This window comes from Sarcophilus harrisii, chromosome 1 (genome assembly GCF_902635505.1).
Source record: "Sarcophilus harrisii chromosome 1, mSarHar1.11, whole genome shotgun sequence".
Classification (NCBI taxonomy): domain Eukaryota; kingdom Metazoa; phylum Chordata; class Mammalia; order Dasyuromorphia; family Dasyuridae; genus Sarcophilus; species Sarcophilus harrisii.
In genome coordinates, this window is record NC_045426.1 from 329195849 (window position 1) to 329340027 (window position 144179).

The following is a 144179-nucleotide window of genomic DNA, read 5'->3' on the forward strand; positions in this document are numbered from 1 at the left end:
TTCAACCAGTTTTTTTTTGTTGAGATTTGAGGGTTTTCTTTGTAAATAATTCTGTCTTGTGAATAAAATGATACTTCATTCCTGCTTTGTGATTACTAACATTTCTCTTATTATATCAAAAAGTTGTGATAGAAGTGGTATCTGTTTCATAACTACCTTTACTGAAAATTCTTCTAGGTTCTCCATTATGTATAATGTTAACTTTTGATCAAAAGTATGATTCCTATTCCCCTGAGTATTTTTAAATAATAAATTTGTATAAGATTTTGTCAAAGACCTTTGGTACAGCTATTCATACAAATAATATGATTTAAAATTTTTTTTCTTCTTGGTAGTTTTCCCAGAATTGAATGTCTAGAGTACCTGATATAACTCTGACTTGAATATGAGTAATGGTTTCCAATGTATTTCTGCTTTATGTTGCCAAATGTTTTAATATTTTGCATCTGTATTGATTAGGCAAATTTTTCATATTCTTTTTTAGAGAAGTCTGTCAAGTTTCTAAATTGAGAACATATTTGCTTCAGAAAACTAGGAAGTAGCCATGTTTTCTATATTTAGGAAGTTTATATATTGCAGGGATTATTTTTTATTTTAATGCTTAATTATACTATATCACATCTAGAAAAATATGACCTATAAGCCCACTTGGACCTAGTGCTTTTTCACCACAAAATGCATTGCTGGCAAGGTGATGAAATAATCAGCTATTACAACTCTACTAAGGGAAAAAAGAATTGTAATCAGTATTGGTGTAGACATACAGCATACTAATGAAATCATGGCTTCTTGAAATATTGAAATAATTGGAATTCAATGATAAAAAGCTTAGTTTCTTTTTCTGAAACGGAACAATTTATCTATTTCTAGTTGCAATCTCAATTGATTCAAATTTGTCATTTTCAATTATTTATATATTTTTACTAATCTTCAATCCATTCAGTTTCAGCTCTCTTTTTTATCATGATGTTGTAGATCATGGGTGCACTCTTTATTTCCACCCTAGCTGATAGTTCAAGTAGATGAAGCACATTTATTCGATATATGTATAGCATAGTGACTCTGTTCCATCATGCAAAGGAAAGGAAGAGTTACTGAAGGGGATGGAGCAGGCAGGAAATGAGCTCAGAGCCAAAGACTAGGCAGATGAGAATATTGGGTCTAAGAGATAGGGGACTAGAAACCAAAATGGGACTAGTTTTCCCTCTCTAGAATTTATTCAGGACATGAATCTGTACTGCTCCCACCCCTAGAATCCATGTGAGAAAAATGAGAATGCCCAACAGCCCCATTTTAAATGTCTATGAATAGTTGAAACTAAAGGAATCAAAAAGGAGGCAGGAAACCAGATGAATGCAAAGGGAAATAATAGAAAAAAATTGAGAAACTAAAGATTCAAGAGAGAAAACTTAAATATAGGCTTTGATTTTAAGGAGATAAATCCAACAGAGACCATCACACAAAAAACACAGAAGGAAGTGTATGTACATCTTCAAAGAGACACCAAAGCAAATTGAATAAGTATTAAAATATTAAGGGAAATCAACCAAAATCATATTTTGTGAACTGCCCAGAAATGCAGGTATAGCACAAAACTTCAGAATGGTTCAAAAGAGAAATAAAATTTTTAAAAAGAGAAATTGGAAATGAATTTAGGTCAGAAATCAGTGTTCTCAACATAGATTTAAACACATACACATATTCAAAAAGTGCAAACTGAATTCGAAATGCTGAATCTCTCCAAAGAAGAAGAATCTCTGAGAAAATAACAAAATTAGAATATAACTTGGCCAAAGAAAAACAAGAGGCAGCTACGTTAAAAGAAACTTAGGAATTTTACACAAGCTAAAGCAGCAAATATTAAAAACATAATATAGCATAAGAATTTTACAAGTCTCCTAGAAGAAAACGATAAATCAAAAATTTTAAATATAATAAGTACAGGAAGTAATATAAGAAAACTATACAGAACTTCTTAGTTCAAATAAGAACCTGATTGAAAAGATCCACAGACTGCTTTCAGAAAAAAAAAGTATTCAAACTCTAATACATACAATGGATAAATTTTAAAATTTCATTAACAAACAATTAATTTTATGAGCAGCTAGGAGAAAGATCTTCAATTATGAAGAATAAGTATTTCTAATAACTCAGAATTACCCTACATTCATGAGCAATCTCTGGAGAGAACTGTAATTATATTCCAAAAAGTGAAAGATCAAATGTGACCCAAAATAACATAACCTGCAAAATCAAGTCTAATCATTAGTGAATGAATATGGAAATTCTATAAATGACAAGCACTGAAATAATTCTTTAAAAATACACAGTTGAGCATATTACTCAATTGTTTACAACAACTCAACATTCAGAAACATAATAAAGTAAATAAGTACACTTATTAATAGGAGGCCAAATAATGAAATCATTTCTTCATCTTTATAGGTTATTATATTTAAGAGAGAGAGAGATGGTTTTATAGGATAAAATAAAGCACAAAGAAAGACTATTAAGGGGGAAAAAAACAAGAAGCTAAAGATTTAAAAGCAATATTAGGTGAAGAGAAAGTAGAAGAATTCAATTAATATTCAATGAACAAAATCCCCTGACTCATTCTAAGTAAACAACTATATTATTAACTAATGAATAACACTGCAAAGTTGATCCAATGGGAAGAAGAAACAAGAAATAATATAGGAGAACAGATCGCATACCCCTACCAAGTCCCAAGGTGAACAATGAAGAGATAATTTAATATAGTGACTCAAAAATGGGAAGGGACATGTGGAAGAAGAGTATTAAAAATAATGGGAAGGAAGGGACTGAATGAATATAAGCAACATATCCAAAAAAGGAAAAATAAAAGAGTCTCTCCCAAGAGAAGGGATATATGAAGCCTCAAGAGCAAGCAGCATCTATAGTGAAAGTGTAATATGGGGACAGAAGAAAGAACTTAAAGATAGCTTTAAATAAGGACACTGATCATGATAAGAGAAAGAATAAAAATGAATTTCGCAGCACAGGACAGAGACCCACATAACAATACTTCCATCTGATATGTAAGCCTTTATGTATTTATATTTCAAGAATGAGGGGGGAGGGGGGACAAAAACCAGAGATGAAAACAGAAACAGGGAAATTAGAGAAAGTCAAACCTCGAAAAAAGCTAGTTTATTCTCATGAAGAACCAAGAGGAAATTAAGAAGAAAATAAACCCATGAATTAGAACAATGTGGAGAACAAAACACAGAAAAAGTTATTAGTAAAAGACTCAGTCAAATAAAGGTACTTAAAATAATAAATTGGAGAATGGGGAGAGGGGGCAGGTTTTAACCTATTCATATAAATGGATGGGGAAAAAGAAAAGATAAAATGGGGGGAGATAAATGATAAATGTTAGATGATGATAGATAGATAGATAGATCTGAATAAAAGAAAGATAAAGAAATTAACAATTTTGAGTAAATTCATATAACTTGAGAAAGGACAAATATATAGGCCTGGAGAGTAAAAGGAAAGGGGCCTATGGAAACAAACTAGCATCAAAGTAGTATAAGCAAAAACTTTAAATCTCTGGGAAAAAGAACCACTTTAATAAGGTGAATAAATGAAGGAAGAACAAATCTGATAATAAAAACTTTCCATGTGAATAGAAAATCTAATAAAATGAAAAAGAATGCTAGAATGGCTTTTAAAAAACACTATTTTTAAAAATCTAAAAAATAAAAATATGCAGGATAAAAATGAGACTGGAACAAAATTTACTACGTATCAAGTGACTAAAAAAAGTAGGAGTTAAAACCAGGTTTTCATGCTATCAGACAAATAAAAAAAAAGAAAACTGGAAACTTGATTATGCTTAGAGGAACCATAGACAAATATCAATATTCAACATATATGTCCCAAATGATATGGCACCTAAATTCATGCAGGAAAACAACTGATTTACAAGAGACAAAAAGATAGAAAAATGATTTCTGTAGAAATTTTTAAGGTTCCTCTATCAAAGGGGGAAAATTTTCTCAGAAACATAAGTAGAAAAAAAAATTAGAACAGATTGAGCTGTTGGAGAATTTAGGACTGAACAACATGATATTTTCTGAATGATAATATTAAAGAATGTGTTTAAAAGCACACAAAGTACACTTCCAAATTAGACCATTGCTAGGACATAGAGAAATTATAAATATTATAAATAAATGTAAAAAATTGGAAAAACTAACTACATCCCTTATACCATAATACCTGTCTCAAATCCCATTGGTATGAGATTCTGTCCATATTGGTAGGGATAAAGGTCCTGTCCTACATGAGGGTTAGAGCCAAGTTGGTAAGAGGAGAAAGAGCTCTAACCTTACTAAATCTCCTTTTGGGACTTTTCAAGTACCAGTCCTCTTTGGGACTCCTCAAGCTCGGAGTTGAGTCTCTTTTAGTGCTTGTGACTACTAGCTTGGAGAGAAAAGATAGAAGACAATTCCATTTCTTGCATGCTAATGAAAATGACTCAGGAGAGACATGGAAGGAGCTGGCTGTCTCCATCATGAACTCATTCCCAAATTGCCATTCTATCTTAGCTAAGCCATCTCACTCCCAATAGGAAAGCTTTCATTCTGTATTGTCTTATAACTCTTCTCCTTTATATACATGCTCTGATTTCTATTTGGCTATGATTTGGTTAATGAATTTATGTGTTATTTGCTACATATGGTCATTGTAAAACTGATAGTTGGTGGGAAAAGAATTCAAGCCTTAAACACAGAACTTAGGGTCACCTCCCCCCCCAAATCACAGTGATCAAAAGTTAGCTCAAACTCAATCATACCTTCTAGATGAACAATATATAAGGGAGGAGATAGATGTACTTTTAACCTAGTTCCTCCTCTATCTGAGGAGAACAGAGTGACCTCTGGCACCACCTGCTTCCCCTCCTGTCAGGGCTTAAAGTATTTCTTTGAAAAGGATGAAGGTAAAAGAATCTACCGATATCTAGTCTACTTCTCTTTGAACCAACAATAAAAGCCTTCCCAATAAAATGATCTCACTACATAATGGGGCCCACTTTTGTTACAGTCATAAAAATATTTATACAGGGAACACAAGCAAGTCATAGACTTAAATGGGCATTTAATAATGATATCCTGAATATGTTTGTCAAAGAATAAATCATGAAAATACTTTATAACTACAGAGAATAATGATGAGGAATAATAAAATTTCTCAAATGTAATTAATTAATGTAGTTCTTAGAGAAAAAAGTTGTATCATAAAATAGGAAATTAAGGAATAAATTGCATTATAATATTATTCAAAAATAGAAAATCAAATGAATTAAGTTAAATGAGCAAAAAAGAAGAAATTTTGAAAATGAAGAGAAAAATAAATGGAAAACAAAAAATATTAGACTTGATAAATACAATTAAAATTCATTCTTTGGAAGGACTAATTAATCAATAAACATGATCCAAAACTGTGCATGGCACATAATAGATGTTTAATAATGCTTGAATGATTGATGAGAGGCCAGAAAATCAAATTACTGAAATAAATCAACAAGATAAAATCACAATGAAGAAAATAATAACAACATTTATATAGTACTTACTATGTACTAAGCATTGTGCAAAATACTTACAATCTCTCATCTGATCCTCATTTAGAGGTAGATACTATTATCACCTCCATTTTACAAATGAGGAAAGTGAGGCAAATAAGCTTAAGTGACTTGCCCAGGTTCCCAGAACTAACAAATGTTTGAGACTAGATTGGAAAATATTAAAAAGAATTATTAAAATCTTGTAAACAAAATTACAAATAAAGAAAACTGATCATTTAAAAATTACTATAAGAAATGAATAGAAAGAATTCAGTGAAGTTTGCACAAAAATATAAATAGACAAGCAGGGAAAAAAACATTCATAAAGGCTATAGCAATGTAAATGGAAAGTCCAAAATAAAAAAAAAAAGGAAATTGAATGAAATGTAATTAAAATGACTGAGTGACCCAGTTGAAATTAATTCACCTTCCTCTTTTCTTTGCAAAGGTGGAGCACTGTGAGTATGAAAGTTGGTTGGTTGTGTTAGCAGGTTTCACAAAACATTTTCTCCTTTTCTATCCTTGTCATGAGGGATGTATAATTATAATTGCAATTCTTGGCCCCAGAGAAGAGATAATTCACTCCTCTTTCTTTTTTGCAAAGGTGGAAAAATAGGAGTATGAAACATTGTTTTGTCAGACATAGCTGATATCTTAGCTGATTTTACTGAACTTTTTTCTTCTTTTTTACCTTTGTCATAAGGGATATCTTATGGAGGAAAAGGATGTATTTTAGGAAAAGTAAAAAACAAATTTTTATGTTAAAAAGCTTACTGATATCAATTCTGAATCTATTAATTTATTTTAGGACTTCCTATCTAACATTTCTGGATCTGCCACTAGAGTTCAAACAAACCAAATATAAAATATGTATTTCATCTTTCCTTTTCCTGATTCATCTCCAAGACAATGAGCAGAAATGGTGACTCTTGAGTCTCTTTTATGTAATTTTCAGAATTATTTTGTTTACATTCCTCTTTTCTTGAATTTTTATTTATTGATTTAATTGTTCTTGTTTAATGCAACTGATTCCTATATTTCTCTTTACTACCTTCCCATACATATTCCATTCATTTTTAAACAACTCTAGTTAATTATAAAAATGTTGCTTATAGTAAGCCAAAATCTACCTACCTCTGCTTATCAATCCCAGTTCTATTCTTTGTTTTAAATGAATAAATCATTCAAATATTGGAAGATAGTTATGATATTTCCCCTTATAATTCTTCTGAAACTTGTGTTAGCTGTGTAACTTTGGACAAGTCACTTAATCTCTGACTGCCTCATTTTTCCTCAATTGTAAAATAAAGATCATAATAGTGTTGTTTTTTCAGGAATATAGAACACATATCTCCTTTATGCCAATTCTGAATAGGCTATTTAAACGAACTATATATAATGGATGCCTTTAAGAAGGAAAATCAGGAACTGCAGGGGAGGAATTTTCCAGTTTAAATGATGAGCAAAAAAATAAATTGTATATAGTTGAAGATCTACAATGCCCTTTCACAATGAGGTGATTTATTTCAATACCATTTTCCCCTCTCCTCTAGGATATCAGGGCAGTTTTTTTTTTTTGATGGTTTCTTGAAAGATGCTGCACAGGCTTTTTTTTTTCCATTTTGGCTCTCAGACCAATAATTCATAGGGAAGTTGTTTTTCCAATGAGATATTTTATATTCTATTTTTTTCATTTTTAAAAATTTTGTTTGACTATTCTTGATGACTCATTGAGTCATTCACTTCCATTTGTCCAATTCTAATTTTTAGTGAATTATTTTCTTCACTTAATTTTTTAACCTCCTTTTGTATTTAGTCAATTGTACTTTTAAAGGAGTTGTTTTGTCCAGTGATTTTTTTTTCCATTTTGCCAATTCTTTTTTTTTCTGAAGCAAATGGGGTTAAGTGACTTGCCTAAGGGTCACACAACTAGAAAATATTAGGTGTCTGAGGCCAGATTTGAACTCAGGTTCTCCTGACTTCAAGACTGGTGCTCTATCCATTGTGCCATCTAGCTGACTCCTTGATAATTCTTTTTGTAAGGAGCTGTTTTCTTTTTTTTTTATTATCACTTTTTATTGACAGAACCCATGCCTGGGTATTTTTTTTACAACATTATCCCTTGCACTCACATCTGTTCCGACTTTTCCCCTCCCTTCCTTCACCACCTCCCCCAGATGGCAAACAGTCCTAACCATGTTGAATATGTCACCATATAGCCTAGATACAATATATGTGTGCAGAACCGAACAGTTCTCTTGTTGTATGGATTCAGAAGGTAAAAAATAACCTGTCAAGAAAAACAAAAATGAAAACAGTTTACATTCATTTCCCAGTGTTCTTTCTTTGGGTGTAGCTGAGGAGTTGTTTTCTTTCTTGCATTTACCAAATTTATTTTTTATGAAGTTGTTTTCTTCAGTATATTTTTGTCAATTTCACCAAATTAATTTTTAAGAACTTTTCTTCATTTTTTTTCCCATTTTGCTAAATTTAATTTTAAGGAATTGTTTTCTTCAGTCTTTCTTTTTCTATGCTTCCTTTTAAAATCTATTCACTCCAAATTCTATAGGAATAAATGTAAAATACTATGGTGTGCAAAAAATCAGCTTAACACATTGAGGATTGAGGAGATATGCTTTGTGTAAAAACACATAAGAATTCTAATGGACAAAAAACATGAAATGATGCAGAAATTTAGTAATGATTTCGGCTTCCTCTAGCATATGGAGGACTATGACTTGCTATCCTCTGCTTTAGTTAGACTAGTTTTGATTATTGTGATCAATCCTAGGCACTGTGCTTTTACGAAGGACACTAACAAACTGGAGATGGTGAGGGAAACTGAAATCAAGTCAAAGTGGCTTCAGTTAAAAGAACTAGGTTTAATTTCTCTGGAAAAGTGAAGTTTAAGAGATATGAGAGAGCATCAAGTATTTGAAGAAGCATTAAATGAAAGAGGCATTTGATTTTTTTTATTTTGACACAGAGGTCAGTTACTAGAACAGATTAGTGGGAACTCCAGAAAGGTAGATTTCAGAGCTTAGTATAAGGAAAAGCATTAAATGTTTATTAAATTCCAAGTTCAAAAATGAAACACTGTCTGAGGAGAAAGAGGCTAGTGAGTTTCCATTACTAGACATATTTAAGTGGAAGTGACTGGTTGACCATAATATTGCAGAGGGCCTTCAGTCTCAAATATAGTTTGGATAAGTTAGTTTCTGAAGTACTTTCAAATTCTGAGGTTCTATAAGCCTACTTTAAGTATATATAGTAAGATAGCAGAGAGTAGATTGGACATTGCCTGAGTTCTTCACAGCTTCCCTCAGAATCAATGCTAGATCAAGCCTCTGAATGGTTTTTGGAGTAACAGAACCCACATATATTCACTCCATAATAACTTTCCAGCTTAACATTTCTCGAGAGGATTTCATGAAAACTCTGTCCCAATTGGGCAGGGAAGAACATAACCCAGATGTGTGGTATGGCTCAGTGTGGGGACACCTAGTCCAAGGAATCTAGTGGGAGGCTCTTAGATGAAATACAGCAGTGTCGGCTACTCTGTCCTGGGTCAGAAGGCCAGTGGATTAACAGACCATCTGTGAGACCTCCAATGCAACTACAGAAGGCAAATCATGAGCTCCTGAACCCCAGTATAACTGATGGGACTTGACCAGGCCCACTCAATGAAGTGGGGAAGCCTGCATTACTCTGGGTCCCAGAGAATTTGGTGAGAAGCCCTTGTCACCCTGCAAAGGAAACTCAGGACAATTTCCCCTGTACCCTAAGAGCAAACCTCAACCTTTAAAATGAGCAAAAAAGGCAAAAAGAGCTCTCACCATACTGAGCTACTACAGAGACAGGGAAGATCAGAACACAAACCCAGAACAGGACAGCAAAGGCAAAATGCCTTCATGTGAAGCCACAAAGAGGGGTATGAATTGGTCTCCAGTTCAAAAGACTTTTTTAGAAGTTGAAAATGATCTTAAAATTGGTGGAGAGAAGAAAAATGGGGAAAAGAAATGGGAGCGTTGCAGGAGAGTTATGGAAGTTTGGGATGGAAACCAACACATTGGAAAAGAAAGCACCAAAATTGACTGAAGAAAACAACTCCTTAAAAAGTAAATTTGGTATAGTAGAAAAATTTTACTGAAGAAAACAACTTCTAAAAAAAATAGAATTGGTAAAATGGAAAAAATATCCACTGAATAAGTCTTTTAAAAGTACAATTGGCTAAAATTGAGTGGGAAAGAGTGAAAGAAGAGAGATGATTATGATTTGGGAAAAACAGGATGGCAGGAAATGCAGTTAGTAATATTAACTTTGAATGTGGATTTTTTAAAAAAGCTAATTGAAGAAAATAAGACACTAAAAATTAGAACTGGACAAATGGAGGTGAATGACTCAATCAGACACCAAGAATCAATCAAATTATTTTTAAATTACAAAATATAATAAAATGTGAAATACCTCATTGAAAAAAGAACTTAGAAAATAGAACCATAAAATTCTTAGAATCTAAGAATTATTGGATTTCCTGAAAGCCATGATGAACATCTTTCAAGAAATCATCAGGGGAAACTGCCCTGTTATCCTAGAACAGGAGAGGGTAAAATCTGATTTCAGATACTTTCTAGCTAGTATCACCCTAGAAAAGTCATTTAATCTCTTGCTGTTTCCTCTCTATAAAATTGGATTCACATTAGCACCTGCATCACAGTATTATGAGGCTAAAATATCCATTTTAAATATACACACAAATGTTATACATATGTATGTATATGCATACATCTATATAATATTAGATGGCATATATTCTGCTATTATTACTATATTTGCCATCTAATATCTCATATGTTAATTAAGAGAAGCAGTGGAATACTGGCAGGGAGAAAGGGGAAGATGGAATAAATGCAAGATCAAAAGCCTCAAGCGTTGCTTTTCATTTAGGCAACTTTTTCTTTTTGTATCAAAAATGGACAAGATGGCCATGATCAAGAAGAAAAAGTTATTGTTACATGTTTTGCAGATTTGGATTTTGAAGTAGTTTCCATGTGAAATGATCCACCAAGCAGTTAATATGAATATGCATGCTTTAGTACAAGTGCTCTAACTGCAGGTCATAACACCCTTTTTTGCTAACTCATGGAAGAGCTGTCCATCCTTGGATGATCAGATCTTTTTCTCATACTCAGAGGTGTTATCGCACCTTAGGATTCTGAATTTCTACAGTTTTGTTCTTAATCATCTGTATTTTGTACTAGAAACTGAATTCTACAGGCCATGGCTCAGGTGTTTGATAATACTGAAAATTGCTTGGAAAAGAAGCAACAGTCTATGTGATATTACATTTTCTTGTCTTAATATATTGTTGTATCCCTATTATTATCTCTTGATTACAGAAGACAAAAAGGCACGTCTACAAATTAGCTGTACCATCTGTTGTCTTATGTATTTTTCTGAGAAAGTTTGAAATGTAGAGACCTTATTTGTGAAAGTTGTGCAATACTGTAATACTTCATATGTGTAAACATATACATATATATGATCTTATGCATGAAAAGATATTGTTTCTCAGAAAAATTCCATTATTCTGTTTTGTTATTTTGTTAAAATATAGATAAAATTACCCAACTTTTTTAAAAAAACAATCATATGCTCAGGTCACAGAGCCATGGCAAAAGATTCTGATTGAGGCAAAAGCATAAAAATAGATATTAGCTCAAACCTGGGAAATTGTTGCCAAATTAACAAGACCAAATCAGGAGCAGAAGAAGAGGGCTCTAGTAAACCACAGAATAATTCTTAGTAATAGTAATTCTAACAATGCATTGGGGACTTTTGCTAGTTTTAAGCTGTGACAATCTCTATCTAATCTGTTCTCTTGATAACTAAGCTAACAAAATGCTTCTAACCAGACACTTCCACTGTGGATTTTGTGATAGAACTATGCATAAAAACTTTTATGAGAGTATCGGTGGAAAGTCTATAGGTTGCTGGAGATAGGGGTACTTTGGTGTCCTATTCTGATACCCTGCTTTGTACTGGGTATCCTTGGTAGCTGGATCCCAGATCTCCTTGTCATGGAGGGTTCTTTGCTTCCTGGATGGGGTTCTCTGAGAGGTGGGAAAGAGCCAAAGGCAAATTTCATTTAATTCAAAAACTGGTATTACCTTGCCAGGTCACTGAAGTCTTTTTAGGTCTTATTTCTCCACCCAACTTCTGAAGCTACTGAGGCAAAACTGGGCAAAACTAGGAAAAGAAACCAAAATATGTTCTTTACTGAAGAATTCAGAAATCTGTATACTTAACAGGAGATTTTTATTTTTCCTGGATGGGCCAAGAGCTAGCCATTCAAAGCCAACAGAAAAGTTAAGCAGGAATATTTTGGATACTGATCTGCTTGGATATGCATTGAGGAATGACTATGGTGCAGCCTGGCCTCAGATGCTGTGCACCTGCATCTTTAGAGAAATTACTTTTGTCTGGCAAGATGTTTTGATAAGGGTACCATGGAAACCATCCTAATTACTTTCAGCTGAAGGCATTTTCAAAGGGAGAGAGTTGTGATGCAGTGGGTAGAGGTACTGTAACTGGTTACTTAGGGCCGCCCCATTCATCCATCTCTGTCCTTGAACCCCAACAGAGTCCACATCTCCTAATTTGTCTTTCTATTATAGTATATCCCCAGTTGCTTAAAAAATCTGTGTTCTATAAATGCTAAGGAGTAGAAATGGTCAACAGCGAGAGATAATAATATTTCTATTATTCTTTATGATATCTGGAATGTTTTAACCTAATATGTGTGAGGTAACTAATTCAAGTGTTTTCATACTTACTTTAAAGATGAGGAAACTGAAGCTCAAAATGATTCATCAAATTGCCTGAAGTCACCCAAGCTAGTAAGAAGAAGAGACCAGATTCAAATGCTGATATACTGACTCGAGATTAGTAATAATCAATAATAACTACTAATATTTACAGAGCACTTACTATGTACCAAATATTAGCAAAGTAGTTTACAAGTATTATTTAATTTGATCTTTATAACAACCTTGGGAGGTAGGTGCTACCATTATCTCTATTTTATGGATGAGAAAACTGAGGCCAAAAAAGGTTAAATGATTTGCCCAGGGTCACATAGTAAGTATCAGAGGTCATATTTAAATTCAGGTCCTTCTGAAAGTGCTCCATCCACTGAACCACCTTATTTACTTGCTTAGTATTCTTTCCACAATATTACACTGCCTCTCTTGTTAAAAAAAAAAAAGAAAGAAAGAAAAGAAAAGAAAAAGAAAAAACTATAAATCCCTTCCAAATACAAAATTCTATGATTTAACCATTTTGGGGCAGGGGGGAGAAAGGTGAAAGGTCCAGAAAGAAGTTATGCAAGAGAGTTATAGGAAAGCAGTTGAAAAGGGCCAATAAACCTTTACTTCTCTTTTTTTAGGAACTTCAACTTCCTCATAAGCTTGTTGGAAAAAAAAAAGAAAAAACAATTTCAGGAACTGTGTTATTTTTACCTTCTCCCACTCGAAACTGGAGCTGGTACGGGAAGTGTTATTTCACTGAAAATCACTGACACCATAATAATCTAAGTCTATTCTATTCCATCTTTCTATTTCCACGTGTGAGGAATTTCCATGAAGTGCATTTTAAATGCTGTATAAAACTTAATTATGACATATGTTCAGTTTGATGCTCCTCTCACCCAAGCTGTGTGAGATGGAAATGATCCCTTATACACACCTGAATTTCTCCTATCCGTCCAGGTGAGGCATCCTAGGCTAGAGATCTAAAGGGTTAGGTAAGGACTAAAGGAAGTAGTGTAGTCCTGAATATTGGGGGATGATAGGTTCTTCATTATCCCTCTACTCTCACATTTTCCCTCACTCAGACCAGGAATGTATCTGACTGGCATAGAAAGTAGGCTGGATCTGTTAGAGGTAGGAATTTGCATATTATTTCAAACACATAATTTAAGTCAAATATAGTACCTTTATGAGTATAAGATTTCCAACGTGGGCTTCTATTGATCCCACTCAATATGCAATGAGCCCTGCCTCTTATTGAGATTATAAATGTGCTATATAGTAGATACTGGTATATACATGTGCTTGAGGTCATGGAAAGGCCAGGGATAAGAAAAAAATGTTTCCATATTGAATAAAATGACTTCCCTGAAAAATACCTTCCACCTTTATTATAGGGATCATGAAGAAAACTTACAGCATGGTAGAATAAATACTCCATTCTTCAATGATATATACTTGCATTTCTATATTTAAATGAATAAGTGAGTCCCAGACAATTCTGGAATTCCTTACTACTTCAATGTTCAATATAGGATTTGGGGAATAATTATGGCTTTTCAAATATAGCTCAAGCACCTATCCAATATAATCTCTCTGTGTGTCAATAGACCAAGGATGAACCATAAATCAAATAGCAAAGCATCTAACTACAAGATTAACCAAGTAAATAACTGAAAAATAAAATAGACCCATTTCAGCCCTCTCTTCACCTTTCACCAAAGACTTTTACACCAAAGGGTCAGATAAAAGAGGTAATTCCAGAATGACTAGAACATTGTTTGTAACCCCACCTTCCAAAAACCTTCTATTCTTTATTCTTGGCTCTAACTTTTTCTGTTGGTATAGCTCTGATTCACTTGTCCTTGACTGTCATCTATACCAATGTTCTACCCCTTCCAGAGATTTCCTTCCAAAAATTCCAACTTCCGTTTGGGGGAAGGAATTAGAATATGAAAAGGGGACTTGATTGGTTTTTTGTGAGACTGACCCAGGCACATGCCTGTGGAGTTAATCAATAACTTTTTCAACTCTCTGACATGCACGAGAGTTTCTCAGGCCTTTGTAAAGACCTTTTTTCCTTGATTCATACTGCTTCCCAACAGGAAGTCCTCCAGTTTTCACTCAAACTTAGGAGTTTTAACTTCCATCATTCTCCTAAAAGCTAGTGTGTGGCATCTGACAATATTTCCATAGGAGGAAGGGGAGCTGTTATTTACCCTGTGTTACTGCCACTACAGCTAATGTTCCTGTCCCTCTCAACAGAATTACAGAGTTAGTTGAATGGATTGAAAAATCTAATCTTTTTTGAAGTGAAATTATGCCATCCAAAAAAAAAAAAAAAAAAAAAAAAACTTTGTAGGAAGAATGCTTAACTAAGGGAGGACATGGAAATAAGATTATCATGTGAGAACAAGTGGTTAGTAATTTCTGAACCAACATCAAGTGTCATGTCATAAAATAGATATTTCCTGACAATGATTCCCTTCCTGTGACTCTTACTGCCATTCATTCATTGTTACCAATGTGAGGGTTTCCATTTCCTTCTCAAAAAAGTAATTACAAAAGACACAGATAAATCTGTTGAACCAATTAATGACAAAGTATAAAGATAAAACAAGTGCTTTATTACTTTGAGAGGATTTGTTTTGGTGTTTGGTTTTTGAATAAAGAGAGGTGATGAAAATCCAGACCTGTTGGATGGATGTGTTTTGAGTAAACTAATAAGATACAAGATGATAGGAAAAGATAATGATAAATGTTGAAGGGGATATGGGAAAACTGGGATACTAATACATTGTTGGTGGAGTTGTAAACTGATCCAATCACTCTGAAGAGCAATTTGGAATTATGCCCAAAGGGCTATCAAACTATGTAAATATTTGGATACAGTAGTGTCACCACTCATTTGCATCCCAAAGAGATCATAAAAAAGGAAAAAGGACCCACATATTCAAAAATATTTGTAGCAGCCATTTTTGTAGTGATAAGGAACTGGAAACTGAGTGAATGTCCATAAGTTGGGGAATGGCTGAATAAGTTCTAGCATATGAATGTTACGGCATATTATTATTTTATAAGAAATGATCAGCAAATCCAGAAAAGCCTGGAGAGATTTATCTGAGCTGATACAAAATGAAGTGAGTAGAACCAGGAGATCATTGTACACAGCAACAAGAAGATTATAAGATGATCAATTTTGATGGACTTGGTTCTTTTCAGCAATGAGGTGAATCAGGCCAATTCCAATAAACTCTGATATTGTCATCTACACCCAGAGAGAGGATTGTGGTTGAATGTGGATTACAACACCTTTTTGTTGTTTGCTTTTTGTTTTCTTTCTTGTACAGCATATTTGTGGGAATATGTCTAGAAAAACTGCACGTGTTTAACATACATTGGATTACTTGTTATCTAGAGGAGGGATATGGAAGAAAGGGAGAAAAATTTAGAATGCGAGGTTTTGCAAGAGTGAATCTTGAAAACTATCCTTGCATATATTTTGAAAATAAAAAGCTATTATTTAAAAAAGAGAATAAGACACACTTACAGGCCTATGAATATAATGTCAAGCCAATCTGGAGTCACAGAATTCAATCACTTCAGGCTAATGGTGGAGAAATTCCAGTAAACTACTGAAAGGATATTTCTTAGGAGGGATGGGGAGAGAGTTTCTCTTTTCTTCCATTACCCAAGTGGATTGAAGAGATCCTGGTATCCCATCAAAAATCCCATCTTTATATAGAGGTGACAGCAGAGTCCACTTAGTAGCAATAGCCTACTCTCCAGAGTGGTAACGGGCTTTAAAAAGAGGAATGCCTGAATATGGGTATGAAAGAGAGTCACCCAAGGACAATGATAAACCCAGGCTTTGTGACCCCTCATAAGGAAGAGAAATGAAGTGAAAGCTATGGACCCTAAAGATACTGAAATAGCAGTTACCCTCTGGGGACCTGGACCACCAGTACAAATAAAAGTAGGGGAAGATATCCCCAGAGGGAAGTGCTATCCCCAGTAATAAGTTTCTTCAGATTAAATTAATTGTACTAGAATAAAATAGATTGACTTGCTTAAATATTCTGGATCATAAGAGATAATGAGCCTAAGGCTTTTGTGCTCCATTTAAGTTTACCAGCATAGAAATCTCTGAAAAGCTCTATATAAGTCACAGACCTCTAGAGAAAGACCACAGACCTTTAGAGATGTGTCTTATCTGAGATGAGCACCTTGTCTACAGAGGGCTATTTGCATATTGTTGTTGCCTGATTTCATTTTATTTTGGGAGTAGAATTCTTATAACCAGAAAGAGTACACTCCAGGAATCATGTTCATTTTATTCAAAGTGCTTTACCAATACTCCAGAAATTCTTCATTTATAAACTTAAAAAAATAATTTTAATTATCTTCTCTCAATATTATAATTAGTTAAATATAAATAGCTTTCTATTAAGGAATGTTTTCTTTATTAAAACAAAACTATACCCACCTAAACTGTCTTCTACCAAATGTTAGTATATTCTGTCCTTCAACAACAATTCAGATGTTTAGGAAAGAAAAGAGGAGTATGTTAGAACTAAATCCTATTGCTATGGATTTTCCTTATGTTGGGCAATGGTAGAAACCCTCTTGGAATCTCAACCTTAGCAAAATTCAAAGACATAGGGAGTGGACTCACCCACATGTATGTGAGATTAGATCCTACTGGTTGGGTATCATTTCCTGGTCATATCAAAAGTTAAAACTGATTTTTGTTTATTTCTCACAATCAGGTTACTATTCTTTCCTAATTTCTTTTTCTAGGAAATTTCTATCCTTGGCTATGAATAAATAAAGGGGCTCACCTCCAACTCCCTACTATCATCCTTTTTCCTTTTATCTTTCCTGGACAAACATTAAACAATCCGTCCTATCCAAACCAGAGGGAAAACAATTTTCAAATCTTGGGAGTTTAGTCTTGTCCAACTCTCTGTGACCCCATATGGGGTTTTCTCAGCAAAGATACTGGAGTAATTTGCCATTTTTTCCCACTAAATTAAGACACCCAGGGATTAAAAGACTGCCCAGAATCACACCATTTGTGACTGGATTTGAACTCAAGTCTTACTGATTCCTTCTGAGAATTGGATAAGGGTTTGGTTTCTAGAGAGTTACAAGAGTAGGCTAAGTGGAACAAAGGAAGTGAAATTTATAGAGGGAAGTCATGAATTAGAACAAGAAACACACTATTAGATGCAGAAGGAGAATATACACATCCAAGTAAGGTGAATGCCAAGGGGAGAAGTAATGGGGATAGGGGTATTAGGTGCTCCAGATACACTGTGGGAATCAGGGGATAAACTGGCATTTCATGAGCAGAATATTTAAAAATCATGTTTTGGCGCTTTTAGAGTGTGCCTTTTCTTTTAGATACTCTGTCTTGCAAGACTGTGAATAAAAATCTTTTCCTGGCTTCATCCTCGAGTTTGTGGAGTTCTTGATAAGATGCTTGTCTATTACACTTCATTCTATCCGCTGAGCTGTCTAGCTGCTTCCAAATTTTTGTTGTTCAGTCACATCTGATTTTTCATGTTCCTATTTGGGGTTTTCTTGGCAGAGATAATGAAATGGCTCGTCATCTCCTTCTCCAGCTCATTTTACAGATGAGAAAACTGAGGCAAACAGGGTTAAGTGACTTGCCTAGGATCATAAAACTAATTAGTATCTGAGGCCAGGTTTGAACTCAAGTCGATTAGAGCTCCTGATTTCAGGCCCTGCTCTTTATCCAATATACCACCTGGCTGCCCCAAACTCAGGCCCACTCTATTCCTCACTTTTCCTTAAGGGCACCCTACATGATGCACTCTAAGGATTCCTTGCCTTACCTTCCATCCATCTTGTGGCTCCACCACTAGGGCCTTAGGATCTCTTCTAAAATTGAGTCTTTTTATATGGGTTTTCTTCCACAATGAAAATATGAAGTTCCTTGACAGCAGGACCTGTGTGCTCTCTGTTTGTATCTCCAGCACTTTCATAGTGTTTAGCACTTAGAAGGCATTTAATAAGTATGTTTTTTTATTCAATCACAAATGTAGGCATGCAACAAAATCTCAAGAGAGGTTTGAAATCTTATCCAAACTGATCATTTTCCTTCACAAACCTGACTTTAACTTCTTTCTTTCTGTTAATGGCATTATCACTCCAGATTCTCAAGACCTCAACTCCATCTTTGATTCTTTCTCTGTCACCCACCACATTCAAAACATTGCTATCACTCTGGAGTGAGTGATTTTTTTTTTACATTCCAATTGCTACAACCCTAGTTCAAGCCCAAATTACCTTTCTAGTATATTATTTCAATAACTTTCCAGCTAGTCTTCCTACTTCTAGTCTTTCATCGATCCAACCTATCCTTCTTATCCTTTGTCAGAGTAATCTTCCTAATGCACAGATATAATTGTGTTGCTGCCCTTATTAAAAACCTTCAATTGGTCCCGGCTGACTACTGAATAAAGATCAAACTCTTTAGCTTAGTATTCAAGTCTTTCTAACATCTGGCTATAATATACCTTTTATACCAAATTGATTTCTCATACCCTCTCTCTATATACCCTCTATGCCCCCTTCCAAACTGTTGCATGAAATTGCCCTGCCTTTTCTCAGTTCCACCCCTTTGCTCTTGACATTTCTTATATCTAAAATTCATACCATCTAATCCCTGCTTATTGAAATACCTAACCTTCCTTCAAGACCCAGTCTAGGGATCAATCTTTTTTGATGCCTCCTTGATCCCTGTAGCAAGAAGTAAACATACCCCTGTGAATTTCTCATTATATTTTGTTTATACTTCTTCTAATGCATTTATTTCATTCTAACTATAATTATAGGTATTTGTACAGATATCTTCCCCACTGAAATCCTATAATGATGCCTTCATATTCATAACCTGAATTAGAAGTATTGGTGTACATCTTACCCCAGTGAAGTCCTATGGTAGTAATTTATAGAATCATGTATATAACTCTAGGTTATTGAGTCCTGTGTCAGCAATGCTCAAGATCTGATCATTCCAATATTGCTGGAAATGATTCCACTGTGGGCTTGATAATAAATAGGAATTATCAGAGATACTCAACAGCAGAAGGTTATGTATTGAAAAATGGATTATTTTCCTCAAAGTTCATAAAACCTATAAGAAAGTTATCCATAATTGGTATAATTAGTAGCTTCTCAGATGTAATTACAGATCTTTTCAGGACTAAAGTAATAATTCTATATGTCTTATAAACCCAAGTAGGCCATCATAAGCTCCTTGAGGACAGACTCTATGCCTTACTGATTTTTGTTCGCTGCTGACTTCCTACATAATTCCTCACAAAAGACAAGAAATAATAAAATAGGGTGAAATATGGATGGGGAATAGGGAAAAATAGAATGAGAATAGAATTTATGCAATTCAACAGCCATGTATTAAGTGACTATTAGATGGGAAGTGATTGTGCTTGCTGATAGGCACACAAGCAATTTTTTCAAAGGAACTTAAATTCTACTTTATATATAGAACATACATACATCAATTAATAATTATTAAGTGAATACTATGTGCCAGCCATTGTATTAAGTACTGGAGATATAAAGAAAAGATACATACGTTTCAGTCCCTGCCATCAAGCTTTTATTTCTAATTCTGGAAACAACATATGTATTAATAGGTATTAACAAGAGGCAGAAAAGGTAAGTAAAGGTAAACTTAGAAGAAACCAGTAGTAAGGGAGGATCAGAAAGTCCTTTTGCAAGTGTCCCTTAAATGGGGTCTTATAGAAAGTGAGTCCAAAAGGCAAAAAGTAAGCAGGGAAAAGCATGGGGGAATGACTAGTTAAAAGACATGATGAAAGATGGAGGGTTCTACATGCGAACGGTGAGTTAGCCAGTTTGGCCGAACCAGACTGTAAGGAAGTAAGTAATTTGTAAGAAAACTGGAAAGATAAGAAGGGGCCAGATTGTGAAGAATGTTAAATGACAAGCAGAAGAGTTAATATTTGACCCTAGAGATAAAAAGGTGTAAATGGAGTTTATTAAATGAATAATTAGATGAGAAGAATTACTTAAGAAAACTTAAGAAAATCACTTTGGCACAGCAGAGAATAAAATAACCTACAAGGAAGCAAAGGAAAGATGGGCAGTCATGAATATAAGGTCTATTATTATTATTTTATATGCTTTCTTGAAATGGAAATTTATTGTTGCATATTCCAAATCCTTCATGATATGCTGTTGGGCATGATGATGTGGTTTTTTTTTAACCCCTTTTTTCTGTCTTTCTTTCCTTTTCTATTTTGATTTTTATTGTTTTAAATAAATCCATTTTTATAAAAAGAGAAAATCCCTTTAGCAGCTATATACAGAGTGGCTCTGAGTTGGGAAAGGATTGAAATAGGAGAGTCAGCTAGAATCCAGTTGCAATAGTAGAGTTAAGGAGAGATGAAGGTCTAACCCAGGGCTGCATGAGTGAAGAAAAGGGGAGGTAGGGGGAGAGGGAAATATGTTGCAGAGGTATAAAGAACAGGATTTTTCAATTAGGGGAAGTAAGAATTAGGAATTGGAGATGACCCTGTGTTTATATAATGGCATGTCTAGAAAAATGATGGTCCCCTTTGGCAATAACTGGAAATTTCAGAAGAAAAAGGAAGGTTTCAGAGGCAAAGGTAGAAAGGTAGAAACTTTACTTTGGACATTTTGAGTTTGAGAGGCCTATAGAGCATCTGTTTTGAGATATCTCAAAGGCAATTTGTGATATGGCAAAGGCAGGTTATAATATGGGTCTAACACTCAGGAAGGAGATTGAAGAATGATATATAGATCTGATATATATACATATATGTATATATGAATAAAGATCATAATTGAATCCAAGAGAGCTTATGAAATCACCAAGTATGAAAAGTGAGTCCAAGAAAGATCCTTATAGAAGGAACATGGTCATAACTGTGCTTTAGGAAAAGCATATATGCCCACAGAGAGGTTGGCAAGAAATAGAAGTACCAGCAAAGAAGATGAAAAAAATGACAAGTGGGAGGAGAATTAAAAGAGAAGTGTCATGAACTTAGAGAAGAGGGAATATCAATGTCAATAAAAATGAAGTAGGCTAATTTAGCTGAAATATAAAATGTGAAATATAGAAAAGTAATAAAAAATAATAAGATATGTGGAACCAAGATTGTCTAAGTTGAAATAGATGAAAGAGAAAGTGTAGGGGACAGAGAAATATTTATTTTAGTTCTTAGGCTGTTGCTATCTTTCTTGGTCTTAGCTTCCCCCTCATCATACATTTCTTCACCATCTCTGAAGTCAAAATCTTATGGAAAGAATTTTTATGTCTAGGGAATAGCAATTAACATGACATGAACTTAAGCAAATCCTACATAATTATGGAAAAGATGAAAGAATAACTATAGTCATAGACAAACATCCCTAGCACAGCTATATTATATCCTTTCTCCTCTCTCGTCATTTAAAATCTGGGTTGGAGAAAATTACTTTCCTTACTTTTTAAAAAAAATCATCAGAATCCCGATTTTATTTTCCATCAAAACAATGGTGGATACCAGAACTAACATAAGTAATTTAGACTGATTTATATTAAGGTGTTGTTCCCTCTGTCACACTATACAGTTATCTTGGCTATAGAATACTCTTTTGAATACCCAGAAATAGAAATGGGCTGTGGTAAATATCTTTAAAAGATTAGAAAGCTTCACGGGAATTGTGGAATGGTCAGGTCTATCAACTATTGAAAAAAGTCTTGAATATGACCCTAAATTCCAATTGAGAATAATGTTTGCCTTTCAATTTTGTTTTCACAGCACAAACAATTGGACAGTTCCCATAGAATTTCAAAATTAGACACTTTCCAGATAAGTGTGGAGATTAAGGACTGGAAAATGAATATCTATCTAGCATGGCTGACGTTGTTGTGTAAATTCATTTTTTCTCACCAACAATCCTTTTAAAAATAGAAAAAAAGGAAAATACTTAAGACTTTCTAAAGACATATTTAATCAATACACTTTCTACTCCCAGCATTCTAGGAAATTATAAAGTACCTCATAAAGACCTCTTCACTTATCTGTGTGCCTACTCTTCAGATACAAAGTTTCCTCTTGGCACATAAAGAAGTCAAATTAAGCCCAGAAGAGACTATCCTTATTGGAAGATGAATGTCAAAGCAAACATCTTCAGTAAAAATTATTTTTAATTTTCTTTAATCTCAGAAACAGAATAAGGAACAGCCATGATAAGCAATCATCTAGAGTATAGGCCAGTAAGTGAGAGGATACAATGAGGTACACTCTTTAATATGACTGTATACATGTAAGAATATATGCATTTGCAAAATTTATAAATATGATCATACTTTTAATGTCAGGTGTTTGTTTTTTCATAAATCATCTCTTGTATGTACCAGTGGGATCTATCAATCTGCAATAAACAGTAATGTACTTTTTTTTGCTGAGGCAATTGGGATTAAGTGACTTGCCCAGGGTCACAGAGTTAGGAAGTGTTAAGTGTCTGAGGATAGATTTTAACTCAAGGCCTCCTGACTTCAGGGCTGGTGCTCTATCCACTGCACCACCTAGCTGCCCCCAACAGTGATGTACTTTTGCAGACACATACTAATGAAGAACAGTAATTGGCAAAAACTCTTATCTTTCTTTGCTTCTTGATATAGGGCCTTGCTCTCAGAACTTAAATCTAAACATAGAAACAATAATATACATGTTCAACTTTATTACTGTTGAATCATGTGGAACCCTAGCACACTGAAAATCACTAAAAAAAACTTTTATAGTCATATTTTACATAAGGTTGACTATCCAATGATAAACATATTTCCAGTTGAATGAAAAACTTCAAAGTACATTAATTTTGATAATGTGTATGTCAAAATCATATAAAAGTCTCTGAAAGATGTAATAACAGAGATAATTTAATTCAATTATCCTCTGATAATTAATAGTAAATGAGGCATAAGAAAGGGAAATGTATGCCCACCAAAGTGGGCATGTCATTATTTTATATGTGAATTCAAAATTGAAAAGGGATTCCCTACACATGATGAGATCTTCCAAATATTTCAGAGGCCGACATTGTGTTGTTTTCATCAAGCACAGGTCACTAAAGAATATCATAAATTTTACATATAGCTATAGATACATACAGATATATACTCAAAGTTTAGCCAAATTATTTCCCAAAGAAAAACAGAGAAAAGATCTATTTATACACTCTGATATATAGTTGCATGTACAACCTATAAATGCGACTTCAATCATTCTGTATGTATTGGATAAGTACTACAAAGGGCAATTATTTTGCCCTTTCTTAACTAGGGAGTTAATTGAGTAGCAGGGAAAGAGTTGTGTTTTAGATATGATAAATTTGAGATTCATATAGACAGGCTTCTAATAATACAAGTTTGGAATGTAGGAGAAAAACTATGGATATATGCATAAATCTTAGAATTAAACTTCATAGACATGATAACTTACTAGCTATGTGGGTCTGGGCAAGTCCCTGTTTTCCTCAGTTTTCTAATCCATAAAATGAGAATAATAGAATTTATCTCTTAGGGTGATGGTGAAGATCAAAAATTATATTTGTGAAGTACCTATCAAAATGTCTGACACATTGTAAGCACTATAAAAATATAAGTTAGAATATTGTATAATGTTTAACTGTGAATGATTTAGCTATTCTGATCAATAAAATGATCTAAGACAATTCTGAAGAGTTATGATGAAAAATATATCCACCTCCAGAGAAAGAGTTAATGGAGTTTCAGAGCAGATTAAAGCATAATATTTTCATTCTTTTTAGTTTTCTTGCATGTTTTCAACATAGCTAATATGGATATCTGTTTTGCTTTATTTTCTATCCATAACTGATAAGTCATTGCTTGCCTTTTTAATTGTCAGGGAAGGGGTGGTGAGAGAATTTAGAAGTCAACATGTTAAAAATGAATGCTAAAATAAATAAATTTATTAATGTTAGCTATTACAATAGTTATTAGTTGAATTCTTGGGGACTAATAAATCACCAAGAGAAATTGTTTATGTGTTCATGTGTGTGAGTGGAGAGAAAGACAAAGACAAAGACAAAGAGAGAAACAAAGACAGAGAGACAGAGAAGTAGGTTCCAGAACAGAACTTTAGGAGGTGATATTTCTAGTTAAGAAATGGGGCATGAATGGACAATAAATAGGTGAATATGAAGAAATATTTAAGATACGGAAGAACTTTTTATACAAAAAAGAACTCAAGGATGAGAGAATATCCACATGGTAATCATAAATATCAAGTATAGCAGAGAGTTCAAAAAGTAACCTATTAGATTTAAGAATTAAACAATCATTCATAATCTTAGAGGGAGCTATTTCAGACAAGTTATAGGACTGAAGACAATGAAAGATGAATCAGAAGAAAGCAAATAGAGGCAATACTTGTAAACAGCTTTTTTCTAGAACTCTGAAGGGAAGAATGTTGGGTAATAGCTTGAAGAAATGACGGGGATGACTAAAGTTTAAACTGGGAAAGATCTGCATATGTTTGAGGCAGTAGGGAAGGAAGCAATATATATGGAGAGATTGGAGATTCTAGAGGAGTTGATGGAGGGTATGAATTAGCAAAGAAGATGGTAAGAGATGAGATCAAAGGCACAGGCAAAGAGAGATTGAACTTGGTAGGGATAAAAGGTCACCTCTTCATCAGAGTGGACAAAAAAAAAGAGAAAAAGAACAATGATGTAAAGGAATTTTGAGGTATAATACATTGGAAAAGAGGAAACTTCTGATTGTCTCTATTGTCTTGCAAAGGAATCAGAAGAGGTTATGGAACAAATTTGTGGAAACAAGAGAAAGTTTGCACCAGCCACTTTGGGAAGTACAATGGAGTTAATTAGGGGGAAATCAGACTTGCCATGCAAGGGTAGGAATCCAGTTAAGATTAAATAACACAAATTTGTAGTGGACTCATTCAGCACATAACTGTACTTTCTGTCAATTTGAGTTCTTCTTACATTTGTCTGAGAATTTGTCTCATAGGAGGAGCATAGAATAAATACTTTCAGCTCACCTTGTCTGTTTCATACTACTTTCTAATCAATTTTTTTCAACAAAACAGCTGACCTCATCCCAATAAAAACAAAAGTTTTTCTTTCCCCATAATCAAAACAATACTATACAACCAAGATGTAATTCCCCAAACAGACACTTACTCAATACTGTGCTATTAGTGAATTCTCAGCATCTCACAAGCAAAAACATTCTTTGAAAAATGTAGAAAATATTTTCTCATAAAAATGAAAAAGAAAACCCCAGGGTCAAGAGATTTCTAGAGAACTTCACCATTGGCCAAATAAGTTGCTTGCATTTGAAGCTAAAGAGCTAATGTATTTATTTATTCATTTATAATTTATCTGAAATCAAATATGGTTATCAAATTTTAGAGTTGGAAGTGACCTTAGAGGGTATCTAATCCAACTCATACCTAAAAAGAAATGTTCTCTAAAACATCCCTGATATGTGATTATCTAGCATCTTCTTGAAGGTCTCCCAGTGATGAAAAACTCATTACCTTTCGAGACAGTTCATTTGGCTTTTGTGCATCTTTGATTGTTAGTAAACTTCCCTCTATGCTGAACTGAAATCTACTTATCTTTTAACTTCTACCACCCAGATTTGTTCTTAAGGGTCAAGTAAAACAAATTTAATCTGTCTCCTACCTTATAGCCTTTTACAAGGTTTGACAGGTATTTTGCCTCCCAAGTCACTTCTTTTAAATGCCAAGCATCTTGACTTTGACTGCAGTCAATGTAGCATGGTCTTAAATCCCCCTGCCATCCTGTCTATGGTATTTCCCTTACTTCTCATTGACAAAGAACATTTGGCTAGTCTACTATAACTTGTTCTTGATAAATTTATGTTGGCCTATGATCCCTCATTCCTTTTATAAGTACTCGCAAACCATCATTTTAATTTGAATGAACCAATTAAATATTGGGGATACAAAATGAAACAATGTATCATATTCAACCTGGAGAAAGTTAAAATCAAATATTATGGCATAAATTAGATTACAACATTAAAAATTGTGTTTTCCCCCAAAATTAAGTGGCGCAAGAATTTGAACAAAATTTTCAAAAGTAGAATTGTAAATTCTTAAAAACCTTGTCAAAGAATACTGCAAATTACTAATAAAGAGAAATCCAAATCAAAACAACCCTGAAATTGACAAATATGCCAAAGTAAAGAACAGTGAATATTTAAGGACTTGTGGGAAATTAGGTACTCCAATACATTATCTATAAAACAGTGAATCAGCATAATCATTTTAGAAAGCAATGTGTAATTATGCAACTAAAGTACCTAAAATTTACATTTTCTTTGACCTAAGGAGTCACTTAGGAGGCTTATTCCCTCCAAAAAGGCCCTGATAAGAGGAAAGTCCATACACACACACACACACACACATACATACACACACACAATATAACATAATTGAAAGAAAGTTGATATTAACCTACTAGGGAATAATCAAATTGTGGTACATGAATATAATGGAATATTATTATTGTGCTACATAAATGACAATATGACAAATTCAGAGAAGCATAGATTTTTCTACATGAATTAATACAAAGTGAAGTAAACAAGCCAAGAAAACAATATCCAGAATAACTATAATAGCCTGAAATAGCAAAGAAAAAATTAAAAGTGAATGTCACAAAATTTAAAGAATAACTACAAAGAAGAAATATAAGAGATTCCTAGTCCATCATTTTGCAGAGCATTATACATTGTATATATTTTCAGATTTATTTAAATACATTAATCACTTGCACTGATCTTTTCCTCTTATTTTTTTGTCTTAAAAATACTATTTGTCATATATGATGACTCTTTGGGAGGAGTAATTAAGAGAGAAACTTGGAGAAATTATGGTGGTGTGAAAATATAGAGATATGTATTTTAAAAGAAGTTTTATATTCATGGGATGTGTCAAAAACTGATGACATACTTGAAGTATAATCTCTTAATTTGGAAAAAAGCAGTCATCACTTCTTAAGAGATGCAGACAACCTTAATTTTTATTTTAGTTACAAGTCATGACCTATTTATCCATATATTTCTTAGTATAATAATTTCTATGTTGATGTAACATTTAAACTATTTATTAATCTATTAAAGTGATGGATTTCTGTAGCTATTCAGTAACCAAGGAGAGGAATAGCTGATTTATTTGGAATTTCTGACCTTGAACCCAAAGATATATATAAGGGGGAGGGGCGATGAGAGATGTGTGTGTGTGTGTGTGTGTGTGTGTGTGTGTGTGTGTGTGTGTGTGTATGAGTTCAGGCTGTGTAGTTATAAGTAGATTTCACCAGCTTTTATCCTAAAATTTATTTTCTCACAGCTGTATATCAGCACTGACATAATATGTCAATTTCTTCTTACAAAAAAATGGAAATGAAACTAAAATGGGAATGAACTAAACTCCCTGAAGCTTTGGGAAGAAGAAAACTTCCCAGTTAGTTTGGGGTTTCTTTTTTCTCATGTGTTCCAAGTTATACTTTCGATGATACATCTAGAATCTCAGTTCTTATTGTTTCATGGATATTGCAGAGTTTAACTATCAAAAGACCAAACCAAAAATGGAGAAAGATCTGAGAATGAGGAATGGAATATAGCCTGAAATAAAGCACCTGCCTGACCTAAGGATTTAATGGTTCAATTTCTTAAACTCTCCTCTTTCTGTCTCTGAATTTTATATACTGTTTGTATGAGTATGTGGCTATATTTAGTCACTTGCTATCTGTTCACAATTGCCCTCCAGAATGTTCCTTTGGATAGCTGTCAAAATTTGGAAATGTCATCAATCTTATAATACCTCTGTACCACCAGTTTATCAAGGTAGTACCTCACACTCCATGAGAATTCAGTTACCATGCTGCAGTCACCAATATATTTATTTCATCTTTTCTGGCTTTAGGAAAACATTTTCAAGATTTCAAGTGCCTATTATATGTTGACTGAGTTGCGTTCTATCTGAGCTCTTTACCAAGTCTCCCTGGTCCTTAGAGATTAGAAGTTTAAACTTTGATTTCTGTACTTCAGTAAGTCCCCTTCACTCTGACTTCCCTGTATTTTTTTCCTGCATTGCAGTCTGATTTAATCCTTTTCAGTGTTATCAAATTAATAATCAATTGGTGTTAGTCTTTATTTTCTATCATATATTTAAAAAGGTTATGGGATATATAATGTTCTTATTTGTATTCCCAGGCATATTGATCTCATATTGTTAAATCCTAAGCATTAATGTAAATAATACTCATCATGTGGCCCACAGTTGTCCACCAATTGTGTACAATTTTTTGCTCTTTAGGTTACATTAAAAATGTCAAATGAATAAGTTTGAGATGGGGATGATATTGGACAGCTGTTCATAAAGGAAAGCATGGTGGGGAAAAAGACATTACTTGAACACACTTACTTGCATGATATCATAACAAAAACTGACATTCATATTATTGTTTTAATTTGGTAAAAACATTCCAAGTACCTTATCTCTTTTGAGCTTTAACATGGTTTGGTAGAATAGGCCCTACAAGTATTGCCATTTCCATTTTTCCTGTAGTTCCATTAAACTACAGCTCATAGAGGTTAATTATGGTCACATAGCTTGTAAGTGGTATTTCTACCAAGATTTATAATCTAGGTTTTCCTGATTAGATCCAGCAAGTTATATCATAGTGTCTTCCACAGAGCCACCAAATAAGCTAATATGATCTTGTACTATATTATTAAGAGGTATAATAAGCATAACAAGGGAGGTAATAGTTTTTCATCATTTATTAGTGAGGAGCAGGGGTGGAAAAGAGGATCAGGGAATTAACTATAGCACCTACTATATGCTAGGAACAGTGCTGTGTTTTACAATTCTCTCATTTGATCTTTACAACAATGCTTTCTTGCTTTTTCATCCTGCCTTCCATTTCTCAGAAAGTAGAGGAAAAATAATGAATTTTACTGCTATTCAGACCAAGAAGGAAGAAATGGTTGGTAAAGGGGAAGCAGTGTGAAGCTTTGAAGAAAAGTCAGTTACCTTAAAAGTTCCTAAAACACAATGAAGAGAATGTTGACTTTAGATATGTGCCCCAGATCTTAGGAAAACATATTTTTAAAAGTTCTGAGAAATTATAAGCCTGAAATAATATAAAACATTAAAAAGGGAAGATAACACAAAACAACAAGACTTACAAAAATGAAAATCTGATGATATAATTGGAAATCCCAATGAAGAAGGGAAAGGAGGAAGTATTTAAAGATATTTAAGTGACTATCAGGAACTCTCTTTGACTTAAATTTTATATGGCATGTGCAAAAATTTGGATGAAATGATCTATAGGTACATATTAGATGCTTTATTTGAGAGCTATAGACACATACATACATACATACATACATACATACATTTATTTATTTATTTAAAAGAATAGCCCCCAAAAGTAGCAGAGAACTTGATGAATCATCTCAGAAAAAGTTCAATTTCAATATGACCCAAAGTTGAAAAAAATCCAAAGATAATAAAAATTAATTTCAAGGTATGCTTGAAACAAAAAGAAAACAAAAAAAGTATACATCTACAATTTGGGGTAAATGGCATAACAATAATATATAAAAGAGAATAGGAACATTCAGATAAGTATTTTACATCCAGTTCAAATTTAATTAAACAAATATTTGCTAAACGTCTATTAGGTTCAAGGTCCTCAGAACATTAAGGTTAAAACAATTGCTGTCTTCAAGGAGATGCTATTTTACTGAGAAAATATGGCCTGTGGCCATTTAATATATTCATTTGATTAGAGAGAGAACATTACTTCTGTCTCTCTATCATAAAAAAAAGTCTTTGTGTATGGAAGGACAGTATAATCAAGAGAGATTTGAAGTCTATGATTAATAAGACATTGCCAATCTATTCAAAATTAATTCAAAATCTATTGCTAAAATTATCAGACCAGACTAGACAGCTTTGTTGGGTTTTTATTTTTTTTAAAGAACACCAGACTTGTAAATCAGCAAGATAGATAATACATGGCATATCTGAATTTCAATCATTTATTTGAATATTTTTCGTGATAACCTTGTAGACAAATTAGAGATATCTGAACTGGATAATATAAATCTCTCACCTATGCCAAAATCTTATTTCAAGACTCAGATTAAATCTTGCATTTAGAGACCTCCACACTTCTCACTGCAGTTGATACCTTCTCCTCTTAGAATGATTTCTAATCACTCTGTTATATAACTTAGTTACTTATACATTGTGTGCTCCCTGTAAAATCTAAGCTCTTTAAGGGCAGGAACTGATTTTTTGTTTAGTTTAGTTTTGTTTTTACCTCTTTGCATTCCCAACATTTAGGAGTGTGAGTAGAACAGAATGATAAAAGCTTGTTGACTGCAAATGTTTTTTTTAAAAATCCAACTGGTAGAAGAAAAGTACAGAATATACCTTATGATAGCAATATGACTAGTTCAGCAGGATGGATTTTGTTCTGGTATGAACTAAAGAAATAAGCTAAGGTAATCCCAGGTGATATGAATAGAGGTATGTTATTCAGAATGAAGAAGGTAATAACCCAGCTTTATCCTGCCTTGGTCACAAAACCTATAAGTACCAGGATCTATAGATAGGGTTAAATTTTAGCAGAGATATATAAACTATGTTGTGTGCAAAGGAAAAAAACCAAATCAATGAGAGAGAGAGAGACCATGTCACATGAGAATCTATTGGGGTAACATTGACATACTAAAAAGAATACTATGTTTGGGGACAGAAGATCTAGGTTCAAACCCCAGCTTTATCACTTACAGTTTCTGTGATGTGGAACAATTATTTCATTTAATCTATCTATGCCTCCTCAGCTTTCTCATGTGTAAAAGGAGACAAATTAGCCTGAATATTTAAGAGTTTTTTTTAATCTCTGAGTCTTATAAAATTATTTATTTCTATGAATTGGAAATGCTTCTCTTATATAAGCCATGAGAATCATTTTCAGATACTTAAAGGGACTCTCATGTGCAAAAGAGAACATTATAAAATGTGTGTAGAGCCAGGCTTAATGTCAAGAAGACTTGGGTTCAAGTTCTGTAGAGAGCTGGAAGTATTACAGAGATTCAATCCTTCCATTCCTCTACAAATTTCTGATACTTATTGGCTACTCCATCATGGGCAAGTCATTTAACATCTTAGTGTTCTAGCCCACTGCTCTAGTGCTTCTTAAAACTGTGGGTAATGACTGAATGGGTGGGTCACTCAATTATCAGTAAATGTTTGATTTGTGTTTTTTATATATCTGAGCTTATGTAAAAATTTTTGGGCTTAAAAGGGGTTGTGAGTAGAAAAAGTTTAAGCCCTACTCTAACATTCAAAGATTATAATTTGTTAGAAAGCACTGGCGCAGGCTTGGTAGTACTTGTAATTTCCTCTGTCAGTATGAGTATATGGCCTCATCATGAGATCCATCAGATTTTTTTAAGCTTGGCTTTAGAGGGAAGATTTTAAACCAAGAGATAATCAGAGACACAAATTTTGGTTCAATGTAAAGAGCTGCTTAACAATTCAAACTATCTAAAATAAAATAACTGGGTTATGTATTGAGAAGCTATAGAAACATTTCTAAGCACATTTGTGTATATATTGATGTTTTGTGGCAGAGGATTGGACTAGATGACCTTTTCCATTCCAAAACTCTTTTGTGTATTTAAAATTCTAAGAATATGAGTTATGTATATCAAGTTTACAGGTGTCATAAAGCAGAGATAGATGATAAAATCAGTATTCTCTGCCCTCTCGTCCCCCCAAAAAATTATCTCAGTCATCTGGATGATGCACTGAATCCAACAAGGTAAAATTTAATAGGGATAAACAAAGATTTTTTAAAAATGCATACAGAATGGACGAGGTAGCATTTCATCTAAAAAGGCTTTTTGGTTTCAGTTGGTTAGTTATTTGTATGTGACTGAAAATCCTTTTGACAAAAAATGGTTTTAATCTTTGAGAGACTGAACTGCTTGAGTCTTAAGGTACTTGAAAGTCAGTTTGTCTAAGAGATATGCTTCACATTTGGACCTTTCCCCTTTTCCCAAACCCTATCCCAATCTAATTTAAGCAATTATTTGTTTTGCTTTGTTTTGATTTTATCAATGCAATGAAACAAATGAACAGAAAATAAGCTTTCAAAAATAAAATTGTTTAAATTAATGCTGAAAAATAATGGTTTGGACATGTATCCTTATTTTGTATTTAATTTATACTTTAATATATTTAACATGTATTGGTCATCCTGCCATCTAGGGGAGGGGGTGGGGGGAAGGAGTGGAAAAATAGTAGCAAAAGGTTTGGCAATTGTCAATGCTGTAAAATTACCCATGCATATAACTTGTAAACAAAAAGCTATTACAAATTTTAAAAAATAATAAAATAATGCTGAACCCATAATAATATCTAAAGACTTCTATATCTAAAACATATACAACCAAGCCTAGAACTAGACAACTGTTATGTATAGTTATAGAATTCCTTCTAAAGAATTCCTTTTCCATTCTTATCTCTGTTTCTTCATATAATTACATGACTTTCTGGGTCTGGGGGCATTTTTAAAAGCTTCATTTTCATTCATTTGTTTTCTTTTTACTGTTTGTTTCTTCATCTCTTTCTTACTTTTTCTCTCTCCCTCTGTAGCTCTATTTTCTTTCTTTTTTTACTCAAAAAGCATTATGACCATTCCCCTCATATGACTATAAAACATTAAAACTATTATTTTCCTATGTAGCACCCCCTCAAAGACTACTTCCCCAATTTCCATTCACATTAGGGAACCATAGTGAATCCCAGAGAATTTTCAGAAAATAAATGATTTCTCCCCTAAAGGTTCTAGAAGTATCCCTAAAGGAATGAGGTTTTCAGCTTATTACGCTTTGCTTTTCATTTATATCAATCAATAGCTGATAGCTTTGAGCAAAGAGTTGGTTACAAAAAAATTCCCACCTCCCAAAATAGAGATACATTCTCTCTTCCTCCACTCACAAGATTGCTAGGGAGACTAGTCTCTAATAACAAAATGGTATTGAGAAACATATATAAATAACATATGTGACCAGTTACTTACTATAGATGAAATAGTTACTATATATGACATACTAGATAAAATATGACTTCAGTTACTAAAAGCTATTTTCTCCTTTCCTAAAATACTCATGAAGTTTCTTTTATGTGTAGCTCCTTTCTGGGCTCTGAACACCCATGTTTTTGATGGAAGAGACCAGTCATAGTGCTGTATTATACATAGGCACAGAATTATGCTTGATTCTTTCAGATAATCAGAAGATATGTATCATTATCTGCTTTTATCTGGTGATAAAAAGCATTCTATATCTCTAATTTTGGTTAAAGACTTATTTGCACCTAGTATATACTCTTTGGTGGACAGTTGTTTCAGTCAAGCTGACTTGGGTTTCTGTGACTACATTAATTTAGGTGGAAATAGACATAGAAACCCATACTTTTAAAATTTTGTATCCTCAAATTGAGAGCATCTTTGACAAAGAGCATGTCCCAAATTCTGGATAGTTCTCTAGTAGTTTTGGAAGACTCAAACATCTATTACCTTTCCCAGTTCCTTATACCCAAAAAAAAAGTTTGAGAAAAGTTCATGTAGCACAATTCACAAATAAATTTTCTTTCATACTTCTATATGGTGATAAAATTTAACAAATTGAAATTTTACAATCCAAGGGCAATAAAAACAAGGAAAATAATTAAGGCACTCCCTCACCCTTGGAAAAATTGGGCCCTACACTTCTCCCCAAACACATAGGGATTTCCCCACGGGGATTAGGAGAGAAGAAGAGAAAGGAATAAGCATTTATTTCTTAAATGATTACTTCATGTCAGACACTCTGCTAAGTACTTTAAAATATTTCATTTGATTAGTAGCCTGGAGGGGATTAAACACAAGAGTTAACATCTTTTCTGTTTATTATTTGAAATGTACAAACTCTAAGGATATAAGTAGGCCTTCAAAGAATACAGAAACAATACTAGGTGACCTGAATTTTTGGCAAGTTCAGTATTATGAAGGCATACCTATTTTTTTTTTTTCTTTTTTTATTATTTTTTTCTTTTTTTTATTTAATAGCCTTTTATTTACAGGTTATATGCATGGGTAACTTTACAGCATTAACAATTGCCAAACCTCTTGTTCCAATTTTTCACCTCTTACCCCCCACTCCCTCCCCCAGATGGCAGGATGACCAGTAGATGCTAAATATATTAAAATATAAATTAGATACACAGTAAGTATACATGACCAAATCATTATTTTGCTGTACAAAAAGAATCAGACTCTGAAATATTGTACAATTAGCTTGTGAAGGAAATCAAAAAAGCAGGTGGGCATAAATATAGGGATTGGGAATTCAATGTAATGGTTTTTAGCCATCACCCAGAGTTCTTTCTCTGGGCGTAGCTGGTTCAGTTCTTTACTGCTCCATTGGAAATGATTTGGTTGATCTCGTTGCTGAGGATGGCCAGGTCCATCAGAACTGGTCATCATATAATATTGTTGTTGAAGTATATAATGATCTCCTGGTCCTGCTCATTTCACTCAGCATCAGTTCGTGTAAGTCTCTCCAGGCCTTTCTGAAATCATCCTGTTGGTCATTTCTTACAGAACAATAATATTCCATAATATTCCTATACCACAATTTATTCAGCCATTCTCCAGCTGATGGGCATCCATTCAGTTTCCAGTTTCTAGCCACTACAAAAAGGGTAGGCTTACCTATTTTCATAAGGATTATGGTCAGTCTACACTATCAACTGTCGTTAGTATAGTAACAAATAGCTTAATTGATCATAGAACTGCAAAGACTAACAAGTAATCAGACTAATTTAATATGTCCCAGGAAGAACCAGCGAAATGGTTATAAAAATAATCAGATGATGATGTTAATATTTAACCATGCAATGTCCAAGATGCATGTAATTACATGCAAGTATGTAATTACATATCTTCATTGACATGCAGTTTTGATACTTGATTAGCTATTTTCTTATGTTCATGTTAGCACTGTTTTTTATAGTTCATTCATGATACTTAGTTTTGCTGTTATCAACATGTGTATAACCTATTTTATATATTTGTAGGGTTTTTTGGGTAAGGCTACTGCTGTTTCTTTTTTTTGTTGTTTTGTATATTCATTATGTTATATGAAAATGACTTTTACCATTGACAGATATGTAACTTTCAGTTAAGTTAGACCTGTAGTCACCAAAGTAGTCTGCCAAGTGACACTCTGCATTGTAGCAAGTCTGTCACACACGCATACACACACACAATTTATTATTTGCTGTGTATGACACTCCAAATAATTATCTGGGATGTTGGTTTATCATCTTTGTTCTATTAAGTGCTGTTGTCTTTTTTATGTTGTTCTGTATAATTACAGATGTCAGATATTTCAGGGTTAATTTTGCAAAGGATTGAAAAATCCTAAATCATTGGAAAGAATGTAGCAGGAGTCATAAAGTGTTCTGACTTTGCTAGGGAGTATTCTGAGATTTATAATTTAGGATAGAGATAAGTATTCTCTCAAAGGCTTAAGAGTGGTTTGATCTTTGAGCTGGAAGGGGGATCTGAATCACAAAAGTGACATACACTTTTTTTAAAAGAGACATACACATAATGTGTGAGAAATCAAACTGAGAGAAAATAGGGGGAAGATGGAATCCCTAGTCCTACAAAAGACTGAATGAGCCACATTAGAAAGCACAAGCAGGATATGGGCAACAAGTGACAAAAGAAATGGAAAAGAAAAAACAAAAAGAAAAAATGAAATATAGCCAAAAGGGAGAAATTAAGGAGAACTATTGGAATTCTTCAGACATTTCAAAAGAAAGGATTATATTGTAGTTATACTCATTTATTCAAAGACTAAAGTTTTTTGTTGTTGCTTTTTAAGTCAATTTCTCTTCTCTATGCCTGTAATATGCTATTTGCTTTTACCTACATTTTTCCAATATCCTGATCTTGTCTCAAATGCAAAGGTCAAGATAAATTTCAGATATAAAACAATTTAAGTTAGATTAAAAAGTCTCTGACATTTTCCTAACTGGAGATGTAAACTGTTGTGATTTTTCTATAACTTTGACAGATATCTCTATAGTTATTTTTCTATAACTTTTCAATTGGTATTATCTCTACAAAATAGCAGAAGAAGTGACCACATAGATCTGAGTGCCATCATATTGGCTCTAAGCTAAAAAGCTATTAGTATATGAATGTGTAGTTTATTAAAAACTCAGGAGAAAAGCAGTGAGGAAGAAAGGGTGATGACACCTCATACCACTTCCCTGGGAGGAGATAGCAAGGTCTGGGAAGGTTTCAGCTCTTTTTCTATAATGCAGAGAAAAGGTAAAGCATTATATATATTTCATAATGACATTTGACAGTGTTATACAAAGATTTTTTATTCTGTTTTTTAATTTTAAAAGTGCATGAGTGAATTATCTTATATTCTCTTTTAAAAAGCAAAATTTATTTTTTACTTATGATTCTCAACTGATTTTTTTCCTCTCTGTAGTTACTGGGTTATAGGTAGGGGAAATTTTCACTTATTTGATTTTATCTCTCAAAATAAGCATAAAGAGGGGAACATTTACCAAACTCATATAAAATCCACCTGAGTATTTGCTTTAATTTGTTTAATACATGTCATTATTTTAACCCTGCAACTACAAAAAAAACATGAACTTGGGAGCCAAATGACTTAAGATTGGATTGTATTTATCAAGAATTAAAACAAATAAAAATACTAAATTTAAATGATAGTTTGTAATCCCAGTACTAGAACACTTAAAGATTTGCTGCATCATTGCTATGACATCGTTGAGTGTTGGAAAAACAGCTTATCAGTTTTGGGTAGTTAGTGGCTCTGCAGACCTAATTCACCAGAATGATTTTTATACAACTATTTTTTAAACTACTTTATATTCATAGTAGGTGAGTATTACTAGTGTCCATTAACATAACTACCTGCTGAGAAATTTGAATACTAACAGAAGTCTGGCTGATCAAGGCCTAAAGAAATGAATTCTTACCTCAATAACAAAACTAATAGGAAAATAAAATGTTCATATTTTGCTCACAAGGTGCTGACATTCTTGTTTCACAAACATAGCCCATTTAAAGCACTGATCTTGGGGGTGATATTGTGCTATGATCCATGGAGGAGGCGTGGTATAGTTTGATGATGCTACTAGCAAAATAAAAGGCTGTCTTGCTGGTTCTGCCAACCTACACATAAGCATTTGTGATGACATTCTATTATCTGTCATTTCTAATTATACTACTTATTTGTTGTAGTACGAGCAAAAAAAAATTTTTTTATTAGATAGATAAAAAGAGAGAAGGAAGAGGGGAAGGAGGAGGAGCAGGAAGAGGAAGGGAAGGAAACAAAGAGAAGGTATCTATTTTGGTTTGACAGTCTTTTGACATGTTGGTCCAAATTGACAAAGGTTCAGATTCTGAAAATATTGCCTTAGCTGTGTAGATGTTGGGACTAGAGGAAGGGAAGGTAAGAAAATTAATCATCATTCAAGTTTAGAGATTTGACTAGACTGGTTCACATGCTATGAAATAAATTATCAAGTTGTCCAGAATTACGCGTATGGGCACTTTTATTGTTTACTTTGAGAACCTAAAGGGATGAGCAAGCAATCTCCCATGAAAATGAGGTCTCCTGACTTGGTACTTAGTTCTTTTGACTTGACGCCAAGAATTATGGATTCAGTGAATGGACTGACATTAGAACATAACAGGGTAGAGTAATAGATATAAAGTCAGATACAGTAGTTAGATAAGAGTTTTAGTTTTATCACATACCTGCTTTGAGACTCTTGTCATGTCACAATATCCGCAGGCAAGTGTCTCAGACAGATTTGATTATCCATAGGTAGATTTCAGGAGTTCCATAAACTTGGGTGGGAAAAAATCCTATGTTTTCCCTGATCTTTAATTCAAATTTAGCCTTTTCATCAATTACTTAAAAACATGATTCTGAGGAAGTGGGCTTCATCAGACTGCCAAAGGAGATGGTCTATGATAAAAGTTACAAATCTCTGTTCTATAAATTAAGGATGTTCTAGATTATTTCTGAAATTATTCCATTTTAAAATTCTTTGAAATTAAGGGTCCAAAGGCAGTTCTTTCGATCTCCATACTTTAAAACAAAAAATTGATGTTTGTCTCTACCACATTTTTCTTTCCCCTTTCCTTCGTTTCTTTTCTAATTTCATCTTACTCATTTTGACCCCACTACTTGATCTTGTTGAAATCATTTTTGGATTCTGTCATCACACAATCCTACCTTAATCTAGCATGCTTCTGGGTCAATATGCTCTTAGCATCTAATAGGAATCCATGGAGGTCCTCTTTTTGCTTCAGTAACTATATTCCTAGTAATTGCCTTCTTTATTCTCTTTTCACTGGCAGATCTTTCACTACTCACCCTTCCTTGAACCTAATGATTTTATACCAAGTATGCCTTAACACATATTTTATCATTTTTCAATCACAAAAGGAAAGTGAATCCACAGCAAGTTTATTAGCTCTATGAAGCAGTGTGTGATAGATTTTTTTTAAGCCTAAGAATTTTGAGTTTGAAAACTTTAAAATATCCTCTTTTCTTATGGACAATGAGGAGACTGGACCCAATGATTATTAAGGTTCCTGCTATACTATGGAAAGTTATATCAAACTTTTAAAAGTATGGAAAAAAGTTATTATATGCAATATATGTATATATTAGAACAATAAAAGGAAAAGATGATATACTTTGAGTTATCAATATCCCCATGAGAGATAACTTTGAGGTAGAAAGTGGACACAAAATGAGGTTGAGCTTAAATTGCAAGTATAAGGGATAGAAAATATATCACTGATCAATTACTATGGTATTAGAGAATAGATTAAGAACAAGCATGTTTTATCTGATATTATGGGTTTAATGATGGCTCTGGAGAAAACTTCCTTTTGAAGCTTTACTTATTCCCTTTAATTCAAATGGTTGGTTTGTCCCTGGGTATTTATGTTGCAAGCTCACAAAGATTAGGTGGGGTGCTATAAACTAGCCATGGTAATTTATAATTAACAAATCCTCTCAAAATCCTAGTTCTAAATGCCATTTTAATATTTGATACTTTGAGTCAAACAGGAAATGTATTGCCTTAGTAAGTGAATGCTCATCATTGATTATATGAGTTGTACTTATCATGAATATTGGGAGATTCATACTTCATTTTATAAGTTAGATAGCCTAGACGGTCTTTCTGACTCCAAAACTCCATGATTTTTGCTCCTGAAGAATCCAAAGAAGGAAATTAATCTCATTTTTTCATGTTCACATGTTGCTTTTGACCAAATTCACATTATTTAAACTTAAATAATCATATATTCTATTCAGAAGATGTATCTCAGGAAGACTATTAAATACTTTCTGAAACTCAAGCACACCCTCAATCAAACAATAAAGATCTGCCATCATGATGTACATTAGAGTCTTGAGTTAAAATCTCACTTTGATTGCCCTCTGCCTGTGTAATGGGCAAGTTATTTATAGTTATTATAGCATGAGACTACATTAATCAACTGATATTAACCTGGGAAAAGGACATTAGTGGTATGTTTCAAGGCTTTTTACTTGCCTTTGTCTTGTTCAATGCTTTTGCCAAGAAATAGATGACACAAATAGCATGCTTCTGAAGTTTGCAGATGACAGGAAGCCATGAGTGATAGCTCAATGTGCTAGGTGGCAGAATTGTGATAGATAAAGATATATATATATATAATCCTCATTTCAAATTGAAAAAAAAATTAAGTGAAATAAAGGGAGCTTAGATTAGCGATTACAACTGGACAAGCTTGGCCCAAAATAAGAAACAGCACCAGAACATGTTTGAGAAATTTTTCAGCACTTTCATTGATCCCAATTTGCTGAGAGTAAACAAATTTAATACCATATAATGAGGGATGACTAAAAAATTGTAGTACATTAATCCAATAGCATATAATTGTATTGTAAATAATGAAAAACATAAAAACACAAAATGATATACATGAACTGATGCAAAAAGCAGCAAGCATTTACCTTAGAACCAAGACAATATACATGATTACAATATAAATGGGAATAACAATCACAAAAACAGTTAATTTTGCACAATTACAAAGAACAAGCAGGACCCCAAAGAAAAGATAAGACAATTCCTGCCTTTTCTATCTCTATTCTCCTGAGAAACCCTATCCTTGTTCAATTAGGCTCTCTATATTGTGCCCATTCTAGCCCCAGCCACCAACAAAACTGATTATTATGTCTTTGTCTCTTACCATAAATATATCAATCCACATTCCCCACCCCCACCCCCAACATCATCACAAGCATGGAAAGATTGACCAATGATATCCATTAATTTTCCTAAGAAACCACCCATCCTTCAATCCCTAGGTTCTATCCTCCATTGTTTTTAAACTTCTTTTTTTATATCCCTACACTCTTGCTGAAAGATTTAAGAAAATTACTAGAGGCCTGGATACAGGTATGGGTAGAGCATCAGCACTTCCCCTATATTATTTGCCTTCTCTTTCCCTATTTGAACTACATTCCACTTATTTATGCCATAAAAGTGTGTTCTATACTTGTTTTTATCATTAATTTTTTCTATTTCTGATGTAATTTGCATCCTAATATCTAATTTTTTAAAGTTTTATTTCTCTCTTGGAACCATTCTAAAGTTATAGTCACCTCATGATCCCTGGGGACAAAAAATTTTCTCTTGGAGATTTTAGGTTCATTTTTCTTTCAAAGTATATTTTCCTTTTCTAATATATTTATTCAAAATATTATGGTCTTTTATTTGAAATTTTACTCATTTTTCCTCTTGTATTTATGAACCTATCAGTTTGTTTATATATAAGCTTTGTTGTAGCCAATTTTTTCCATTGGACATTTGCCTTTTTTCTTATGACTGACCAGAATAATTCTATAGGGAAAGTCTGATGCCATATAGGCTTAGAGCCCCCTTTTTTCATAGGTTCAAAAGCCCCAGGGCTTTCTTTTAAGATGGTTTTGTGCTGCCATCTTCCTTCCACACCATGACTCTGTCATTGTATTTCTTTCCCTTTATGCTCATGATCAGTCTTTCTCTTCTACTTCTTGTGGGATCAGTAGTATAGGGAAGGAAGCAGGTTCAAACTGAGTCACTGCCATGATAAATAAGGCAGAGTGCAACTGACAGAAACATAAGCCTGCAAGATAAAGCCCTGCATGGTGTGATTTGAGGATGGGAATATTCATTGGGAATTCTATTTCAGTTTTATGTTATTTCATAAGGCTTTAGTTTATGTTAAATTTTATTAACTTTCTGTCTTTCAAATCCATTCGATTATGCTTTAGTTTATATTTACCATTTTTTGTTGTTTGTTTAGGTGGTTTTTAGATCGGTTGTAAAAAACCACTATGCTGACATTGTGTGGGTCATATGACTTCAAGCATTTGAACCATGATATGGCAGTCAAAGATTATGCCACATTTGGCTTCATTACTAGAAGCACGGTGTTCAAGGTGACCAAGATTATTGTTCTTGTACTCCACAGTCATCAGAACACATACCATGGTCAGTTCTGGACACTACATTGTAGGAGGGATCTGGACAAACTTAAATCTGTTCAGAAAAATCTGAACAGTATTGTGGGGAGACCAAATCATGTTAAATAAAGCTAGGTAGAAAGAATTTGAAATGATTAGCTAACAAAAAGAGAAAATTATGGGCACATTAAAGGTCAGTATCAAAAATTTAATGCTTGATCAGATTGGTATAATCTGGTCATCTCCCCAAATCCTCAAAGGTCTTTTTCTGGCAACCAGGCTGTGCACAAATTACTACTATTACTTTATGGGACACACCATCATTAGTAATGTAATAAAGAGGTTACTGTGCAAGAATCTGAAAAATTAATCTTTTGTCATGTTTTTTTCAACTAAAAAGAAAGTGGAGGACAAAGACCAAGAGTTATACCTCTAATGTCTCTCTACATACCAGTTAGAAAAATGCCAAGAGAAATGAGTCATACTCAACATATACTTGTGAATAATTGTTGGTTGAGTACTGAGAAACACCAAGACACCTACAAAGTAGAGTGAATCTAAGTGTCATAATCTAAACTTTACTGGCACCATGGCAACACAAAATCTACATGGCTGAGAAGCAGATATCAGATGGACTCATAGGGACAAGGCCGAAATTTGAGGGGTCAGGTGACAGGTAACAGAAAGCAAGAAACTACTTAATTTTAGTGGGGCCTGGAAACAGTAACAGGAACCTAGCCATGATAACTGGAATTCCTAGTACTAGGTTCCTAGAGCTTTAGGGAGACTGAGGAATATGAGAAACATAACAGGAATCTTGTTACTAGAGGCTCAGCTACCTGAGTGGCACCAGAAACAAGATTAGCAATGCTGAGTCACACGTCAGGGACTCTTTAAATTCCTCCAAGAAAGAGTTTGCCACAGGGGTGATCTTGTGGTTGTTTTAGTCATTCCAGTTGTGTCCAATTTTTCATGAGCCCATTTGGCAAAGATGTTGGAATGCTTTATCCATTTCTTTCTCTAGCTCATTTTACAGATGAAGAAATCAAGGCACACAAGGTTAAGTAACTTGTCCAGGGTCACACAGCTAGGAAGTATCTGAGGGATGATCTTATAGGTCAATATTAAATGACTTTAGCTTAAGGTTATATGGCTGCCTGGCAAGGGAGCTAAACTTGGATTATAAAGTTCTATACAATATGCTCTATCTTATCATTCATTTTCATTCACTCCATGTTCCAGATAAACTGACCTATTTGATAAATCTAAAACTTGGCATTCCATTTCTCATCCATGTTTTTGTACAGCTATCCTTCCCATGCTTGCAATAAACTTCTCACTTCTGCTGCCTTTTAGAAGCTCTAATTTCCATCAAGACTCAGATCAAATGCCATCTCCTGCAGGGAGTCTATACTAATCTCCCAGGGTTATTTTGTTCTCTTTCACTATCAAATTACACATGCACACATGTGTGTGTACATATATATACATACATAATACATATATACACATTATTATTATATACATAGGATACATACACATATATGTGTATATGGCTATGTGTGTATGTATATATCCACCCTAAAGTATTTGCTATGTGCTAAGCACTGATACTAAGCACTAAGAATGCAAAGAAAAGCAAAAGCACAAAAATATTTCTTGTCCTCAGTGAGCTCACTTCTTGGTACTTATCTGTTTGGATTGTTTTTCCATTTGTCTCTGTCTTCACAACATAGTATAATACTATTAGGAACCTAATAAACCTTGATTGAAATGATTATAAATAAATATAACCATAAGAAAAAGGAAGCCAAAAATAGATGATGTTCCTTCAGGGCTTTGCCCAATTCCACTTTCTGTCAATTACCATTCACCTCTTTGTCCACGCTTGAAAAGTGTCGTCACCCTAAATTTAGTTTTCATATTTTTCTCCCACTTTCTCCAGAATTCTGTGGCTATCCACTCATAATCAATCAAGTAGTCTAAAAAATCAAATAGTTTGGATAAGCTCTTTAAACAAGCCTGAAACAGGAATTGGGAAATCTCTCAAGAAGACTGTGGTTGCATTTCTCCAATGACGTTATGTGACAAAATGTGATTCTGAATAACAATCATAATCTTTGAAACACAATATCTGAAAAGATGACACTGAGACATTACAGGTCTGATTCATTCTTGTTATTGAAGGCAATTATCTGGAGTTCCCCAGGGAGTGAATCACTGCTGACTGGCTTGAAATGCTTTAAAATTTAATACCTAAACTTTGAAAATAGTGTATCCTCAGTTGCTCACATTCACATCCCCGGCTTCTTTACATTCATTTACTCACCTGAAATTTCTGATGAAACCTTTTAATACTGTATATTTAACCTAACTGTAGGTGAAAAAAAGACATGGAGATTTCAGGACCCAAAACTAAGCCATGGTTACCAAAGAGCCTCTGATCAGAGAATCACTCCACTGGCTAATCAGAAGCATGATTCTCTACACATAGGGCCTTTGGATGTTCTACTTCAAAACTATAAAACTCTAAAATAATCTCAAAACTAAAGAGCCAGTTTGCTTTTTCTATCTTATATCTGCTCAAACCTTGCTCTTAAAGGTGTCTTCCTCAACACCTTACTTGGATTTGTATACTAGAACTACTCTTAGAATTTGTGCTAGCCTTTGGCATTACTGCCTTGGCTGAGTCTCCATTTTACTCAACTGGAAACATTTTTATCTGTTCTTACCTGACCCTAATGACTTGTAAAGAATCACAGTATCATGATGTCCTATAACCTAGTGAAAAGCCTACTCTATTTCAGAAACTGCTTCAGCAAGTAAGGGAAATATTTGTTCATAAATGAGGTGCTACCCGTGAACAATGTGCTGGATTCAGAATTAAGTAGAAGGAGGTAACCAAGCTGGATTGCATGAGAAAATTTGCTCGGTGCTTTCATCTAGTTCCAAGATACTTGCTGCTGAAAAGTATATAGCTAACTTTTTACAGAAGTGAGAAATTAGAAACAAAATTGATGTACATCAATTGAAGAATTGTGGTTTATGAATATAGTGCAATATTCTTGTGCCTTGGATGATCAACTGTGAAAGACTTAGGGATGGAGCCAAGATGGTGGTGTAAAGGTGGGGGACTCACTCTCCCCTTTCAAATACCTTTAGATAATGACTCTAAAGAAATTTTAGAAGTCAGAATGTAGACTTTTATGAGCCATGTAGAAGGTTTCCAGACATGGCTCACATGTCTAGGTCATAGACATGGCCTGTAAGGGGAGGGGGAGGGAAGGGAGGGTCAAACAGCTGACCAGAAGAAGGTCTTTTTTTTCCTAGCACTGAGGCAGAACTTTTTTTAATTTGCCCATTTTTATATCCAGGATGAAGACCTGGCTCACAGTCTCAGGGAAAGGTTAAGCTCTAATATGCTAGATTAGAACAACTGTGGAGTGAAGACCTTCTTCACATTTCCAGGGCAGAAAAAAATGCTTGTGGTTACTCATAGACCAGAGCACATGCCAGGAGAGTAATAAACATACTTCTCCTTGTGTCCTATCACCTTAGAAGAACTGAAAACTTATAGGACCTCTAGAAGGATCTCTTAAAACCTCTGCATAAATTTTCTGAAGCTTGGGACACTGAAACCTCCATCCTGCAAATAGAGCTCTACTTTAATAAAGAGTTAAAAGCTAAGTAATAGACTAGTAAAATGAGCAAACAACAGATTTACTTTACTAAACAACAACAACACTTTACTTTACTAAACTATGGTGATAAGGAAGACCAAAACACACACTCAAAAGAAGATACAAAGTCAAAGCTCTTACATTCAAAGCTTCCAAGAAAAATAATTGGTCTCAAGCCATGGAAGAGCTCAAAAAATTTGGAAATCAAGAGAATTAAAAGAAAAACTGGGAAGAGAAATGAGGGTGATTCAAAAGAAAGTGCAAAAAGCCAATGAGGAGAATGCCTTAACAAGCAAAAATGGCCAAATGGAAAAGGAAGTACCAAAGTTCACTGAGGAAAATAATTCCTTAAAAATTAAAATTAAGCAAATGAAAGCCAATTTCTTTATGAAAAGTCAAAAAACAATTTAAAAAATCAAAAGAATAAAAAATTAGTAAACAATGTGAAGCATCTCTTTGGAAAAACAAGTGACCCAGAAAATAGATCTGAGAAAAATAATCTTAAAATTATTGGACTACCTGAAAACAATGATCCAAAAAAAAAAAAAAAACACCGCTTGGACATCATCTTTCTAGAAATTATCAAGGAAAATGTTTCTGATATTTTAGAACCAGAAAGTAAAATAGAAATTTAAAGAATCAGTTCATCACCTCCGGAAAGAGGTGAAAACTCTCATGAATATTATAGTCCAATTCTGAAACTCCCAGGTCAAGGAGAAAATACTTTTATAATAACAGCTTTTTATTTTTCAAAATACATGTAAAGATAGTTTTAAACATTCATCCTTGCAAAACCTCTTATTCCAAATTTTCCTCCCACCTTCCTTCCCTCCTACTCCCCTCCCCTCGACAGCAAATAATCCAGTATAGGTTAAACACGTGCAATTCTTCTAAATATACATCCATTTATTATGCTTCACAAGATATATCAGATCAACAGAGGGGACAAGAAAGAAAAAACATGCGCACATGTGGGTTTTTCCCCCTTTTTTAGACCTCTGAGACATAGACCAGATAGACACACTGCTGCATCAAAGGGTTGCAAAGTTTGAAAGCCCTTTGAGTATAGTTTTAAATTGTTCTCTAGAGTGGTTGGATCAGTTCACAATTCCACAAACAATGTACTATTGTCTCAAGGAGAAAATATTTCAAGCATCCAAACAGAAGCAATTCAAATATAGTGGAGCCACATTCAGGACAGCACAAGATTTAGCAGCTTCTACATTAAAAGTCTGGAGGGCTTAGAATATGATATTCCAGAGAGCAATAGAGCTAGGATCACAACCAAGAATCACCTACACAGCAAAAAGTCAGTATTCCCCACTTCAGTGGAGTAGAAAACTTTCAATCATTTGTGAACGATTCCCCAAGAAAGTAAAATGACAATCCTTGAAGGTAATATGAGGAGAAATGGGATATTAATGCATTTTTGGTGAAATTGTGAACTGATTCAACCATTCTGTAGAGCAATTTGGAACTATGCCCAAAGGACTATAAAAAATCATGCATTCCTAATAGTACCACTAATAGATATTTATTTCAAAAGAAATTTTAAGAAAAAGAGAAAGAACTTATTTGTACAAAAATATAGCAGCTCTTTTTTTAGGGCAAAGAATTGGACATTGAAGGGATGCCCATGAACTGGGGAATGGCTTAATAAATTGTGGTATGTGATTATGATAGATTACTTTTATATTATAAGAAATGATGAGGATGCTTTCAGAAAAAAACTGGAAAGACTTCCATGAGCTCATGAAAAGTTAAATATACTAAATACAAAGTGATAGCAAAAATATAAGATGATCAGCTTTGAATTCTCAGCATTACAGCAATCCAAGCCAACGCTGAAGGATTTATGATAAAAAATTCTATCCATACCTAGAAAGGGAACTGATTGTATCTGAAAACATTTTGAAGCATACTTTTTTGGGGGGAAATCTATGTTTTCTTTCACAATATAACTTTTATGGAAAAAAGCAAGACTTAGCTAATCTAATCAATACAATCCAAGATAATTGCAAAGCACTCATGTTGAAAAAATACAATATGATTAAGATAGAAATGTGTTTTCATGACATCACATATATAATGGATATCCTGCTACTTGTTTTCATGATGGATGGTGGAGGAATTGGAGGAAAGGAAAAAAATTCGAACCCCAAAATTTTAAAAATGTTAAAAAAATTACTTAAATAAGGTTTTTCAACAGAAAAGGAACAATTTGTCACATAACTTTTTTTTTTAGCTTTACTATTATTCCTACCACTATCAATGCTGATCCTTCCCTTTTGTGCTATATATTCACATATTTCACCTCAAATATTTATACACACAAACATATATTCACATAATACACATATGAAAATTTAAACTTTCCCCTGCAAAATTACTCTATATACCTCACAAACTCACTTTAATCTTCTGCTTTAAATATCAACTACCAACTAACAGTCTTCTCTAAAATTATATTCATACCTGGGCCCACAAAGATTAGATGAGGAAGATAGTAGTAGTGAAAATTCTATATCCATCCATTTGCCATTTATTCCACTCTTTCTTAGGCTGAAGACCAAGAACTGTCAATTCCCCAATTTGATTTCAGCCCTGTAAAGAAACAGCATTAGCAGCAAGGCTTGCAGCAAATTCTAGGTCTTTGTTCTCTAAGATCAAAAGCACTTATATCACAAATATAAAATTTTAAAGTAAACCTGTTTAAATTTCATATTTTAGTAATTGAACCATTTCCTTTCCCTATGGTTCACAATGACCAAAAATCTTCTGTGGTAGCCATTTAAAATTTTATCATTAAAACACCAAGAATTCCTGAATTAACTTTATCCCAATTCCTACTTTTACGCTTTCCAGCTTTGGTGCTTTAGTTGACATACACTATTTTCTGCAGTTGGAATATTCCCCTAACCTCTTACCTATTCCCTACTCTATACCTTATAATCTCTACTCCTCAAAATTTTACTTATTTCTCAAGACTAATTTAAAATGCCACCTCCTTCAAAATATCTTAATTCCTACCTCTTCTACTCATAAAAATGATTTATGTCTTAGAAGGAGTCATTGCTTAGTTTTATCTCAGTTTCCTCAGAAACTTGAACATACAAGGAATTTGATAAATGTTTAACAAATTAGAATTGAAGTTGCAAAGATAATTAAAATAACGAACCCAGATGCTTAAATAATATTTTCCCTCATTTGAGTTTTTAATTAGTGAGATCTGGACAAACTAGGCCTCAGAGAGAGAAGAGGAAATGAGTAAATACAGCCAGCCAGAGTGGCTGATGAATCCATAGGTGACAACAAAAGAATTTTGCCAGCCTTCGAGTCCATTATCATTTGGCTTACTCATGATTGGTTGTTCAAATTTACAAAACATTGGGTCCTTTTTTTTTGCCAAAAATAAAACCAAATAAACCCCATATCTGGGAATTATTCTGATAAGTCCCCATTGGGCCTCAAATGTACTATGGCAAGACCTGTATCAGTATGAAGTAGACCCAGGAGCTGTTAACATAGATTGAAACATCCCCTCTCTGCATTCTTTAATGTCAAATTCTAAGAAGATCAAATTCCTGCGGGTATGAGCCATGTTTCTCTTCCCTGAATGTAGAATCTAAGAATAAGGAATAATATTATATAAGTAAAAGCAATATAGCTTCACCTTGAAATTATACATAAGCTAGCAATGCTCTCCCACCATCCCCCACTCCCCGCCAAGCTTTCCATGTATTCTTAGAGCTTGTATATTTAGCTCTGTCTCCCTCTCTCATATGTCTCATTTCCTCAACCTTGGTAGGACGTGTGTTATCCTTCATTGCTGTTTCTCTGACTTTATCTTTCTTAAAAATTTCCAAATCAAAAACAGCGTGTCATATGCCAGATGCAGTAACACCAGGGCTAAGCAGAGGAGCGGAGTCATATCCAACTCTTCGGCAAGCTCCTTATTCCCAAGAATAGCACCAACTTTTTAGAAACTACACACAAAATTTAAAATAGACAAAAATAAATCACTTTATATGTAAGTCTTTTCCCCTATATCTTATTTCTGCTGGTGTTATACATGTATCTCAGCCTCATGAGCCACACTGATAAATTTGAAGGCATTGCATCCCCAAAAAGAGTACAACTGTTTTATTTTAATGTAATTTTATCTTTTTCAACTAATAAAAATCTGTTCTTTTTCTTCAATGTTTTCCCACTTAAAAAGGAGGGGAAATGTAACAAATATAGTCAAGCAAAACAAGTTCCTGCATTGTACCCCCAAAATATATCCAATTCTGTGCCCTAAGTTCATCACTTTTCTATCAGGAGGAGGGTAGATAGCATGCCTGAATATTCATCTTCTGGAATCAGGGCTGATTATTGTACTGATCAGAGCTTTTAAATCAAAGTTGTTTTCCTTTATGATATTATTAAAGACATTGTTCTCTTGTTTCTGTTCACTTTAATCTGTAGATACAAGTCTTCATATGTTTCTCTGAAACCAAGTATTTTTTATAGCACAACAAAATTTCATTATGTTTCTCTAGCATAACTTGTTCAACCATTCTCCAACTGATGGGTACTCTCTTAGTTTCTAGTTCTTTGTAATCATAAAAGAGGACTTCTATAAGTATTTTTATACATGTGTTCCCTTTTCTCTTTCTTTGGTTTCTTTAGGGGTGACAGTACTTAAGTCAAGTTGTGGTATAGTTCAGCACAATGGTTCCATTTCTCTTGAATTCTAAAAAATTAGAACCAGTACGTGTGGTGTGGGATAGCACCCAAGATGTTATGGTATCTGGTATATTTTTTGCAACAAGGAGGAAGTATCTTTCCAGTGACTAATAAGAAAAGAAACACAATATTTGTAGGTGGAATTGTCATTTTCAGTTTAATCAGAATTAACTCTAAGTGACCTTAACATTGTAGAGTCTATTATTATCACTGAAAGTTTTACAGAAACCTTATAGTATACGTTTTAATTAAAAAGATCAGCCTCACTATAAAATGGGGAAGTCATTAATATGGACATGCAATAGGGGGCAAGTCAGTTTTATGTGGCTCATGTAAAGGACTATAGATTTACAAAAGAAGATGCAAATAAAAAAGAATAGAATCTTAAAGCCAGAAGCAAAAATAATAGAATCTTAAAGCCAGAAGGAAATTTAGCAAACATCTAATCTAATCCCTTGATTTTACAGATGAAGAAACTGAACCCCATTGAACTATGCCTTATTGCTATGACAGAATTAAGACCAGATTCTAAGTCTTCAAGCTCCCAATCTGTTTTCTTTCCATTCCATAACACATATGCTCATATCTTGATTCTTAAATTTTGAAAACCTAATGAGGTACAATGTAAACTCAGTGTCCAGTGTAGATACAGAAACATCAGGGTCAAGGGTGCAAGGGTCAAAAAGAAACTTTTTAGAGTTCCTTTAAATAGATTCAGTTAATCAAAGTCAAGGTAAATATGCTTCCTATAAACTGAATAGGTCAGAATGGATCAGATGTTTCTGGGTAACTCTGGGCTTCTTAGATGTTTAAAGCCATTGAGAACTCAAGTTTTTAGACAAAAAAAGGATTTTCTAAGTCAATGAAGAATGGCCACAAGACTAAGAGAAGACTCCTTGGATCCAGATATCCAATGAACTGATACACATTTATTAAACAACTACAATGTGCCAAACACTACAATAAACAAATAAGTTTCCTAATTCAGGAACCTGAAAATCAGGGCAATATCCAAGAGGTCTATTATGGCTGCAGAGCAGAATACCAAAGGGAATAACCATAAGACCCTTATCCAGTATAAAATTTAGGAAGCATATTCTAGGTGGGGCTTTGGGAACCAGCACATCTGGCAGCTATGTCAACCTAAATCCACCTTGGAATAGGAGCTTGGACACCACACATTCTCTCCAAAACCCAGAGCAGATGGGTTTGGGGATGGGAAAATCAGGGATGGAAAACTGTTTGGAGATAATTAAATGTGAAGCCACTCTGACCTTAGACTTTAATTATGCTTTAATAGGGATAAGGAGCCATTTATGGCATACTAGTTATGAGATGCAGTCATGATATCAAGTTTCCCAGATAGGGAGCCTGGGAAGAACTAATAGACTAGAACATAGACAGTGTTAGCGATCCAGGAGGTAAAACTTGGAGAGTAGCTTTGAATGGTTTTCTTCTAGGTTGTCTGACAAGAGTTGAACCATAAAAACAGGACTCAAGAAAATTCTGACAGGCAAAAAAAAGATGAGTGTAAACTTATGGAGTTTCCAGGAAGTTGGCAGAGGAAAAGATCAATAGGAATTTAAGCTCTTTATATTCCTCCTCATGTATAGCAAGAGAAATATCAAAAAAAAAAACTATCTAGCTAAATAGAACTATTTATTGCATCAGAAGCAATATAATAATGGATTCAAATATTTAATAAATACTTAAAATTAAATAATAAAATTTTTCAAAAAATGAGAGGAATTAGAGGAGGAACTATATATAGTTAAGAAAACTCAACAGAAGATAATGAAATGATGAAAATAAGAAATAGCATAGAGGATTTGAAAATTTTGCTGGATACAGCAAAGAGCAATGTTAATGCAGTGGAGCAAAGAATGGCACATGATGCTATTGAAGTGGAAAAACAAGCTCAAAAATAACTCAAATGGAAAAAAAGGCTTAGAAGCACTTCAGAAGAACACTATAGATTTATAAGACAGATTTGAGTAGAGGGAACTTTTTAATTTTTTAAAATAATAATAGCTTTTAATTTTTCAAAATACATGCAAAGATAATTTTCAACATTTTCCCTTTCAAAACCTTGTGTTCCAAGTTTTTCTCCCTTCCTCCCTTCCCCCTTCCCCTAGACAGCAAGTAATTCAATATAGCTTAAATGTGTGCAATTCTTTTAAGCATATTTCCACATTTATCATGCTGTACAAGAAAAATCAGATCAAAAGAGAGGGGAGATGAGAAAGAAAAAAAAAGCAAGCAAACAACAAAAAAAGGTGAAAATACTGCCTTATGATCCACATTTACTCCTGACAGACCTCTCACTGGATGCAGATGACTCTCTCCATCACAAGTCTATTGGAATTGACCTGAATCATCTCATTGTTGAAAAGAGCCAAGTTCATCACAGTTATTCATCACATTATCTTGTTGCTTGTCTCTTGTTCTACTTACTTCACTTAGCATGAGTTCAGTAAATCTCCCCAGTGCTTTCTGAAATTATCCTGCTGATCATTTCTTATAGAATAATAATATCCCATCACATTCATATACTGTAATTTATTCAGCCATCCTCCAACTGATGGGCATCAATTCAGGTTCCAGCTCCTTGCTCCTTCAAAAAAATAAGACTACAAACATTTTTTACATATAGATCCTTTCCTCTCTTTTATGATCTTTTGGGATACAGACCCAGTAGACATTCTTCTGGATCAAAGAGTATGCACCCAATTTGATAGCCCTTTAGTTATAGTGCCAAAATTGCAAATAGAGGGAACTTTAGAATTATCTTTTTTCTGGATTACATCAAAATATTATGATCATTATATTTCAAAAAGATTAACTCAAAAATATCTCAGTACCATATTTTTTAAAAGCAGCCACTACCCTACAAGTAGAGAAATAGGGGGAAAGACACAGAGGGGTCTTCAAAAGGAGAAAATGTAAATTCCACTTACTCAAATTGTTATCAAACATCAAAATTATATCCAAAATACATATACTGAATAATAAATAAACCAACCATTATCTCATCAGATTTTATGTTAAAAACAAGAAAACATTTAAAAAGTAAAGAAAAAATAAGCACAACATATGTATAATTTAAGATTAATTCATTCTGTTCCAATGCAGAAGATATTTACAAACTAAAAGAGCCTTAGAGGATTAAAAAAGGAAAACTAGTTCTAAAAATCTTTTGGATCTAGAGAAATATCAGAGTTAAGTATTTAAAATAACTGATATTTAGGAGAGCATCTATAATGACAGAAAAATAATCAAGAGTAGATTTGGTTAAATTGTAAATGTTAGAATTTGGGGGGGAAGAAAGATGATTAGGAGGGCAAAAAAGAAATATAGGAATTTATAATTAAAAGATCATTTCAGATAAAGAAAAACATACAAAGGATGAAGGTGCATGCTAAGTTCACTAAGATGGAGGCATTGCAGACACTAGATTCTAGGAGACAGAAGTACTGACAAGACAGACATTCTGCTTAGGCTTACCATGTGGTTCAAAATTGCTTTATTCTAATGACTGGATAGCTGGATCTGGACAGATACAACTTGAATATATTTTGACTCATGATCATTCTCTTTCTCTAAGAGTTAAGGGGGAATAGGAAGAGACAATGTGTGACAGGGTAGGAAAGGACTGAGGGCCACTCCTAAGCTCCCAAATCAGGCTTAATGCTTTTTTCCCTGTTTTGTTTTTCTTTTTCATCTCCAGGGTGTGGATTTCTAGACCTGGAACCTTTGAACCATGGGGAACTCAGAGCATGCAATTCTAGGCTAGATATTAACTCAGCTTACAAGTCTTGAGAAGTCTGGGTCCTGGTGGACTTTTGTCCAAGAGGACCTTTGTTCTTGACTTTGGTGGGACTATAGCTATGTAGAACAAAATTAAGCTAAAAGCCTAATTTTCTTCTTCCCAGAAACTGATCTGAGATAGAAATTGTCCTCTTGAAGTATTAGAGGGAAATAAGTTCCATATTTATTATTTTTTCAAATCTTTGAAGTAAATATTCTTTTGTAAAAACTAATTTGTAACTAAGATGACAGGAAAAGATAATCAAATGTTGGAGAGGATGTGGGAAAACTGGTACACTAATGCATTGTTGGTGAAGTTGTGAAATGATCCAACCATTCTACAGAGCAATTTGAAACTATGCCTAAACAGGTATAAAACTGTGCATACCCTTTGGTCCAGCAGTGTCATTACTAGGAAATCATGAGGGAGGGGAAAGGACCCACATGTGCAAGAGTGTTCATAGCAGCATAGAACTTTTTTTGTACTGACATCAAACTGGAAACTGAGTAAATTCCCATTATTTGGGGAATGGCTCAATAAGTTATGGTATATGAAAGTAGTGAAATAGTATTTTTCTATAAAAAAAATTATTAACAGGCTGATTTTATAAGGGTCTGGAAAGATTTACACAAGCTAATGCTGAGTGAAACAAGCAGAATCAGAAATGCTGTACACAGTAATAGCAAGATTGTTCAATAACAACTATGAAAGACTTGGTTCTTCTCAGTGATTCAGTGATCCAGGGCAATCTCAATAAACTTTAGATGGAAAATACCATCTGCATCTAAAGAGAGAACTAGGAAGACAGTATAAATCAACACATGCTATGTTCATATTTTTTTCTTTTACTTTTTTCTCTTTTTCCCTTTTGTTCTAATTTTTTTCTCCCAACATGATTCATAAAGAAATGTGTTTTTAAAAAAAGATTGTACATGTACAGCCAAAAAATAAAATAATAAAATAAAATAAAAATGATCTATGGCAGAAAACCCTCTTGTGTAGCCGAAAATTAAAGTTCCTGTCACACAAACTGGGTTTTCTCTATCTTTTTTTAAATAGTTTTTTATTGACAGAACATATGCATGGGTAATTTTTCAACATTGTCCCTTGCAATCACTTCTGTTCCAACTTTTCCCTTCCTTCCCTTCCACTGCTTCCCCTAGATGGCAGTCAGTCTCATACATGTTAAACATGTTAAAGTATATCTTAAATACAATATGTGTGTACATATTTGTACAGTTCTCTTGTTGCATAAGAAAAATAGGATTCAGAAAGGTAAAAATAACCTGGGAAGAAAAAAAATGCAAGTAGTCCACATTCATTTCCCAGTGTTCTTTTGGGTTTTCTCTAAAAAGACAATTTACTGTCTCTGAAATTTAATTGGTCCAGGGGACTAAATCTCAAAACCAGTGTTTTCTGGTCATAAAAGGCATACAAATCCAATTTACAAGAAGTCTCCCCTTTCCCACACACATGAGTCAATTCATTCTTCTTACAAAGTATTATCACAGCCAATGTGAAAGATAGGGGAGCTAAGATCAACTAAATTTGTAAATGTGACTTTTGCTGAATATCTTTTTTATGCTATTGTTTAATAAACTTCTTTTAACTAATCTGACAGTTAAATGGTTAATAGAAACTGGTATATTAGTCTCTGACTTCTCAAAAGGGTGATGGATACAGTTGGTAGAATGTACAACTAAATCAGAGAGAAGAGATTTCCCCAACCCCTTATAGTACTTAAGAACCCTGAATAGGCTGGAGCAAATCCATGTTGTATGAAAAGAAAGAAAAATGGTGCAGTGAGCATGTATGCATGTGCATGTGCATGCGTGTGGCATGCATGCATGCGTATGTGTGTGCATGCGTATGTGTCTGTGTTTAGCTGAATCTTTAATTACAGTACTAAAGTACTATAATTTCACTATAAGAAACTCCACCTTTTAATAACTTAATGTCTTAGAAAGTTGCATGAGGAAGTAAGAGGTTGGATGACCAGCCCAGGATCCCACAGTATTCCTTTTGGTCTTGCCCTCTACCAGGTTTTTATGACTTTAGGGCTAAACCTTAATGAATCATGCCATACTGCCTCTGTGTTTCATTGGTAATATCTGACAAAGTTAATTTAAAAAAAAAAGAGAGACAAAACTGAAATTACTAAAGGTAAAAAGGAGAGGATTAAAATGGATGTTTAAGAAATTAAGAAAATTATCAGAGGTTACTATGCCCATTATAGGCTCAAAAATTAGGGAACTAAAAAGAAATGGATCAAGATCTAATTAAATGAGTCACATGGGTGTGAGTACTTCACACCAGGCCATTCTCATTTTCTCACCTGCCATGATTTTTATCTATCCATATCTTTAAATCCTCTTTTGAATGAATGAAAGAGAATCTATCAAGACAAAAGCATATTATAAACACAAAGAAAAGTTAATAAACTGTAATCCTCCTGAATACACATAATTAGGATGATCCAATATAGTTAAAATGTCAGAATTTCCTAAGATAATTTACAGATTTAATGCAATATTCATTAAAATATTAATAAGTTCTTCTATAGAACTTGAATAATAAAATGGCTTAGAAAAAAAAAAAACAAATGAACACGCTTACTATGAGTCAAACACTGCCAAATACAGTCCTTCCCCTTACAAAGCTTACATTCTAGCCCAGGAAGACAATACATAAAAGAAAGCAGAAAGAATAAAGGAGTAATATAATTGCCTCAAGCATCCTCCTTAAAAAGGAGTTTCTGGAAGGAATCAGACTATCAGAAGAAGAAACCAAAGAGGCCAAGGTGGTACTTGTGTAAAAATTTAAGGAATAGAATGATTTTCCAGAGTGAAAAGATTTCTGTGGTATGACAGCAGGAGGGTCAGGAGCACAGCCAGGAGAGTAATGAGGAAATCTACCTTAGAAATTTAGGAAGTGGTGCAGAAAAAGCATTTGACAAATTCCAAAACCCATTCCTATTAAAAACACTAAAGAGCATAGAAATAAATGGAGTTTTCCTTAAAATGATAAGTTGCATCCATTGAAAACCATCAGCAAGCAATATACGTAATGGGGATAAACTAGAACCATTCCCAATAAGGTCAGAGGTGAAACAAGGTTGCTCACTATCACCATTATTATTAAATATGGTATTAAAAATGTTAGCTTTAGCAGTAAGAAAAGAAAAACAAATTTAAGTAATTAGAGTAGGTAAGGAGGAAACAAAATTATCACTCTTTACAAATGATATGATGGTGTACTTTGAGAATACTAGAGAATCAACTAAAAAAATTCTAGAAATGATTAACAACTTTAGCATAGTTGCAGGATACAAAATAAATCCACATAAATCATCAGCATTTCTATATGTTACCAACAAAGTCCAGTAGCAAGAGAGAAATTCCTTTATTTGAAAACTGTAGGTAATATAAAATATTTGGGAGTCTACCTGCCAAGACAATGCCAGAAACTATATGAACACAATTACAAAACACTTTCCACATAAGGTTGGATCTAAACAATTGGAAAAATATCAAGTATTCATGGGTAGACCAGATTAATATAATAAAAATTATGATTTCCCCTAAATTAATCTACTTATTCAGTGCCATAGCAATCAAATTGCCAAGAAATTACTTTATAGAGCAAGAAAAAGTAAAGTTCATCTGGAAGAATAAAAGTTCAAGAATTTTAAGGGAATTAATGAAAAGAAATGCAAATCCCCATACATTGTTGATGAGTTGTGAATGGATACAAACATCAGGAAGAGCAATATGGGACTATCCCCAAAAGGCTATCAAACTGTGCAAACCCTTTGATCCAGCAGTGTCTCTACTAGTCTATATCCCAAAGAGATCATTAAAAAGGAGAAAGGATCCACATGTGCAAAAATATAGCAGCCCTTTTTGTGGTGGCAAGAACTAGAAACTGAGTGGATGCCCATCAATTGGGGAATGACTGAATAAGTTATGGTATATGAGTGTAATTGAATATTATTGTTCAACGAGAAACAATTAGCAGATTTCAGAAAGGCCTTACCTGAACTACGTGAAGTAAGTAGAAGCAAGAGAACATTGTACACAGCAACAAGACTATGTAATGATCAAATCTGATGAACATGGCTCTTTTAAACAATGAAGTGATTCAGGCCAATTCCAATAGATTTGTGATGTAGAAAGCCATCTGCATCCAGAAAGAGGACCATAGGAACTAAATCTGGATCACAACATACATAGCATTTTCACTTTGTTATTGTTTGCTTGATTTTTTTCTCATTTTTTTCCTTTTTGATCTGATTTTTCTTGTGCAGCATGATAAATGTAGAAATAATGTTTATAAGATGTTTATCCTATGTTTTTAAACCTATATTGAATTACTTGCTATCTAGAGGAAGAGGAAAGAGGAAAGGGAAGAAAAATTTTAAAAACAAGATTTTGCAAGGATGAATGTTGAAAACTTATCTTTACATGTATTTTGAAAATAAAATGCTATGAAAAATTTAGGAAATAAAATGTGAATAAAGGAAGTCTTCTGCTATATTTCAAAGCATAATATGAAGAAGTTATTATCAAAACTATATAGTACTGACCCCAACATCATATGCAAAAACAAAAAAAGGAAAGCAAAGGAAAATAAATTAATGAAAAAATAAAATTTTAAAAATCTATATTAAAAAGATTAATTTGATAAGTACATAATAAAATATTTCATAAAGATTTTTTAATTTTTAGAATAAAATAAACAAAAGACTATAGTGAAAATGATATTTTCCTTACTTTTTCTTAGTTCAATGATCTTTTAAATTTTAACGTATATTTGCACTTTCCAAATTAATATTCATGAAGAACAAATCTGACCGTGTCACTCTCTTGTTCAAAAAATTTCATGAGATCTTTTTTGCTCATATTATAAAATAATACTGCTATTGCCAACTATTACTTCTACTACCATGCCAGCTCAGGATCTCCTGTAGCCTCTTTCTAACCAATTGTCTGATCACCTTGTTGACCCTGGAAGAGTCCCTGAAGTTTCTGCTTCTGTTGTTGTAGCCCCTTTGAAGAGCCATAGCTGATGTTGCCACTGGGTATGCTCCACATCAGCCCTTTCCCTGATATGATAGATCTCTCCTGCTGATCTCTTAAATTACCTTATATTGGACCTTTAGTTGGGCCACTGTTTTAGAATTAGATTTGAAACATTCTTTTTTACTGAGGCAACTGGGGGTAAGTGACTTACCTAGGGTCACACAAAGTATGAAGTGTCTGAGATCACATTTGAACTCAGATCCTCCTGACTTCAGGGCTGGTGTTCTATCCACTGTGTCATCTAGCTGGCCTTGAAAATTATTCTTGAGTTGTTTGGAAGGAAATGTTGGAAGAGTTGAGTTGGTGCCTCAACTCTTTGCCATTTCGGTTCTAATATAATTTAATTTTAAAATACTGTACCTCCCTATAATGGAGTGAAAGCCCAGGTGCAACTCAGGGCTCAATTCTACCTCTGATGAGTAAAATAGGTTTTTTTTTATTATTTTATAAAAGCTTCTTATTTACAAAACATATGCATGGGTAATTTTTCAATACTGCCCCTTGCAAAACCTTCTGTTACCAATTTTCCCCTCCTTCCTCCCACCCCTTACCCTAGATGGCAGGTAATCTAATGCATGTTAAATATATTAAAATATATGTTAAATCCAATGTATGGATACATATCTATACAGTTATCTGAGCAAGATAGTTTTGACCTACTCTTGTCTATCTAGAGCTGTTTACTCTTTCCTAGACAGCCTGGTGGCTACTCTATTCTGCTCTCGGGGGCTTGTGACATTAACATTGATCTTAGTTTCCTTGATTGTCTTAATCCACTACAACTCAGAAGTCTTGAACTCAAGAAATCCTTCAGCTTCCCAATAAATTCAGATTATTGTTGTGTTCTACTATGCTAGTCACAAAAGTGATCTTAACAAAAACCTTGATGTTTTATTAGTTCTTTTCACCTCCATTCCTGAAATTTCTTTGCACTCATTTTGTATTCCTTTTCCCATGAACTTCTTATTTCCCTCTCTTGGAATGTAACTTCCATGAGGGCAGACAGCTTCCAATTTTACCTGTATATTTCCAATACCTGGCAAATACCAGACACTTAGTAGAATAAAATTTAATTGAATTTAAATAACACAATCACTTTATTTGTGGAAAGGATATATTTTATGTAAAAATTTTAAAATTCAAATGGATCTGTGATTTCATCAAGGTTAGTATTTCCCTCCACAATGCAGTTCTTAAGCCAACCATGCCTGCCCATCCTGTATGGCCTTTGACCAAGTCTACCCATTAAGTTTGATCAAGGCAGCTCCACTCAAAAGACTGTATGTGGATCTTCCTCAAATTCTCCTGACATCACAAAGATGCCAATGTAATGTACAGGATATCAATCCATTAGCCCTCATTCTTGACATGTGACAAACTTACCTTCTTTTGTTCATTTATTTCATGGATCACAATCTTTACTATGTGCAAGATCATTTTTATTTGCAACATGAGAAATCCTATTCAAATAAGGCTATATACAAGGGAGAGGATCATAATGCTTGTGAGTAGATTGCTACAGGGTGAACAAATGTAGGGGAAAATGATTAGAATAAAATAGATGGTTTATTTATATTTTAAAAGCTGAACAAAAACCAACATAAGCAAAAAGCAACTGAACAGGGCCATTTTTATGATAAATATTTTTTGTAAATCTAATACCCAAAGTCCCTTAAGATTTACAAGACAACACAAAAAAAGCATCCTTGACAAGTGGTGCAAAGACATGAAAAAATAATTTACTAAAAAATGGAACACAAATTATAAATTACCATTTTAAAATTATTCAAACTAGAGAAATACAAATTAAATAAACTATAAAATTGAGGAAAAATAATTAACAATGATAACTTTTGCATTATTAAGCTATTAAGAAAAAAGTGCTTACAGCAAAGGAAAGGAAACCCTGGTCCTAGAATCAGAAGATCTGGGGGCAAGTCTTACCTCTGATATCTATTTACCTAGGTGATCCTGAGCAAATTAGTTTCCCTGAGCTTCATTTCTCTCATCTTCCCTGTAGGATCACAGCCTCCAAGGCTTCTAGCTCTAGCTTTATGATCTTATAGAGAGCTATACCCTAAGAGCATAAATAAAAGAGAGAATTTCTCTCTCTCTCTCTCTCTCTCTATATATATATATATATAGATATATATATATAGATATATATAGATATAGATATAGATAGATATAGATAGATAGATCTAGATCTAGATCTAGATATATATCAATATATCTATATATATATATATATCGATAGATAGATTATAGATATATAGATGTGTGTCTGTGTGTCTGTGTGTGTCTGTGCTAAAATATTTGTACTACCTTGATTAGAAAAACCCCAAATAGGGAGGGGAAAAAACTCTGAAAATCCAGTAGCTGTGAAATAGCTGTAATATGTTTTATAGTTTTAAATTATGCTACATTAATATAATAGATTATTATTGAAGTGTTTAAAATTATAGCTATTCATATAAAAAATTCAATACGTGCAACAAAGTTTTTTACACGGAACATTGTAGGTGCCAGGCTATATAATAACTCTGGAGATATTAAAGACAAAAATGAAACAAATTCTATCACCAATGAGCTGCCATGAGCTGCCCTTCCTTCTTCTGGGGTGATATAATGTGTCAGATATTATTATTACAAGCTTACCACTAAATGTTAGGAAGGTTTGTCACATCAAAGGTAGCACCTGAAATTGAGAAAAACAAAGACACAAATAGGTGATTGCTATTGTTTTAATAAAGGGATCTTAACATAGTATTAATAACCTTTTTATAAAACATTTTGATAGTTACATTTTAATTTAACAAACTTACTTTAGTATTCCTAATATTTTATTTTTTGTACTTAAAAACACAATTCTGAAAGGATTCTATCGGTTTCACTAGACTGTAACATAGTCCATAATACAAAAAAAAAAAAGGCTAAGAACTCCTGCCTTAAAGTACAAGTTATTTTTTAAAGATAGTTATTATTTATAGATTTGGTAATGGACTCTATTGTCCGTTGTCCCTGGACCAGTCTCAGTTCAGAAGGATTCATTTTCAGATTGAGGCGATGATTATGAATATTTTTGGCTTCAAAAAATTTTACAGCTCACCACTCTAGAAGAAGTCTTTATCACCTTTCATTTGGACTATTATAATTATCTTACTAATGATCTGCTAATTGGTCTCACTTCTTCTTGTCTCCCACATCTCCAATTTCATCCTCTACACAACTATTAGATTTATATCTCTAAATCATGAGTTTGAGATGTAACTTCTCAAGCAGTTTCAGTGGCTCTTGCTTGCTTCTAAAATAAAATCCAAATACCTCAGATTGGCATTTAACATCCTGGTTTCAACCTATGTTTAATGAACTGTCTTCACAGCTTTTGATGGATGCCAAAGTTCTTTTATGCTTATTCTGAGTCCATTAATGTGTTTTTGTGTAGCATGAACAGCAGAACAATGACAAAAGTAACAGGAGTTTGTTATTCAGTGTACTTAGTACTTAAGAAATTGTGTTTGGTTTTGTGGGTACAATGCTGAATAGAACAACTCACAGAATAGCTGGAGTGGTGAAAAAGGTCTTAAAATCATGAAGAATAGTTAAGGGATTTGTCTCGTGATATTTAGCCTCAATTCTTGGTTTTTTTGTTTGTTTGTTTGTTTGTTTGTTTGTTTTTAAGAAAAGGAGCACATATACCCTTTGATCCAGCAGTGTTACTACTGGGATTATATCCCAAAGAGATTATAAAGAAGGGAAAGGGACCTGTATGTGCACGAATGTTTGTGGCAGCCCTTTTTGTAGTGGCTAGAAACTGGAAACTGAATGGATGTCCATCAGTTGGAGAATGGCTGAATAAATTGTGGTATATGAAAATTATGGAATATTACTGTTCTGTAAGAAATGACCAACAGGATGATTTCAGAAAGGCCTGGAGAGACTTACACGAACTGATGCTAAGTGAAATGAGCAGGACCAGGAGATCATTATATACTTCAACAACAATACTAGATGATGACCAGTTCTGATGGATCAGGCCATCCTCAGCAACGAGATCAACCAAATCATTTCTAATGGAGCAGTAATGAACTGAACTAGCTATGCCCAGAAAAAGAACTCTGGGAGATGACTAAAAACCATTACATTGAATTCCCAGTCCCTATATTTATGCACACATGCATTTTTGATTTCCTTCACAAGCTAATTGTACAATAATTCAGAGTCTGATTCTTTTTGTACAGCAAAATAATGTTTTGGTCATGTATACTTATTGTGTATCTAAGTTATATTTTAATATATTTAACATCTACTGGTCATCCTGCCATTTAGGGGAGGGGGTGGGGGGGGGGTAAGAGGTGAAAAATTGGAACAAGAGGTTTGGCAATTGTTAATGTTGTAAAGTTACCCATGTATATATCCTGTAAATTAAAGGCTATTAAATAAATAAAAAAAAAAAAAAAAAAAAAAAAAAAAAGAAAAGGAGCACATAAAAGTAATGTTCACATATTTGGGAATAGATTTTCTTCTGTAATCCTATAGAGTTTAGTACCAATGGATGGAAAATGAAAGGAAATTTTAGCTCAATAGTAAGGACTTTCCAAAAATTTGAACTGCTTAACAAAGTAATGAATCCCTTTTCACTGGAATATTCAACTAGAATTTGGATGACCATATATCAGGATAGTTTTAGAGAAGATTCCAACCTAACTGGAAACTATATTTGAGAACCTCCAAAATCCTAATTTAAATGTTCCTTTAAAAAATGCTATGATCTCATTATTATATTTGATGGGAACTAAACAAATTCATAAAAATTTTATGTCAGTCTAGGACAAAAGACAGGAGTCTGTCAATAAGATTTTGGTAATAATGTCAGATTAGAGTTGATCAAGGGTCATTAATGACTTCTCTAAAGCTTTCACATTTCCTCATGAAACACTTAAAGAGGGATGTTAGCTTGTTTCCATACTATGCAAGATACTTGACATTCAAAGACATTCAAAAGCTTAGATAGATATAGCCAAGAAATAATTTCACCAAAATCATCCAAATCAATTATCATCCAGAAATATAATTTCAGTCTGTTGATTTTATGCTTATTTCTTTGGGAAAATAAAGATTTTAATTCTGTATTCTTTGTTGGAATAAGGGAGCCCCACTAGTCATAAAGAGTCTTTCAACAGCAAGTGCATGAAAAGCAAAGGCCAGAGTTAATTAAGTTACTTAATTATGGATTCTACTAAATGGATGAGAATTCATGATTTAAAAGAAACAATCTTAAAGCAACTCAAAAGCTATCATACTGATTGACTGGAAATACTATCTTTACAAAAATACTATCTTCACTAAGAATCTTGTAAGGAAAACTTTGGCTAAGATTAAGGAGATGAGATAGTAGAAAGCATGAAGGACTAACTTGAGTGTACTTGAAAGCAGTATCTCAAACAAATTACCTGTGTTGAGGCACTTCCTCAGTGGACCACATACCAAGTATGCTTACAGCACCTTGAAAGGATTGTTTTCATTCATTGCTAGTTGATTTTCCCCCATCCCTCCAGTGCTTAACAGTAGGTGATATTGGTAAGCTGACACATAGTAGATACTTAATACTTGTTAACATCAGTTAAATCTATATATTATAAAGTATCTACATTTCTTTGAACCTTTTGGAATATCCCCTTAGGAGGGGATGATGGCTTCCACTATCAAAATTAGAAAGACAGATAAAAGGATTCATATAAAAGAGGTCAAAGAAACCATCTCTTTTCTATAAGGAAATTCGGCCCTTCCTCCTGAATTTTCTTTGTGCAGATGGATGGAAATTCTTTGAAACTAGTCACTTTTCCTTGCTTGCTAGCTTGCCTCCTTTATCCTTCCAAATAACTGGTGGAACATTTAGGCCTTTTGAATAACACAAAATAGAATATAATTCAGGGGTCCTCAAACTATCATCCACAGACCAAATGAAGCAACTGAGGACATTTATCCCCCTCACCCAGGGCTATGAAGTTTCTTTATTTAAAGGCCCACAAAACAAAGTTTTTGTTTTTACTACAGTACAGCCCTCCAACAGTCTGAAGGACAGTGAATGGCCCCCTATTTAAAAAGTTTGAAAACCCCTGAATATCATCCCTTATTTTTGATGGAATAGCAATAGTTAGGAGAAAATATACATATAACAAGGACAAAAGCAAAAATTTAAAAGTACATTTCAAATCATATACAAAGTTCTCAGGATTCACAAAGTGAGTGTTGATCAGTTTAGGAGCAGGTTAGTCAAGGAAGACTTCACAGGGCCTCTGATGGAGTAGTCAGCAAAGGGCAATTGCTCATTTGCATATGCATGTTACTTTCCCACAATACAAAAAAAGCTCTTTCAAGGCAAGAGCATTCTCATTTTTGCCATGTTTCTAGTGCCCAGCATGATGCCTGAATCATATATATTCAATATTTAACATTTGATGAGTGAGTTGCGTGAAAAATAGGCATTTGTAGAAAGAAAGAACTTGAAACAAATTAGGAACTAATTGATTGGTTTCCACAGCTTTGTGGAACTTGTTTTTTACCTGTTTAAAAAAATATATTGATATAAGGGTGGACTTCCAAGGTATGAGAATGGTGAGAAATGTATCCAAAAGTTTTTTTTTTTTTTTTTAAGATCCATTAGAATGCAGTAACACCCAAATGAAGAATATGTTTAGTATTGAAAGTAGAGAAATAATACATTTCAAAAGTAGACAGGAAGAATGGGCCAAAACAGTACTTTTGTATCCTTGCCTAGATCATTGTTATGGCTGAAGCTCTCCATGCTAAGTAGGAATGCAGGACTCCTTTGTTTACCAGTCAAGCCAGAGCAACTGGAGTTCAAATCCTGCTTCAGACACTAATGAACTATGTGAACCTGGCAAGTCATTTGACTCTTCTTTGCCTTAGTTTTCTCATTTATAAAATGAGGTAGTTGGGCTGGATGGCCTTCAAAGTATTTCTAGTTCTAAAGTGATGAGTCTATGAACTCAGAGCAGGCATTATAAGAACAAGTAGGTAGGTCCTAACACTATTGTGTTTACCTAACTGATCATGTCCCCACTACATTCCTACCTGCATCTCCTTTCTTTGTCATGTGAATTCCATGGACATTGGTCTAGTGTTAGAACCTTTTGTCATTAATCTAGATAAATAATTCTCATGCATTCCACAGGGAGTAGAATCCTATATAACAACACATTTGTGTAACTGTTCAGTTAAGCTTTACTGATCCTTATGGAGTGGTCTTTGGCTATTAGAAACACTAGTATGTTGGAAATCTGTGTTAATTCTTCACAACATCTGAATTTGAATAAGCTTTTACTCAGGAGAGTAACAAAAGGGAAAAAATAACCATCTGTGACAGCAGAGGAAATAGGTGAGTTTATACATGTATTCTCTAAGTGAAAAGAATATTTAGGGAATAGCAAAAACAAAAGGCAGAGGCTTAGAAGGGACCCATTCTTTAAGGGTAGAAAATAAGCCAGCAAAGAATATAAAGGAAAAATTTTTAAGAGATAGAAATGTTCAAAAAATATAGAATAGAAACTAAGACAAATTCAAAGATTCAAGAAAGGGAGGTTAGTTTTCCTTGGCAAATACTAACAAAGAAAAAGAAATGGGTCTGACAAAAATCTATAGAATTTGGAAACAAAGTCACCAATGAATTCATGATGTTTAAATAAAGGCAAAAAGCAATAGGTACATGATCCATTTTCTACTCAATAAATTATATCCCTCAACTGAATTTTATATTTAGTTTTATGAACATGGAGGCAAAAGTTGAATATAACCAAAGATCCCAAATGAGTATTTTCCTTCTTTGCTTAAATGTCAAATTCAAAGCCCGCAGGAGAAAAAGCCTACATTTTACCTAATACTTACAATTGTATCATGAAAAGGGCATTCCCTTGTCCTGTTTTATTTTCTATTACCACTCTAGGATACTGGAAAGTTATCAGTGAAGTTCTCTTGGATAAATGGCTGTAGCCAACTTTAAAGAAATAGATTCTATCTAGTCAGGTATGGTCAGGTATGGTATAGATGTTTTGTATTTGCAGTGCCTACATGGTAAGATAAGATTCTATAGGAATAGCTGCACCAACCATAAGTCTCAGGTGAATTGAATAACTTGAGACAGATATTTTGGTGTTTACATTTTTTAAAAATCCCTGTCAAATTAATGCTACAAGCAAAAACCTGAATAATGGCATAATCTCTAGACCTCCATGACTCGTGTTTCCACAGTTAAGTAGATATTTTAAAAGGTTAATAAAAATCCATATGACAGTTTTATTCTAACTCTCCTAGAAGTTTTCTGAGTGTAGAAAAGCATCATCTTGGCCTATAGAGTAACTGCTTCTCAATTGTACTGATGTAAAGGGTATCTAAAGATGCATTTGTTGTGAAATAATTTTCTTTTTGCCCCCCCCCCCACTAATCTGAAATTTCCAAATAGGAATAAGCTCCATCTTGTCAGTTATTTATCAGTCTGTTCTAATTTCTATTTTGCTCTTTCTAGCTTCCAGGTTCAGGCGCTGTTGATATATTTCAATGTATGTCTTATAAATTGTTTATTGTCACCCCATTGTTAGTTTGCCTTTTCATTGGTTCATCTCAGCATTTTAGATCTGTTTGGTTTTCTCCATATTATTCACTCACCAGGGTCCCTCATTTCTCTTTACCCAAATTTAATCTTCCCAGGTCATTGCTCTTACTATTCATTATATGTGTTACAGGAAAGCCCTGACTTTCAACCCCCTTCTTCCAATAATTGTAGCATAACAGTTTTTCTTTTTTTTTTCTTCATATTTTTCTCTTTTCCTATCTTTAATAGTATTTTATTTTTTCCCCAAGTGCATGTCAGTTAATTTGTAGCATTTTTTTCTACAAGATTTTAAGTTCCAAAATTTTCTACCTCTCCTCTAATTTTCTGAAAATGGCAGGAAATTTGATATAGGTTTTACATATGATATTGCATAAAATATACTTCCATATTAGTCATCGTTAAAGAAGAAACAAATCAAAAGGGAAAAAAAAAAACAAAGTAAAAAATATGCTTCAATCTGCATTGAGTCCATTAGTTCTTTATCTGGTTATCAATAGCATTTTTCTTCCTGAGTCCTTTATATTTCTCTTGGAATATTGTGTTGCTGAGAAGAACTGAGTCATTCATAGTTGATCGTTACCCAGTGTTGTTGATAATTGTATACAATGTTTTTGTGGTTCTGTTTATTTCACTTCACATCAATTCATACAAGTCTTTCCATGTTTTTCTCAAATCTTCCTATTTGTTATTTCTTATTGCACAATAGTACTCCATTAAATTCATATACCACAGGTTCTTCAAACATTCCCCAATTGAGATCCCTCAATTTCCACTATTTTGCCACCACAAAAAGAACTGCTATAAGTATTTTTGCACATATATGTTCTTTTCCCTTTTTTATGATATCTTTTGAGATACATAGTAGTGATATTACTAGTTCAAAGAATATGCAGTTTGGTTGCACTTTGGGCATAGTTCCAGTTTTTTGCTTTCCTTCTAAGTTGCATTGGGTTTGTACAAAAAGATTATTTTGATAAAAATTATTTTACATGTTGTAATGATCTCTATCTTATTTGATCATATATTCTTCCCTTACCCATAGATCTGGTGATAGATCATTCCCCTCTCTTCTAGTTAGCTTATGGTGTCGCCCCTTTATGTCTAAATTATACACCCATTTTGACTATCTTAGTATACAGTATAAGTTATCTATACTTAATTTGTATCCTATTGTTTTCCAGTTTTCACAATAGTTTTTGTCAAATAGTGAATACTTATTTCAAAGGATGGAGTCTTTGGGTTTATCAAATATACTAAGTTATTATAGTCATTGACTGAAATGTGCTTTGTGTGTCCAATCTATTCTCCTGATCCATTACTTTATTTCTCAGCCAGGACCAGCTAGTTTTGAGGATTGCTCAAATATATATATATATATATATATATATACTAGTTTTAGATCTGGTACAGCCAGGCTACCTTTGTGTTTTTGTTTTCATTAACTCCCTTGATATTCTTGGACTTTTTGTTCTTCCAGATTAAGTTATTTTTTTCTAGTTCTATGAAATAATTTTTGGTTCATTTGGTATGTCCGTAAATAAGTAAATTGTTTTAGAAAAAATATTTTTATTATATTGACAGTTTATCCATGAGCAATTGATATTTTTCCAATTGTTTAGATCTGACTTTATGTGAAAAGTATTTTGTAATTATGTTCATATAGTTCCTGGATTTGTCTTCACAGATAGACTCCCAAGATTTTATATTGTTTATAATTATTTTAAATGGAATTTATCTTTCTATCTATCTCCTGTTAATGGGCTTTGCTAAAGTTGTTAATCATTTCAAGTAGTTTTTTAGTTGATGCTCTAGGATTCTCAAGATATACCATCTCCAAGAATGATAGTATTGTGTCCTCACTACCTATTCTAATGCAATTTATTTTCTCTTATTGCCATAGTTAACATTTCTAGTACTATGTTGAATTATAGTAGTGATAATTAATGAGCATCCTTGTTTCATCCCTGATCTTATTGGAAAGGCTTCTAGCTTATCCCTATGACAGATAATTCTTGCTGATGATAGGTTCTATTTTAAGGAGAATTCTATTTATTCCTGTTTTTAATAGGAATGGGTGCTGTATTCTATCACAAATTTTTTCCAACATCTATTGAGATGATTCTTGTTGATTTTGTTATTCATGTGGTCAAATGATAGTTTTCCTAATTTCCCAATATAGGTTGCATTCCTAGTATAAATTCCACCTGGTCAAAGTATATAATCCTTGTGATATATTGCTATAATCTCCTTGCTAGTATTTTGTTCAAGATTTTTACATCAATACTAGGGAAATTGATCTATAATTTTCTCTGTTTTACTTCTTCCAGGTTTAGATATTAGCATTATATTTGTGTCATTAAAAAATCAATAGAATTCTGCCTATTTTTTCAGATCATTTATATTGTATTAGAATTATTCTATTCAATTAGAAGTTATTCAATTCACCTGAGACTTGTGGTTGGTGCAGCTATTCCTATAGAATCTTATCTTACCATGTAGGCACTGAAACTAACAACTGAATTTTTATTTTTTATTATTTATAGACATTGCACTTACTTATCTGCTAATCTGGATAATTTATGATTTCATCAATATTCACAAATTTCATTTAGATTTTTAGATTTGTTTGGAATATAATTAAGCAAAAATATTTTCTAATGATTAATTTCTTTATTGGTGGTGAATCCATCCTTTTCATTTTTGATATTGGATATCTGGTTTTTTTATTTTAATCAAATTATCCAATGTCTCATCTTTCCCCCCCATAAAATTAGCTTCTAGATTTATTAGTTTAACGGGGTTTTTTTTATCTTTTTAATCTAAACTTTGATTTTCAGCAACTGAAGATTTTAATTTGTTCTTTTTCTAATTTTTTTATTTGTATGCCTGATTCATTAATTTTGTTGATATATTTAGAAAAATAAATTTCCCCCTAAGTATTGCTTTGGTTACATCTCAAAGCTTTGAATGCTGTCTCTTTGTTGTAAATCTTTTTAATGAAATTGTTTCTATGATTTGTTCTTTAACACGCTTATTCCTTAGGATTAGATTAAAAATTAAGTGAAAATGAAATATTCTATCTTTCCACTGCCCTTTGTTGAATGTAATCTTATTGCATTATTGTCCAGAAAGAATCCATTTAACCATTGCAGTCCCCCAGTAGGAATAGTATTGCTGTCTATTCTTATAACTCACTTAAACTTCTTTAAAAATTTGGATGCTATACTACTTGTTATGTATATGATTAGTATTGGTATTATTTCGTCGTCTATGGTACTTTTTAGCAAGATATAGTTTCCTTCCTTATATCATAACTTTTAACTATATATATATATATATATATATATATATATATATATAACTTATATAACTTCTATTTTTACTTTGTCCAAGATTAGGATTGCTACCCTTGCCTTTTTTTTTTTTACTTCAGCTTAAACATAATATATTCTGCTTCAGCTCTTTATATGTCCTTTTGTGTCTCTCTGCTGCTAGTATTTCTTATAAACAACATATTGTGGGATTCTGATTTTTTATCTACTCTAGTATTCATTGTTTTAATGGGTCGGTTCATTCCACTCACATTCAAAGTTATGATTACTATGGATTTCCCTCCTTCCTATTGTTCTTCTTGTTCTCTCCTTTCACTCTCTCATCAAGTGTTTTAGTTCCCCTTCTGCCTTTCCCTATCTGCCCTCCTTTTTGTCAGTTCCCCTTTACTTAATCTTCTCTCTTCCTACTTTCCCTGTCAGGTAAAGTAGATTTTTGAATTCAACCAATTGTGTATATTATTACTTCTTCAAGCCAATACTAATGAGAGCAAGGTTCAAGCCATGACCATCACTCACCTTCCCATCTTCCTCTCTACTGTAATATAGGTCTTTCATGCCTTTTCATGTGAGACAACTTAACCTTATTTCTCTCTTCTTCCTTCTGCACCTAATGTATTCCTCTTTCATTGCTGATTTTTGTCATTTTCTCAAATTTGCTATTATGTTCATAGTCTCCATGTCCTTCTAGCTAAGCTATTAGAATTTAAGAATTACAAATAACATCTTCCCATACAGAGATATAAACAGCTTAGTTCTATTGAATCCCTTATGTTTTCTTTTCCCTTTTGTCCTCTTTGTTTCTTTTGAAACATGGCCATGGCCATGGAAGATCAAAAGATCAAAAAGACCAAAAGTTTTACTTTAATTCTGGTCTTCTCCTTATGAAAATTTGAAATCCTATTTCATTAAATGACCATTTTCCCTGTAATATGTTATGCTTAAAAATGCAAAATTAAGTGAGTCTTGGTTGTAGTCCTTGTTTCTTTGCCTTCCAGAATATCATGTCATATCAACTCTGATCTTTTAGTGTTGCCAACAAAATTTTGTGTAATCTTGATTGTGGCTCCCCTGATATTTGAATTGATTCTTTCTGACTACTTGTCTTGATAGTTCTGGGTTTTGGCTATGATGTTCCTTGGAGTTTTTACTTTACAATCTCTTTCTGAGGTGATCAGTGGATTCTTTTAATGCCAATTTTACCTTCTGGTTTCGGGATATCAGGGCAGTTTTCCTTGATAATTTCTTGAAAAACATTGTTCAGGTTCTTCTTTTGATTTTGGTTTTCAGATAGTCCAATGATTCCAATGTTGTCTCAACTGGATCTATTTTCCAGGTCAGTTATTTTTCCCATAAGATATTTTATATTTTTTTCTATTTTGTCATTCTTTTGAATTTGTTTGATTCTTGATGTCCCATAAAGTCATTATCTTCCACTTGCCCAATTCTAATTTTTAAGGAGTTGTTTTCCTCATTAGCTTTTGTACTTTCTTTTCTATTTGGCCAACTGTACTTTTTATGGAGTTCTTTTCTTCAGCAAATTTCTGTATCTCCTTTTTTTCACTTTGTCAATTCTACTTTTTAAATGGTTTTCTTTATATATTGGTTAAAAATCCAGTTCTTTCTGGGTATTTCCCTTTTTCAATAATATTTTATTTTTCCAATTATGTGTGAGGGTAGTTTTCAACATTCATTTTTGTAAGATTTTGAGATCCAAATATTTTTCATACTCTTCTCCTACTCCTCCTTTCCTAAGACAATCTGATATAAGTTATACATGCAGAAAAATTTTCAGTATATTTCCATATTATTCATGTAGTAAGTATGGTTTGATCTATATTCAGGATCTGGATACCGATGGCATTTTCCAATCCCAAATCTATTGGAATTGTCTCAAATCACCAAAGGGGTTGTTCTCTTTTGCCAAACTGTTGACAATTTTTCCTAATTCTCTTGCATCATCCTCATTTTCTCCCAATTTTTCTTTTCCCTCTTTCATATGATTTTTCAGTTCCTTCTTAGAACTCTTCCATGTGTTCTTCCTGGGCTTGAGACCACTTCCTGTTTTTCTTTGGGATTTTGCCCATAGGTTTTTTGATGCTGTTCTCTTCAGAGGTTGTGTCTTGATTTTCTCTGTCACCATATTAAACTTTCAAGGATCAGATTTTTTTTAGTTTTCATCTCTTTTGGCCTTTTTCCTTTTTTTAAATTTGAGCTCTGTTCCTATGGTAGAAGGGGTATTGTCTCAGGTTTTTGCACCAGACCCTAGTTGTTTGCCTGGTTCTGCATTCTGATATTGCCCTAAATAAAGCCCAAGGAAAATCTTGTGTCTAGTGCTTAGCTAAGGGTGTGGGATGGGGGAGGTAACTGGCACTGTGGGAGGCAGCAGGATCTGGAAGCTTACCTAGTGCTGAGCTAAGAGTCCTAGAGCTAAGAGTCTGGTGCATGTTGAGGCCAGTGACATATTTCTGCATTTTCCTGTGACTACAACTGAAGCCCATAGTAGTCTGAGTCCTGGAGGTTACCTGTTTTCCCATGGCTTTGCTGAAACATGTGGCATTTCTCAGAGCTGGAACATGCCCATTTCTCTAGCTATGCTGAGACACAGCAGATTCTAACAGCATTTGCCTGTATTTACTGAGATGGGGCTCAGTATCTCTTTCTGGCTTGCTGAAATGGGGACTTTCAGCTGGCTTTCTGGGATGCTCCCTGTCCTGAACTGCACTCTTATCTAAAGCGCACTTTTCTGCCAATCTTCCAAGTTTCTTGGGCTCCAAGTTTGTTTCACCCTATCTTTTTTCTGGTTCTGCTATTCCAGAATTTGTTTTGGAGTGGTATTTTTATGGATGTTTGGAAGTGAGCATTCTATATTCCTGACTCCTGGAAATCTTGTCCCTTTTTATATTTAATTCTCAATATCCTACATTTAGAATTTTCTCACAGGATTGAATGATTATCATTTAACAGACCCTTTATTAGCTGACAAATTTGAAATCTTGATTTACAGAAAAAGAAGAAACTAATAATAACTAGTATTTATGTCATGCTTTAAGATTTAAAAAGTACTTTTACATATATTCTTTTCATGTTATCCTCACAACCACTCTCTGACATAGGTGCTATTATTATTCCCACTTTACAATGAGGAATATGATTAGGGGTCTCAAAGTTTATAAGGCAAAGTCTGAATTGAAGTCTTCCTAACTCTGGGTCCAGAACTCTGTTCATGGCCCCACTTAACCCCAGTGTAAGTCAAGTACAAATGAGAAATTAAGTAATGAGTGAAGTAAACATTGGTCAAGAAGAACCACAAAGCAAGTACACCTTATGGAAAACTCAAAGTTAACAACTTTTTAAAAGCATTTTGTTTTTGGTTTTTTCAGGCTATCAAATGGAGGAAGCCAGCTAAAGACACACTGGGGCCCCTGGCCGATCATAATGGAAATAGCAAGCTCAAAGATTGAAGGCACTGTCAAAGGAACTGAATGAATTCAGATTTCCCAGAGGCTTTATGAAGAGTGGTCTGTCCTGGGATATCTGAGAGCTGGTGATTTGATTCTAGCTTTCTTTTTTGCGTCTTCGTTTTTCTTCTCCACTGCCCCAACCTCTTTTGTTTATCCCCTTTCCCTTTTGTTTTCCACAGCCTTCTTGAGCGCCTTACATAGGGTGTTAGCCAAAATTGCCCTATATATAAGAGGGAATGGCCATTTTTAAAGTGCTACAGGGCTCAGGAGGTCCCAAAGTGCTGTCTCTAGGGTTCCTCAAAGGTTGAGGTTATAGCTTCAACATGGTTAGCAACACATTAGTGCATTAGACTCAAATCCCAAGGAATTCAGAGATGTAACAGAAGTAACAATAACAGTTGGGCTCCTCATTCTTATTCTTCCCAGGTTTTACTATCCTCGTTTATTATTAATTGATTCTGGAACTCTCCTGTTAAAATGGATGCCTTCACCATCCATATCTTACAAATAAACCAAAGAAAACATTTACTGAGCACCTTACTCTGTACAACGTACTGTGTTAGGTAACATGGAAGGAACAGTACCTCTTATTAAAAATCTTACATTTTAGAATAGAAATTCTTAAGCCTAGGTCCATATATTTGGAAATTTGTATGTGTGTGTATGTGTGTATAATATACATATACATATACACACTTTGTACATGCACATATATACACACATGAATTTGAAAATGTGTATTTATGTCTGTGTTGTGTTATATGTGTGTGCATATTATATTGTTAACTACATTTCAATGTCTTTTCTTTATAATCTTAAGTCTTATTTTTTACATTTAAAACAGTCAAAGGAGTCCATACGTTGCATCAGTCTTCCAAAGGAGCCAATATCACAATGTTAGAAAGCCTTCTTCTAGAGCGCTGATTCTGGAGCCAGAGAACTTAGCTTCCCATCCTATGGCTGCTACTTATTGATTGCATAACATTCAACAAGTGATCTCACTGCTCCTAGCTTTGATTTCTCCAATTTTAAGATGAGTGTATGAAGAAGTGAGATGGCCTCTGAGGTCTCTTCTAGCTTTAGATCTATGAACTTATGACATATGATCCCACAAATATAATTATAATTTAAGCAAGTGAGGACATGCTAAAAAGAAGTATAGAGAACTAGAGATTGCAGAAAAGGGAGGAATCTTTCCCCTTGGGAGGTAGGGAAAAAAGCAGGCAGATTTTGTGTTACTTTTAATAACTAAACTCCCTCCATAACGAATCTCCTCAATCACAAACCCTATTTTGGCAAAGTGCCAAAGTAAGTTAAGCTCCATAGTGTCATGGTCTGACTCTTACCTGCCTTTTATTTTCCCTAGCATGGTGGACATAGTAGGTCCTCTGTAAATGTGTATAGAATGAACAAACAAAACAATGTTGTTTCTTCTACTCTCTAGGTCAATTTGTATCCCTGGACAATCTAGAACACTAATACCTGTCACCATCAAGCTAAGCATATAATCCATTCCAAAGACACATCATTTTAAATTTATTTGAGATAGCAAATTCAAATGCTTATTTATGAATATTTAATAGATAACATGCAAGTAATTTCCAAATGATGATTGTCACATTTATACTGATTTGTACTGACACTAAGGTAGCCTAACAGGTAGCTGAATATTACCTACTAAAAAGCTCATGACAAAAATGATTTTCACTTAAGAAAAACAATGCATTTTCCTCCAAAAACAGAGATAATCATGTGCTATTCTAGAAAGTAAACAGGTAGTAAAGGACTAATAAATATTGACAATTTTTATGTTTGGTTAATCCTTGTTCCAAGCACCATTCTCCCTGGGTTACTATGGGAATTCTGAAGATTTTCATAAACCTCCATTAATGAAATCTAAACTTAAGGTCATCAAGAATATCTTCTAGTAGATATATCACAAGTTGTCAGGAAGAATGAATATGACTGGATTTAATTCTAAAATCAAGAGTCTAAGTCTGCTGGCATCTGGATCAGATTGAAGATCCAGTAACCCTAGAAAATAGAAAATCTTTCATTTAGACTCTTTAGATAACCCATAAAACTCAGAATTTGTGGCCCATCAGCTGAACAGCTCAACCTGTTTCAACAGTGCCAACATTATGTTCTGATGTTGAGTTGTTTTACCCTTTTACCTTCCCACATCCCAAAACATCAGCTGTTTGGGACTGCTTCAAGCAAGAAAGCTGTGGTACAGAACTGGGTTAATTTTGCCTTGGAGTAGATTCATCTTGAACTCAGTTACAGGTCTTTTTGGATAAGGGGAATATAAAATTACTTCTGAAACTGACAAAGAAGTTTCCTGGGATTAATATCAATCCTCTATGCCTTCCCTTTTGGTCAGTGCTTGATTCTTCTTGGTTCACACCACTTCACAAACATTAACCTCCTCCCTCTTCTCCCAATTGTTATTTCTACCTTATCTGGTTCCTGATCCTATATTGTAGATTCTTCAGGCTACTACCACATCCTCTTCCTTTGGATAATATCTTTAAATTATCTTTAAGATAATATATTTTAATAACAAATGTTGCAGGTGAAGAAAAAGAAAAATGTAAGCAGACCTAAGATTGGAGATGGGGCTGGGGAAGAGAAAAAAAGTCTCACAAAGAAAATCATGGCAGAAAAAATGAAGTGACTGGAAAAAAAAATCTATTAGTACTTTTAATGTCCAATCCTTGTGCTTTCTTTCACTGGAGGCCTTTAAGTGGAAGGCAGACTGATCACCTGTTAGGGATCACATAAAAGGGATTTTTGTTTAGCTACCAAAGTTTTGACTAGTTGACATCGACCAGTCTCTTCCAACTCTGGGCTTCTGTGAAAGTTTCCTGAATCCACTTTTGGTCAAATTCAAATCTATTCTTTATTCAGTATTCTGCCAAAATATATTTAAGCCCTCTGGCATTATTAAGCAGGTTGAATTAAAGTTAGTTAAACCCCTTCAAAAACAATTGTAATGCAATGATACTAATAGTAGATTTAGAGTGAGGAGTCATGGATTCAAATCTCAGTGCCTTGGATTTCTAATATCCATCCTACCCAATTTTCAGATTTCTTAGTGTCAATTCAAAGAAAAAGAAGGATCTGGAGCATGAAATTAATGAGGACTTGAGGACAAGAAATTAACAATTCAGTGAGCTTGTTTCCTAGGTCTCACTCAGGTCCTTTCTACTACCTCACATTGGTACAACTCCTTTATTATACATTATTAGGCTTCTCATTGGGTTCCTCCCTGACTGCTGGTCCAGTTGGTCTGTTTTCATAGGTAAATGGAGTTTTCCAGATCCATAGAATCATAACATTCTAGAATTTAGAACAGATTCTTATTGGCAATAAAGACAAACTTCCTGTCACATGGATGAGTGTCCCACCACCACAGAACAAGACTGCAAATGGTCAGCCAGTGTCTACTCAAATATTTCCAGGAACATCCTTCTTCCCTCTCCAATCCCTTCCTTCTCAATGCACATTACTTAGTATGGGTCCAATTCACTTGCTTCTCATGACATCACTTCCCTGATGTCATGGTTATCTTCAAGAATAAAGCACAAACTACATTGTCCTAAAAACTGCCAACCCTATTTCCTTTTACTTTTACTTCTTTTTACTTCTCACATTCTAATAAGTGATAAGACCTAGTGACTAAAGTACTAGCCTTAAAATTGGAAAACCTGAGTTCAAAGTCCCATTTCTGATACCTACTAGCTGTGTGACCATAGACAATTCTTTTAAATTCACTAAGCTTTAATATCTTCAATAGTAAAGCCGAGGTAATAACAATAGTAGTGTTTGTCCCATAGGACTATCATGGGACCAAAATGAGATATATAAAGCACTCTGTATTAACATAAATTATTAACAATCCTGTCTTTCCAATAACCAGCATTCCCACTGATCCTACTTTAAAGATACACTCCCATTTCTGCCTCCATTGCTATATTAGAAAACAATTAGAAAGTGCTAATTAGAAAATTGCTAATATATTAGTATTATCAAGGAGAGGTATAAATGAATGATTTTTTAAAAATTAGATCAAATTTTGAGGTTATGTTTTTATTAAATTCAATTCATAATGTATTTCAAACTCCTGTCCTATGACTAGCAGTAAGCATCTTATAGTTTTTGAAGGTTTTATGTCATGAAAAGAGAATTTAGCTCCTTTAGTACTGGGATGGCTTTTTAAAAGAAACTATTTTAACATAGGAGATAAATAACAGGAGTTAAGATTAGACCTTTCACAACACTTTCCCTAAACACAGATGGGGAAAGTGACCCAAATCTGGAAACGTAGCTCAATTTTCTTGATGGGCATCAGAAAGTAGGGAATATTTCTGGGTCTAATAAAAGATCTTGAATTCAATCAAACTTATTCTTTGCTTATTCCCTTTATATACTACAAGGTTTTATCTAACATTCACCATTGAGAGAAGTTGTCCAGTCTAGAGTTTTCAACTACTAACCCTATGTTTCTTCTAATGCCATCCGTCCTTTTAAGGAAATCAAGTATAATTTCAACATTTGTCCTTCCTGACCTGCAGAAATAAATCTTCATTCCCCAAAAGATGTGAAACTATTGACTGCTATCTTCTCTAAGGAGAGAGAAGCATCAGTTTTTAAGACTTCAAAAAGCAAAATCTTGAAATAAAGCTAAAAGTATCTTATATCTTGCCAAAAATATACCTTTTCTTCTTTCATCCCATCCTATGTCCAACTTAAATGTTTGCCTTAGTATCTTACCTAAGAAAATTCTGAAATTTGTAATGTAAATCAAAAAGGAAAAATGAGTTTTGTTTTGTTTTACTACTAAAATACCAGTTCAAGATACCAAATTACTTTTCTTTGGGATACTTGCCACAACCCTTTCTCCCTTAAGTAGTCTTTCCCTCTCCTCCCACCCTTCCCCACTTTACAAGAAATTGACCACCTTAGCCTCCAACTGTCATGGAACTCTGAGATCAACTGTGTTCTTTTAGGGTGGTTATAAATGTTTGTGCTATAAAGTCTTGCTCACAATCTTTTCCAGAGTTCTAAACAGTTAAACCCTGAGCGCTCCCATCTTGATGACTTACCTATGCTTTCTTTTATTTTTGAGACTATGATCTCATGAAACTATATGTTATGAGGATTGTTGTTTATAAAGCATCAAACACTGGGCTAGGGATTGGGTCATCTCAGCTGTTGCTGAGAACTACTTTCTCGAGCAACAATACCATGCCATTGGGACAACTGCCATACCATCACCAAGCCACAAACATTGGGCTTGAGAGCCATGATCTGCTCTATGTCCTGGTTCCAGGGTCAGGGAAACTCATGGCTGCATAGATTGACAAAGTCCTAAGGATAAATGAAATCAATTTCACCCCGACTTGCTAACAAGATTTCCCTGGATCCCAACTCCCTCCCAAGATTTCCCCAAGGTTTTTTGACCATTGGACTAAGGATATACAACATCTCAACCACCAACCCACTCATTCGCCATGCCCAAACTCCACCACAAGGCCAGTTCTAATGCTGTGGACTCTCTATGTCCTGATTCCTGGGACGAGGCCATATCTGTGCTATCATCATCCTATTCTCACCAGAATGTGGCTTCACTGAGCCTGAGGGACCACAATAGTGTCACAAACTCCCTATTCTGATGCCTCAGTCCCTGGCAGAGAGCCTGGGAGTTTCACAAAAGGGGTTTCACAAAAGAAGCAGACCAGGGATGGATAAAGCAATAGTCCATTTAGACATGACCAAATGTAATTCACTCAAGAGGAAAGACAAGGCCTGATAGGAAACACCTGGAAACGGGGACTTGGACAGGGAGAAACAAGGAAAAGATACAATTTAGGAGGTTGCTGGAACATCGGGAGGGATCCTCTTCAGGACATGACAGGAAGAAGAGAGTGGATCAGACAGAGTGGGTCCTTGGGAGAGAGCACCCCCAAACTTGGCACAGCAACCTTTGTCAAACACTTCATCATTCCTTGTCAGTGCAGAGATGCTAGGGTGGCACTTATCTTCAGATCAAGCAGCCCAACAAAGCTAAAAAGGTCACGGTTTTCTAGGGAGGGGTCAGATTTTCTCTGGTGGGTTTCCCATATTTAATGTTGTAGGCAAGGAGAGGTAGGCATTGTCAAAAGCTCAAGATGCCTATGAATTGAAATAGGGGAATATTATATCATTGTTGAGAATGGAATTTTCGCAGAAAAATAATGGCGTAAGGGAGTCTAGTTGGACAGTGCCCCATTTCAAGAAGAGAGTCTGCCACAAGTTAGCCATGTTAAATCCATGAGCCTTGAGGCTTTGGAATTTCTGCACCGTGCTATGACCAAGCCGTATAGTGAAAATCGGGGCTAAAGCTGGGCCATCATCACCTCCTAATCATCAGTCCAGACTATGCAACAACTACCAGGCTGCAGCCATGCTTACAACCCAGACCATAGAGCCAATGCTCCACCAGACAGCCATCAAAAGGCAGCTGCTGCCCAGATAACATGGCTAAAGTTGCATTTGCTCTGAAAGCAATGAGCCTCAAAACTCTTAACACACTCTGGCCATTAGGTCCTAACTTCATCCTACTTGGATCCTGAGGATGAGGCTGTCTTAGCCTTCAGACTGACTGTGCAGGCACTAGTGAGTCTGAGGGTTCTTGGGAAGGAAAACACGGGACCAAACCACTTTTAGTAGCAAGACAGTTTATTGGAAGGTTATACAGGGTAATTCAAGGTACTCAGTGTCTCCGCCAGAGATAGGGATATTTAAGCATAATCACCCATGGCCCCTACTTCTTTCCTTCAGTGGGTTGGTGGGCCCAAAGGATTGGGTGGAAATGGAGACAATTAGCAAGACATCACTTATTCTAAATGGCCCGCTCTTTTTTGGTGCTGAAGAATTTTATACCCTTGGGTTCAGACCTCCCCATCCCCCACCACTGGGTATTGCTTATTCTTTACTTGGGTGGAGATAAAAGCCAAGAAACTGGCACTGTGCCAAGGACTCAGGGTATGCAAACCACTGGGGAAAAGGGTAGGGGGGACTATAAGATAAGGATTGACCCTCAATCTGTTCCAGTGGTCTTCAAATTTAGGGAGGTTTCACAAAAGAATTCACAGACTCAATAATGCAGAAAGCAATAGTTCTTTTTTATTGTGATGGGGCTTAGCTCACACCAGAAGAACGCAAAAATTTTAAATACCCAGAGGCTGGGAAATAGTGAGCCAAAAGGGAGAAGAGTTCTGGGCAAAGGGTACAGATGGATTTTAGGCACAAGAAAGAGAGTCAATATACCCTGGATGTGATGATCTTCAGGCTGTAGCAGGAAGAGGAAAAGGGAGTCAATGATAGCTCTAGAAAAGGCTTCCTGCCTCCTCTGACTTGTCACACTCAAACTAATAGCAAACTTTCACTACCCCTCCTAGTTGATGGGTAGAGATGCCTGGGTCTTTTATCACTTCCACATCAGGGCAGCTTAGATGAACCCCAAAGAGGGTCAAAGGTTTTAATGGTTCCCTCTTCCATTCAGTCCTCATAGGCTTGCAGGGGAACTAGTGGGGAGAGGTTCTGAATTAGTACAAATTACTAGTAAGGGTAATTTGCACAAGAGTGTGGCTTGCAAAGACTTTTGTCTTAGGGCATAGGGATGGAGCTCAAGGAAATGAGAAGCAGGATTCATTTGCCTCAAAAACATCCTGTCACAGATAATTTTGTGCTACTTCAATCCACCGTTTGACAAAATGGCAAAAGTGGCAAAAACACTATATCCTGAGGGGAAACTGATTTTGTTCCTGGGTCACCTGGAGTTTCCAAAACCTCACTTAAGTAGTTCCTTAACCACAGTTTGACCACCAGCTATGTGGTGCTATATTATAAATGTATCATAAGGGTACCTTTACACATAAAGATGAGACATTAGTCCCATGGGTTTTGATCACCATTAAAAAAAAATTCAACCACTGTTTATTCCATGATATCAGGGATAAGGTGATACTTGGAGCTGGGAAAGAAGCTATCAAGGAAGGGGAGATAGTTGACAGGAACAGGTTGTAGGATCTGAGACAGACTTTCTAGATTGTATTTCTCAGATTCCCTTCCTCCCTTCCAGGTAAATAGTGTCTTGTGGTACTATCCATAGTAAGGAATTCGTTATTCCACATTGGTTAAACCATTTGGAATTGACATTCTGTGATAAAAGTATAGGGTATCTACAGTCCTCCCTGCCAACAGGGCAGAGTTAGACTTAATCATACAGCTGTAACATAGGGCAAGAAAGCAAATGCCACAATCAGGATGAGTTCCCACCATTGAACAATTGATTTCATGGGGCAATGAGATTGAAGACTAGGCCTTCTTTAATCATTTGGAGGTACATAGATGGCAATGGCTTCCCCTTGATATATATATAATATATATATATATATACCCATTATTTTCTTTCTATGAGGATCAGGGTTTCTGCAGGGAATAACTTGCCTCCTTTGGGAGTTGGCCATGGCTGTCTCCCAGCTTCTGTGTGGCATCTTCTCATGTAAAGTAAAAGTGCAAATGGGATTCAGGCATATATCAGTCAAATTGGAGCCCTGTTTTCAAAATGATAGACTTGAGGACAAGCTTTGGTTAATACTAAATACAGGAGGGGTTCATCTGAGGGGTGAGTCTGCTTTAGTAAGAACCAAACCTCCTTGGCTTTTATCTCCTCCCAAGTAGAGAATAATCAATACCCAGTGGTGGGGGAAGAGGATGTTCAAACCAGAGAAAAAAATTTACATGATCTGAGAAAGATGATATTTCAGGTTAGGACATAGAGGGTAGAAAATATTGTTAGGTTGATGACAACAATGTCATCATTAAAAATGAAGAATGATTTCAACTACTTTTTAGTAACTTGTGGTAATCCCTCTCCTCCCTCCATCCTGCATCTGCACTATTGGAGAGATGTGTCCATAAAAGAGTCTCTGACTTTACAGCCTATTGGAGGAGGAAATTTCCCTCTTACCCCGTCTTTGACACACACACTGGGACTTCGTCCTTGGTCAGCAGTATCCCTCGCTGTTGGGTCTTTTGCCACACATCAGCTGAAAGCCATTTTTGTTGATACATGTGCTCAGATAGCTAGAGATTTGGTCTTCAACCATGCCTTGATTCTTTCTCTTTTATAAATGTGGGTCCAACACAATCAATCTATGAGCAAGAGCTACGATGGACAGGTCTGCAGTCAGCCAGGTTGAAGACTCCTCCTATCACCTTTGTAAGACTGCTCCTCCAACCCCTTCCACTCTTTTCATTTTACTTCTCCAGGACTGATTCAAAAATCACAGGAGCCAGTCATAGCCATTACTTTGGCTTCAATCTCTTATCCATAAACACCCAGGAAACGGCCTGCTCACAGTTTCCTCTTGTTGATAAATTGCTGACTCATTCCCACCACAGTCATAAAAATCCCTAACAGCAGCACTGTGTGGAGGTGACCCTGGGTTCTTGAAAGCTATGCCAGGGGACCATAAGCTCTGGCAGGTTCTACCACGCTGGAATGGCTTCGAATATGGTCCCAGTAACAGACTGATGTCTGCTTTAGAGGACTAACTGAGCTAAGAACAAGAATCTCATCACCAAGCCACTTGGTGATTAATTCTTTGGCTCTGGCAACCCATCAAACCAATTTGGCATTCTTATTTTTATTAGCAAGTCTGCTAAAATAGAAGTGTTCAAACTGATGTATAAAACCAGGATTGGAATAGATTGACAAACCCATAGTCAGAAATAACTTTAGTCTCATTGGACAAAGACATAACCTGGGCAGATTAGGGCTTTTTCCCAAATGTAGCTAAATTTTAGAAGGGACCAAATCGGTTCCCTAAGCATAGTTAAGGTGGGGAGAGCCTAGGAAGATCCCTGTATATGGAAGTGGGGAGGAGTAAGATATTCATTCAATATTTTGGATTCTAGTAGAAACTGCTTATGCACCACGATCCCTATATGCCAAGGTCTGGGAAAATAGGAGCTGGGCATCTCCACTTCCTGGAGAGTCACTATAGTTCCAAAATCCTGGACACCTCCCCACAAGTCCTAAGGCTGGGAAAGAGTTATGAGCAATAATGAACAGCTTAATCTTTAAACCACCTCTTCCAAGGTTGCACCTGGAGAGAATGATAGGGTTGCCTAGTCACCAGCTGTGGCCACCTGTCACCCTGCCCATCCATGCCCTGGCTGTCTCTACTGCCTTCATGCCTCAGCAAAGAAAAATGGGTGTTTGGGGTCCTGTCTTATGAAGAGAGGACAGGAGATATTGGTGGCAGAAAATACAAGTGGGTCAGAAAAGGTGTTGGACTTCCTCATCACTATCTATCACTATTGCCTGGCTAGCATAGAGTTAGCAAGAAAAGTTAAAATAGAAAACTATTATCCTATATATCGTATCTTTCCTTTCACAGCCAAACTCCTAGAAAAAGCCATCTACAGTTCTCGCCTCCACTTCTTCACCTCCCACTTCTCAAACCCTCGCAATCTGGCTTCCTCTATCATTACTCAGCTGAAATGACTCTCTCCAAAGTTACCAAGGATTTCTCAATTGCTAAATCCAGTAGCCTTTTCTTAGTCTTCATCCTTCCTGACTTTAGCCGTCTGCCTGGACACATTCTTCATAGTTCCATTTTCATCACAGTTCTCGTGGCTTAATTCTAAATTTTCTGACCTCTCCTTCTTAGTCTCCTTTGATCAGTAATTATCCATGTGCCAACTTTCCAGCCAGGAATGTGTCTCAAGGCTCAATGCTGGGACCTCTTTTCTTTCTGTACTCTCTCTTGGTGATCTCATAAGCTCCAATGAGTTTAATTATCATCTCTTTGCAAATGACTCCCAGATCTACTGTAGGTAGACATTCCTAATCTTTCACCCAAGCTCTAGTTCCATGACACCAACTGCTTGTCCTTTAGACATCTCCAGCAAGATGTCTCATTGGTACCTCAAAACTTAATGTCTCTAAAAGTATGTTTTCTGAGGCTTCCTCCAAACTAATTTGTGTTGAAGCCACGGCCATCCTTCTGATTACCCAGATTTGCAATTGAGACATCATTCTTGATCCTTCCCCCCCTTCATTGTCCATGTGCAATCAGTTGCCAAGTCTTGTAGATTCTAGTTTCTCCACAACTCTTAGCATCTGTCCCCTTCCCTTGGCTCTACTCCAAAGTTGCCATTCTAGTTCAGGTGGTCCTCATCTCCCTTCTGGACTATAGTAACAGTCTCTTAATTAGATTCCCGGACTCCAGGCTCTCCTCTGCATCCTCTACACAACTGCCTAAATAATCTTCCTAAAGCGCGAGTCTGACTGTCACTCCCATGCTCGATCTTCCAGAGCCTTCTAAGGCTTCTGGACAAAATTGTTGCTTCTAAGACAAAATACAAACTCCTCAGTTTGGCATTTAAAGCCCTTTATAATCTAGCTCTGGCCTACCTTTCCAGGCTTATTTCATGATACTCCTCTCACACGCTCTACATTCCAGTCACACTGACCTACTTGCTATTCACCAAAGTTGGCATTCTGCCTCTTATCTACATGCCTTTCTCAGCCCAGGGACCATGTTCCCTACATGCAGAATATACCTCCTCCTTACCACCATTTCCCAGAATTCTCAGTTTTCTCTAAGGTCTGACTAATGTACAAACTCCTAAGAAAAAAAATTTCTTTATTCCCCCCTGGGCAATAGTATTGGGAGTCTTCCTCCTTTTGTTATGTCAGTATTTATCCTCTCAATAAAAGGTAAGCATCCCATGAAGAGAGACTTTTTTTCTATTTTTTCTTTGTATCCCCAATGCCTTAGCAAAGTGCCTTGTATACAATAGGCACTTAATAATCACTTCTTGAATTATAGTAGAAACTACCTGATGATCTGCAAGGATTGGCTCTTACCATTAGTGTCTTGGGGGAGGGTGTCTGTCTCTCCCTGGTCCTGTCCCCAAACCCACTTCTCTCACTTTCATCTCCCTCACTTCTCTCCACTACTCCCCACCAGCCCCCATTCACCCAAAAGCTGAGAGCAGCTTCCCTGTTACTAGGCCCAGATGCAAAAATTCCTAGTTACAGCTGTCACTGGATCCCACCCTACACAGAATGTTTCACCACTTATAAACATTGAAAAACATCAAACTATCTGCATATATGTTAGGCAGATGTTTTATCACATAGCCATAATGCAAATCCAACTCACTATCAAAGCATGGCACCTTGAAGGGCACTTAAAAACATCTAAGCGATTCCAGCATGGTCACAACACAGAATTAAAGTCACCAGGACAGTCGATGATAGCTGAGATGGATAAAGCCCTTCAAGATTTACTTGGTGTTTACCAATCATTTCACTGAATCCTCACAACAGCCCTATGAGGTAGACCCTAGAGGCAGTATCCTCTTATCTTTACAGGACCCAGGAAAATGAAGGCACTCATTTCCCAGAAGAAGAGTGGCAGTAATCAGCAGAGGCTGGGATTTAGGCCCAGGTCTTTTCTGACTCTTAGATTATAGTTTCAGGGATTTGTCTTAGGTGTATCCCCATCACTTAACTCTCAAACCTGAAATGGCCAGGCTTGGCTTAGAAGAGTCTTCGGGAGTTAGGAGGTGGACGATAACTAGTGCTATGATAATAAACGGGAGGATGAAGTGGAATGCGAAGAATCAGGTGAAGGTGGCTTTTTCTACTGAAAAACCCCCACAAATTCACTCTGCTAGGGTGGTGAGTTCCTATTTGTCAAAATTCAGTTCAAAGGGGAAAAGAATCTTTGCACTATTCTGCAAGAGATAAAAGAGAGCATTGTATCCAGAAGTCACAGGGCCTTGGGAAGAATTATCCCAAAGAGGAGACAAATGACAATAGCCAGTCAAAAAAGGGAAGAACATTAGGCAGCCCCTACACTCTGTTGCTGTTGCTACATGTTGGATCTAGGTTGATGGCTAGCCCAGATTCCTGTCCCAAAGTACTTCCCAGAGGTAATATAAATGGACGCCTGAGGAGTGGACAGACCCAACTTTTTGGAAAGTATTAAGAGTGACCTTCCTAAAGCCCTAACTCTTATTAAATGATCCTAATCTACTCATCACAGATTAGAAGTAACATTTTCAAGTATTAGACTGTCTTGTTTCATTTATCCAAGATGGCGCACATTTTCAGTTGTTCCATTTTGTTGTGTTAAACATATAAACATAAATATAAACTCCTTTTGTTAAGGAGACTTCAAAACTTTTACAGTAGGAAAACTTATAGAATCATCATAGATCATTGATAGGAATACAGGAGACTTATTCCTAGTCATCAGGAGTCATTTCACTCCTTGGGCTACGGGGTCTTTGGAATGAATGTGTTACTGATAAGTAAGTGGCTTTAGCAAGGGGATTCGTGCTTAAGAGAATAGGATGGGACTTGAAGCTGGAGGTGAAACAAAAGAGCTTGTGATTGATTTCATGGGTTTTCAGAGAGTGGCACTAGAAGGGGGCTGCATTATGGTTGGTAAGCATCACTCCCTACAGCCTTCCCTCCACAAATCCACACTGTGCTTTCTCTTAGAGGAAATGGATGGAGCTGGAAAGGGCAGTGCAATAGGGAGAGTCTCTTTCAGAGTGTACTAATTACTGCCTGCCACTGCCAGTTGTCTGAGATTATTAGACTTCAGAAAGAGGAAGTAAGAATAGAGCCATAGAAGCAAATTCCAGAAATGGGTCTCTTCCCTCCATCTCTCTTAATGCCTGTGTGGATGAGGTTCTTGTTAAGGAGTGTTTGTAAATGAGTTGGGGCAGAAGAGGGGGAGAGAGGAGGAATAAAATGTGAAGCAAGCTCCTTGGCAGTTATGTCTGGAATTTAATGTGAGGAATAATGCATCATCATACAGGCAGAGGTGACAGGTGACTGAGCCGACTTCAGTCTATTTAAAAGGTACAGACTGACTTCTATTTCCTTGAATCTAGACCTGACCCTCATTTTCTAACCTGGCAGGTCCTATTAAGAATTAACTGGAGCTTGATAGAACAGTCAATTGATTTATAAATTGCTGCCCTGTAGTTTTATTTACAATTCAGCCTAAAATTGAGGCAAATAACTTTTAAGCCAGCAAGGATGAGGAAGGCCCGAGTCTGATAAGACCATTATTTTAGCAGAGCATCTATTAGTACCATGAGTGTTCTTGGAGAGAAATCTTGACTTTTCAGGATCATTTTTCACTCATCATTCCCCTAATTTGTCCCTTGATGGTAGAATATATACCTTTCTTCACAGAGATGTTCTCAGGACAGAGCCCCCAGTACAATGTAAGGGGCTATTTGTTTTTCTTTGTATCCCTAACACTCAGCACAATGCTTTCCTTACACATAGCAGGTGCTTAATAAATGCCTAGTGAATGACTGAAGGGATGGATGGAAACAAATCTCAGGACTATTTTATTAGTTTTGGGATTTCAAGATAACAAACACTTCAAAAGTAGGAGTCAAAATTCTTAATTTGCACAAGCAAAAAAGCAAAAATGTACTGACTGAAACAAATGTATGGTCAAATGTACTCAAGGCTATAACTAGACTATCTATGGGAAAGCAGAGGAGAAACCCATATTATTTTTTGCCTCTCGTTTCCATTGCCTGAACTTTTCAGAGAAATGTATTTATGCATGCTGCTTTTACCCATATTTGCACAATGTTTTGGACTTGGGATCTTTTAGCATTGGCAATGATTTGTCTTAGCAGATTTTGCTCAACAATGTACCTTCTCAGAGGACTTCTATCAAAGCATGTAGTAACTTTAGGAAGTAAACATCCTTTAAAAAGCAGGAGAAATAAGACCAAAAAAAAGAGAAATATGACAGTTATCATTCAAATTCACATCCCAGGTGATTCATGAACTTTTCCAAAGAATAGGAAAGCTTTTTCCTAGCTTCTTTCTCTTTGGGAAGTATACCAAAGGTATACTGAGCTCCATTAATTAGATTGAGGCCTTATTGTCTTGAAGGATTGATTGCTTCAATTTTTATCATTTCTTTGTTCCCATGTCCTCCCCACACTATCAATTCAAAAAGTACTGAAAGCACTTGAACTAGAATCATACCAGAGTACAATGTCTATTTTCATCTATAAATCTCTAAAATCAAGGGAATCTTTCAAGATTTCAAACTTAAGGGATTAAAGTGCAAAAAAATTCATTAAGCAGAATTCATATTTCCCATGGTTCCCTTTATAAAGAAACATCTTTACACTGACTCATAAGACATTCTGTCTTTAGTTTTTCCTTTAATGAAAAAAAATTTAGAATAAATAACATTCCTAACTGTTCAGAGTAGGAATCTGTAAAAACTTTGTAACAAAAAATTTCAAGTGCAAAATTTATTAAATAAAATAAAAAGATTAAAACATAAAAACTTAAAACATGAAGTTTAACCTTTTAGATCCATGGCAGGTTTTACAACTTTCTCCACTTTTTCTTCCTTGCACATTTTGTTGTTCTCCTCTTTGTAGTTTCACCCATCCTGCTATTTATCCTTTAAAGACTATTAATTTATGAGACCAAAAGGAGAAACAGAGAGAGAGAAAGAGAGGCGGGGCAACCCATACTAGGGGGTTTCTAGTTTAGAGAGTCATATGAGGGAAATATGACCCAAGAAGAGAATAAATAAGCAACATCAAGGTTATCCAACCCTTCTAGTCCTGCGTGAACTTTTATCCCCAATCTAAGAATTGCTCTCCTCTCATCCCAACCCCCAGCCTACCCCATATTAAAAAGAGTTCTTTTCCAACCCGTTGTGATTGAATCATTCATGTCACAACTTGAAAAAAAGCTAGTAGATGATATGGGGCAGCTGAATGCAGAGTTAAGTTCCTAATTCGGGGAAAGGGGGACAGAGAGGAGGGGTGTGTAGTATAATCTCCAAAGGCCCTTATATGTACTGGAGCTCCCTTAATTTCCAAATTAATTTCCAAAGAAATAGAGTAGGAATCATAAGGAGATAATTTATAGAAAGCAGATGACTAAAAAGCATAAGAAGGGGAAGTAGGAAGGAATTTGAGCGCCACATATTTTTAAAAAAATAACAAATTGATTGGTTTTGGCTTTAGGGAAAATAGAAAAGGAAAGGAGAGGGTGACTCCCAAACCATCCTCCAATCTGTAATTAGAGGATGGCAGGAAAATCTAGAAAAAAAATTGGTGAAAGAATCCTGAGATCTGTTGGTTTTGTGAGTGGGAGATCATTAAAAGTATCTGCAAGAATCTAGGATTGGATTGATACAAATATGTTTGTACTTGTGGTTTAAAAGTAATAAATAGAAAGAAAATACAATTGCGGGAGAAATCAGGCTTTGGGGCTCTCGATTCTTTCTTCTCAATACTCATAGCTAATCAATTTCCAAGTCTTGATAATGCTACTATCCACTCATACAACCTATCCACTCATATACAATCTCTGCCCTACTTTAGAATCTCTTCACCTCTCATTTGGATGTTTTAAAGTCATATTTTAATTGGTGTTTCTTCAGCATTTCCTTTCCTATTGATCCTTCACATATAACTAGCAAATTGATATTGCCCAACCATCAGTGTAACCTCTATCTCCAAAAAAAAAAGCTTCAGTAGCTCCCTATTTCCTCTAGGATAAAATAAAAATCCCCAGTAGACATTTAAAACTTTCCTTACATTCTATCTACTTTTCTAACCTTGAATCATATTACCCTTCACACACTTGATGTATCAGTCAAACAAGTTGTTTCACAAACGTGTTTATCTTCTGGCTTCCTCCCAACCTCCCCAAACATATACCTCAAAATCTATTTTGCCTAATAGAATATTAGCTTCCTTTAAGTTCCACAGGTCATATGCCACTTTCTATATGAATGAAACCTTTTCTTGATTCCCCCTCTACCCCAGTTGTTAACACTTTCTCTCAAAATTCTTTTATGTTCTTTTGTATATGTATAGATATAGATGTTATACCCTCCAGAATGTAAGTTCCTTAAAGAGAGGGAGGGGCTATTTAATTTATGGTTTTTTGTGTTCCTTATATCTGGTATGGGTGTCCTTCAAATAGTGAGAACTTAATTAACATTTTACTGAATTAAATAATAAAAAAGTTTTCAAAAAAAAAAAAAAGGAAACTATTAACCACTTTTTTTTAAATTCCAAAATATAAAGTATAAGTTTTTAAAACCTTAGGTTTTATGTGAACATGAGTACAAAACACTTTTCACACAAATAAAGTTAGATGTAAATAAATCACTGGAGAAATATCAATTGCTCCTGGGTAGGCCAACCTAATATAATAAACATGACAATTGTACCTAAATATACTATTCAGTGCCATACACCAAAACAGCAAAATTCGTCTGGAAGAACAAAAGGTCAAAGACCTAGAATGATACTATAAAGCAGCAGTCATCAAAACTATTTGGTACTGGCTAAAAAATAAGAATAGCAGATCTGTGGAGGGTGTACATAAGACCCAATGATCGATGCCTATAGTAACCAACTGTTTGATAAACTCAAAGACTCTCTTAGCTTCCAGGATAAAAACTCATTAACTTGCCAAAAATTGCTGGGGAATCTGGAAAACAGTATGGCAGAAACTAGGCATTGACCAAGATTTAACACTCTATATATACCAAGATAAGGTCTAAATGGACTCATGATTTAGATGTAAAGGGTAAGGGATAGTCTACCTGTCAGATGTGTGGAGAAGGGAAGAATTTTGTGGTCAGAGAAGAAGTAGAGAACATCATGAAATACAAAATGGATAATTTTGATTACATTAGCCAATGTAGCCAAGATTAGAAGGGAAGCAGGAAACTGAAGGGATAATTTTTTTAGTCAGTGTTTTTTTTTTATAAAGGCCTTATTTCTAAACTATATAAAGAACTGACTCAAATTTTTAAGTCATCCCTCAATTGATAAATGGTCAAACAATATGAACAATTTTCAAAGAAATTAAAGCTATCTATAGTCATACGAAAAAATGTTCTAAATCACTATGGATGAAAAAAATAGAAATTAAGTCAATTCTAAGGTCCCACTTCACACCTCTTAGATTGGCTAAGATAACAGGAAAAGATAATTGTTGGAGGGGATGTGGGAAAATTGGGACACTAAATGCATTGTTGGTATAATTGTGAAATGATCTGACCATTATGGACAGCAATTTGGAATTGTGCCCAAAGGGCTATAAAACTGCATACTCTGATCTGGCAATCCTGGCAATCTCACTGCTGGATCTGAAGATAATTTTAAAGGGCAGGGAGGATCCATATGTACAAAAATGTTGTAGCAGCTTTTTTTGTAGTGGCAAGGAACTAGAAATTGAGTTGGATGCTCATCAGCTCAGGCACTCCCCAGTTGGGGAATGGCTGAATAAGTGAATAGTATATGAATGTAATGGGATTAGAAACGATGAGCAGACTGATTTCAGAAAAGCCTGGAAAGACTTACATGAATTGATGCTGAATGAAGTGAGCAGGATATGGAGAATATTCTATACAGTAACAATAAGATTATGATGATCAACTGTGATGGGTGTATGGCTCTTCTCAACAGTATGGTGATTCCAAAAGACTTGGATTGGAAAATGCTATCTGCATCTGGAGAATGAACTATGAAGACACTGAATGTGGATCAAAGCATAGTATTTTCACCATTTTTTCATTTGTTTGTTTTTTCCTTTCCTTTTGGTCTGATATTTCTTGTACAATATGAAAAATATGGAAATGTGTTTAAAAGGATTGCACATATTTAATCTCTTAATCAGATTACTTGCTGTCTTGAGCGAGAGATTTTCCCTCCCTCAAGGGAAAAAAATTTAGTTTTACAAAGTCTTACAAAATGAATGTTGAAAACTATCTTTACATGTATTTAGAAAAACAAAATTCTATTAAATTTCAAAAATAAAAAATCTTGGGTTTTATCTCCCACCCTTCAAATTGGAAAAAATTATTAAAGACAGAAAAAGCTAGTGTGAAAGGGATTTAAGGAAATCAGGTGCTTTAATACACTGTTGCTGATGGGAAAAAAATTATGTTAGAAAAATTACTAAATTGTTCATTGCTTTTAACCAGTGGACATATGTTCAAAGAGGCAAATGAGAGGTCCCATACATACCATTACTTATATACTCTTTGTATTTAAAAAAAAAAACTTGAAACAACTTGGGGACATCTGTTATTTTGAGTAATGCCCCAAAACTGGAGAAGAACAAATAGAACATTCTATGACACATTCTTGAATGTCTTATGCACAATTCATAGAAACATGAAAAGACTTTTATGAACTGATTCAAGGCAAAGAAAGCAGTGCCAGGAGAAAAATTGAAACAATAAATACGAACAAATTTTAGATTACAAGCAAAAGCAATGATTAGCCTTGGTTCCTGAAAACTGATATGTCAGTGTGTGTATATAGACAGACAGACAGACAGAGACAGACAGATAGATAGATAGATAGAGACTATGTATATCTCTCAGTAGAGATGGTGGTCCATGGGCTCTGATTTTTTTTGACATGGGCTCTGATTATTATATATGCTATCAGATGCAATAACTGCTTTTTATTTTGAACTGTTTTTAATTTTTATAAAAGAGTAGGCTATGAGCATGCTCTTAGGTAGGCAGATACCAGTAAGTTACAGCAGGATTAAAAAGAACCAAGAAAATATTTTTTAAAACAAAAAATAAAAGTTGAGTATAGATACAACCAATTGCAATTACTATTTCAGATTATTTTTGCTTATTTGATGTATATTTTAGTTTTGTTTAAATTTGTTTTCTTAAAACAAAATTTATCAATGAAAAAGAAACAAATTCCAATGGCCAGTGTTTTCTCTCCCCAGATTACATTCCCTTGGATACTCTGGTTGGCAATCATCTTGTTCTGTCAATCAGGACAGCCACAAAGAGATACTGGCTTCTTTCATGTGATCTCATTTCTCCTCATTAAGAATTTCTGATTGTGGAGTTAAGAATTTCATTTTCTCAATTTTCTCATACTTCATGAGCAGTATTTTTTTCTGATTTTGAGCTCAAACATTCAGATCTCAACCTTTAAAAACACTCTCCTAAAATTTAGTATGTACAACCCTAACATCTCTTTATAATATGAATCACAATGCTCACTTTCCCAAATAGGGACCTTGAGAATAGGGGGAACTTTAGAAACATTACATCAAACGTATCCCACTAAGAGAATCTGGGGCTAGTTTCATGACTTAAATCACTTTGCATGGTTAATTCTAAAGGTCCTTAACCTTGCCCATAGATCAATAAATCTTAAACTTGAAAAAATTATTATTCCATGGATATAGATAACATATCAATTTCATACCCAATGGGACAGAACCTAAATCTGACAACTTATATCTGGTAAACTTAAGTGAATTGGAAGAAAAGATTTCTCAAACGTCTGTTGAGAACAATTCCCATGTTTTCTAGTTCTGAGCAGTACTCTTGCCTTTGTGTACATCAAACACAGCAATTTCTAGCAAGGGGTGGTGGTGGTCCACCCTGATCAACAGATAACTCAGCAGAAAATTCCATCTTTTATTGACCTTTATTTCCCAATTAATTACTGACTTGATTCAATAAGAACAGACAAGTGAGGGAAGTGAATGAAAGTATATAGTTTTGATGGCTGCCTAGTTTCTGGGGGCAGGAAAAGGGGAAACTGGAGAGTAGAGTGCCTTCAGACAACTGCATACGTACCTGTGTTTATATCTCTGCTCCTCCTCCCCTTGATCAGTAAACAGACAAGATCTGTTAGGCCATGGAATGGCTATCTTTATATTTTTCAGAAAGGAATTGTCAAATTAGAGAACAGGTTTCTTCCTCTTCAGTGCTCGTTAGAGGATTTCTATGTACTGCTTCAAAACCAGAATCTTCCTTTATTGTTCCAGGGAGCTTAAGATTAATACTACATATTATTCTTCAGAACATTTGGATTCATATACTAGTCAATGAGGCTCCCACCTTATATATATTTAGTCTGTATCCAGCAGCATCTTTTTTCTCATGCCTACTTCTTGACACTGATTTCAACTTTCCTTCATCTTCTTGTAAACATTGAAAATGAAGTAGTTGGTGAAGGAATAAGGATAGCAAACTTGAGGTGAAATAAATGGCCATATCATTAAGTTTTCCCCATTGATATTCACCAGCCATGGGGTAAGAAAAGGCCAATTGGATAATACCCAGTATTGAAGACTAGCAGGCTGGGAATAGCAGAAAATCTTAGGGGGCTAGTTAAGTGGCAACTTATGGGTTGTGTAAGCAAGTGAAGCCAGAGTGAAGAGTTAAATTTGGAAAATAGCTAAAGAAAATGGAAATCAAGGTTACAATAAAGGACAAAGAATAGCTTTTTAGCACAAGGGAATGAGGAACGCAAGAGATGGAAGAATAGATTATTGTCAAAGTGTCAATTCCCAGTTCATAAATTTGGTACATTTTAAAGTTTTTACGATAATACCATTTCATGCTGAAGTAGAGTCAAAGCTACTGGAATTAAGGAATTGAAGGAATTGTATGTTAGAGGATTATCAACATTCATATTGAAGATGATGATAGTAGTTGATACAGTACACAGAGAATAAATAAAGCAAGTGCTGAAACCACTGAGGAAGATGAGAGATCAGCCTGAGGCTCAAAGAGTGACAGCAATAAGGAATAGGAGAGGATAATAAAAATGGATTTTCAGGAGGAAAGTAGAATTGCTTATTGAGCAATAGTAATAGGAGAGGAATGTCTCAGAAGTGGTGGTGAGAAGTAGTTAAGTATGACAGTTCTTTCTCCTGACTCTTATAAGTTGAAACAATCAGGGAAGGTTCTCTTTAAATTAAAAAAACTTCAAGGGCTGTGGTACCCTCCTCAGAAAGTCATGTTTCAGTTGAAAGGAGCCAGAGTATTTGTTAAAAAGTATGAGAAAGTAAGCAAGTTGGCTGAGAAGAATAGAGATGTTCCAAAGGACACTAAAGAATGAAAGAAACTAAGGAGATAGGTGATCCAGGACTAGAGTAAACCTATGAAAGATTATGGATAATATGAATAGAGATGAAGGCAAACGTGGCACAAGGGACAATCAATCAGTTTTTATCTAAAAACAGTAAAAACTCAATGGATAGAACTGGCAAACCAGCAAGATAAAACAGAGATTAGAATGGCATGTTGGCAGGTATGGTAAGAGAAATTGCTCCCTTGGCAGGTAATAGAGTAATTTGGAGCTCCTCCCCAGTATTTTAAATTGAATGAGAAATGATAGCTTTCCAGAATGTGCCTGCATACAATCTTATATCAACATGTTCTGCAAACTATCCATAAGATAGCTAAAGAGCTATCTGGTAACAGCTGACAGGTCTTCATGGGAGAGCAGCTGCTACTCTCTAAACAAACCCAATTTCAAACTGTCTAAATAATACTACTTTCTTTTAGTTAGGTCCACCATCCTAAAAAGTCAGAACTGCTAATTTCCCCAGAACTTTTAAAAACCAGAAGGAAACTCAGTGGCCATATAATCCAATTCATAAACAAAAAGAATGCCCACTATAAAATAACTTGCAAGTGGTTAATCAGTCTTCGCTTAAAAACTTCCAAGTTTTCTTTTATCTCATGGGGCAGCAAACTTTTAGACAGCTCTGACAATAAGCAATTTTTTTTTACTGAAATCAAACCTAAATTTGTCTCTTTGGTACTCATACCCATTACAGTTGGTTCTGCCATTTTGAGAAAATTGATTACGTCTAATCCTTTTCTGCGTGTGATAGTTCTTCCAATATTCAAAAGTCAGCTACCAGGGTCTCCCTTGGATCTCTTTTCCCTCAGTTTTTTTTCAACCACTCCTTATATAACATAAATTCAAGGCTTTTCACTACCTCATTTACCTTCTTTTTGACAGCAGGTTCATATCCCTAAATAACCTATCCAATCCTTTTGTCATACTTCCATCCAAGATTTTCTTACCACTACAATTTCCAGATAGAGAAAATGTTATGAAATATGTCTTGTCATTAGCCCCATTAAATAGATTCATAGCTTTCATGGAATCAAAGAATATCTGATATGAAAGGAGCTTAGAAATTCATCTAGTCCAAAGTAATTTTACAAATCAGAATACTGAGAGATGAAATGACAAGAGGTGAAATGACAATTTCACATAAATGGTGCCAAAGTCAATGCTGGACCTCTGGTTTTCTAAAACCAAGTCCAGTGATCTTTCTACTTGGATAAATTATAGCAACATTAAATAAACCCACAGAAAGAATAACAGAAAATATATTTAAGTTAAAACCTCAAACTCCAAAGACTCGAGTGCAATTATTTTGGTCCAAGATAGCTGGTGGTGTAGTTCCATTCTAATACACATTGGTTCTATTCCAAACTCATTTAAGCAGTACTCCAAAATAAATCCCTCAGAACCTAGCTGGGTCAGCAAGTGTAAATGGAAGATTTTGTTCCTCATAAGCCTGGGGACAGAATTTGAAGTGTGAAATGGCAGACTGGGTGATGAGGCTACTAAAGAGGCCCCGTTTAAAACAGCCATTGTTCCTAAAGATTGAATATTTGCTAATGTGGCCCCTATCTTTCTAAGAGGCACCAATGGAAAACTTAGGTAGTACAGAGCAGTGAGCCTCACTTCAGTATCAGAGAAATACATTAAAAGTTTTAAAGGACAAAATAGTACAACAGAGATAAGACCAACTCAGCAGTGTCATCAGGTACTGTTTCTTGAAGACTGTGCTCCTGGAAGCTGACTTCTGATAAGGAAATTGAAATAACATAGTAATTTAAACAAATACGATTTTACTCGAATCAAATATGCTGGTGTTTATTAACATTTCTGAAGAAATGTGTAATGTGGGTACTAGAAAAATGCAGAGCGAAAGAATAAAATGACAAAGGAGGCCAAATGTTTGGATTTTCATGTGGTTTTCTCCCTAATTTATTTCAGTCCTCATGGTATTAAGCAAAATGGATGAGCTAAATTAAACAGTTGACAACGTCTGTGTGCAGAAAAGAGTAACAAAAGAGCATAACAGAAAGTTGGGCAGTAATTGTGAGAAATCAAGGTCTTTCCCTAGGCACCAAAGAATCTTAAGGGATAGCAAGCTGGCTCCATGGATAGCTTGTCTACAGAGGATGTTCACAAGGTAAAACTAGGTTCACCTGTTTCTAACCAACTTTGCTTTAAGGTATGGGACCTTCCAGTCAGAGCCAGACATTTTTTCTTCACATAACCCTTCATGTTCCAACAATTTGGATGCCTCCCACCCAAGGCTGGTTCTGGGGCATGGAATTAGGAACAGGATACCCAGGCACAAAAGAGAATGTAAGGTTGCTCCACCTCCAAGCTTGTCAGCTGGCCATTATCAAGGCCTACTTGGCCTGAGATTGGAAGGAAAGAAAATGCTGTGGGGACCAGGATCTAAGAATCCCTGGAACAGCAATACCTCTACCAATTGCCAAGGTGCTACTGGGGATAGTAACCATCATTTTCCCTTCTTCCATAAGTTCCTTTCTCTTCTCAAAAGAATTGGTATTTGAGATTTTGTCTTATTAGATTACAGGGTACAACAGATCCATTTTTCCCCTTCAAAACCTACCTATACCTCTTCCTAATTTCCCTGTTTCTGTTGAGAGCAGTTTCATCTTTCTAATCAGATTTTCAACTTCAAAGTTACACTTAATTTTTCCCTTTCCTCTTTCTCCTTTATACTCCTCATATCTCTACAATATCTCTTGTCCCAGTCCACTCAGAAAGATACCACCTTGTCCATGCCCTTACTATCACTTGACTAGCTCATTATTTATCTCTTTATTGCCTTCCATGCCTCACATCTCTCTGCTTTCCAGCCTATCCTTCTCTACATTGCCAATTATTATTCCTAAAGGAGGGGTCTGACCACATTAGTCAACACCCCTTCTCAAAAAGCTTTAGTGACTCTTATCTCCTCTGAAATCAAATACAAGCTCCTTTAACATTTAAAGCTCTACAACAGTTAAGTTTCCACTTGTATCTTTCCAGTATGAACATATATTACTGCCCCTCATGTACTCTACATTCCAACCAAATTGATCTATTTTATTCCTCCTGGCACATGAAATTCCATTTTCTGCCTCCATGGCCTTTCTTTAGGCTCTTTTCTGTACCTAAAATGTTCTCCCTCTTGCTCCTCCAGCTTACAGAATCTTTAGCTTCCTTAGGAACTGTCAGTTCACATTAAATAATATTCCTCCTCTATTACTTCATAGTCTCCTTGAAAAATTCTGACCTTTTTCCACCTCTTACTTGGGAGTCAGGCTATACCCAGCATGGATACACGATGGAGTACATTGACAACATTTCAAATTTATCCCCTCTATTCATATAGCCAATCACGCCAGATCAGGTCCTACTTGCAGCTTCCATCTCATTTCTGAGCCATCCTCCACATAACTGCCAAAACAATCTTCCCAAGGCACAAGTCTGGCCATGACATTCCCCTGCTCAACAATCTTCAGTGGTTCCCTAGTGCCTCTAAAATATGGTTCCCATTGTGGCATTTAAAAGCCTTACACAATTTTGTTCCAGCCTACCTTTCCAGTTGTAGTTAATAATAGGCCCTTTCAAATATTTCCTGTTCATACAAACAAGCCCACTCACTATTTCCTACTCTTGGCATTCTATTTGTGACATTATAGTTTTGTACAGTCATGCCCAAATCCTAGAACGTACTCCTTCCTTACCTCCACATTTGAGAATTCCCAACTTTCTTCATATCTCTCAATTCATATGCTGCTTGGGATCTATTGGCTCAAAAAAAAGGTCAATAGATAAGACTTCAAGGGGAACAAACTACTACATCCTTATTTTCACTAACCTCTGTCATTTTGTTCCAATTATGAACATATGAAATAAGACATAGTTAGAACTAGCAGTATCTGTAATTGTCACCAACTAAAATGAAAACCATTTTCATTTATCAGAGCTGAAAATTAATTGAATGCCCAACATAACATGTATATTGTGTCAAATTTCACCCCAAAGTTTAATGTTTTTATCAAGCTAAGCAACAACAATCTTCACATTGACAAGTCTTAAAAAAAATTAACTTCCTCTATTTTAAAATGTATTCGTCTTATCAAATATATTAATATATATGTCAAATATCAATTTTTTAAAGTATTGATGCTATTTCCATTATAATGTTTCCTTCATCTTCCTATATATTTTAGGAATTGAAAAATATTATTTTGACGAATCCATAGGTTTTACTGATTTGCCCATGACACAAAAGAGTAGCCTTAGTTTAAGCAAAATGAATTTCAACCAAAAAAAAAAAGTTGCATTCTAAGACTGGCTTTGCATGACTCTGTTGCCTTGAACTTGTCACTTCATTCACTTCTCAGACTCATTTTTCCCTTCTATTAAAGGAGGATGTAGGACAAGGTGATCCCTAAGGTCCCTTTTAGCTCTAAAATTCTGGGATCATGGTGTAAAATAGCAAGGATTTGATAGCAATGCCCCACTTAACTAAAGAATGCATTTCAGGGAGGTTTGCTACAAAATTTTTCCTAAGAGAAATATAATTTTCCCATTGTCTTCCAGTTAAAAACATACTTGTTAATCCAGTTAAAAACATACTCCTACTAGAGTTAGGCATCATGAACATAACAAAACCTAACAAAATCTGGACTCCAACAATAACAATGGTGATACTAATAAGAACTAACATTTATAGAGTCCTTTAAGATTGACAAAAACACTTTACACATTATCTCATTTGTTCTTCATAACAACCCTCCAAGGTAGGTGCTATTATTATTCCCATTTAACAGGTGAGGAACATGATGAGTGTAACAAAGATTAACCGATTTGCCCAGGAAATAACCAGCCAGGAAGAGTGGAAATTCAGGAAATATTCAAATTCAGGTCTTCCTGATTCCAAGACCATGATGTCATTACCATAATGAACTGACTGTAGCTTTTACCCTTAGATAGGGTTGGATATATAGTAGCAAGCAACAAGCACAAGGTCTGAGTTTATAATACAGAGTGCTCCTCTTGAGCAGGAATCTGTTCAAGCTTGGAATCTAATTGAATGAATTTTGGTTATGGTAGCAATATGTACCAGAACTCCTTTAAGACATATTTTTAAAATGTTTAATAACCTCATGCATACACATTATATTTTCCTTTGATCAAATGGTTACAAACAGTAATAGTACAACCAAAAGGTTTAGAAAACCACTTTCCTCACAGCATTGATGTGTTGTCTGCTATGTATTCTCTGAGGCTCCAAAGCAATTAAGACCATGGCAAGGCCACACCCCTGAAGGAGACGAATATTTCATGTTCTTTTCTCCCCTGTGTCTTGCTTATGAGGGCCCTGGAGTCTTGAGAGTTGAAGGCCCCGAGATACAGAGCCACACCTGCCCAGCAGGCCACAAAGATCCAGGATGCTTCTGCATTATCTGTGGACTAATTTAAGCTATGCTGATTTGAATTGTGACCTCTCTTGAGCCTTGGTTCTAGGCTTTGTTGTTACTTCTCAAATTTTTCTTGACTTATCTTTATTCTGTTTGATACAGGTGCAACTACATCATACATTTCTACCTGCCCCTTCATTCTATGCCTCAATTTCTCATTCTACTTCTTTCCTGGCCTAGCCTTATTCCAGCTAAGAGTTATACAACAACATCAATGGCATTGCAATGTGAGTTCAGCTGAGATGTTGCTCCTCTCAACTAGTCATGATAGATTGTTCATCAGAAGCCTCCTTGAGTTAATCCCTCACCTCTGACCCCAAAGTATGACAATTAGATGGCTTCTGGAACATGGTTTTAAAAAATCCTGGTCAAAATTACATCTCCTTTCAGCTTTTCCCTGATGCACCTGATAAATGTGACCCTCCTATTCTTGGAGCTATCTTTACTTCTCTTATCTACACTTATATACTAATTTGTAAATGTATCTTATCAACACTACAATGCTAGAGGTTCTTTGAGGTATTTGATTTTTTTTGTAAAAGGCATCATGGCTTAGCTTTGGAGTCTAGAAGGGGTGACTCATTTTCACTGTGGGACCCCACCTCTAGTTTCTTAAGAAAAAGATATCAAAATGGTTTGAAAAAAAGGAGTTCCATCATTCAGGAGTTCTCTATATAATAACAAAGAAGTCACAGATCTAGACCCCAAGTCTATCACAATCTATCACAGTGCCAGTATACTTACTCACTATGTCACTGGGTGTTTAATGAATCTCAAAACCATCCCCCAAAACACCTCAGACACCTAGAGAGAATTTTGCTGATAAGTACCCATTCTTCCATTATACTTCTGAGTGAGGGATCAGAGAAAGTCCCTCTCTCTGTCTCTGTACTAGATTCTTTTAATCTGAGTGGTGTAGGTGCCTTCCCAGAGAGTGTCCCATGTGACTTTTCCCTATATGCTAGCTATCTATATTCATGTCTTGCCTACTTTAAAGAACCACCTGTTTTTCAATTATCACCAGAAGCCTTAAGAGAAGAAAAAGTTCAAAGTCCAGAGCATCATAGTCATCAAAATGTCAGTGTGAACAACCATAATATTAGTATCCTGAGAAAAACATGTATGTCCCAAATGACCCATAGTATGTTGGAGCCAAAAAGCCCATTTTTAAGAAATTAGTATAAGCATTCATATCTCAGAAATCAGCAAACATTATAAATCAGGATTTGATATGTTTTATTGTTTAGATGTAAATTGATAGAACGATAGTAGTAATACAGATTAAACTTTAAAATGCCCATAAATATTTACCAACACACACTTGGAAAGGATAGGATCTGGGAAAGGAACAAAATGCATTAATGTCCCAGAGTAACCAAAGTATTCTATCCTTATTGATCTGATCATACTCAGCCCCTGGATTCCCATGTCTGAGATTCTGGGGAGTGGGGGAGAGAGAGAAGAGCAGTGAGGAAGCTGGAATTGGAGCCCACTGTCACGGGGAACTTTATCTTTAAAAGATATAAACACAGGCAGAACACCTTCACCATCCAGGCAAATTAAAAGAATCTAGCACAGAAGGCCCTCTAGGATTCATTTCAGCTTTTTGAACTCTAAGCACCTTATTATCTGATTGTCTCTGCTTCTTGAGTGTTGATCTAAGGTTGACTTTCTTTCTCTTGAGTGCCCTGATTTACACACCAGATATTATTATTCCCTTCCTCCCTGACCTTCTAATCCTGCAGACACTCTTGATTCCCCCAGTCTCACTTCACATTTCTCCAACTGACAATTGCTCACTACCAAACACTCAACCACAGCTGCCACAGGACCAGTTCTTTCAAGATGCATCTGTTCTCTATGAGACCCGTGTATTCTATAGGCCCCACATGGTCCTAACAGTTCTTTGTGTTTAATCTCCTACCCCAGAATATAACATTAGAAGAGATCAATTGAGCTACATTCAAACTAAAAACATCCAAAGTAGAACCACAAAACTCGCTTCCAAATAAGATGCAGCAAAAATAAAACCCATTTATTTTTGCTTTACTGAAGTCCCATTTGCGTGACTTATTTACATCAAGGCAGTAGCAATGGGTTTTTAAAGATTATGCCAGCGAAGGAGCTCTATCTAGTAGATCCCACCACACTGAAAGGAGCTGCAACTGATATTCAAGGACAAGTACATTTCATTTTAGAAATGTTCTGTAGAGACTTTAGAAACTTTCTGTGGAGAAAGTTACCCATCATTAGGAATCCTGGCAGATATTCTCATACTTGTTTTCTACTTGCTACCATCACCCTTTTTTTCTACTTACATCTCATCTAGACTCTGGGTCCATTAGCTTCACCCTGAGTATTCTCTTTGCAGAGACTGCTGGGGAATCAGATATTAAGTCAATCAGGTATATTTGCATCTAGCACAGTGCTTAGTATATACATAGTAGGAACTTAATAAATCCTCAGTGAATAGACCACTAAGGCTTCATCATTACACTTGTCCAAAGATTACTGATAACAATCTATGGTAAAATATATTTTTAAAAAGATAAGGAAGAGTTGGTTTACTTTTTTTTAATTGCTCTAAAAAATGAGTGTTTCAGGGTCATGAACTTAATTTTTAAAAGATTTTATAACTATTTTGATACAAAAAGGTTTCTTTTGTAATCTCATGTATTTTTTCAGTTTAAAAACTTAATTTTGAGAAAGTATTTGTGGGTTTAGCACAAAAGTGGTCATAACACCATATTCTATGGCAATTAGCACAGGATAGAAAGTCCCAAGCCTTTCTATTTAGGCTGTTGCCTACCTCAATATGGTCATAAAACTGTGGTCTATGCATACAACATAGGAGCAGATCTACTTTCAATAGTTATCTTCTCTGGAGTTTCCCCAAACCTTAGGGTTCTCCACATACCAGAGTTCTGTTCTCTTTCTGTTCTACTTCTCCTAATAACTATTAAGATACTCAATCATAAATGTTCCCAGGGATAGCTCTTTCTCTCTCATGCAAGGGGGTGTATGCCTAAATTTTGAGCAACCAACTGATTTGATCTCTATCTCCAGCACACCCCTTAATTAAACTAAGACCCCATCTGGGTTGCCTGAGTAAAACAGCTGCCAGAAAGTACTCTTCACACATCCCATCCACCCCCAAACTCCCATGTGTTAGTTGAACTATGACCTCCCTCATACCCCTTCAAAAAAGGGACATGACCATTTGGGAGACTTAAAATTTTACTGGGGAGCCAAAAGCACATGAAAAGCTGATCATATACACTACCTGGATCCACTCAGACCTGTTAGCCCTTTCCCCATTAACAGTGGCAGTCAAACTCACAACACTTGGATGAACTGAGAATCATCAGTTACAATTCTCCCCAAATATGATGGCAGAAAACCAGATTTTTACCATCTGATTTGCCATTGTATTCTAAGGTCCTTCCTGTAGGCTTTATCCTGCCATTACATCCCTATAATCCCCCAGACCAGAAAATAGGCCCTAAATTTGAATTCTTATCACATCTCTCAGAATGAGCTTCAGAGAGGAAGAAGTCATTTTTTTTCTTTTTGTATCTCAGGACTTAACAAAGAGCTTGGTATATATTTAAATACTTTGTAAGTGCTTTCTCATTCATTCAGAAAGTTTTTAAACAAAAATGAAATTTATTAAAATCTGTAAAAGAACAATCTCATTCAAGTCTCTTTAATATGCCTATAAATTTTATATTTATTACATTGCTTTTGGGGGGATCAGACCAGACCCATGATTTCATTGAACTCAAGTGAGGAAACTCCCTCTACCAATGCAGGTCAATATCTGTTCTGCAAGTTCTAGTCTTAAAAGAGCTGTCCAAGGTCATTGAGAGATTATATATGATTTTCCCACCTCACACACTTTATTCCCACCTCACACACAAAGCAGAGGCAGAATTTGAACCCAGGTTCTCGTGACTCCTAGAGGCAAGCTCTCTAGCTATTGTCACACTGCTTGTCATAACAAACATTTGTGTATCTATAATTTCTTCTAAAAGTTTGAGTGTTATATGTGGACTTTTAAAATTTATTTTTTAGAAATGTTTTATTACAAAGTAAAAAGTCAGGGAGTTATGAAAGAGGCATATTCAGATGGCAATTTAAAGAAACAAAATTTATTTGTCTTAAATTCTCTCTTCTCTCTCTTTCTCTCCATATAGGCATAGAAATCCTTTTTTTTTTTTTTTTAGTTTTTAGTTTTTTAAACATAACTTGCGCACAAAATTTCCTCAGCCTTCATACTTTTAAGGGAAACACTATACATACATCCCCTTGTCACTACAGGAAGAAACAGATTGAGAGATTAGATAATAAGGTTAAAACTTAAATGAATATGGACTCAAGGAATCATGAACACTTCACTCTCTAGTAGTCAACTTTCCCAATACTGAAAGGAAGAAATCAGCCTGAAAGCTATACTTAAATTACAAGTTGTGTGAAAACCTGTCCCAAAGATGGTATCTCACATATCCTGTGACAAGCAAGTTAATGACTTTCAAGATCAAGTTCATGTTCTTTGTGATTCAAATCATTTCCAAGAAACTTACACAGGCCTAATGTGTGGTCTGTGTATCCTTCTTTCTTTCCATATTTTTTTCCTGAAAATTTGAATTCTGTGAGCAATCCCAAACTGACTTGATAACTTTTAACACTATCTCTCTCCCCTAGGTGGCCTGATATTCAAGGTAGAGCAACCTTAATATAGCCATATAGCTGTCACAAACCCAAAATTTCCACTAAAATTTCATTACATATTGTAGAACATTCCTGTACCAGAAAAAGAATTTTTTTCTCTGTCAATGTAGCTATAGAAATATATGCCATACCCTTGAAAAAAAAACTATCAAAATTTGGTCCTCCAGCTCATACATCTGTAAATTAGACATGTATAATAAACTCGGGGAAGAAAACATTCACTGTACTTGCCTGGGAGAGTTAAGAATGGTATTAGCATAATTTCATATGTGTAATGGGTATCCTATTTATTGCTTTCTCAATAGATGGCAGAGGGAGTGAAGACAGAGAGAAAACTTGGAACTGAAAATTAAAATGACAATTTTTTTTTTAAAAAAACAGTCCTTTGTGGATCATTCATGTCCAAACCTCTAAGGCATAGCTAGCCCTCAAAGCCCTAGTCTAGGTCCTCTTCTCTATTCTCTTTTCCTTGGTAATCTTATCAGATCCTATGGGTTCAGTTGTTATCTGTATAGAGATGACTCTCAGATACACTATATATATATATATATATATATATATATATATATATATATATATATATCTTTCCTGAATCCCATTCCTACATCATTATCTACATCTTGGATATCTCCAACTGGATGTCCTGTAGGCACCTCATACTATCATACTAGAACTCATTATCTCTTCCCACCTCTACCAAAATTTAGCCTCCTCTAAATTCCTTATTTCTGTGGAGGGCACCATCAGTATTCCAGTGTCCCAGATTTACAACCACTATCTTCCTATACACTCTTCTTTCTCTTTTACCCTTTTCCCTCACCCCCATTCCTACTTCTGCCATGTTCAATCAGTTGCTAAGTCTTGCAGATTCTTTCACAAAATATATCAAATCTATCCCTTCATCTCCATTTATACACAGTTACCTCCTTAGTTCATCTCTAGCTCATCCCTAGTTCATCTCTCTCCAATTCATCCTCCACACAGATGGTCAAAATAATTTTCTTAAAGCACAAGGCTGGCACTGTTATTGCCATGTTCAAATACCTTCAGTAGTTCATACTGGCTCAACAATAAACTCTTCAGCTTTGCTTTAAAGCTGTTTACAGTTAGGTGCAGTTAGGCTACCAACAAGTTTTTCAGGTATGTCTCATATCCCTCTTAGTTCTCTTTATTCCATCCATACTAACTTAGTTCCTACTCAAATCAAATTCCATCTTCTGCAGTAGGACTTTGCATAAACTGCCCCCTATGCCTTGGATGTACTCCCTAATCATCTCTGCCTTTTAGAATTTCTAGTTTCCTTCAAGGTTCTCAGTTCAAGACAACTCCTAAAGAAAGCTTTCCTTGACTTCCACTCCATATAGTTTTAATACTTTCTTAATCCTCAAATAATTGTGTGTGTGTGTGTGTGTGTGTGTGTGTGTGTATGTGTGTTGTGTGGTACAATTATGTAGATACAGCTAAATCTGTCCACTACTTCACCTTAGTTGTAAAAATACTAAACTGCTTAAGGTATTTTTCAATTTGTATCTGCGGAGCCTCAGTGCCTTGTATATAACTTAGCTTAATAAATGTATAGTTAATGAGATTGGATTGTATTTGCTGGATGGTAGGTATGGAGTCACTGAAAGGGGATGAAGTCAGTAAACAAATAGAAGTGAGCAAAACAAATAGAAGTGAACTATGAACCATTACTCCTCATATTATATGATATTCCTATCATATAACCAAGATTCTGAAAGGTAGTCTAGTTAAGAACTAATCAGACCTATAATCTCTGGCTATGACATAGAAAAGCAGACAGTGAAACAAGCAGGCTTATTTCTTTGGCCACCTTGATAAATAAATGAAATCAGCCACACAGCAAGTCTTGAGTTATGAGGAAGTTAGTCACTGAGATCACCACAGAAATCAACTTAAATTAAATCAAAGGCAGTCAGTCTAGCAGGCTCATCTAGAAATATATAGCTAGAAAAAAAACTACAAACATTTCATTTAATTCCTTCCAATCTTTCAAATTTTCAAAATGATATGTTACTGCTATGCAGACTAGAAGTCACGTGAAATTAGAAATAAAAACATTAATGATTAAGTTTTCTCTGACACAATTGCTGCATTGGTCAAAAAGAGATTCATTTACTTCCCCAAAATTTTATTTACTTATTTTTTAACTTTATAAATTTTGAGTTCCAAATTCTGTCCTTCCCTTTCACCCTTGTCTCACCTACTGAGAAGGCAAGCAAATTTTACATGTGAAATCTTGCAAATCATTTCTATATTAGCCATATGAACAAAAAAAAGCAAGAAAATAATGTGAAAAAATTAAATTTGTACTCTAGAGTTCATCAGTTTTCTTTTTTGGATGGATAGTCCTTTGGAATTATCTTGGATCAATATATTGATGAGAGTAGTCAAGTTTTTCACAGTTGATCATCATTGCAACATTGTTGTTATTGTACACAATGACCTTCCAATTTTTCTCACTTTGAAATGAATTGATGTTGGTCTTGCTATATTTTTCTAATACTACCAATCTCATCTTTCTCATAGCACAACAGTACTTCAACACAATCATATGCTATAACTTGTTCAGTCATTCCCCAACTGATGAACATCCTCTTGATTTCCAAATATTTTTCTTCCACAAAAAGCTGCTATAAATACTTCTGTACTTATAGGTTCTTTTCCTTTGATCTTAAAATCAAAGAAAAATCTTAGATCTCCAATGTACAAACCTTGTAGCCCATTGCTGGGTCAAAGAATATGCATAGTTTGATAGACCTTTGAGCATAGTTCCAAATTGGTTGGATCTGTAGTTCATTAGTATATCTATTTTTCTCTAATCCACTCCAGCATTTGTCATTTCTGATGGGTATGAGGTAGTACTTGCAAATTAAAACATCTAATTTAATTAATAGAGATTTAGAATATTTTTTCAAATGACTATGGAATAGCTTCAATTTCTTCTTCTGAAAACTCTGTTCAAATCCTTTGATCATTTATCTGTTATTTTTTATAAATTTTATTTTATATTCAGAATATATTTGAGAAATGAGGTCTTTATCAGAGAAACTTAGTGTAAATTTTTTTATTATTCATTTTCTATGGTACCTTTTAGGAAAATATATTTTTCCTGATTATCTCTTTTAATTAGGTCTGTATTTACTATTGCTTTGTCTGAGATCAGGATTGGAATCCCTGCCTTTATTACAGTTGAAGCATAGAAGACTATTTATTTTAACTCTGTCTTTTCTGTTTCAAGTACATTTTTTATAACATGTTGTTGAATTCTATTTTCTAATCCATTGTGGTATCAGCTTCAATTTCATCCCATTCAAAATCAGTTAAAATAATTATTATGTATTTCCCTTCATACCATTATCTTCTGGTTTTTACTCTTTTTTTTTCAATCTTGTCCCTCTTCAAATCTATTTTGCTTCTAATCACTTTCTCCCTTAATTTATCCACTCTATAATCTCCTGCAAAACATTGCCCCATCTTCTCTTACCCTTTTCTGCTCTTATTTCCCTATTAGTAAATTTCATTAGTAGATTCCATTTCTATACATAGTTGAGTGCATATGTGTGTGTGTTTGTATATTTTTCCTTTTTTTGAACCAATTCTGATGAGAGTGAGCTCTAAGAATTGCCTGCTACCACCCCCCTCCTCCACTACAAAAGCTTTTACTTGAACATCTCTTTTATGAAAGAATATTTTCCCCATTTTACCTCTTCTTTCCTTCTCCCAGGGAATCCCTCTCCTCCCCACCTTTTTTGAGATCATTCCAACAATTGATTTGTATCAGTGCCCTCTGTCTGAGAGAGCTCCTTTTTTTGCTATTCAGGCATGTCAGTTCTTTGTGACCCCAAATACTAATTTGCCATTTCCTTCCCCAGCTCATTTTACAGATGAAGAAACTGAGGCAAACAGGGTTAAGTGACTTGCCCAGGGTCACACATCTAATAATTGTCTGAGGCCAGATCTGAATTCAGGAAGACTCATCTTCCTAGTTCCAAACCCAGTGCTCTTTGCTGCACCACCTAGCAGTTTCAAATTCCTTTTAACTGACCTAATAGTGATAAAGTTGTTAGGAGCTCATACATATCATCTTTCCATAAAGGAATGTAAGCAGTTTAACTTTATTGAGTCCCTTATAATTACCCTTTCATGCTTACCTTTTAATGTTTCTCTTGAGTTTTGTTTTTGAAAGTCAAATTTTAATTTGTCACTGGTTGCTTCATCAAGAATGCTTGAAGGTCCTCCTTTTCACTGAATATCTGTGTTTTTTCTCCAGAAAGATTACACTAAGTTATTCTGGGTAGTCGATTGTTGATTGCAATCCTGGTCTCTTTGTCTTTGGGATATTATATTCTAAGTCTTTGCTTTTTTTAATATGGAAGCTGCTAAATCTTGTATGATCCTAACTGTGGGTCCATGATATTTTAATTATTTATTTTTGGCTGCTTGAAGTATTTTCTATTTGACCTGGGAGCTCTGGAATTTGGATATAATATATACCTGGGAATTTTTGTTTTGAAATCTCTTGCAGATTGATGATTGGTGAATTCTTTCACTCTGTCTCATTGAGTTAGATATTGAGGCAATTTTCCTTGACAATTTCTTGAAATAATGATTGTCTAAACTTTTTGTTCATGACTTTCAGGTAGTCCAATAATTATTATCTATCTTCAAAATATTTTCCAGGTCAGTTGTTTTTCCATGAAGTATTTCACATTTTCTTCAATTTTTTTTCATTCTTTTGACTTTTTAATTTATTTATGTCTCATGGAGTCATTAGCTTCCACTTGTTCAATTCTAATTTTTAAGAAACTATTTTCTTCAGTGAGACTTATGCTTTTTTCCCCCCATTTGCTCAGTTTTATTTTCTAAAGAGCTCTTTTCATTGAGGGATGTCTGTGTCTTCTCTTCCATTTGGCCAATTCTACTTTTTAAGAATTTTTTTCATTGATGAATCTCTGGGCTTTCTTTTCCATTTTAACAATTCTGCTTTTTAAGGAGTTCTTTTCTTTTATGAATTTATGGGTTTTTTCTCCCACTATACCAATTCTGTTTTCTAAGGTATTCACATTGGTATTTTTGAGCATCTTTTTCTTTTGTGAGTCATTTACACTTGACTCTTTGTAACTCTATGGACCACAACACATTAGGGCCTTCTATCCTCAATTATCTCCCAAAATCTGTATCTTTACAGCATCGGACTTTACTTTTGTTACCAGATAGATCTACAACTGAGCTCCCTTTTGGCTTTGGCCCAGCTGCTTCATTAATTTTAAAGTTACCCATAGTTATCCTCTGCTCTTCCCCAGTAGTGTTAGACATGCTTAGACCTGAGGGGCTCATCTTCCAGTGTCATATCTTTTACCATTTTAATAGTATCCTCGTTTGTTTGTTTTTTCTTGGCAAAGATTTTAATTTTCTTTCATTTCTTTTCCCCCACTTTTTCTCCTGTCATCCTTATTTATTTAAGTCTACCAAGAATTCTTGTTTGGCTTAAGTTCAATTAACATTTTAGATTTGTGGGCTTTGTTTTTGGGGGAGTTGTAGCTGTTCTTAACATTATTATCTTCATGTCTTGGTCTTCCCTGACAATGTAGTTCATTTTTTTGTTTCATTGGGTTTTGCTCATTTTCCAGTCTATTTCTTGATTTTGAACTTTATGTTAAAGTTGGCCTCTGTGGGGAGGCACTGTCCCAAGCTTCAGGATTTGTCATGCTGATATTTTCACAGCTAGTTCTGAGGATCTGCAAATTTTTGTTGTTTCCAAGGTGGTGTGATCTTGGGAGAGGTGTGGCCACTAGTCTGCCCTTTGGCCTAAACTCAGGAAGGTCTCCTGCTCTCCTGCAGCTACAAATGCTAGTGCTCTTCTCTGATTTGGTACTGTGATCAGGGACCCTGCTTCCTTGTGACCAACCCCCAATGCTTCTCTTTACTCTAGAATTTCAACCCAGAACTTCAATCAGCTATACCAAGTGCCAGCAAAAGTCCCCTGTAATCTCTTTCTGACCAGTTGTCCGACATCTTTACTCTCTCTTAGCTAAGAACTCCCAAAAACGCTGCTGCTGCTGCTGCAGCCTCAGTGCCCATGTGTGTAACCTCAGTGTCCATAAGTATGGACCTCTTCCAGACTTCCACCACAGAGTTATTTATAAATATAGACTTTTCTGGCCTACGACGTAAGTTTTCATAGGCTGGTAAAATATCTTACTCTGACATTTTGTTAGGTCTGCCACTCCAAAATTTGATTTGAGGGATTATTTTAAAGTTGCTTGGAGTGGAATATTTGGAGAATTCAGCTGGGTATTTCCCTTTAATTCTCCATCTTGGGTCCACTGATGAAGAACAGATTCATTTGAATTTTACTATATAAATACCCTTCTATTCTACTTAATATCCTATCTACATATCCAATGGATGAACATTAATTATGAAAGAGGCAGTGAAATAGAGAACCATAAAGAGAAACTTTGGTTTCCAAGAAAGACACCCAGGACAAGCTTGCAGCATGAACCAACTTTTAAAATTCATGATGTGAAAACTAAGACAATTTTAGTGAGGAGAATTAATAAGCACAACAAACAACTTCTCTGAAGAGAAGCATGCTCTCTAAATTTCAGGGTCCTGGCACAATATTATTGTTGCACCACCCTAGTCACTCCTCTAGTATGGTACAATGGGAAGAATACTCACTGGCTTTAGAATTAGATCATTGGGTTGAATCTCAGTTCTTTCACTTGCTCACTCTGTAGGCCTGAGTAAATCACTAAAACTTTGTCCTCTTCAATGCTCTAAGCTTCAGTAGAAACTCCTATTTATAATGTGCCTTAAGTTTTCCAAATCAATTTCTTTATGACTGCACTGTGAAACAGGTTTCACATGTTAACCTATTTTCACAGAGAAATGTGACTTGATTATTATGATCCCATGGGTAAAAATTTTAAATTAAGGATTTAATAAGGGACTTAGACAAGATTATCCTATGATCATTTCTAGGTCTAAACCCTACAGATTCTAACCAAGGCCTCAGGCACAAGTTTTTTTTAAAAAAGTGAACAGCTCCAGGAGCTGATTAGCCATAATGCTCAGATTTAGGGAAGTTGTCTAATGATGCAATTCTTGGCTGCTCATGTTTACAAGTCCTTTCAGGTCACTTAGCTCTAGAGATGACCAGATTTCCCATTTCTCAGCCTTCAGAGTCAGAGCTTTCCTTTGTACAAGAATTAACTCCTGGCAGCTCCTGCTCTGTGACAGAAGAAAGAAGAGGGGCCATTGTTGTAGTGAGTTTGTCTTTGATCTGAAAGAAATACTTGTATTTAGCATAAATCCTGCCTAATGTGGCACAGGAAAAAGCCAACGGGTTTTAGGAGAGTTCTGTTTTCTTTTTATCAGTTTTTCTAAGCATCCTTTTTATTGAACAGTTTTTTAAAAGAATGGATGGGAACAAAGACCTAGAGATAAAGAAAGAAAAGAGAATGCTCAAATTACCAAGACCAGCTAATCTCATTTTTGTAATGATTTGTAGGATGTTTTGTGCTATAGTGAGCAGACAGAAAGAAAAGGAACATCCCTAGATTCATCATTATTAGTTCCTCCAAAAGATTCTTTGATTCTCAGGGGCAATCTTACCATGGCACCATTCCCCTAATTTTGTTCACTACTGAACTGTTCTCTAAAAGAATTAAAACTCTATTGGCAATTTTTAGGTCAAGAGCAACCAAGAGAAAGGTGTCCAATTTTATTTTCACAGAACCCTTAGTAGTAGCCCAAATGTAGATTGTTAATGATACTTTATTCCCTTAATTTAGACTACTCAATTCTCATCTCTCTGCCCCTCAAACACAATGATATAGTGATAGAAACTGTGGGGATGTTCCCCCCAAAAAATCACTTGGATTCTGAAATTTTGTTACATTTTCCTAAGCTCCCTATCTCTTGTCCTGGGATGTGGTTTGTCTCCAAATAAATAGCAGGGATTCAAAATAAAGCTCTCTGACCCTGAAACTTTTTAATATAACAAATTTATTTAAAGGCCTAGTATAATGGAATTGCCTACTAAGTAAACACATGGACAGCTTGAAAGGGGCAGATAGAATAGGCAAATGTACAAGACGCTATGATGTTACAACAAGGGATGTTTTTGTATGTGACTTTTTTTATTATTAAAAAACTTTACTGACTTTGTAGCATGGAGGTATTTTGTATTACATTTAGCTACTTGTTGAAAATTGAAAGTCTCCTATGGACAGTAACATATAGGAAGTACAATTTTCTAAATCTTCCTAGGATACCCAAAGGTATCAATTTTGAGCAACATCTTTCATATCTATCTCCTTCCCTACACTCACACCACAACCATGTCAATTCAAGTCTTTATAATCTCTCATCTGGACATTGTGACAGCCTTCTAATTAGTCTCCCAATAAGCATGCTCTCATCTCTATGACCCCTCTTCCATTTGACCTGCTCTATTGATATTTTGAAGTATATCTCCCACCATGTAATGTTCCTCTGCTCAAGAAGCATCATCTTCTTTGATCCTAAGGGTGATAAAGAGCGATTACAGGTTGATTTCATTAAATGCAGAAATCTGGGGGGAAAAATTTACAACCAATGTTTCTGATAAAGACCTCCTTTCTAAAATAGAGTACTGAGTCAAATTTATGAGTACGTCATTCCCTAATTGATAGTCAATCTTGGGAAATAGGTACTATTATGTCAACTTTATAGATGTGGAAACTGAGGCTGATACTGTTTAAGTGATTTGCCTGCCCAAGGTAATTTCTTATAGCACAATAATATTCCATCACAATTATATACAACAATTTTGTCAGTCATTCTCTGATAGATGGGCATCCTCTCAATTTTCAATTCCTCATGACCACAAAAAGACCTGCTAAAATATCTACATATAAATTCTTTTTTCTTTTTTTTTTTGATCTCTTTGGGATATAGATATAGTAGAGGTATTGCTGAATCAAAAGGTTTTATGCAGCTCTGTATCCCTTTGGTCATAGTTCTAAGTTACTCTCCAAATGGATGGATCAGTTCAAAACTCCACCAATAGTTAGTTTCCTTATTTTTCCACCATCTCCACCATCTGTCATTTTCCTTCTCTTGTCATATTAGCCAATTTTTGATAGGTATGAAGTGATCTCAATTATTTTAATTTGTTATTTCTCTAATCAATAATGATTTAGAACATTTTTATTGAGAACATTAAGTTTATACATAACTTTTTCTGAAAACTTCCGGCTTCATATACTTTAATCATTTGCCAAATAGAGAATGGCTTATATTCTCCTGTTTTCACTTGACTATTTTTAATTACATGTAAAATTAGTTTCCAGCATTGATTTTTAAAGAATTTTGAGTTCCAAACTTTTTCCTTGTCTTTATTCCCTTTCACCAAGATGGCTATCTATCTATCTATCTATCTAATATGCATATGATATCTTTAAGCATGTTGTGAAAGAAATATTAGAACAAAAGAGAAAAACTACAAGCAAAGAAAGGCGAAAATAGTATACTTTGATCCACATTCAGCTACCATACTTCTCTCAGTGCAGATGGTATTTTTCCATCCCAAGTCTAATCAAATTGTCTTGGATCACTATATCACTGAAAAGAACTAAGTCTGTGATAGGGTTTTTCATTTTTAATTACCAATGCATACCCATTGTTTCGAAACAAAAAATATATAATAAAAGTTTTATTAGAATTTTTTGAGCTCAGGGTGAAGACGGAAATTTTTTCTGAATAAAACGAATCACCTTCAAACACTGTAATTAATCACGAAATGGCTTTGGAAATTAGCCTTTGCTACAGACTTGATAATATTTCCTTAATGAATTCAGTCTAAAAATTAAGTGCAAAATAGTACTTATATGCAAAACTCAATACTGAGATAGTCAATTCAACAAGTAACATTTTTTGAATTACAAGTAATGTCAAGCTGCTTTAGAAACTTGCTATGCAGTCAAAATTTAAAACAGGAATAGAGATCTCCATTCCCACACAGATTTGCAGGGGATATGTTTTTTGAGTTCAAACTACAGTTTCAGCACTGTTTTTCAGACTTCAATGCAAGTACAAAGGAAATCTCCATATTTCGAAATCTAAGTCTATGTAGTTGAGGAGTTTCCACTTGATCTTTATTTGCAAGTGATTAATCTACAATGTAATGACTTGCATGCTAAAAGGCAAATATCAAGAGAAGATCTTTATACACTACTAGAAATTGTTGTCCAAGTGATGACTAGAATCAATTAAAATTATATACTTGTAGACTGATCTGTATTTAGCAACACCTATCTTTGTGAAAAACACTTTCAAAGGTGAAATAATATAAAATCTCATTATGGATCAATATTAACAAACATTAATGAATGATTTTAAAAACTAGAAATAATTAACTTTGAACCCCAATTATTCCCTCTTTAAAAGAATTCTATATTAGAAATAATTTAATCTATTTTGAATTTCATCAATTAAAAATTACGGAAATTATTATAAGTGCTTACAATAATATTCTCTACTTGGCCTCCTGACATGCAGCCTAAAATCTTTGATATCTGGTCCATAACAGAAACAATTAGCCAAATTTTGCTCTATCCAATAAATTAATCAGAAAGCATTTATTACCACTCTGTTACAAGCACAAAAGAATCAAAATAGTCCTTCCTGTCAAGCAGCTTACATTTCTCAGAGAAAGGAGTGTTTCCATAAATAAGTAGATAAAAATGACTATAAAGTAAATACAAGGTAATTTAGGTGATAGGGAAGGCACTAATAACTTTTAGATTACTGAGAAAGACCTCATTCAGAAGATGAGGTTTGAAATGAAGTTTAAAAAGGTGTAATGTATAATAAGCCTAGAAAGGTAGGCTGAAGCCAGATTGTACAAGGCTTTAACTGCCAAATAAAGGAGTTTCAGGAAATAAGATCATCACTGGAACTTTTTGAACAGGGATGTAATCTGATCAGATTCATAATTTAGGAATGTCACTCTGGCATATGTGTAGAGTATGAATTAGGGTAGAGAGATCAACAAGGTGGCTATATAGCAATAGACTAGGAAGGAGATAAGGAGAACCTAAATTGTTTCTCCACTGTATGGGGCTGTCTCAACTGTGTCACTTAATAGAAACTAGATTCATTTTTTTTTCCATTTCTGAATTTTCTTTTTCTTGCATACACTCCCCTCACCCATTAAAGAAGCAAGAAAAATAAAACTAACTATAAACTATGTTGCAAAACAAATTCCAAAATATCTAAAAAATATTGCTTCAATCTACATTCTTGAAGTCCATCAGCTCTATTTGGAAGTAGACAGTATGTTTCATCATGAGTCCTCTGGAACTGTGGTTGGTCATTGTGTTAATCAGAGTTCCTAAGTCTTTCAGAGTTGGTAATCTGTACGTTATTATCTAAAATGTTCTCCTGATTCTATTCACTTAATGAGATAGAAAGCAACTACCAGATCCTCACTTAAAATCAAAACTTATCAAATTTATTAAGCATCTACTCTGTACCAGGTACTATGCTAGGCACTCGGGGATACAATTAACAAAGCAATTCCTACTCTCAATGACTTTATATTGTTGAGGGGAGGGGGTTGTAGGAAGAGAGGAAACATGCATGCATAAATAGAAAGGTTCAGAATAACTACATAGAGATTAAATAAAATTAATACAAAGTAGAGTACTAACCATTAGGTTTAAGAAAAACTTCACATAGAAAATCCTTCAACTGTGTCTCAAAGTGTGTCTATGAGGTAGAGATAAGAAAAGCATGGGAGAAGGCACAGAGGTATAAGAGGGAGTGCCATATGTGAGGAACAGAGAGAAAGAGTCAATTTGGCTGGACCATAAAGTATGGAAAGGAAAGAATTGGGAGAGATTTAGAAACTTTTGGATCATCCAGCATTTGGGGTAGTAGTTCTGAATGCCACTGTCACTTTTCCAGTCAATCTCCACCCCACCCGCCTGCCCACCCATGTCCCTAGTAGTTAGAAGCCCATGTCCTGAGGTGACACATAGCTCTGCGGAATGCTAATTGACACCCATTCCTTTACACACCTACAATAAACATCAAGTTTCTACTTGACTTAGGTTTTTGTGAAGTTACATCGCAGCTCATGTGTAATGATTCTATAATTCTATAATATATATAATAAAATTCTATAATTCTATAATTTTAGAGTCCCAAGTGGAGCCAAAGACTATATAATACCAAGGCAAAAATTACACATGAATCAGCCTGAGTGATTTAGATGTTCTGATTATTCTGTAGTTCATCTACATTCCTTCTGCTTGCATATCATAGACAGATAGACTAAGTGGGATTAAAATATTACTAAGTCAAATTGAAGTGAAATGCCTGTTGAACAGCACTGAACTTAGCTTTGATTTTTATTTCTTCCTTGGTTATTATCCTAGCTGCTCAGGGCTAAATATTCTGTAGGGTGAGCTTTTCCATTGATGCTTTGTTAATCATGGTAGCTGTGAATGATGTGATTTGGCAAAGCTGAGACTCACACTCTAGATTTCTTTTAACTAGCCTTCCAGCTAGATATCAGTGTGGATTTTGCAGTTCCTAATAATGGATTCTACCTGTCACCTGAAGCATTTGGCCCTAGTGGTGTAAACTTAGTATATTGGGCTAGGAATAGTTTGTAAGGACAAAGGCAGAATAAGACAATTATTTTTCATGTCTAAGAAAGGATTAACTTAATATTTTTCAACATGACTGAACTCAAAAGTATGTCATCACAAACATGAGCCTTGAAACTTAAAGAAAATGCTCTTTCTCTCCAGGGGAGGCCTTCTGGCAGTATGGCAACCATTCAATGCAAGGTAGATGTCAAGATGAATCTGACACAAGTTGCATGAACGACTGATGTGAATATCTGTGCTAGTGTCAAATTTATTTGTTTAATTAGTATTCCTACAACGTCAGTTGAGTTCTTTACAGGTTTGATTTCTGGTAATTTCTGGTATCTGGTTCCAAATAAATGGAACACAATTCCTTCTCCCAGCCAGCTCTTTAAATCCTTTACACTCCAAGGCCCAGCTCTGGGGATCCCTTCTCCCTGAAGCCTTCCCTGAAATCCCATGTTCCCTTTTAGATTGTCCTAGAAAACTCAGTCGGGATCTCTCCTTTGACTTGATTATATTCTACTTCAGGTGATAGGGTTTTTTTTGTTTGTTTGTTTTTGTATATGTTGGGGGATTACTTCAAGAGCAGTAACTATGTTGGTTTTCATTTCAACAAGTATATATATTAATTGCTACATTATTACGATATTACATTTCTAACACCAAACTTAGAGCCTGACACATAAAAGGTAATTGATTGTATGTAAAATTGTTAAATAGCTCAAATAGTAAATTAATAATCCCAGGAGAAGGGAAATAGTTATTATTAGAAATTTTCTATAGAATTTAGGATTACTGATCTGGGGATTAAATCACAGTATTTTTAAGAGTTAGGAAGAATAAAAAAGAGCTAGGAAGAAGAACATCAAAATATGTAATGTGGATGGAGCATTGGCTTCCAAGTTAGAAAAACTTGCATTCAAATAAGGCATGTTCTGGGAAATGTTTTACCATTGGCTCTCTGAAAATGCCAATTATACTTTTTAAGCATCTATCAACATTTTCTCCATCACTCTTAAGTCTAGACAATTAACCACTCAGAAAATCAAGCCCTGTTGTAGCTCTTTGACAATTGCTATGGTATAAACACTTAAGCTGAAAATTTAACAATTGGCTTTTTTTCAAGCCAATAGGAATTGGTCCCACCAATTTCACCAAGGAATTGCACACCCCTGGATCAAATCCTTTCTCTTGACATGTAAAGCTGTTTGATTCTGAGCACGTCACTTGTTACAATAATATAATAATTAACATTTACATAGCATTTACAGTTTGCATATTGTTTTACGTGTGTAATCTCTTTTGAACTTCACCACAACTTTATGCAGTAGATGCCATTATCTCAATTTTACAGACGAGAAAATTGAGGCTGAGAAGAGGTTAAATGATTTCCAGGGTCACACAGCTAATAAGTGTCTAAAGCAGAATTCAAACTTGGATCTTCTTGACTCCAAGTCCAACATTTTATCCACTTCATCAATGAGCTACCTTCATTTTAGGAAACAAGAAAATTAAGGCTCAGAAAGGTTAAACAACTTGTGATCACTAGGTTATAAACCCTGGTCTTCTGGTTCCAAATCCAGTGCCCTTTCCATTATCCACAATGGCTCATCAGGAATTTGATGAAAGAAACTAGAAATGTTAGTAGTCCTCTCTCAGACTTTTTCAGTGGTCCTCTTTTGGACTTCTGCACATTCTTCAGGTTATCTGACCTAATTTACCCAGATACAATCTATGAGTACCAAGCAGTAGCTTCCTTGAAGGTATTTTGCTAGAGCCTTGAAAATTCCCAGACTGTTCCACCATAATTTTTCAAGGCCTCTTTACAAAATATTAATCTTTAATTCTTCAAGTTACAATCATTCAATCAGTTTTCAATCCACCTCACATTCCTGTAATACAACCCACATTTTTTCCTAGTCGAAACACAGAAGGAAAATTGGTCTGCGCCCAAACCTGAGTAAGCTGGGAAGACAGTAACAGTCAGCCTCAACATGGGCTTTTTAGTGAGTCAATCTCTCAGCTATTCAATGGTTAACCAGATTTCTTGTTTCTGAAGACTAAGGCTGGACACTGAGCAAAAAAGAAGGGCCACAAACTGAGGCCAGGACCATTACACCTGTACATTCTCCAGCTTCCCCATCACAGGACCCAGGAAAGAGGAAAAGGAAAGGAATGGCCCCAGCCCTGGTTTCTCTAAGAGAGCAGAATTGTAGGCCTTCTTATCACATGGTCCTCCTGTCACTTGCAGAAGTGACTCCCAGCCCACACACTATCACCAGGTACTTTGCTCTGCCAATTAAATTTTTTGTCCAAACCTCTGACTTCATATTGGTAGGGAACACCCTGGTACAAAAACTCCCTCAATGGGCAAGTGGCTACAATTTATGGTTTTGGAGAATTGTCTAAGGCACAGAGAGGTTAAGTGACTTTCCCATAGTCACAAAACTGTGTGTAAGAGGAAAAACTTGAATGAATGTTTTCCTAACTCCAAGGGCAACCATCTATTCACTGTTTTGTGCTACCCCCTTTGCCAAGCATAACCAGCTGAGAAATCAGTGCCTCATCCCTCCATTATGACTGACAGCTATCACTGAAGAGGAGAGATGAAGGTCCAGTTTTCAATACTGCTGATGTCACTGCTCTGGTCTCAGCCACAAAAGGAACTGCTCGGTGAATTGTGACAGAAATGATGGAGGAAAAAGTCTTTATTAGAGGTTGCCTACAGCCTGGAACCCTCTTTGATGATGAGCCCTTTCCAAATCTGGCACCAATGCCATTCAAAGACTCTGAAAGTGGACATAGTGTGGCTTTTTAGTCATTTGGAGTAGTGATCTCCTTGATCATATAACCCTCTAGATTGCCATTCTCACTGTCTCTATTTGTACCAGAGGTACCACCATTTTCCAGTTACCTGGATTTGTGACTTTGAAGTCATTATTAACTCTTGTCTCTCCTTACCACTATTCCTCAAATCCAAACAAATGCCAAGTCTTTTCAATTTTACCTCTACCATATCACTGTCATCCATCCCCTTCTCTCTACACACATACAGTCATTGTCCTAATTCAAGACTTCATCTCCTTTCAGCTGGACTATTGAAGTAGCCTTCTGATCAATCTCTTTGAACTCAGCTTCTACCCTTTCCAATCCATTCTTCATAATGCTGCTCATTCTTAAAATACAAGTCTGACTGTGTCACTCCTCTGCCCAAGCTGCTTCTGTGATTCCCTATTGCCTCTAGGATAAAATCAAAATCTCTCTCTTCACAATTTCAGTTGAACCTGTCTTCCAACAAGCAATTTACATATTATCTGTGCTTACCAAACTGGCCTAATCAGTATTTCCCACATATATGGACCTTCTATATTCTGTCTCCATGTCTTTATACAGACTATCCCCACACTGTACTGCTGTGCCATTGATTCTTGGGACTTTATTTTATACTAGAATAGAATCTAATTCCATTCTAGATTCAGCCTCAAGCCAACTACTACCACAGAGTCTTTTTTGATTTACTCAGTTGTTAATGAACACACACACACACACACACACAAAACAAACAAAAACTTTGTAAATACTTGGTACCTGTTTAGTGTACCTGTCCTATCTCCCCAATAGGTACCCCAATAGAAAATAAGACCATTGAAGTTAAAGGCTATTCTCTTTCTGTTCTTGAATCCCCAATACCTAGCACATAGTAGGTACTTAATGCTTGTTGAATCGAATCAAATCAAACCTTTCATTTCCTGTACTGAGCATTTGAATACTATGATAAATTGATACTTCCCTTGTCTCATGTCTAGTGAACTGCCCCTTCCTACCTTCCAAATTGAAGTCATTACCAATAGAGACAAAAATCTCATTCCCTCTCTCTCTATTCTCATCTTTATCCAACATAGTCTCACTTTTCCCTTAGTCCATTTCCTCCACTGCTCTCACTTTTCATTCTGCCCTCTTAGGTTCTCTGCCCTATGGAAAAAACATTGTGAATTGACAAACTTCCTAAACAAAAGTCTTGTTTCCAAACTATGTGAAGGGCAAGCAGAATTTTGCAGTAATCTTTGTGGCCTATTTTTTTTGGCAGTACCAAGTAATTGATACTCATCCTCCATGTGCAAGTTGGTCTCCCTTCTAGATGAGAAGATAGAGGAACTCTAGCAATGCCTCTCTAGGTTATTAGAACAAGTGTTCCTTTAAAACTATGGAAGAAGGACTTCCGGGGGTGGAGCCAAGATGGCTGAGACAACACACGTTTCTCTTTGACCTTCTCCTACAACCCTTAGACTAATTAGGCAAATCCAGCCTCTGAATTAGCTCTGGACTGGCAGAACCCACAGATATTGGGAATGCAACAAATTATCAGCAGAAGATAATTTCAAAGATCACCAGAAAAAGTCTGTTCCAATTGGAAATGGGAGGGAGGCAACCATCATAAGCAGCTGAGCACAAATGCCAGCACAGATAGCACAAAGTCCTGGGGTGGTGCAGTCTCTACCTGATGGTGCAGACTCCATGTGGCTAAGAATCTATGGGGAGGAAACCAGAAAAGGGTCCATTTCAATTATAAATGGGAGGGAGGCAGCCAGCACAATCAGTTGAGCACAATTGCCAATGCAGACAACGCAGAGTCCTGGAACGGTACAGACTCTGCAGGTGGTGCAGACTGGGGGGGAAGTGGAGGGTACAGAATCCACGTGCTGGAGAATCTACGGGGAGGAATCTACAGAGCAGCAGTGTTAGTTAGCCACTCTGCCCTGTTTGCAAGCCAGTAGATCAGCAGAGAAGTTAGAAAATATCCAACACAAACACAAAGATAAATAGTGAACCCCAAAATGCCAGTGTCATGGGACCTGGCCATGCCTACCCAGCACCAGGGGTGAATCAGCACTGACCCAGCACAGCTGGGGCTGCTTCTAAAGGAAGCTGCTGCTTATGGAGGAAGCATGGAAAACATCTCCCTTGCCTTAATTTTTTAAAAAATAAGTAAAAAAGTAAAGAGAACTGTGATGATAGACAGCTTCTATAGTGAAAGAAAAGAACATATCCCTGAGGAGATTAAAGGCAGACTGTCTTCAGATGAAGCCACAAAAGTTGATATAATCTGTTCCCCATCACACAAGGCTCTCCTAGAAGAAATTAAAAAGGATCTTAAAAGAGAGCTAGAAGAAAAATGGGGAAAGGAAATGAAAACTTTGCAATGGGGTTTGGAAAAGGCATATAACTCATTAAAAGATAGATTTGTTAAAATGGAAAAAGAAAACAACTCCCAGAAAAACAGAATTTTTGAAACAGAAAAAGGCAATAACTCCTTAAAAACAGAATATGTGAAAAAGAAAAAACAAAACTCTTAAAAAAAATAAAACCTGTAAAATGGAAAAAAATTCCATAGAATAAAGCAACTCATTTAAAAATTCAATTGGACAATTACAAAAAAAAGTAAAGAAAAAAAAGTAAATAAAGAAAATAGCTCACTAAAATTCAGAACAGAGCAAATGGAAATAAAAAACTCAATGAGACAACAAGAACCAGTCAAGCACAGCCAAAAAGATAGGAAAAAAAAATGTAAAATACATAATTGGGAAAACTAACTGACCTGGAAAATAGATGTAGGAGAGAAAATAAATAATTGGGAAAACTAACTGACCTGGAAAATAGATGTAGGAGAGACAATCTAAGAATTATTGGACTCCCTGAAATCCATGAGAAAAAAGAGCCTAGCCAGGGGTCCTCAAACTTTTTAAATAGGGGGCCAATTCACTGTCCCTCAGACTGTTGGAGGGCTGGACTATAGTAAAAACAAAAACTTTGTTTTGTGGGCCTTTAAATAAAGAAACTTCTTAGCCTTGGGTGAGGGGGATAAACGTCTTCAGCAACTGCATCTGGCCCGCGGGCCATAGTTTGAGGACCCCCTGCTAGACACTATTTTTCAGGAAATCATCAAAGAGTTGTCTGGATATCATAGAATCAGAAGGTAAAATGACTGTTTAAAGACTTCACCAAACACCTCCTGAAAGAGACCCCAAAATTAAAACCCCAAGGAATATCATGGCTAAATTTCAGAACTATTAGAATGTAATAAAAACTACATTCAACAAAAAGTTACGTGTAAATAAATCAAAAAGTAATTGGAAACTAAATAATCTCATCTTAAAGAAGGATTGGGTGAAACAGCAAATTATAGACACAATTAATAATTTCACTCAAGATAATAACAATGAGACATAATACCAAAATTTGTGAGATGCAGCCAAAGTGGTAATAAGGGGAAATTTTATATCCTTAGAAGCTTACTTGAATGATATAGAGAAAGAAAAGATCAATGAATTGGGCTTGCAACTTAAAAGGCTAGGAAAAGAGTAAATTTAAAACCCACAATTAAATAAGTGTATAGAGTTATGGAAATGGGACAAAGATATGCAGATTAATGGGAAAGGGAAAGATTAAAAGGAAAGGGAAATAGGATAAAGGTGGGGTACATTAGGTTGTTTAGATTGAGAGTGGGATAAAGTGTATAGATTAATAGGATAAAGGCAGAGTGGGAAGGGAGAAAACAAGAGAGGGATCTATGGGTGGGAGTTGGTGTTGAGGTTAAGTAATATTGCAAACAAAGTTAACAGGTAAAGTAAGAGGAGTTAGCCAGGATAGGAAACAAGATATCAACAGACATGACAGTATAGAGCAGAATTAGAAAAAATAGGGGTAGTAATCACTGATTCCAAAGTCAAATGTAAAAAAAAAAAAAAAAAATTCAATCAACAGAGAATATCTGCATTATGTCAAATATTGTCTTAGATAAATCTATATATACATGTGTATAATGGGTCCTTAAGTGTCCATATGTGTGTATGTATGTATTTGGATATGGATATATTTTGTGTCTGTATACCTACATAAAACCATCTGTGTTTGGTTGCATAGCCTGCTTGGGAGAGGTGAGGGGGAGAAAAGCTTGGGAGAGATGAGGGAGAGAAAATAAAAAGTGCACAGCAGAGAACAAGTTAGAAGGAAGCAAAGAAAAGATGGACACAAATATGGTTTATATACTTTTTTGAAGTGGAAATTACTTATTTTGAATTCTTCCCAATTTTCTGCTGGGCACATGACAATTTTTTTCTTTTTCTATCTCTTCTATTTTGCTTTTTTCTTACTTTGCATTTAAGTTATAAATACATTAAAAGAAAAAAAATATTCTGATCAAAAAAAGCAATGAGAATAGTTTTAGAGAAACATAAGGTTTATTATACGAACTGATGCAAAATAAAGAACTAGGAAATCATAGCACACAATAACAGTAAAGTTCTAATGATAAAGATTTGGAGCACTTTGATCAATATCAAATATATATTGAATATAGAACTGAGTCAAATTCATAAAAATTTGAGTTTTAATCATTTTAGACTAAGTTGAGGAAAAGGTTACAATCTGCTTCTGTAGAGAATGGTTTCCTTATCTGACGTATCAGTGAAATCATAGGTGTAGTTCCTATATTAAATTGGGCATTTTTGTACATTATTCCCATCATCAAATTGTAATTGGTCAAGTTTGTATTCACTGTGGCCTTCTATTTGCTGTCAATACACTGTTCCTGATCTTTAACTTTTCTCCCAGATTCCCAAGTATTTGCTGTCAATACACTGTTCCTGATCTTTAACTTTTCTCCCAGATTCCCAGCTATCTTCAATAACCTAGTATGTTTGACCTGTGATTTGAACAGTTAATCCCAGATAAATGCAATTTTCGTTGATAAATATTTCTCTCCTTCCCCCCTGCCCTTTTTAGAGATTCTCTCTTTCCATAAATTATTGTATTCATTTATCTGTTATAAGATCCTCAAAGGCAGGAAGGCAATAAAGGGACTGAATGGGACCACAGGAAGGTTTCTCAGGGGCTCTAGGACTTTAGGCCCAAGTTTCAGGACATCACATGACCACTATTCTCAAGAGTATTGTAGGGCAGAAAACATCAGATTCTAGGCCTAACTTTCAGAAGTCCCATGACCTCTAGGAGGGCGACAGCATTGCTGGTCATTGGTCAGTGGTGACTTCCTTTTCTGTCCATTCAAATCTTTTCCTGTTTATTAATCCATGCCCTCTTTCCCGTCTGGGGCCGCACATCACGTGGGGCTGTTCCCTTTATGTACTGGGACCTCTCCTTGAAAGCATAGAACCCATGCTTTCTGTTTGCATCTGGAGATGGCTCAGAGTAGCCCATCTGAGTCAGGGGATTACACACAGATTCCTAAATTTTTCCTTTGTTCTGGTTTTTTGCCTCAGAATTAGATTTTTTCTTCCACAACCTGAGAAATGTGGTTTAGTGTGTAAGACTGTTTTAATTATCTCACTTAGATCGCTTGCTGTCTTGGGAAGAGTAGGTTAAGGGAGCAAAGGAGAAACACCGGGATCATAAATTTTGAAAAAATTGAATGTTGAATTCTCTACATATATTTGGAAAAATACTCATTTCAAGATGAAAATAATTTTTAAATATGAAATCTTTCCAATGTAAGCTTTCTCTTTCTTCCCTCTTCTCTTGTTTGCCTGCCTCCCCTTCTATCTCAGTTTTTTTCCTCTGTCTTCCTTCCCTCCCTAAGTTAAGTCTCTTGCTCCATGCTGCTTGGTCCCTTTTTCTCCGTTCTGCTTGCCCTCTCTCCACTCTCCCCTCTCAGAATCAGCACTCAGGAGATATCGTTCCAGCCTTTAACTGAGGCTACTGATATGTCTTGTTCAATTCCAATTGTAGTTCCCACTTATATGAATTTTTTTTTGTTACTTCAAAAATTTTCCCTTTGATCTATGGGTTTCTAAATTTAGCACTAATATTCTGATGTTTTTTCCACAATGGATTTCGTTGAGATGGTACTGGATTTTTTTTTACCTATTTGGACATTTTCCCCTCATGCCCTATCATTCCAGGACAATATTGCCAAATTATTTCTGGCATTATTTGTGTTAAGGTTCTCTTTTTGGTCAAAATGTTCAGGTAATCCATTTCTTCAATTTTCTGTTCCTAATCTATTCTCCACAACTGGCTTTTAAATTATGTTTCACATTGTTCAATTTGTTTTCGATATTTATAATCTCTACTGTTATTCACTTCTATGGTTTCCCATTGCTAATCCTCATTTTTCAAAGACTTAGTTTCATCTTGAGATTCCTTTCGTCCTTTGCAAGTTGGTTTTTTTTTTTTTAATGCTTTTAGTTTTTCTTGGAAGGATTTTTTGCTTAATTTTTCTCTATTTTGTTTGATTTTTAAATTCTTTTTTGAGTTCTCCATATTTTCTTTAGTTGTGCAGGCATTGCACATTAGTCTTTTGGGGTAAAAGTTTTTTTTTCACTTAAGTGTCCTCCTCTGAAGATGAAGTCTCATCTTCCCTGTTCCGATCATATATTTCAATGGTGGGATGGTTCTTTGCAGGTTTGTGTTTTAAAATGAGGAATAAGTGTTAAACTCCTTTAACTGATGTGTGGAGAGAATGTTCCTAAAGCTTCCATTCAACGTTGCCCTCTGATCAGGACCCCAAAAGTAAGAGCTCCCCTCACCTGTTAAGTACCAGCAGCCAGCAGCATCCTGGATCCATTGTCGCTGCACCCACCAGGAGCTGGATCCTCGCCAGGGCCACATCCTCAGGTTCTAAGATGCTGCCATCCTAGTCAGCCTAGCTTCACTCAGGCCTCCAGGACTCAGACCTCAACTTGAAAAGAGAGCCTAGGAGATGAAAGTGTCTGTGGCTCCAGCCACTCCCAGCGTGGCCGGGGGTCCCCAATTGTTATTTCTGTAGATTTAAGTCTGGAAGTGTTGCCATATTAGAGAGCTTCATCCCCAGCCTGATGACTTTTTTCACAGCCCTTTGAGTTGTGTATGAGGGACCCCCTGTGATATTCTGAGTCTTTGATTTTAATGTCCCTAAATTATAAATTTGTTTCAATTGTGGGGGAAGTTGGGAGAGCTTGCAAACCCTCCTACTTTCTTCTGGATCTGAAACATTTTAAAAAGCACCAAAATAGACCTTGGTGTCTCCTACCTCTCTTCGGACATTTGGGAGGAATGGGATGCGGGGTGGGCGGATGGAGCTGGCAAGTGGTGGTGGAATGGCAGTTTTTGTAGCGACGGCATATGTTGGTAAAGCGGTTGAAGGGATTTCTTGTGTTTGTGTTGAGGGAGGGTTTAGGATGGGATGTGGATGGGTAGAGTTATGGTGGTAGTTTTGAGTGTGGGTAGGTATGTGGTGGGAGGATTTTGGGTGGAGAATTGTGGGGTGGTTTTTAGTATTGATGGCGGTGTGGGGTTGGTTTTGGGTGGGAGATTTTTTGTGTTGATGGAAAGGTTTGGTAGGTTTGGGGATGTTTGTTAGGGAAGAAAGCAGGGAGGTTGTGGTGTTTTGGGAAGAGTATTGGTGCCAGGCAGTTTGACTTTTGGGAGGGATTTTTTTGGGGCGGCGGGAAGATTTGGAGAATGCGGGTAAATGTTTAGATTAGTGGATGTTGGCGATATGGTGGATTTTTGGGGTATGGCGGTATGGGGTGTTTGCTTTTGGGTGAAGGATTTTTTGGCCGCAATTGGAAGGAAGTGTTTGTGAAAGGATTTTTGGGTGATGTTTTTTACTTGCTAGGTATAGCTAGGAAGAGTTTTTGTTGATTTTGCTGTGGCTGGAGTTTTTGGGTTAGGTTGGGTGAGCTTTTGGGTGGACGGCTTTCTTGTGCCGGCTGAAGGGAAGGTTTTTGTGAGAATTTTGGGGATGGTTGGATGGGGTGTTGGTGGTTTTATGAGGAGTTTTACTTTTGGGCGGTGGTAGATTGTGGCTGTTGAGATGAGGATTTTTCTTGTTTCTGGGCTGAGAGAGGATTGGAGTAAGTTTAGGGGATGTGGGCTGAGGGAGTGTTAGATAGTGGGGCCTTTTTGGCAGTATTGAATTTTTGGTGGGTAGAGGTTGCTGGTTTTTGGGAGGGAGGGATATTTTGTGGCAAATTAAGTGAGGGTTTTGGAAAGAACTTTTGGGGATGTTTGAGAGCTAAGATTTCAGGGATGTGGTAATTTTTCAAGTGAGTATTGGATTTTTAGTGGGAATAGGGAGTGGGTTGGTTTTGGGGTGGAAGATTTCTGTGTTTGGCTGAAGGAAGTGTTTGGAGTGTACTTTCGGGATGATGGGGTTGGTGGTTTTGGGGTTAGAGTGGTATATATGGGTGTCTTTCAAGTGAAATAATTTATTATGGATGTTTGTGAGTAAGCGGCTTGCTGGAAGTAGTAGTAGAATTTTCTTGTAAGTGATTTCAGGAGGGTTTCACTTCAGTTTCAAAGTGGGAGTTTGCATGGTTAGATGGATGTTTTGCGAGTATTATTTGCTTGGTTGTGGAGTGTGTTTAGGTGGTTTTTGGAATGTTTTGGGGAAATAGGAGGGAAATATTTCTCAATGATGAAGGGAAAGGGTGAGGGGTGACTAAATAAAAGTTAAATTTCTTTCTTGAGGGATGAGGGGTTACAGTATTTTTCTTTCTGTTTTTGGTTTAGTAGGAATGTTGTTCCTTCTTACTTTGGAGGTTTGCTTTTGGTTATTTTTGCTTGATGAGGGGTATAAGGTGTGTGTGAGAGGGATTGAATGGTAGGGAAAGTGTTTTTTACATAGATGTTATGTTTTAGGGCAAGTTTGTGGAATGGGGTTAAGGGGATTAGTGGTGAGTGGGGAAGGAATGGGCAAAGAGATTGTGGGTGGGAAAGTTAGTAGTAGCATAGGGATGGTGATTTCTCAGAGTGAGTACGGTGTTTTTGGAGGGGATAATATATTTGAGTGGTATATTGGAAGATGTAAGAGACAATTTTATTTACAAATTTTGCTGATAAATTTTATTATTTGAATAGAGTTGTTTGTGTGGAGTTACTTTCTTAGATTGAAGTTTTCTGTGCTAGACTTTCTTGAGTTTTTATATATATACTTAGTAAGTTTTGTGGAGTTTAGGGGTATAATAGATAATGAATATTTGTTGGATTGTGGTTTTACTTTATTTTCCTTTTGCTTTTTTAAACTTGTACTTGTTTTCAAGTATTTCATTCAGTCAAGTTTTTACTAGTTGGAAATGTAAAATATTTCCTATACTTCTGTGTTCAAAATGAATGTACTTTTTAATTTAAATTTATTTAATATTTTACCTAATTTATATTGTAATGTTTCTTATTTGTTTTTTATTTTACTTTTGTAGGTTCTTTTCCTTGATTCTACCACAATTAAGAAATTACATTTAAAATTTTTGCAAAATATTTACAAAAGTTGAGGGAAAAACATAGATTCTCTCTATCTAATGAAAAATAAAAGTATTCAGAAAAATTAAGTGAAAAATAGAGAGATATTGTAAGGGAAATAGAGAATGCTTCAATCTGTATTCAGATACAATCATTCCTTTTCTGTGAATGGATAGGATTTTTTTTAACCATAACTCTTCAGAGTAGTTATGGATGATTGTGTTACTGAGAATTACAAAATCATTTTATGCTGATCACTGTGTCATGGAGGACTTTGCAGGGTATTTTCCCTCTGTGAACATTCTGCTCATTATTTCCCAGTGAACAATAATATTCCATCAGAAACTTGTTTCAAAAATTGTTTTTACATTAACTATTACTAATTTTATTTCCCCCCATTTATTCTCTCGTTTCACTCTGTCTCTCCTCAAAAGTGTTTTGCTACTGATCACTGACTCCTCCAAAATGACCTGTTCTTTTATCACCCCTCCCTTCCCATATTGCATTAACCTCCTATTTTCTTGCAGGCTAAGATAAGAGTTCCATATCACTACTCAGTATGTATGGTGGTTCTTATTTGAAGCAATACTGATGAGAGTAGGGTTCACTCAACCTACCTCTCAGCCCCCTCTTCTCCTCTACAGGAAAAGCTTTTACTTGACTCTTTTTCATATGGAAGTCAACTTGGGCTATTTCCCCTTATCTCTTTCCCTTTTTCCCGTACGTTCCCATCTCACTCCTTTTTTAAAGAAAAGGTATTATCCCTTCCTCTTCATCTCACACCTCTTATTCTCCAGTGACATTTACTTCTTATAACTGCCAGAATCACAGCAAAGTCCTAATGAGTTACAAGTATCATCCTCCTATGAAGCAATGGAAACAGATAAACTGAAAACACTTCCAAGTATATTGATCCTGATGCAGTCTCTATCTTGAACTTTCTTCTCCAGCTCACATGTAATTATCTGTTGGACATTTTGACCTGGATGCCCAATTGCACCAGAACCTCAACGTATTCAAAACAGAAGCTGTTCTTTGTCCTGTACCCTCTGCCCTCTTCTGAAATTCTCTTTTCCATCACCCAGGTTTGCAGGCTTAACTCATCCACCACTCTTCCCTTTACTTAGCCCATATATCATCCATTGACTGAGGCATCTTTTCATTCCTTACTCAACATTTTTCCCCAGAGGTTTTCTTTCCTTCACTCCCATAGCTAACAAGCTGGTCACCCTGTCCACCTGTCTCCTAAGCTCTTCTTTTTGAGTAGTTTGCTGTTTCAATATTTTGATGGTGTTTTGACGGTGATTTTTTATACTTTTATTGTGTATGGTTTTAGTGATGTGGCTTTTGGTTTCTTGGCCATTTTGCTTAATGGCAGTGAGCTGAGTGAAGTGTATATATGTTGGAAAGTAATGATTTCACTTTTGGGAAATGTTTTACTTTTTTTTTTTTACTATTTTGAAAATTTTGAGGGAAAAGAATGTTAACAAATAAATATTTTGCTTTTATTTACACTACTTTTCTAAAGGTGAGCATTAAGAAGTTCAAGTAAGTTATAGAATTTATGGAGCTTTTGTTGTATTTTAGATGTTTTAGAGTAGCCATTTGAGTTGGGGTTGGCATACAGATTTTAAATTTTTCTGTGTTTCTGTTTTTGCCTTAATTAGATTTTTTTTTTCACAAATTCTGGAGAAATGTGGGTTTAGTGTGTAAGAGAGTTTTTAATTATTTTCATGTAGATTTTGTTGTTTTGCTTGTTATGGGAGTAAAGGAGAAGTTATTGGGATTGGCAATTTTGGAAAAATTGAATGTTTAATTTCTTTCATATATATTTGGAAAAAATATTTGCTTAAGATGAAATATACTTTTAAATATATTATATGAAATTTTTCTAATGTAAGTTACTTTTTCTCTCTTTCTTGTTTGTTTCTCTCTTTTCCTTTTATTTTTTTTTTTTTTCTTTCTGTTTTCTTTTCCTTTCCTTTAGTTTTGTCTTTCTCTATGTTGCTTGTCTTTTTTCTCTCTTTCTTGCTTTCTTTCTTCTACTTTCTCTTTGTAGAATCAGTACTAAGAGATATTTTACCAGTTTTTGCATTGAGGTTGGCTGATGTGTCTTTTGTTCAATTCTAATTGTAGTTTACTTTTATATGAATTTTTTGTTTTGTTATTTAAAAATTTTTTTGATTTGTGGGTTTCTTTTAAATTTTAGTACTAATATTTGATGTTTTTTCTATAATGGATTTTGTTGAGATGGTGGTTGATTTTTTTACTTATTTGGTTGGTTTTTCTCATGCTCTATTGGTTCTAGGACAATGTTAAGCAAATTATTTCTGGGTATTATTTGTGTTAAGGTTTTTTTGTCAAAATGTGTAATCTATTTCTTTTCACTTTTGGTTTCCACTATTTCTCTCAGATTTGCTTAAGTTATGCTTGCTATTTTTGTTCTAATTTGTTTTTCATATTTATAATTCCTATTGTTATTCACTTGTTTCTATTACACTCCTTTATTTTTCAAAGATTTAGTTTCATCTTTGAGATTTTTCATCTCTTTGTGTTGATTTTTTTTTTTTTAAATTTTTACTTTTTTTCTGAAGGATTTTTTAGTTAATTTTTTTTCTATTTTTGTTTGATTTTTTTGGGCCTTTTTGAGGTTCTATATTTTTTTTAGTTGTGTAGCTGTGTTATTAGTTTTTTTGGTAAAAGTTTTTTTTTTTTTCACTTGGTGTTCTTCCTTGAAGATGAAAGCCTCATTTCTGTTCTTACTATATATTTCAATGGTGGGATGGTTTCTTGTAGGTTTTGTAAATGAGGAAGGCAGTAAATTTTTAATTGATGTGTGGAGAGAATGTTTTAAAGTTTATTCAATGTTGCCTTCTGACTAGACTAAAAGTAAGAGTTTCTCACTTGTTAAAGTACAGTGAGCTGTGCAGTATCTTGGATCTATTGTTAAGGGTGTGTACTCTGCTAGGGAGTTGGATCTTTGCTAGGGCTAAGCATTCTTGTGTTTCTAAGATGCTATCTTAGCCAGTTTAGCTTACTTGTGGCCTAGGGATCAGACTAAATTTGGACATGGTGAAACTTAGGAGATGAAAGTGTTTGTGGTTTGTGCTACTTCCTAGTGTGGCTAGGGGTCTCTAATTGTTATTGTAGATGGTGCCTGAAGTGTTAAGCATAGAGCTTTCATCTTAAAGCTTGATGACTTTTTACACATCTCTTGAGTTGTGTATGAGGGACCTCTGTGATATTTCTGAGTCTTTGATTTTAATGTTCTAAATTATAAATTTGTTTTACCTGTGGGGGTTGGGAGAGCTTGGTAAACATTCTATTTCAAGGTATTCGAAATATTTTTAAAGTACTCAAAATAGACTTTTGGTGTTCTGACTTCTTTTCAGACATTTGGGAGGAATTCTTGGGGACTGTTGTTGGAGAAGGGTTTGATTTGGGGATTGGCAAGGTGTGAATTTGCTGTCTCTTCTTCTTTTCTAGATGGCCTGGCATGCTGGGGTGTTGTGCTTTCTTGGTTGAAGGACCTTCTCCTTGTGTCCAGTTGAAGGAGGGTTCATAGAGGACTCGGGGGGATGTTTTTGACTCCATGGGCAGAGCCGGGGAATACTTTGGTGGTGGTCCTTCTAGGAGTGGTACAGGCTAGGCTGGCTTCTAGGGGTGGAGGATCTTTTGAAGTTTTGGAGAGAACTGTGAGGGTGGTCTCTCGAGCAGCACTGATTTCTTTAATGGCACAGGTGGGGCTGGCTTCTTGAGGTGGGAGACCTTTTCCCTGACTGAAAGAAGGTTTTGTGAGAAGTCTGGGGGATGTCTTATTAGATTCCGTGGGAAGAGCTGGGGATACTTTAGTAGACTCCTCTTTAGGAGCAATGACTACTTTAATGGCACGGGCTCGCCTGACTTCTTGGGGTGAAGGACCTTTTCCCTGTGTCTGAATGAAAAAAGGTTTGGTGAGAAGTCTGGGGGATGTCTTATTAGACTCCGTGGGAAGAGCCAGGGATACTTTGGTAGACTCCTCTTTAGGAGCAATGACTACTTTAATGGCACGGGCTGGCCTGGCTTCTTGGGGTGAAGGACCTTTTCCCTTTACCCAATTGAAGGAAGGTTCAGAAAGGATTTTGGGTGATGTCTTCGACTCATTAGGCATAGCCAGGAATATTTTGTTGATCCTCTTCTTAATAGCATTGAGTCCTTTGAAGAGACAGGCTGGGGTGACTTCTTGGGGTGGACCACCTTCTCCTTGTGCCCAATTGAAGGAAGGTTCCGAGAGAATTCTGGGGGATGGCTGGGACTCAGTGGGAAGTGCCGGGTATATTTTGTTGGTCCTCTTACGAGGAGTTCTGACTTCTTTAATGGTGCAGACTGGACTGGCTTCTTGAGAGGACTTTTTCCCTGTGCCCAATCAAGAGAGGACTTGGAGAGAAGTCTGGGGGATGCCTTGGACTGAGTGGGACAAGCTAGGGATGCTTTGGGGATCCTCTTTCAAGCAGCACTGACCCCTTTAGTGGAACAGGATGGGCTGGCTTCTTGAGGAGGAGGTCCTTCTCCTTGTACCCAATGAAGGAGGGTTTGGAAAGAACTCTGGGGGATGTCTGAGACTCAATTTTAAGATCCAGGGATGCTTTGGTAATCTTCTCTCAAGGAGCACTGACCCCTTTAGTGGAACAGGATGGGATGGCTTCTTGGGGTAGAAGACCTCCTTGTGTCCAATTGAAGGAAGGTTTGGAGGTAACTTCAGGTGATGGGTCAGGAGATTCAGTCAGGAGAACCGGGCACAAATTGGGTGTCCTCTTCCAAGGAGCACCCACTACTTTGGTGGCCCAGAGTGGGCCGAATTCTTGGGCTGAAGCAGAAGATTCTTCCTGAAGCAATTCTGAGGAAGGTTTGGGCTCAGTCTCAGAAGATGTGTTATATTCTGAGTGTATCTAATAGACTTTTGATGTCCTCTTCCAAGGAGCATCATCTGCTTGGCCAGGACAGGCCAGGGGGTCTTTAGAATGCCTCTTGGGGGAAACAGAAGGGAATGATTCCTCAATGATCAAAGGAACTGGTGAGGGAGGATCGACAAAAGTCAAATTCCTCCCTGAGGATGAGGCCACAGCATCCTTTCCCTCCGTTTTTGGCCTAGCAGGAATATTGTCCTCCTTGACCTCAAGGTCTGGCTCTTGCACATTCTTGTTATTTGATGAGGGTACAGTGCAGTGAGTAACACTGCAAAGTAACTCTCTTTAATAATAGGGACTTATGTGATTTTGTGAGTGTCACAGAGGACAATATGGGGCTTGAAAAGAAGAAATTATGGGGTGCAACTAGGTGGTGCAGTGATAGAGCCCTGGGTCTGGAGTCAGGAGGATCTCAGATCAAATTTGGTCTCAGATACAGCACAAGCTGTATAACTTTGGGTAAGACACTTAGTCCTGATTATTGTGCCAAAAGGAGGAGGAACAGGAAGAGAAAAGGAAAATTAGTAGTAGTAGTAGTAATAAAACTAGAAGAAGAAGAAGTAGGAGAGGAACTAGAAGAAGGAGAAGAACTAGAAGAAGGTGAAGAAGAACTAGAAGAAGGAGAAGAAGAACTAGAAGAAGGAGAAGGAGAAGGAGAAGGAGAAGGAGAAGGAGAAGGAGAAGAAGAAGAAGAAGAAGAAGAAGAAGAAGAAGAAGAAGAAGAAGAAGAAGAAGAAGAAGAAGAAGAAGAAGAAGAAGAAGAAAGAGGAGGAGGAAAAGGAGAAGGAATAGAAGGAGGAAGAGAAGAAGGAGGAGGAGGAGGAGAAGGAAGAGAAGAAGGAGAAGGAGGAGGAAGAGAAGAAGAAGAAGAAGAAGATGACCTAGGTTCACTTCTCACTTCTTATTGGAGTTGTATGGCTAAAAAATCACTTCTCCTTTTAGCCCTCAGTTTCCTTATCTATAAAATAGAAATAATAAAACCTGCAGTACCAACTTGACACGGATTTGGTGAGGTTTAAAGGAAATATTTTATTCAAAGTTACTTTCTATTCTCAAACTATAGAAATTTTAATTTGATTAGAGAAAATATTAATTTTTGTTTCATTTTCTAGATGGGAACAGAGACAGCAAAAAACCAAGACTTGTCATATAGCTGAAAAGCAGTGGGTTGAGAATTCAGGGTGAATAGCTCATTCTGGTGTCCATCCCCTATTATCTTCCAACTTTTCTTCCCCACTCACCAGTAATGTTCCTAATGTTTGTTGCTGCTTAGTTTCTTTAGGACCCATTTGGGGTTTTCCTGGCTAAGATACTTGAACTGTTTGCCATTTCCTTCTCTAACTCATTTTTAAAGATGAGGAAACTCAAGATAATGACAACGGTGAGACATCATACCAAAATTTGTGGGATGCAGCCAAAGCAGTAATAAGGGGAAATTTTATATCCTTAGAGGCTTACTTGAACAAAATAGAGAAAGAGAAGGTCAATGAATTGGGCCTGCAACTTAAAAAGCTAGAAAAAGACCAAATTAAAAACCCCCAATCAATTACTAAACTTGAAATTCTAAAATTAAAAGGAGAAATTAATAATATTGAAAGTAAAAAAACTAGTGAACTAATAAATAAAACTAAGAGTTGCTTTGATGAAAAAACCAATAAAAGTGATAAACCTTTGGTAAATCTGATTAGAAAAAGGAGAGAGGAAAATCAAATTACTAGTCTTAAAAATGAAAAGGGAGAACTTTCCACCAATGAAGAGGAAATTGAAACAATAATTAGGAGTTACTTTGCCCAACTTTATGCCAAAAAATTTGATAACCTAAGTGAAATGGATGACTACCTTGAAAAATATAGGCTTCCCAGATTAACAAAGGAGGAAGTAAATTGCTTAAATAGTCCCATTTCATAAAAAGAAATAGAACAAGCTATTAATCAACTCCCTAAAAAAATCCCCAGGATCAGATGGATTTACATGTGAATTTTACCAAACATTTAAAGAACAATTATCCCCAATGCTATACAAACTATTTGAAAAAATAAGGAATGAAGGAGTCCTACCAAATTCCTTTTATGACACAGACATGGTACTGATAACTAAACCAGGTAGGTTGAAAACAGAGAAAGAAAATTATAGACCAATCTCCCTAATGAATATTGATGCTAAAATCTTAAAGAAGATATTAGCAAAAAGACCACAGAAAATCATCCCCAGGATAATACATCATGATCAAGGAGGATTTATACCAGGAATGCAGGGCTGGTTCAATATTAGGAAAACTGATCAGTATAATTGGCCATATTAATAACCAATTAACAAAAACCCACGATCATCTCAATAGATGCAGAAAAACCATTTGATAAAATCCAACATCTATTCCTATTAAAACACTTGAGAGTATAGGAATAAAAGGACTTTTCCTTAAAATAATCAGTGGCATCTATTTAACACCAGCAGTAAGCATCATATGTAATGGGGATAAACTGCAATCATTCCCAATAAGGTCAGGAGTGAAACAAGATTGCCCATTATCACGGTTACTATAAAATATTGTATTAGAAATGCTCACTTTGGTAATAAGAGTTGAGAAAAAGATTAAAGGAATTAGAGTAGGCAATGAGGAAACCAAATTATCACTCTTTGCTGATCATTTGGTATACTGGTAGATGGTATACTTAGAGAACCCCAGAGATTTTACTAAAAAGTTATTAGAAATAATCCATACCTTTAGCAAAGTTGCAGCATATAAAATAAACCCACATAAGTCATCAGCATTCTTATATATCACTAACAAAATTCAACAGTTAAGAGTTACAAAGAGAAATTCCATTTAAAGTAACTACTGATAGTATAAAATATTTAGGAATCTATCTGCCAAGGAAAATCAGAGCAAAACTACAAAACACTTTTCACACAAATTAAGTCTGATCTAACCAACTGGAAAAATATTAAATGCTCTTGGATTGGATGAGCAAATATAATAAAGATGACAATACTTTCTAAACTTATCTATTTATTTAGAGCTATACCAATCAGACTCCCAAAAAACTATTTTAATGAACTAGAAAAAAATAACAAAGTTCATATGGAAAAACAAAAGGTCAAGAATTTCAAGGGAATTAATGAAAAAAAATCAAATGAAGGTGGCCTAGCTGTGCCAGATCTAAAATTATATTACAAAGCAGTGGTTACCAAAATCATTTGGTATTGGCTAAGAAATAGACTATTTGATCAATGGATTAGGTTAGGTGCAAAGGACAAAACAGCCAATAACGTTAATAATCTAGTGGTTGACAAACCCAAAGACCCTAGGTTTTGGGATAAGAACTCACTGTTTGACAAAAACTGCTGGCAAAATGAAGACGAAGAAATTGAAACCATTTCTGACCGTATGAAAAGATGCTGAAAGTCACTATTAATCAGAGAAATGCAAATTAAGACAACTCTGAGATACCACTACACACCTGTCAGATTGGCTACAAGGACAGGGAAACATAATGCGGAATGTTGGAGGGGTGGGAAAACAGGGACACTGATACATTGTTGGTGGAATTGTGAATACATCCAGCCATTCTGGAGAGCAATTTGGAACTATAAAAAGTTATCAACATGTGCCTTATCCAACAGTGTTTTACTGGGTTATATCCCAAAGAAAATCTTTAAAGAAAGGACCAAGGGACCTGTATGTGGACAAATGTTTGCAGGTCTCTTTGGTGGCCAGAAACTGGAAACTGGGGAATGCCCTAACTGGAGAATGGTTGAATAAATTGGGACATGAATAATTATGGAATATTATTGTTCGGGAAGTGCCAGCAGAAGGATTTCAGAAAGTCCTGGGAGACTTACATGAACTGATACGGTGAAATAACAGGACCAGGAATCATTATATACTTCAACAACAATACTATATGATGATCAATTTGATGGGTAACCATCTCCAGCAATGAGATGAATCAAATCCAGTTCCAATTAGAGCAGTAATGAATTTGGAACCAGCCACACCCAGTGAAAGAACTCTGGGAAAACTATAAACCATTACATAGAATTCCTAACCCCTATATTTTTTGCCTGCCTGCATTTTTTGATTTCCTTCACAGGCTAATAGTACACTATTTCAAACTCCAATTCTTTTTGTACAGCAAAATAACTGTTAGGACATGTATACTTATACTGTATTTAATTTATACTTTTAACATACTTAACATGTATTGGTCAACCTGCCATAGGGGGAGGAGATGGGGGAAGGAGGGGAAAAATTAGAACAAAAGTTTTGGCAGGTGTCCATGCTGTAAAATTATCCATGCATATAATTTGTAAATAAAAAGCTATAAAAAAATAAAATAAAATAACTGCCAATAGTATAAAATATTTGGGAATCTATTTGCCAAAGGAAAGTCAGAAACTACATATAAGCAAAACTACAAAACACCTTCCACACAAATCAAAACAATTGGAAAAATATCAAGTGCTCTTGAATAGGTTGAGGGAATATAATAAAGATGACAATATTACCTAAACTAATCTATTTATTTAGTGCTATAACAATCAAACTCCCAAGAAACTATTTTACTGACAAATAACAAAATTCATCTGGAAGGACAAAGTCAAGAATTTCAAGGGAATTAATGAAAAAAAAAATCAAATGAAGGTGGCCTAGCTGTACCAGATCTAAAACTATATTATAAAGCAGAGGTCACCAAAACCATTTGATATTGCCTAAAAAACAGTAGTTGATCAGTGGAATCGGTTAGGTTCACAGGACAAAATAGTCAATAACTTTAATAGTCTAGTGTTTGACAAACCAAAGACCCCAGCTTTTGGGATGAGAATATTCTATTTGACAAAAACTACTGGGAAAATTGGAAATTAGTATGACAGAAACTAGGCATTGACACACATTTAATACCGTACACCAAGATAAGGTCAAAATGGGTTCATGATCTAGGCATAAAGAATGAGATTATAAATAAATTACAGGAACATAGGATAGTTTACCTCTCAGACCTGTGGAGGAGGAAGGAATTTGTGACCAAAGAAGAACTAGAGATCATTATTGATCACAAAATAGAAAATTTTGGTAATATAAAATTAAAAAGCTTTTGTACAAACAAAACTAATGCAGACAAGATTACAAGGAAAACAAACTGGGAAAACATTTTTGCAGTTAAAGGTTCTGATAAAGGTCCTCATTTCCAAAATATATAGAGAATTGACTCTATAAGAAATCAAGCCAATCTCCAATCGATAAATGGTCAAAGGATATGAACAGACAATTTTCAGATGAAGAAATTGAGATTATTTCCAGCCATATGAAAAGATGCTCCAAGTCATTATTAATCAGAGAAATGCAAATAAAGACAACTCTGAGATACCACTACACACCTCTCAGATTGTCTAGGATGACAGAAAAAGATAATGCTGAATGTTGGAGAGGATATGGGAAAACTGGGAAACTGATACAGTGTTGGTGGAATTGTGAATGCATCCAGCCATTTTGGAGAGCAATTTGGAACTATGCTCAAAAACTTATCAAACTGTGCATACCCTTTGATCCAGGTTTACTAGGGCTTATAACCCCAAAAGAGATTTTTAAAGAAGGGACCTGTATGTGGAAAAATATTTGTGGCAGCCCTCTTTGTAGTGGCTAAACACTGGAAAATGAATGGATGCCTATCAATTGGAGAATGGCTGAATAAACTGTGGTATATGAATGTTATGGAATATTATTGTTCTGTTAGAAATGACCAACAGGATGATTTCAGAAAGGCCTGGAGAGACTTACATGAACTGATGCTGAGTGAAATGAGCAGGACCAGAAGATCATTAAATACTTCAACAACAATACTATATGATAATCAATTCTGATGAACATGGCTCTCTTCAGCAATAAGATGAACCAAATCAGTTTCATTTGTTCAATGATGAAGAGAACCAGCTATACTCAGTGAAAGAACTCTGGGAAATGAGAGTGAACCACTACATAGCATTTCCACTCCCTCTGTTTTTGTCTGCTTACATTTTTGATCACCTTCTCAGGTTAATTTTACTTTATTTCTAAGTCTAACTCTAAGAGATTTTTCTTGTGCAGCAAAAATAACTATATGGATATGTATACATATATTGTATTTAACATATAATTTAACATATTTAACATGTATGGGACTACCTGCCATCTGGGGGAAGGATTGGGGGGAAGGAGAGGAAAAGTTGGAACAAAGATTTTGCAAGGGTCAATATTGGAAAATTACCCATGCATATATCCTATGAATAAAAAGCTACAATAAAAAATATTAAAACTTATTGGAGTAGGAATCCAAATAAATCATCTTTCACGGGATTTTGTCTCCAATAAACCTGAACTCAATAAATTTAACTTATAAGAGCCAACATCAAAGACTAATTTCAAGGGACTCAATAAGGACAAATATACATGAAAATGTAAATCATGTGTCTAAAATTGACATTAGTAATTGAGTAGTCCAAAAGAAAGATTGAGGTAGAGCTGAGTATATTATGTGACATTAAAAAGTAAAATTGTCCAAGAAAAGGCAAAAATAGTAATTATCCTATATGAATAAGATTCAAGCAAGGACTAACACAAAGGAATCTGATCAGGGAGTTGGACTGGTAGTTCTGAAAACCTACTTGCATCAGGAATGGATTAAAGAGGGAATAAGATACCAAGAAGAGTATATAGCATTCTTCAAAAACTATAAAGAAATAAGGAGGGAGGAAATAGGATAAGGTGGGGTATTATAAGAAGGATGTATAGAGTTATGGAAATGGGACAAAGATATGCAAATTAATGGGAAAGGGAAAGATTAAAAGGAAAGGGAAATAGAATAAAGTGGGGTACATTAGATTGTTTAGATTAATGAGAGTGGGATAAAGTGTGTAGATTAATAGGATAAAGACAGAGTGGAGAGGGAGAAAATGAGAGGGATCTGTGGGTGGGAGTTGGTGTTGAGGTTAATATTGCAAACCAAGTTAACAGGTAAAGTAAGAAGAGTCAGCCAGGATAGGTAACAAGATATCCACAGACATAACAGTGTAGAGCAGAATTAGAAAAAAATAGGGGTAGTAATCACTGACTCCTAAGTCAAATGTTAAAAAAAAAAATTCAATGAACAGAGAATATCTGCATTATATCACATATTGTCTTAGATATATGTATATATACGTGTGTATAATGGATCCTTAAGTATCCATATGTGTGTATGTGGATATCGATATATTTTGTGAATATATACATAC

General features: G+C 35.2%; 1 long non-coding RNA gene across 2 annotated transcripts; it reads right to left on the reverse strand.

The window, feature by feature from the left end:
* Window positions 1-11758: 11758 nt before the first annotated feature.
* On the reverse strand, window positions 11759-79944 carry LOC116420468. Of its 2 annotated transcripts, XR_004230798.1 has the most exons (6): window positions 79367-79944; window positions 62101-62140; window positions 49314-49450; window positions 48301-48429; window positions 12430-12489; window positions 11759-11842 (listed from the first exon to the last, which is right to left on the reverse strand). It is a non-coding gene; the product is annotated as an uncharacterized LOC116420468 (long non-coding RNA). The 2 variants fall into 2 exon arrangements; XR_004230799.1 differs by lacking the exons at window positions 62101-62140; window positions 79367-79944 and adding an exon at window positions 56697-56861.
* Window positions 79945-144179: the final 64235 nt, after the last annotated feature.